The following is a 144,179-nucleotide window of genomic DNA, read 5'->3' as shown; positions in this document are numbered from 1 at the left end:
AAAGAAAGAAAAAAAAACCACGGTTAGGTGGTATATACAATTATGGACGGGCTGCCGAGTGCCGACACAGAGGTAGCCACAGCCGTGAACTACCGCACTGTACTGTGTCTGCTGCTAATATAGACTGGTTGATAAAGAGATAGTATACTCGTAACTAGTATGTATGTATAAAGAAAGAAAAAAAAACCACGGTTAGGTGGTATATACAATTATGGACGGGCTGCCGAGTGCCGACACAGAGGTAGCCACAGCCGTGAACTACCGCACTGTACTGTGTCTGCTGCTAATATAGACTGGTTGATAAAGAGATAGTATACTCGTAACTAGTATGACTATAAAGAAAGAAAAAAAAACCACGGTTAGGTGGTATATACAATTATGGACGGGCTGCCGAGTGCCGACACAGAGGTAGCCACAGCCGTGAACTACCGCACTGTACTGTGTCTGCTGCTAATATATAGACTGGTTGATAAAGAGATAGTATACTCGTAACTAGTATGTATGTATAAAGAAAGAAAAAAAAACCACGGTTAGGTGGTATATACAATTATGGACGGGCTGCCGAGTGCCGACACAGAGGTAGCCACAGCCGTGAACTACCGCACTGTACTGTGTCTGCTGCTAATATAGACTGGTTGATAAAGAGATAGTATACTCGTAACTAGTATGTATGTATAAAGAAAGAAAAAAAAACCACGGTTAGGTGGTATATACAATTATGGACGGGCTGCCGAGTGCCGACACAGAGGTAGCCACAGCCGTGAACTACCGCACTGTACTGTGTCTGCTGCTAATATAGACTGGTTGATAAAGAGATAGTATACTCGTAACTAGTATGACTATAAAGAAAGAAAAAAAAACCACGGTTAGGTGGTATATACAATTATGGACGGGCTGCCGAGTGCCGACACAGAGGTAGCCACAGCCGTGAACTACCGCACTGTACTGTGTCTGCTGCTAATATAGACTGGTTGATAAAGAGATAGTATACTACTAATATTATATATACTGGTGGTCAGGTCACTGGTCACTAGTCACACTGGCAGTGGCACTCCTGCAGCAAAAGTGTGCACTGTTTAATTTTAATATAATATTATGTACTCCTGGCTCCTGCTATAACCTATAACTGGCACTGCAGTGCTCCCCAGTCTCCCCCACAATTATAAGCTGTGTGAGCTGAGCACAGTCAGATATATATATACATTGATGCAGCACACTGGGCTGAGCAGTGCACACAGATATGGTATGTGACTGAGTCACTGTGTGTATCGTTTTTTTCAGGCAGAGAACGGATATATTAAATAAAACAAACAACTGCACTGTCTGGTGGTCACTGTGGTCGTCAGTCACTAAACTCTGCACTCTCTTCTACAGTATCACAGCCTCAGGTCAATCTCTCTCTCTCTCTCTCTCTCAACCCTAATCTAAATGGAGAGGACGCCAGCCACGTCCTCTCCCTATCAATCTCAATGCACGTGTGAAAATGGCGGCGACGCGCGGCTCCTTATATAGAATCCGAGTCTCGCGATAAAATCCGAGCCTCGCGAGAATCCGACAGCGTCATGATGACGTTCGGGCGCGCTCGGGTTAACCGAGCAAGGCGGGAAGATCCGAGTCGCTCGGACCCGTGAAAAAAAACATGAAGTTCGGGCGGGTTCGGATTCAGAGAAACCGAACCCGCTCATCTCTAAATTATATTCCCCCACGGTGCCAGATATGTTCCCCCACAATGCCAGATATGTTCCCCCACAGTGCCAGATACGGTGCCCCCCAGTACTGCCCCCCACAGTGCCGAAGACGTTCCCCCACAGTGCCAGATATGTTCCCCCACAATGCCAGATATGTTCCCCCACGGTGCCAGATATGTTCCCCCACAGTGCCAGATACGTTGCCCCCCAGTGCTGCCCCCCACAATGCCAGATATGTTTCCCCACGGTGCCAGATATGTTCCCCCACGGTGCCCCATAGTGCAGATACGTTGCCCCACAGTGCTGCCCCCCAACCCCGCTGCTGATACTTATTGTTTCCAACGACAGTTTTCTGCTCCACGTTCTGGCTGCTGCTGCTGCTTCTTCCTCGCGCAGTGCAGAAAATGGTCCCGGCAGGGAGTGGCTGGATGACGCAGATCGGCATCGCAAGCTCATATCGCAAGCCCCTAGAAACACTTGCGATATGAACTAGATAGGACACCGATCTAGCAAGGATTGACTTGCCTGCACAGTCTATTTTTTCTTTCGATGCCGACCGCGCGTGGACCACGCATCGGCATCGAATCGGGATCGCAAGGTTAATTTTCACCTTGCGATCTGCACTAACTTTTCTTCCGATTTTGACTATATAGTCAGAATCGGAAGAAAAAAAATCTCACCGTGTGTACACACCCTAACTCTCTCTGCACATGTTACATCTGCCTCCCCTGCAGTGCTGCATGGTTTTGCCCAGTTGTGCGCTTTTCTGGTTTGCTAACAAACCGGAATCAGACCCTCTTGTCGCTTTTATACAATACAGATTGGGGTTTTGTATTGTAAAGCAGACTGTTGATAGATACTTTTGGTATAGGTGGTCATTCCGAGTTGATCGCTAGCTGCATTCGTTCGCTGAGGCAAAAAAATGGCACTTCTGCGCATGCGGCGCAATGCGCACACGCGACGTACTATTGCAACGACCGATGTAGTTTCACACAAGGTCTAGCGAAGCTTTTCAGTCGCACTGCTGGCCGCAGAGTGATTGACAGGAAGAGGGCGTTTCTGGGTGTCAACTGACCGTTCTCAGGGAGTGTTCGAAAAAACGCAGACGTGCCAGGAAAAACGCAGGCGTGGCAGGAAAAACGCAGGCGTGGCTGGGCAAACGCAGGGCGTGTTTGTGACGTCAAAACAGGAACTGAACAGTCTGAAGTGATCGCAAGCGCTGAGTAGGTTTAGAGCTACGCTAAAACTGCACAAAAAAACTTTGTAGCCGCTCTGCGATCCTTTCGTTCGCACTTCTGCTAAGCTAAAATACATTCCCAGTGGGAGGCGGCATAGCGTGTGCACGGCTGCTAAAAACTGCTAGCGAGCGATCAACTCGGAATGACCACCATAGACTCTAGGAGGATTACAATAGGTACCAGCAGAATGTGAAACGGAGATTCAGGGCTGTGCATGATTTAAAAATGTGCCCCACCCCCCCAAATTAACATAAAAAATTGTCAACTCCCCCCCCCCCCCCCCACCATAGATATAGAAAAATACAGATTTGCGCCCATGACCTCGCTACTAGAGATGAGCGGGTTCGGTTCCTCTGAATCCGAACCCGCCCGAACTTCATGTTTTTTCTCACGGGTCCGAGCGACTCGGATCTTCCCGCCTTGCTCGGTTAACCCGAGCGCGCCCGAACGTCATCATGACGCTGTCGGATTCTCGCGAGGCTCGGATTCTATCGCGAGACTCGGATTCTATATAAGGAGCCGCGCGTCGCCGCCATTTTCACACGTGCATTGAGATTGATAGGGAGAGGACGTGGCTGGCGTCCTCTCCATTTAGATTAGAAGAGAGAGAGTGAGATTGATTTGAGACAGAGACACTTGATTTAATGGAGCTTAGGAGTACTGTAGAGAGTGCAGAGTTTACTAGTGACTGACCACAGTGACCACAAGACAGTGCAGTTTTATTTAATATAATCCGGTCTCTGCCTGAAAAAAACGATACACAGTGACTCAGTCACATACCATATCTGTGTGCACTGCTCAGCCCAGTGTGCTGCATCATCTATGTATATATCTGACTGTGCTCACACAGTTTATAATTGTGGGGGAGACTGGGGAGCAGTGCCAGTTATAGGTTATAGCAGGAGCCAGGAGTACATATTATTAAAATTAAACAGTGCACACTTTTGCTGCAGGAGTGCCACTGCCAGTGTGACTGACCCAGTGACCTGACCACACTGACCACCAGTATAGTTAGTAGTATACTATATTGTGATTGCCTGAAAAAGTTAAACACTCGTCGTGTGACTTGTGTGGTGTTTTTTTTTTTATTCTATAAAAAACTCATTCTGCTGACAGACAGTGTCTAGCAGGTCCGTCATTATATAATATATACCTGTCCGGCTGCAGTAGTGATATATATATATTTTTTATATCATTATTTATCATCCAGTCGCAGCAGACACAGTACGGTAGTTCACGGCTGTAGCTACCTCTGTGTCGGCACTCGGCAGTTCATCCATAATTGTATACCACCTACCCGTGGTTTTTTTTTCTTTCTTCTTTATACATACTACATCTCATTATCATCCAGTCTATATTAGCAGCAGACACAGTACAGTACGGTAGTCCACGGCTGTAGCTACCTCTGTGTCGGCACTCGGCAGTCCGTCCATAATTGTATACCACCTACCCGTGGTTTTTTTTTCTTTCTTCTTTATACATACATACTACATCTCATTATCAACCAGTCTATATTAGCAGCAGACACAGTACAGTACGGTAGTCCACGGCTGTAGCTACCTCTGTGTCGGCACTCGGCAGTCCGTCCATAATTGTATACCACCTACCCGTGGTTTTTTTTTCTTTCTTCTTTATACATACATACTACATCTCATTATCAACCAGTCTATATTAGCAGCAGACACAGTACAGTACGGTAGTCCACGGCTGTAGCTACCTCTGTGTCGGCACTCGGCAGTCCATCCATAATTGTATACCACCTACCCGTGGTTTTTTTTTCTTTCTTCTTTATACATACTACATCTCATTATCATCCAGTCTATATTAGCAGCAGACACAGTACAGTACGGTAGTCCACGGCTGTAGCTACCTCTGTGTCGGCACTCGGCAGTCCATCCATAATTGTATACCACCTACCCGTGGTTTTTTTTTCTTTCTTCTTTATACATACTACATCTCATTATCATCCAGTCTATATTAGCAGCAGACACAGTACAGTACGGTAGTCCACGGCTGTAGCTACCTCTGTGTCGGCACTCGGCAGTCCATCCATAATTGTATACCACCTACCCGTGGTTTTTTTTTCTTTCTTCTTTATACATACTACATCTCATTATCATCCAGTCTATATTAGCAGCAGACACAGTACAGTACGGTAGTCCACGGCTGTAGCTACCTCTGTGTCGGCACTCGGCAGTCCGTCCATAATTGTATACCACCTACCCGTGGTTTTTTTTTCTTTCTTCTTTATACATACATACTACATCTCTTTATCAACCAGTCTATATTAGCAGCAGACACAGTACAGTAGTCCACGGCTGTAGCTACCTCTGTGTCGGCACTCGGAAGTCCATCCATAATTGTATACCACCTACCCATGGTTTTTTTTTCTTTCTTCTTTATACATACATACTACATCTCTTTATCAACCAGTCTATATTAGCAGCAGACACAGTACAGTACGGTAGTCCACAGCTGTAGCTACCTCTGTGTCGGCACTCGGCAGTCCGTCCATAATTGTATACCACCTACCCGTGGTTTTTTTTTCTTTCTTCTTTATACATACATACTACATCTCTTTATCAACCAGTCTATATTAGCAGCAGACACAGTACAGTACGGTAGTCCACGGCTGTAGCTACCTCTGTGTCGGCACTCGGCAGTCCGTCCATAATTGTATACCACCTACCCGTGGTTTTTTTTTCTTTCTTCTTTATACATACATACTACATCTCTTTATCAACCAGTCTATATTAGCAGCAGACACAGTACGGTAGTCCACGGCTGTAGCTACCTCTGTGTCGGCACTCGGCAGTCCGTCCATAATTGTATACTAGTATCCATCCATCTCCATTGTTTACCTGAGGTGCCTTTTAGTTGTGCCTATTAAAATATGGAGAACAAAAATGTTGAGGTTCCAAAATTAGGGAAAGATCAAGATCCACTTCCACCTCGTGCTGAAGCTGCTGCCACTAGTCATGGCCGAGACGATGAAATGCCAGCAACGTCGTCTGCCAAGGCCGATGCCCAATGTCATAGTACAGAGCATGTCAAATCCAAAACACCAAATATCAGTAAAAAAAGGACTCCAAAACCTAAAATAAAATTGTCGGAGGAGAAGCGTAAACTTGCCAATATGCCATTTACCACACGGAGTGGCAAGGAACGGCTGAGGCCCTGGCCTATGTTCATGGCTAGTGGTTCAGCTTCACATGAGGATGGAGGCACTCAGCCTCTCGCTAGAAAAATGAAAAGACTCAAGCTGGCAAAAGCAGTAGCACCGCAAAGAACTGTGCGTTCTTCGAAATCCCAAATCCACAAGGAGAGTCCAATTGTGTCGGTTGCGATGCCTGACCTTCCCAACACTGGACGTGAAGAGCATGCGCCTTCCACCATTTGCACGCCCCCTGCAAGTGCTGGAAGGAGCACCCGCAGTCCAGTTCCTGATAGTCAGATTGAAGATGTCAGTGTTGAAGTACACCAGGATGAGGAGGATATGGGTGTTGCTGGCGCTGGGGAGGAAATTGACCAGGAGGATTCTGATGGTGAGGTGGTTTGTTTAAGTCAGGCACCCGGGGAGACACCTGTTGTCCGTGGGAGGAATATGGCCGTTGACATGCCTGGTGAAAATACCAAAAAAATCAGCTCTTCGGTGTGGAACTATTTCAACAGAAATGCGGACAACAGGTGTCAAGCCGTGTGTTCCCTTTGTCAAGCTGTAATAAGTAGGGGTAAGGACGTTAACCACCTCGGAACATCCTCCCTTATACGTCACCTGCAGCGCATTCATAATAAGTCAGTGACAAGTTCAAAAACTTTGGGTGACAGCGGAAGCAGTCCACTGACCAGTAAATCCCTTCCTCTTGTAACCAAGCTCACGCAAACCACCCCACCAACTCCCTCAGTGTCAATTTCCTCCTTCCCCAGGAATGCCAATAGTCCTGCAGGCCATGTCACTGGCAATTCTGACGATTCCTCTCCTGCCTGGGATTCCTCCGATGCATCCTTGCGTGTAACGCCTACTGCTGCTGGCGCTGCTGTTGTTGCTGCTGGGAGTCGATGGTCATCCCAGAGGGGAAGTCGTAAGACCACTTTTACTACTTCCACCAAGCAATTGACTGTCCAACAGTCCTTTGCGAGGAAGATGAAATATCACAGCAGTCATCCTACTGCAAAGCGGATAACTGAGGCCTTGGCATCCTGGGTGGTGAGAAACGTGGTTCCGGTATCCATCATTACTGCAGTGCCAACTAGAGACTTGTTGGAGGTACTGTGTCCCCGGTACCAAATACCATCTAGGTTCCATTTCTCTAGGCAGGCGATACCGAAAATGTACACAGACCTCAGAAAAAGAGTCACCAGTGTCCTAAAAAATGCAGCTGTACCCAATGTCCACTTAACCACGGACATGTGGACAAGTGGAGCAGGGCAGGGTCAGGACTATATGACTGTGACAGCCCACTGGGTAGATGTATGGACTCCCGCCGCAAGAACAGCAGCGGCGGCACCAGTAGCAGCATCTCGCAAACGCCAACTCTTTCCTAGGCAGGCTACGCTTTGTATCACCGCTTTCCAGAATACGCACACAGCTGAAAACCTCTTACGGCAACTGAGGAAGATCATCGCGGAATGGCTTACCCCAATTGGACTCTCCTGTGGATTTGTGGCATCGGACAACGCCAGCAATATTGTGTGTGCATTAAATATGGGCAAATTCCAGCACGTCCCATGTTTTGCACATACCTTGAATTTGGTGGTGCAGAATTATTTAAAAAACGACAGGGGCGTGCAAGAGATGCTGTCGGTGGCCAGAAGAATTGCGGGACACTTTCGGCGTACAGGCACCACGTACAGAAGACTGGAGCACCACCAAAAACTACTGAACCTGCCCTGCCATCATCTGAAGCAAGAAGTGGTAACGAGGTGGAATTCAACCCTCTATATGCTTCAGAGGTTGGAGGAGCAGCAAAAGGCCATTCAAGCCTATACAATTGAGCACGATATAGGAGGTGGAATGCACCTGTCTCAAGCGCAGTGGAGAATGATTTCAACGTTGTGCAAGGTTCTGATGCCCTTTGAACTTGCCACACGTGAAGTCAGTTCAGACACTGCCAGCCTGAGTCAGGTCATTCCCCTCATCAGGCTTTTGCAGAAGAAGCTGGAGACATTGAAGGAGGAGCTAACACGGAGCGATTCCGCTAGGCATGTGGGACTTGTGGATGGAGCCCTTAATTCGCTTAACAAGGATTCACGGGTGGTCAATCTGTTGAAATCAGAGCACTACATTTTGGCCACCATGCTCGATCCTAGATTTAAAGCCTACCTTGGATCTCTCTTTCCGGCAGACACAAGTCTGCTGGGGTTGAAAGACCTGCTGGTGAGAAAATTGTCAAGTCAAGCGGAACGCGACCTGTCAACATCTCCTCCTTCACATTCTCCCGCAACTGGGGGTGCGAGGAAAAGGCTCAGAATTCCGAGCCCACCCGCTGGCGGTGATGCAGGGCAGTCTGGAGCGACTGCTGATGCTGACATCTGGTCCGGACTGAAGGACCTGACAACGATTACGGACATGTCGTCTACTGTCACTGCATATGATTCTCTCCCCATTGAAAGAATGGTGGAGGATTATATGAGTGACCGCATCCAAGTAGGCACGTCACACAGTCCGTACTTATACTGGCAGGAAAAAGAGGCAATTTGGAGGCCCTTGCACAAAGTGGCTTTATTCTACCTAAGTTGCCCTCCCACAAGTGTGTACTCCGAAAGAGTGTTTAGTGCCGCCGCTCACCTTGTCAGCAATCGGCGTACGAGGTTACATCCAGAAAATGTGGAGAAGATGATGTTCATTAAAATGAATTATAATCAATTCCTCCGCGGAGACATTGACCAGCAGCAATTGCCTCCACAAAGTACACAGGGAGCTGAGATGGTGGATTCCAGTGGGGACGAATTGATAATCTGTGAGGAGGGGGATGTACACGGTGATATATCGGAGGATGATGATGAGGTGGACATCTTGCCTCTGTAGAGCCAGTTTGTGCAAGGAGAGATTAATTGCTTCTTTTTTGGGGGGGGCCCAAACCAACCCGTCATATCAGTCACAGTCGTGTGGCAGGGGTTCACTACGGCTGGCCGGCGGTCGGGCTCCCGGCGACCAGCATCCCGGCGCCGGGAGCCCGACCGCCGGCTTACCGACAGCTTGGCGAGCGCAAATGAGCCCCTTGCGGGCTCGCTGCGCTCGCCACGCTACGGGCACGGTGGCGCGCTACGCGCGCCACACTATTTTATTCTCCCTCTATGGGGGTCGTGGACCCCCACGAGGGAAAATAATTGTCGGTATGCCGGCTGTCGGGCTCCCGGCGCCGGTATACTGAGCGCCGGGAGCCCGACCGCCGGCAAACAGAAGACCACCCGTGTGGCAGACCCTGTCACTGAAATGATGGGTTGGTTAAAGTGTGCATGTCCTGTTTTGTTTATACAACATAAGGGTGGGTGGGAGGGCCCAAGGACAATTCCATCTTGCACCTCTTTTTTCTTTTATTTTTCTTTGCGTCATGTGCTGTTTGGGGAGGGTTTTTTGGAAGGGCCATCCTACGTGACACTGCAGTGACACTCCTAGATGGGCCCGGTGTTTGTGTCGGCCACTAGGGTCGCTTATCTTACTCACACAGTCAGCTACCTCATTGCGCCTCTTTTTTTCTTTGCGTCATGTGCTGTTTGGGGAGGGTTTTTTGGAAGGGACATCCTGCGTGACACTGCAGTGCCACTCCTAGATGGGCCCGGTGTTTGTGTCGGCCACTAGGGTCGCTAATCTTACTCACACAGCTACCTCATTGCGCCTCTTTTTTTCTTTGCGTCATGTGCTGTTTGGGGAGGGTTTTTTGGAAGGGACATCCTGCGTGACACTGCAGTGCCACTCCTAGATGGGCCCGGTGTTTGTGTCGGCCACTAGGGTCGCTTATCTTACTCACACAGTCAGCTACCTCATTGCGCCTCTTTTTTTCTTTGCGTCATGTGCTGTTTGGGGAGGGTTTTTTGGAAGGGACATCCTGCGTGACACTGCAGTGCCACTCCTAGATGGGCCCGGTGTTTGTGTCGGCCACTAGGGTCGCTTATCTTACTCACACAGTCAGCTACCTCATTGCGCCTCTTTTTTTCTTTGCGTCATGTGCTGTTTGGGGAGGGTTTTTTGGAAGGGACATCCTGCGTGACACTGCAGTGCCACTCCTAGATGGGCCCGGTGTTTGTGTCGGCCACTAGGGTCGCTTATCTTACTCACACAGTCAGCTACCTCATTGCGCCTCTTTTTTTCTTTGCGTCATGTGCTGTTTGGGGAGGGTTTTTTGGAAGGGCCATCCTGCGTGACACTGCAGTGCCACTCCTAGATGGGCCCGGTGTTTGTGTCGGCCACTAGGGTCGCTTATCTTACTCACACAGTCAGCTACCTCATTGCGCCTCTTTTTTTCTTTGCGTCATGTGCTGTTTGGGGAGGGTTTTTTGGAAGGGACATCCTGCGTGACACTGCAGTGCCACTCCTAGATGGGCCCGGTGTTTGTGTCGGCCACTAGGGTCGCTAATCTTACTCACACAGCTACCTCATTGCGCCTCTTTTTTTCTTTGCGTCATGTGCTGTTTGGGGAGGGTTTTTTGGAAGGGACATCCTGCGTGACACTGCAGTGCCACTCCTAGATGGGCCCGGTGTTTGTGTCGGCCACTAGGGTCGCTTATCTTACTCACACAGTCAGCTACCTCATTGCGCCTCTTTTTTTCTTTGCGTCATGTGCTGTTTGGGGAGGGTTTTTTGGAAGGGACATCCTGCGTGACACTGCAGTGCCACTCCTAGATGGGCCCGGTGTTTGTGTCGGCCACTAGGGTCGCTAATCTTACTCACACAGCTACCTCATTGCGCCTCTTTTTTTCTTTGCGTCATGTGCTGTTTGGGGAGGGTTTTTTGGAAGGGACATCCTGCGTGACACTGCAGTGCCACTCCTAGATGGGCCCGGTGTTTGTGTCGGCCACTAGGGTCGCTTATCTTACTCACACAGCGACCTCGGTGCAAATTTTAGGACTAAAAATAATATTGTGAGGTGTGAGGTATTCAGAATAGACTGAAAATGATTGGAAATTATGGTTTTTGAGGTTAATAATACTTTGGGATCAAAATGACCCCCAAATTCTATGATTTAAGCTGTTTTTTAGGGTTTTTTGAAAAAACACCCGAATCCAAAACACACCCGAATCCGACAAAAAAAATTCGGTGAGGTTTTGCCAAAACGCGGTCGAACCCAAAACACGGCCGCGGAACCGAACCCAAACACAAAACCCGAAAAATTTCAGGCGCTCATCACTACTCGCTACAATGGGTGTGGTCTTGCTTAAAATGGGCGTGGTCTCACCTGAAAAGACTACTTTACACCCCAGTTTTTTACCCGGCACCAACAGACCTTGGCCACCACAGGGGGGAAAAAATAATTCCACCATATTAAGCCACACACAGTAATGCCCCCTGCACCATATTATGCCTCCTACCACAATGCCCTTGATCAGGGGTGTCAAACTCAAATTCATCGGGGGCCGCATCAGCAGTTTGGTCCCCATCAAAGGGCCGGTTGTATCTGTAGGTCTATCCAAAATTTACCGCTCCACCTGCCTTATATGTGCCCAGCCATCTGCCCCCTTTTAAAGTGCCCAGCCATGTGCCCCCTTTTATAGTGCCCAGCCATGTGCCCCCTTTTATAGTGCACAGGTCCCCATTTTACACATTGCGGCAGGCACAGGTCCCCATTTTACACATTGCGGCAGGCACAGGTCCCCATTTTACACATAGCGGCAGGTACAGGTCCCCATTTTACACATTGTGGCAGGCACAGGTCCCCATTTTACACATAGCGGCAGGTACAGGTCCCCATTTTACACATTGTGGCAGGCACAGGTCCCCATTTTACACATTGTGGCAGGCACAGGTCCCCATTTTACACATAGCGGCAGGTACAGGTCCCCATTTTACACATTGTGGCAGGCACAGGTCCCCATTTTACACATTGTGGCAGGCACAGGTCCCCATTTTACACATAGCGGCAGGTACAGGTCCCCATTTTACACATTGTGGCAGGCACAGGTCCCCATTTTACACATTGTGGCAGGCACAGGTCCCCATTTTACACATAGCGGCAGGTACAGGTCCCCATTTTACACATTGTGGCAGGCACAGGTCCCCATTTTACACATTGTGGCAGGCACAGGTCCCCATTTTACACATAGCGGCAGGTACAGGTCCCCATTTTACACATTGTGGCAGGCACAGGTCCCCATTTTACACATAGCGGCAGGTACAGGTCCCCATTTTACACATTGTGGCAGGCACAGGTCCCCATTTTACACATTGTGGCAGGCACAGGTCCCCATTTTACACATTGCGGCAGGTGGTGGAAGGAGGGAGAGAGAGAGAAAGAGAGGAAGGGAGAGGGGCTGACTTAAATTTGAAGCGGTTCTCGCCGCTCTTCAGCCGCCTCTCCCTCCTCGTCTGCGCGGCTCCCTTCTCCCTCCTCCGACGGGGTTTCGTTGAATGACGCGTTTGCGCCGTGATGTCACGACGCAATCGCGTCATTCCGCGAAACCCCGCCCCCCCCCCCGAGCTGGGCACTCGGGAGAAGGGGGTTTCATGGCGGCGGCACCGCGGGCCATCAGACGAGGTCTGGCGGGCCGGATTTGGCCCGCGGGCCTTGTCTTTGACACCCCTGCCCTTGATCATACCTCCCAACTTTGCTTCTTTGCGGAGCGGGACACTCGCGCGGCGAAGCCGAGCGCGCTCCCGAAAAGGGCGTGGCCTACGAAAAGGGGGCGTGGCTTCGTAGGAGAACCCGCGGTCGCGAGTTACGCCTCCGTTTTCGTCACTGAGGGGGCATGCCCAGCGCTCTGTGAGCCGCTGGCATGCTCCCTCTCCCTCTGACTCCACTGAATAGACGCTGTGCGCATGCGCACAGCGTCTATTCACCGCTGCTCTGCTAAGCAGAGTAGCGATTGACAGAGCCTCCCAACTGCCTCCCCACCGCGGGACACTGTGGCCCGCGGGTGGGACAGCGGGACAGTCCCGCGAAAATCGGGACAGTTGGGAGGTATGCCTTGATACATTGGGGGTCATTCCGAGTTGATTGCTTGGTAGCAACTTTTTGCAGCGCTGCGATCAGATAGTCACCACCTATGGGCGAGTGTATTTTAGCTTTGCAAGTGTGCGAACGCTTTTGCAGCCAAGCGGTACAAATTTTTTTTTTGCAGTTTCTGAGTAGCTCTGGACTTTTCACGTCAGTCTTTTTGGTGCCGGAATTGACGTCAGACACCCGCCCTGCAAACGCTTGGACCCGCCGGCGTTTTCCCTACCACTCCCAGAAAATGGTCAGTTGACACCCACAAACGCCCTCTTTCTGTCAATCACCTTGCGATCGGCTGTGCGATTCTTCATTAAATCCATCGCCCAGCACCGATCCCCTTTGTACCCGCATGCGCAGTTTTGCCGAGATTTAACCTGATTGCAGTGCTGCAAAAAGTTGCTAGCGAGTGATCAACTCGGAATGACCCCCATTATGCCCTACAGTAAAGCTTCTAATAACTTTTAAATTACCTGCTCATTGCCAAGGTGCACGCGCTGGGTGTCAGCACAGGGTTAGTCTGCCCCACATGTCAGGCCCTTCTCCTTCCCCCTTGCAAGGGTGCAAAAGCATTTCACAGCGGCGATGCTTTTGCACCCGCTGAGTAGCTCCCTGCCAGCGCAGCTCCTGTGCACTGGCAGGCCGCTACTCACCGTGTCTCGGGTCGCATCGACTGCATGTGACGTCACGCAGATGCCGCGGCCCGCCTCTGCAATGGTCCGGACACGCCTCTGTTGTCCGGACCGTGTCCCGCCAACGGCGTTCTAATTCCGTTGGCACGCCCCCTCCCGTCCCGCAACTGCCTCTGCCTATCAATTAGGCAGAGGAGATCGCAGCTCTAAGATGCTGATAGCATCTAACTGGGCTCCCGGGGTGCGCACACGCAATGCGGCCGCTGCAGTGATCCTGTCTGAATTACCCCCAATGTTTTGTGGACATGTGAGTCCAAAATAGAGTCTTTTGGAGTAAACAGGAAGCATTATGTTTGGAGAAAGGAGAACACTGGATTTCAGCATAAAAGCCTCCTACCATCTGTGAAACACGGTGGTGGTAGTGTCATGGTTTGGGCCTGTGTTTCTGCATATAGCCTGGACAGCTTTCCATCATTGATGGGACAATGAATTATGAATTATACCAGAATATTCTAAAGGAAAATATCAGGACATCTATCCATGAGCTGCATCTCAGGAGAACGTGGGTCTCGCACATTGGCGTTTCTATAATGGGTGCAGTGTTTAGCACAGCTACGATCATCTTCCCAGACATGCGGGGGGACGCCCAGCACAGGGCTAGTCCGCCCCGCATATCAGTCTGGCCTCTCCTGCACAAGTACAAAAGCATCGCACAGCGGCGATGCTTTTGTACTTGAAGAGTAACTCCCGGCCAGCGCAGCTCCTGCGGCTGGCGGTAGTTACTTGTCGCTGTCCCGAGCCGCAGCGGCTGCGTGTGACGTCACACAGCCACTGTGGCCCACCCCCCGCATGGTCCCCCCGCATTGGTTGAACCCCGCGCCCCGAAAATGGCAGCCAAATGCCGCCGTGCTGCCCCTTCCCACCCAGCGACCGCCTCTGCCTGTCAATCAGGCAGAGGCGATGGCTAGGTAATGACGGCTTTCGGCCGTCTGCCATGCTCCGGCACACTGCGGCGCCGGCAACAACAACTTCAGCGTGCGATCAGGTCGGAATGACCCCCTATATCACTGCACTATATCATAACACTTCATCACTGCACTACATTCCCCTATCCACTGCACTACTATACTATATCCCCTACACGCTGAACTACATCACTACACTACATGTGCCTATGCACTGCACTACATACCCTATACGCTACACTACATCACTACACTACATCCCCTTATATGCTACACCACATCGGTGCACTACATGCCCCTATATACTGCAATACATTACTACACTACATACCTTATATGGTACACTACATCACTACACTACATTCCCCTATCCACTGCACTACTATACTATATCCCCTACATGCTGAACTACATCACTACACTACATGTGCCTATGCACTGCACTACATACCCTATACGCTACACTACATCACTACACTACATCCCCTTATATGCTACACCACATCGGTGCACTACATGCCCCTATATACTGCAATACATTACTACACTACATACCTTATATGGTACACTACATCACTACACTACATGCCCCTATACACTGCACTACATACCCTAGATGCTACACTACATCCCCTTATATGCTACACTACATCACTACACTACATGCCCCTATCTACTGCAATACATTACTACACTACATCCCCTTATATGCTATACCAAATCAGTGCACAACATGCCCCTATATACTGCAATACACTACTATATTACATACCCTATATGCTACACTACATTACTACACTACATCCCCCTTATATGCTACACCACTACATGCCCCTATATACTGAAATACATTACTACACTACATACATCACCACATCACATCACTACACTACATGGCCCTATATACACTGCACTGCATACCCTATATGCTACACTACATCACTACACTACATCCCCTTATATTCTATACCAAATCAGTACACAACATGCCCCTATATACTGCAATACACTACTACACTACATACCCTATATGCTACACTATACTATTCGGTGACTGCACCTGTTAACATGCAAAAAACCTGGGACAGCGTGTCCTCTCAATGGTGTGTATCCGGTAGCTTGTTATCGGTTGGTACTGGGCAGGCAGCCGGGACGATAGCCTGCTGAAAAACACAGCACCAACAGCTCGCTTCTATAGATTGCACAGTGCACCGCACGCTAGTCGCAGCACTGCGTGGCAAAGAAGAGAGTTTAAGCAGTAGCCGGCATAGGAGAGATCCCAGGTACTGGAGCTCACCCGCACAGCGTTGGAGCCAGCTGCGGGCAGACAGGTGGGTCAGAGACACTGCCCTGAGAGCCGTCTGCTGTCTCACTAGAGCAGCACTGCCAGTAAAAAAAACAAATCCTGCTCTTCTGTAACTCCTTAGCACCCCCTCAAATCCTACACCCGGGGCACATGCCCTCCTAGCCCCCCCTAGTTACGGCCCTGAATAACGCAGCAGCATGGTGAAAGATTGACTCTTTGGAATGTTTTTTTTACGTATAGCAGGAGTTTAATTTGCCAAAACCCCATGTTACAGTCCGCAAATTTATCTGCAGGCTGAGAAAATGTGCTACTTTAAAATGACAGGTTTCCTGTAATTACAGCAGTTTCACTTGAAACATAAATTGCTACGCAAATGATGAGTTCACTTTTCCAAGTGAAAATTTAGGTGAAATTGTTTTTTTTATTTGGCCTGGAAACTAATAATTTAACTTTTTTCCAATGATAATATAAAAGTGTAAGTAGGTTATTTTTGACAGAGTATTAGGACAGGTGTAATGTAGTATTCATTTATTGGAAGCAAGGGGACCACTCTACAAAGACCAGATATATGTAGTGTGCAGAATCTGCCACGGAATCCCACGCTATATAGATCTGCTTAGCTGCAATGATTAAAACGGACGATTACTGTACATCATTGCCAGTCTTCCTGCGCAGAAGTAAACAGCTCCATCTGTTAAGTGTCTGACTGCGCTGTATGAGGTTCTGAGTTCAAGTCCCATGTACAATACAGCATGCTGAGAAATGTGTGTTTTAAATACAGGGGGATATAACTGAAGGTGGCCAAAAAAACTGATCCATCAGGGAGGGTTTCTGGGTACTGCATGTGCCACTGCGTACCTCACCTGCGCTGACATTATCCGACAGAACTGCCAACGATTATTACTGTGTTGCGCTATAATTCCATCTAGTCCTGAACAAAACTGGATAAGCACTTATCTTTACCCTACTTGTATTACAAACATGTTACTATCAATAAATCATATAAATACATTTATAGCCCAGTATGAAAAATGTTTGGAAAAACTTAATTAACCTACAGCAACTGATGGCACATCAGCTTTCATCAATGTACTGTACGCTGGGCAATAAAAGGCCATATTGTATCAGCAACCTGATCGAGTAGTATGGGTTACTACTAGACACATATGGATTTTGTTAGTAAATAACCCGTAATGTAGCATTATTATTATAAACATGGGCCTTAATGTAAGGGCGAACAAGTCATCCTCTAATCAGCGCACATAAAATTCAGCCTTTATTAGGGATCCATGGCGAAAAAGTGGAAAACAGAATGTAAATGAAAACAGATGTTTATTTATGAAGTCGCAAATCTTTAATAAGATCAATTTAACGGCGCCCGACTCTTTTATTTTTATTTTATTTTTAAATTCAGGAAAATCCTGAAGAATCTACAAATTAATGACACTATAACAAGCATTTATACCGACTCCAGGGAGTGCGTAAAAAAGAAGGAAGGATGAATAGGCTGCGTTGTACAAGACGTCTGATTCGCCTTCCAGTGTATATATGACTCATCGTACACCTGTTTTATAACTCATAATAATATCTCTGTAAGTATAACTTGTTAGCACACGCTGCACGGCAAATACATATTTCATTTTGTGGGACTGGAGTCGCAGACTAAATCTAATTACAGCTAAATACGAAGCAAGGGAACATTCTGACTTGATCAGCAGAACTGCGTTTTATTGCATTCAGACGGTTTTTCTTACCCGTATGACCGGATTAACTAGGGTGTCGATGATCCGGACCTATTTATCCACTAGACCTTGCAAACAGACACAGGGGGTCATTCAGATCTGACCGCTGCTGTGCATTTTCACACAGCAGGCGATCATATCCGAACTGCGCATGCATATGTACCGCACTGCGCCGGTGCGTCGCACGGCTGCAATGGGCTTCGCAGGTCAGCGACGGGATTGTGCGAAGGATCCATTCGCAAGGAGATTGACAGGAAGTGGCCGTTTGTGGGTGGCAACTGACTGATTTCAGGGAGTGTCTGGGAAAACGCAGGTGGGATCAAGCGTCTTCAGGGAGGGTGTCTGACGTCAAATCCAGTCCTGAACAGCCTGATGTGATCGCAGTGGCTGAGTAAGTCCTGGGCTGCGCAGAGACTGCACAAAATCAGTTTGGCAAGCTCTGCTACACATGTGATCGCACACCTGCACAGCTAAAATACACTCCCCTGTAGGCGGCGACTATCTGATCGCAGGGCTGCAAAAAACGCAGCCCAGCGATCAGGTCTGAATGACTCCCACAGTCTCTCTCTTTAGTCTTCTTGTCCTCTTCCACAGCACACACCTGCTCGTTCTTGCATTATGTTTCTTGCGTGTTCTGCGCTACGCTTTATGGGGGTTATTCAGGTTTGTTAGCAAACCAAAAAAAGTTAGTAATTGGGCAAAACCATGGGGTAATTCTGAGTTGATCGCAGCAGGAACTTTGTTAGCAGTTGGGCAAAACCATGTGCACTGCAGAGGGAGGGGGGGCAGATTTAACATGTGCAGAGAGAGTTAGATTTGGGTGTGGTGTGTTCAATCTGCAATCTAAATTGCAGTGTAAAAATAAAGCAGCCAGTATTTACCCTGCACAGAAACAAAATAACTATCTCTGCACATGTTATATCTGCCCCCCCTGCAGTGCACATGGTTTTGCCCAACTGCTAAAAAATGTCCTGCTGCGATCAACTTGGAATTACCCCCCATGGGGGTCATTCCGAGTTGTTCGCTCGCTAGCTGCTTTTAGCAGCATTGCACACGCTAAGCCGCCGCCCTCTGGGAGTGTATCTTAGCTTATCAAAATTGCGAACGAAAGATTAGCAGAATTGCGAATAGACACTTCTTAGCAGTTTCTGAGTAGCTCCAGACTTACTCGGCATCTGCGATCAGTTCAGTGCTTGTCGTTCCTGGTTTGACGTCACAAACACACCCAGCGTTCGTCCAGACACTCCTCCGTTTCTCCAGCCACTCCCGCGTTTTTCCCAGAAACGGTAGCGTTTTTTCGCACACACCCATAAAACGGGCAGTTTCCGCCCAGAAACACCCACTTCCTGTCAATCACATTCCGATCACCAGAACGAAGAAAAAACCTCGTAATGCCGTGAGTAAAATACCTAACTGCATAGCAAATTTACTTGGCGCAGCCGCAGTGCGGACATTGCGCATGCGCATTAGCGACTAATCGCTCCGTTGCGAGAAAAAAATAACGAGCGAACAACTCGGAATGACCCCCCATGTGCGGTGCAGGTGGGGCAGATGTAACATGTGCAGAGAGAGTTAGATTTGGGTGGGTTATAGTGTTTCTGTGCAGGGTAAATACTGGCTGCTTTATTTTTACACTGCAAATTAGATTTCAGTTTGAACACACCCCACCCAGATCTAACTCTCTCTGCACATGTTACATCTGCCCCACCTGCAGTGCACATGGTTTTGCCCAATTGCTAATTTTTTTTTGTTTGCTAACAACTCTGAATAACCCCCTATGGGGTCTATTTACTAAGCCTCGGATGGAGAGAAAGCAGTTGGAGATAAAGTAGCAGCCAATCAGCTCCTAACTGTCATTTTTTGAAACACAGCCTGCGGCATGTCGGTTAGGAGCTGATTGGCTGGTACTTTATCTCCATCCAAGGCTTAGTAAACAGACCCTATGTTTGTTCTTAATCTTTCCTATTCTGTCTATTATATTGGTGTGTTTTGGCATAACTGCATTTATATCCTTAGTACTTTTTATGCATGCACTGTGCAGCGCCACCTAAATTTATGGCCCATTATAAATAAATACATGATAATAGTAACACGCTTCGAGGTAACAAATGTGGGACCGCTCTGTCAATAGGAAATGTGAAAACATATTCGTAGGCAATGCATATATATACACTGTAGAGGCAAATCCAACAAAAACATTTACAAGTACAAATGTGACCCCCCCCCCCCCCCCCCCTCCTATACGCTGGCTCTCCTGTGTAATGTATGACGTCACTAAGGGCGGGAGTAATAGTAGGCATGGGTGGGGTGTTGGTTTTACTCTACAAGTGAGTTCTGGGACAGTTTTTGTACTAGCTACTAGAGAGGACTCTATTGATATAATTATATAACCTATTGGGAGTCACAATGGGTGTCAGGTGGAATGTGAATGTTAGGCCACACGGATCTCCATAACCAGGCTTGCAGGTTTATTGGTAACAGCAGTAACACAGTGCCTGTGGAAGCGCTAATACTCAGGGTAACAGCGGTATAACAAAGAGTGATAGTGGTATATGCAGAGTAACACCTGGGAGGAGGTAAGTACTGTGCGTCCGCACAAAACTGTGACACTCAACACAGTGGGCACATGCCTGGCTGTGCATGCATATCACCATTATGCCGGAGATCTTGCATCCCGCCGGTTCCGGCTCCCAGTGCCCAGAGAGTACAGCAGAGGTGACAGTGCCGGAGTCTACTCACAAATGTTCTGCCTGGCTGTTGGTTAGAGAAGAGGGGGCCTGAAAGAAGACTGAACATGGGCCCCCCTCCTCCTTAATACGTCCCTGCTTCAGACCTTCTATACCTCGTTTTAGGTGACTGCAATTTCCCTATCAACGTCCCACTAAACCATCTGCCTCCAGACTCATCATTTGGTCTATCTCTATGGCAGTGCCGTAACTAGGTGTGGGCCAGCAGTGCCTGGCACACAGACGCATGTGCACTGTGGGCGCAGGACCGCTGGCACAACCCGCAGGACCACTACTGTCTATGATGGACCTCTGCCGCTACAGGAGCGCTTCCCGCAGCGAGGTGCGCCCAGCGCTAGTTACCTACATGACACAAGTGCTGCCCGTCTGCCACCCCCCTGCACGGAGAGTGTGTGCTTCCCGTGCTGCACCCCCCTTCCCTCCTCGGGGCCTTTAGTAGAGGAACAGAAGCCGGCTGCTAAAAGTCTCCCCCACCGCATCCATGTCCTGCAGCACGGACAGTGTCTGCAGGCTCCGCCCCCTCCCTGGTCCCCCTCTCCGGCCGTAGCTCTTGTTAGCGTTAGACGAGGGCAGCTGAAGCCAAATCCACTCACTCCCTCATCATGCCCCGCATCCACATCGGAGAGAGGGCCAGATGTACTAAGCCTGAAAAGTGATAAATATCACAGTGATAAAGTACCAGCCAATCGGCTCCTAACTGTCATTTTTCAAACACAGCCTGTAACATGGCAGTTAGGAGCTGATTGGCTGGTGCTTTATCACAGTGATATTAATCACTTTTCAGGCTTAGTACATCTCCCCCAGAGTGTGCTTCCCATGGCCCCCACCCAAGGCACCTCAAGTAGGGGAACAGAAGCCGGCAGAGCGCAGCGCAGGGCAGGAACAGGAAGAGGACAGAGGATACGCATGCCGGCTCATTGCGGGTGAGTATAACTCTCTCTCTCTCTCTCTCTCTCTCTCTCTCTCCCCTCCCTCCCTCCTATAATGTTTAAAAAGGGGGACAGCCTGTCGTAATCTATAAAAAAGGGGACTGCCTGTCCTAACCTATAAAAAAGGGGACTGCTTGTCATAATCTATAAAAAAGGGGGACTGCCTGCCATAATGTGTAGAAATGGGGGACTGCCAGCTATAATGTGTTAAAAAAAAGGAGACTGCCTGCCATAATGTGTAAAAAAAAGGGGGACTGCCTGCTATAATGTGTAGAAATGGGGGACTGCCAGCTATAATATGTAAAAGAAAAAGAAGAAAAAAGGGGGACTGCCTGCCATAATGTGTAAAAAAAGGGGGACTGCCTGCCATAATCTGTAAAAAAAGGGGGACTGCCTGTGATAATGTGTAAAAAAAGGGGTCTCTGTTGCTGTAATGTGTAAAAAGGGGACTCTGCCTGCTTAATGTGTAAAAAAGGGGGACTGCCTGCCATAATGTGTAGAAATGGGGGACTGACAGCTATAATATGTAAAAAAAGAAAGAAAAAAAAGGAGGACTGCCTGCCATAATGTGTAAAAAAGGGGGACTGCCTGCGATAATGTGTAAAAAAAAAAAGGGGGCTCTGTTGCTGTAATGTGTAAAAAGGGGCCTCTGCCTGCTTAATGTGTAAAAAATGGGGACTCTGCCTGCGTAATGTGTAAAAAAGGGGGCTCTGCTGCATTAATGTGTGAAAAGGGGGCTCTGCCGCCATAATGTGTGAAAAAAGGGGACTCTGCCTGCCTAATGTGTAAAAAGGGGGACTCTGCCTGCTGTAATGTGTAAAAAGGGAGACTCTGCTGCCGGTATGTGTAAAAATGGGGACTCTGCCTGTTGTAATGTGTAAAAGGGAGGTCTGTGGCCATGCCCCTTCCCCATGAAGCCACGCCCCTATATTTTTTACGCGTAGTACGGCGCACATTGGCCCTGATTTGTATATGGGGGGGCGCCGATGCTGTTTCTTGCACACAGCGCTAAAATGTCTAGTTACAGCACTGCTCTATGGACCTCATCACCCCCCCATGTGAGTGGACACTCACTTGATCTGGTCTTCATTCACCATTGTAATACTTCTGATTTCACCAATTCCCTATTCACTTTCTCTGACCATCTTCCTCTTTCTTTAACTTATCCCTCACCCCTTCTCTGCCTCATTCCAAAGACACCAGATACCTTAAAAATTGTTCATCAACTACCGAGCAACAGAAGAAGAAATCGTGCTCCAATGCAGACTTCCTCCATTTCAAATGTACAGTATGTTCTTAAAATACAGTCCTGCTCTTTCCCTCTCTAAACATCTTATTTCAAGACACTTACATCCTCCCAAGTCCTCATACCCCCATTATCTCTTTGCCCATTGTTTTTTTTTCCAAGTAATTTTTATTATGTTTTTGATAGAGTAGTACAGAACATTTGCAATCACAATGTGGCAGAAAGAATCAAAACCCCCTCATCAACTCCCCTCCTCACTCTCTGCACTTGACTTTGCCATGCACTTCACATCTGAAATTGAATCCGTTCATCAAGATATCACATCCCACCAGACCCTGTTCATCCCATCCTCTTCCTTCCCAGCCTACCTCTCCCCATCTTCTCCATCCACTTTACCAACTCTGACTTCATTTTCCCCAGTATCTGGATATGAAGTCATGGCCCTAATCTGGTCTTCCCCACTTTCCACCCTCCCAGCTTGACCCTATCCCCTCCCACCTCCTCTACTCCCTCTCTTGTTGCCTGTTCCCATCTGTCCCAACTCTTCAATCTCTCCCTCTCACCAGGCACTGTCCAATTTGCTTTCAAGCATGCCATTAATGGTCTCCCTCATTCTTAAAAATCATGCCCTGGATCCTGACATTCCAGCTAATTACCAGCCCATCTCTCCCCTCCCCATTCCCTCCAAAATCCTTGAGCATATTTTCTAAAACTGCCTTACTGCTTTCATTTTCACCCATTTCAGTCTGGCTTCCGCCCTCTTCATTCCACAGAAATTGCAATCACTAAATTTAGCAATGACCTCCTGGCTGCCAAATCCTAGGGCCACTACTCTCTGCTCATTCTCCTTGACCTCTCTGCTGCTTTTGACACTGTGGACCACCCTCTCCTTTTGCAAATCATTCTCTCCCTCAGTCTGCATGATACTGCCCTCTTGTGGCTATACTCCTGCCTTTCTGTTCTTCCTCCTCAAATTAATCTACTTCTCCCTCACTTCCTCTATCGGTAGGTTCTGTTCTTGGACCATTCACATTTTCCCTCTATACACCCTCTTTAGGTGAACTCATTGGCTCTTTTGGCCTCCAATGTCTCTATGCTGATGACACTCAGAGCTGTCTTACCTCCCCAGACCTCTCCCCCACTCTCCTCACTCGTCATCTCCAACTGTCTCTCTGCTATTTCCTCCTGGATGTCCCAGCAATTTCTTAAATGTAACATGTCTAAGACTGGAGTAATCATTTTCCCATCCTCCCAAAATACTTCACCTCCCTTCATTTCATTATCTAATGATGGCACAACTCTCTCCTCTAACCTCCTAGTACACTGTCTTGGCATTATTCTTAACTCCTTACACTCCTTTAAACCATACATTCAGTGCCTTTCTCAGTCTTGCTGTTTCCATCTCAGAAATATCTCCAGGATCAGACCCTTTTTCACCTTTATATGCTAATAACTTATAAGACCCTCATCCACTCATTGGTCATCGGCACCCTGGACTACTGCAACCTTCTCTTATTGACCTCCCTGTCTCCCACCTCTCTCCACTCCAATCTGTACCCCAAACTGCTGCCTGGCTCACCTTGTTCTCCAAATGTACTACGTCTGACTATTACAGGCCCTATACTGGCTCCCCTTTTCGTCCAGAACTAGACAGGTGCACAGACCTCTGTGTTTTTATTTAGGGCCTAAATCATCATTGTGTTTTGGTTTTGATTCCCTAAACCTACTCTCAAGGGGGAAATGTAATAGGGTGTGAGAATCAGAAAGTGAGAGATTTTGGTAAAATTCTCCTGCTTTTTAAAGTAGCAATCATTTACATGCCAAAATCAACCTGGGTTTGCTATGTAAACAATTGCCACTTTAAAAAAAGAGGAGAATTTTACCAAAATCTCTACTTTCTGATTCTCACACCCTGCTACATTTCCCCCCAAGTGTTTTGGGTTTGGGTTTGGGCCTGGGTTTCTTCAAAATTCTATAAAAATCAATAGTAGTTAATACAGGTTGAGTATCCCATATGCAAATATTCCGAAATATTTTTTTGAGTGAGAGTGAGATAGTGAAACCTTTGTTTTCTGATGGCTCAATGTGCACAAACTTTGTTTAATACACAAAGTTATTAAAAATATTGTATTAAATTACCTTCAGGCTGTGTGTATAAGGTGTATATGAAACATAAATGCATTTGGTGCTTAGACTTAGGACCCATCACCATGATATCTCATTATGGTATGCAATTATTCCAAAATACGGAAAAATCCCATATCCAAAATACTTCTGGTCCCAAGCATTTTGGATAAGGGATACTCAACCTGTAGTATTATTAACATCAATAACATTCATTTAAAGTCATTTCCTCTTTACAAAAAATGTCTCCCCAATGCCTGCAATGACACCTAACACCTGGTTTCTGACACCCTGTGGTTTACTTGAATATTATGTCCATGTCCAGAAATGCTCTGTACTTTAAGTCACTTTTTCTTGGTTTGATCATGCTGTTTCTGTTTACTGTATGTACTTTTTAAGGCGCTGAGGACCCCTTTGTGGCACTATATAAATAAAGGATAATAATAATAATAATAATAATAACAACAACAATTATTATTATTAATTCCAAAAGTGCGTTGACTGCTGGGCGGAGGAGGAGTATTCTGCCACTGTTAGCCATCATGCATATGGTCCATGTCAGGTAACTTAGCAAAGTGGAGCTTTGTCCTAAGGTGGAAAACCCATTTAAGTGCTGCAGGGGTCCAGGAAAAAAGGTTAAATGCATTCCGTACAGGCAATATTCCTGGTTCCTGGGTATGTGCGATATATTGTAAAATATAAACATCTAGTTACAACAAGGAATATCCAGATCCAGGTCCTTAGAAAGTGTAAGAAACCAAGAATCTGCAGGTTATCCATGCAATGTAACAGAGGCTTTCCTATTACACCCATATACATTACAGTAAGACAGCTCAATGGCTGAGACAGACAGCACAGGATACATTGTGTTCAGTTACTTTACATGTACAGTGTCGGACTGGGGCATGTAGGGCCCACCGGGGGAATGCAGTGGTAGGGGCCCATGTTTAGGGGTGTGGCCAGTCTCTAGAGGGGGTGTGCCCAGCCACCACCCTAGATAAATATATACAGTAAATACTGTAGTGCATGCATGATAATGTACTAAATTAGTAACAGTACAGTCTGGAACATGATCCCTAGAGGAGGGGGTGGGGCCCCAGGCAGTAGGGCCCACCGGTGGTTTCCCTGTACCCCTGTGGGCCAGTCCAAGCCTGTACATGTATATAATTGTCGTCTGTTGTTATGATACAGTTTTATGCAATTTTAGCTGGTAAAAGATACATCATTTGCAAGCATTAGAATCACCTTGTTTTATATGTATCCATTTCTGACAAAGCTGGTGCCATTTGCTTTCACATTCCTAATGCCATCCCATTTGTCTCCACATTCCTAATGCCATCCCATTTATCTCCCCATTCCTAATGCCATCCCATTTGTCTCCCCATTCCTAATGCCATCCCATTTGTCTTCACATTCCTAATGCCATCCCATTTGTCTCCACATTCCTAATGCCATCCCATTTGTCTCCATATTCCTAATGCCATCCCATTTGTCTCCACATTCCTAATGCCATCCCATTTGTCTCCACATTCCTAATGCCATCCCATTTGTCTCCACATTCCTAATGCCATCCCATTTGTCTCCACATTCCTAATGCCATCCCATTTGTCTCCACATTCCTAATGCCATCCCATTTATCTCCCCATTCCTAATGCCATCCCATTTGTCTTCACATTCCTAATGCCATCCCATTTGTCTTCACATTCCTAATGCCATCCCATTTATCTCCCCATTCCTAATGCCATCCCATTTGTCTTCACATTCCTAATGCCATCCCATTTGTCTTCACATTCCTAATGCCACCCCATATGTCTCCCCATTCCTAATGTCATCCCATGTGTCTTCACATTCCTAATGCCATCCCATTTGTCTCCCCATTCCTAATGTCATCCCATTTGTCTTCACATTCCTAATGCCATCCCATTTGTCTCCCAATTCCTAATGTCATCCCATTTGTCTTCACATTCCTAATGCCATCCCATTTGTCTTCACATTCCTAATGCCATCCCATTTGTCTCCACATTCCTAATGCCATCCCATTTGTCTCTACATTCCTAATGCCATCCCATTTATCTCCCTATTCCTAAAGCCATCCCATTTGTTTCCCCATTCCTAATGCTATCCCATTTGTCTTCACATTCCTAATGCCATCCCATTTGTCTTCACATTCCTAATGCCATCCCATTTATCTCCCCATTCCTAATGCCATCCCATTTGTCTCCCCATTCCTAATGCCATCCAATTTGTCTTCACATTCCTAATGCCATCCCATTTGTCTCCCCATTCCTAATGCCATCCCATTTGTCTTCACATTCCTAATGCCATCCCATTTGTCTTCACATTCCTAATGCCATCCCATTTGTATCCCCATTCCTAATGTCATCCCATTTGTCTTCACATTCCTAATGCCATCCCATTTGTCTCCCCATTCCTAATGTCATCCCATTTATCTTCACATTCATAATGCCATCCCATTTGTCTTCACATTTCTAATGCCATCCCATTTGTCTCCCCATTCCTAATGTCATCCCATTTGTCTTCACATTCCTAATGCCATCCCATTTGTCTCCCCATTCCTAATGTCATCCCATTTGTCTTCACATTCCTAATGCCATCCCATTTGTCTTCACATTCCTAATGCCATCCCATTTATCTCCCCATTCCTAATGCCATCCCATTTGTCTTCACATTCCTAATGCCATCCCATTTGTCTTCACATTCCTAATGCCATCCCATTTGTCTCCCCATTCCTAATGTCATCCCATTTGTCTTCACATTCCAAATGCCATCCCATTTGTCTCCCCATTCCTAATGTCATCCCATTTGTCTTCACATTCCTAATGCCATCCCATTTGTCTTCACATTCCTAAAGCCATCCCATTTGTCTCCACATTCCTAATGCCATCCCATTTGTCTCCACATTCCTAATGCCATCCCATTTGTCTCCACATTCCTAATGCCATCCCATTTGTCTCCACATTCCTAATGCCATCCCATTTGTCTCCACATTCCTAATGCCATCCCATTTGTCTCCACATTCCTAATGCCATCCCATTTGTCTCCACATTCCTAATGCCATCCCATTTGTCTCCCCATTCCTAATGCCATCCCATTTGTCTCCCCATTCCTAATGCCATCCCATTTGTCTCCACATTCCTAATGCCATCCCGTTTGTCTCCACATTCCTAATGCCATCCCATTTGTCTCCACATTCCTAATGCCATCCCATTTGTCTCCACATTCCTAATGCCATCCCATTTGTCTCCACATTCCTAATGCCATCCCATTTGTCTCCATATTCCTAATGCCATCCCATTTGTCTCCACATTCCTAATGCCATCCCATTTGTCTCCACATTCCTAATGCCATCCCATTTGTCTCCACATTCCTAATGCCATCCCATTTGTCTCCACATTCCTAATGCCATCCCATTTGTCTCCACATTCCTAATGCCATCCCATTTGTCTCCACATTCCAAATGCCATCCCATTTGTCTCCACATTCCTAATGCCATCCCATTTATCTCCCCATTCCTAATGCCATCCCCTTACTTTTCCTTCGGGAGCTAGTCTGCTGACCACACATGGACAAGTGGTGAGGTCGGGGACGGGATCCTACAGATCTCTGGTAGTTTTGTGCCGAAAGTAGCCCATAGGCTACAATGGCTAATGCCATCTGGTGATGGCGTTAAAAACTAGGGCCCTCAGCTTGGTAATTTCAGCAAAAAAAACAGTCCCATAGAAGTCTATGGCAGCTTTGCAAGTGAAAACTGGGGATTGCAGTAGATATAGCCGCTATATACTGCAGGTCCCTGTACATAAATGCTGGGTACACATTTATATTTTGCAGGTATCCCCCGAAAATAGGTGTTTTCCTGCAGTTATTAAATGATAAATAGGCCCTTATGGCGTGTAAGGGGATAATATTGCACTGTCCTCCACATTTACTGCAATTAAACAATCACTACAGAAACCTCTTTGTCTTAGACACTCGATCGATTTATAAATAAAGGTTCTTAAACAATGACATAACAGTTTCAGGGCGCCAACTGGTCGCACACAAGAGATCTGTTTTGTGGGAGTGCCATGGGCACCGTGCGTATGGAGAAGCGCCCCCTGTTTCTGACAGATCTCTTTCACCAATACTAATGATAACATTTGTGTTTGTGTACGGAACAACAACGGGCAGCGCAGCTTACTGCATGAATCTGTACGAGTTCTCGCATTAGCATAACATAGTAAATTTACCACAGCTGCAAATACTGTACATCTACTTTGTACTGTGAATCAGGCCCATCCTGATACTTATTCATCCAATAACTTGGCAATCAATTAGAAATGTCCTCCTGAATCCCTGGATACAATACTCTATGGGGGTAATTCCAAGTTGATCGCAGCAGGATTTTTGTTAGCAGTGTGGCAAAACCATGTGCACTGCAGGGGAGGCTGATTAGATTTGGGTGGGTTATTTTGTTTCTGTGCAGGTTAAATACTGGCTGCTTTATTTTTATACTGCAATTTAGATTTAATTTAGAACACACCTCACCAAAATCTAACTCTCTCTGCACATGTTATATCTGCCTCCCCTGCAGTGCACATGGTTTTGCCCACCTGCTAACAAAAATCCTGCTGCGATCAACTTGGAATTACCCCCCAGATTACTATTCATAATGTTCAAAATGCACTTGTATGTTTAAAATGATCCCTGTTATGATAAAGGGAAATTAATTGAAATGAGAACTGGAGAGGAAAAAATGCTGCAACTGTGCCCAGCGTGTCAAGGAGGAGGAAATACACCATCAGCCATCATGCTGATCTGAATTGCTGATGTACGGTATCATTTGAGTATTTATCGTAACACATATTGGGGCTCATGCAGAGCTGGAGATGTGTGTGTGGGAAAAGAAAAAAATCTATAAAATCAATGGATGTACACCCAGTGCCGAAAACCAGGGCCGGCGACACCTGGTGCGGCAAAGCAGACACTTTCTGACCCAGGATGCTACTAAGACTCTTAGCCACTCACTGGTCATCTCCAGACTGGATTACTGTAATCTCCTCCTGACTGACATTCCTGACAGATACCTCTCTCCACTCCAACCTATCCTCAATGCTGCTGCCCGGCTCATCTTCCTCACCAAACACACTACGTCCACCTCTCCTCTCTTACTAGACCTTCACTGGCTCCCCTTCCCTTTCAGAATCCATTTTAAGCTTCTCACATTCGCTTACAAAGCCCTCACCCACTCCTCTCCCATCTACATCTCTGACCTAATCTCCCTTTAAACTCCCACCCGTCCTCTTCACTCTGCTAATGCACGCCGACTTTCCTGCCTACAGATTACTTCCTCCCACTCCTACCTCCAAGATTTTTCACGTGCTGCACCACTTCTCGGGAATTCCCTACCTCTCCCCCTCAGACTCTCCACCTCTCTACAAAACTTCAAACGGGCTCTCAAGACCCACTTCTTCACCAAACCCAGCCAAATCTCATCCCAACCCTCTGTTCTATGCTCTCTATGTACCCCATCTGTGTCACCCCTGTTTGTCTACCCCTCCCCTTTAGAATGTAAGCTCTCACGAGCAGGGCCCTCTTCCCTCATGTGCTCATCCTTTCTTACTTTATAATCTTCAACTGCACCAAATCCAGCAGTCTTCTGCCACCTGATACTTATTCCAGTGTCATCTGCTGATGTAACTATGTTCATTCACCATGTACTTGTCCTATACTGTCATCAACTGTAAGTTGCTGTTTTCCTGTTTGATTATTTATGTACTCTGTAATTGGGCGCTGCAGAACCCTTGTGGCACCATATAAATAAAGGATAATAATAATAATAATAATAATAATAATAATAATAGGTGTGTGCGGATGGTGCTTTGCACACAGCGCATTTGTGCTGTGGGCGCGCCATCTGCATCCACCTCGATTGGCCACCACCAGCTGCAGTGCTGCCTGCTATGACAGTAGTGTTGCTCCCAGCTCCTCTGCCGGACACTCAGCTGCTGCTGTACATTATAGCCAGCAGCGCTGCTCAGTCTCGCAGCCCGAGCAGGAGTTGCACCGTCTCCCTGCAGGGAGTTGGGCAGGGGATGCCGGGAGCCGCACAGGAAATGTCAGGAGCCGCTGCCATCGTCACATAGGTAGAGAGAGAGTGTGTGTGTGTGTGTGTGTGTGTGTGTGTGTGTGTGTGTGTATGTGCGTGTGTCCCATGTGTTTCACCCCTCTCTCTCTCTGTCTCCTCACCACTCTTTCTCTGTCTCTCTTCCACGTTTGTTCCTCTCCCTTCCCTCTCTCTCCCACCCCTCCCTCTCTCTCTCTCTCTCTCTCTGTCATGTGACTCAACCTGCCCTAATGTGTAAAAGAGGACTCTACCTGCTGTAATGTGTAAAAGGGGACTCCACCTGGCATAATGTGTAAAAGGGGACTCTACCTGGCATAATGCGTGATAGGGGCTCTACCTGGAGTAATGTGTAAAAGGGGCTCTACCAGTCGTAATGTGTGACAGGGGCTCTACCTGGCGTGATGTGTAAAAGGGTACTTTACCTGCCGTAATGTGTAAAAGGGAGCTCTACCTCCCAGAATGTGTAAAAGGGTCTCTACCTGGCGTAATGTGTAATAGGGGCTCTACCTGGCTTAATGTGTAAAAGGGGCTCTACCTGGCATAATGTGTAAAAGGGGCTCTACCTGTTGTAATGTGTGTAAGTGGCACTACTGTGTGGCGTAATTTGAATAATGGAGACTTTTCTGCAGCGTAATATGATTTGGTATTATTTTGTGGCCACACCCCTTCCCCATGAAGTCACGCCCCTATATTTTTGGTGCACTAGCCCTGTTTCTTGCACATAGTGCTAAAATGACTAGTTACGGCACCATGGCCAAGATAACCGCCTGTGTGTGCCGAAGGCGTACAAGCATGAAAAGGGGTTGTGATTTTATGGCAAGGGAACGTGGCCTTGTGGAAGCCATGGATGTCACTAAAAGGGGTGTGGTTTCATGGGAGTCCCCCAATTACCTGCCTCCAGAGGCGTGCAAGCTGTCGCCTGGACAATCTTCTCCGTGACAGGAACCAAGTGCTGCAGGATAATGTCACCTGTCTCTGTGGAGGAGTTGGAATTTTGGTGTTACCCCTTGGAAGGATGACAACCGGGTGTGACATCTCTGCGTACACCCATGTACTGGGCTGGAAACATAGCGACATAATGAAAACTATGCACTGGAACCATATGCGCCAGGCTTACGTACGGCACACATACACCCTTGTATACAAGCACCCAACCAAGGGCCTAATGCAGACCTGATCACAGCGTCAAAATCTTTCTCTAATTGGCAAGCTTTACAAATGTGATCTATGCTGAATGAGGGCCAAAGTCACTGACTCCATGCGGGTCTGCCTTAGCTCGCAATTATGCAAACACGCCCTTACTGTTTTCTCTCTGCAGTTGCCCTTCCTTCCTCCATTATGCCTCTCTAATACCCCTTTCAGACATGCAGCTAAATACCGGGTTTATGCATGCGAACGCACATTAACCTGGCATTTTTGCATATCTGAAAGAACACAACCCGGGTCCCCGATCCTACTCCCGACCAGGGTAACGCAGCTGAGACATGGGAATTTGCCTGTCTGAAAGGGGTAGTAGAGGCCGCTTTGTGATACGTGCGCTACACCCATAACAGCCATTACGATAGCTCATTCCTGATCGCTCCTCCATTGGCTGTCACAGAAATGAGCGAGAGACACATGGCGCTTAGCTGTTCCGCCGTGGTCATTGAATCAGCCCCATATAGTAGGGAAGCACAAGCGCCTACTCTGTATATGAATATAAGCATACAGTATGTTTTCTTTTGTGGGCATGCGCTGTACAAGTTTATCTATTTCATGGTAGTCATCGGGCGTACGTGTTACACAGAATAAACCCCATAATAACTAGTATAGCTTTTAATTAACCTTTAATCAAGGTGTTTGCTTGGTACAGCCCTTTAACTCCAGAACTGCATAATAAATAATGGATTGTCTGAAATTGTGAGAAATGATTGCGATTGTTTCACAATCTTGTTGCGAACTATTTACCGATTTCATGTGTTCATGCCTCCAAACTCCTTTCTTTAACCTCCTCTCTTGGCCTCACCCAATGGTCTGACTCCTCTACTCATCACACTAAAACCTACCAAGCCTCCTCTAACTCGCAGAAATACTAACGATATAAATTTTCAATGACTTTCCACCTCTCTGCAACAACTCCTCTCACCAATTTCTACATTTACCTCACCTGACACTGCTGTATCCCACCTGCACCAGACCCTAGAGAGTGCCCTTGATGAAGTGGCTCCAGCTACCCATCACACTCCACGTAGGCTTAGATGCCAACAGTTGCACTCTAAATCAACAAGACACCTACAAAAACTGTCACGTAAAGTAGAACGTCAGTGGCGTAAATCCCAGAATCCAAGTGACTTTCTCACATATAAGACCACCTACCAATAATATCGTCAGGACCTGGCACTGCCAAACAAACATATTTCCAATCTCTCATCTCTTCTCATGCCACCAACCCCAAGCGACTTTTTAATACATTTAAATCACTTCTTTACCCTCCCTCACCTCCCCCACTAGCTACTATCCATGCACAAGAACTTGCTTCCTACTTCAAGGATAAGATTGACAAAATCCGAGATGATATGGTATGCTCAATTCCCTACCTGAACCCTCTGGAACTTACTCTTCATTTCATCCCACAAGTGAAGATGAAGTATCAACACTTTTTTCATCTTTCTACTCCACTACCTCTCCTCTTGATCCTTTACCCTCACAAGTCAGTAAAACTTTGGCTTCTGTGCTTATCCCAACCTTAACTAAAATCTGTAATCTCTCTCTCTCTCTACTGGTATCTTTCCTTCTCTGTTTAAGCATGCAGTGGTTACTCCCATTCTGAAAATACACAATTCTGACCCAAACACTCTCTCTAACTACCGTACTATTTCTCCTCTCCAAGCTACTTGAGAGACTTGCCTACACTCGCCTTACACACTTTCTTAACTCCCAAAACTTACTAGACCCACTTCAGTCAGGTTTTCGTGCCCAACACTCCACAGAGACGGCACTGACCAAAGTTGTAAACGATCTGGTCACTGCTAGATCAAAAGGCCATTACACACTTCTTATTCTTCTAGATCTCTCTGCTGCTTTTGACACTGTTGACCACTCTCTTCTCATACAAACACTACAATCAATAGGTCTCCAGGACACAGCCCTTACTTGGTTCTCATCCTACCTCTCTAATCGCTTTTTCAGTGTTCACTTCTCTGATTCTACCTCTTCTCTTCCTCTATCAGTTGGAGTACCGCAAGGCTCAGTCTTAGCTCCTCTGCTTTTCTCAAGCTATACCTCATCTCTTGGTAAATTAATCAGCTCCTTAGGATTTCAATATCATTTGTACGCTGATTATACTCAAATCTACCTATCCTCCCCTGATTTATCACCGTCTGTATTGGCTCGTGTCACTGAATGCCTGTCTGCCATTTCATCTTGGATGTCATCTCGCCACCTCAAACTCCACATTTCCAAAACAGAATTAACTATTTTCCCGCCAGCCAAGAGTAGTTACCACAAGATCTGCCTCTCTCATCCACATGTATTACTTGTTCCCACTCAAATTCACAGGACTTTATCCGGGTTTCACCCACTCTGTGGAATGCCCTCCCACGCACTATAAGACTCACCTCTAGTCTCCAAACCTTTAAACGTTCCCTGAAAACTCACCTCTTTAGACAAGCCTTTAAAATTCCAGACCCACCTACATAACCTTCAATGCTTCTTTTTCTAATAACATCCTCTCTGTACAGTACACATAACCTCACATTTTGTCTTCCAACATTGCTGGGTGATCATATCATACAACCCATTAAGAACCTAGCAATCTGGTGGACCATTATGCAATAGGTAGAATCTATCCTTGTGTATCAATGCTTATTCCCCTATAGAGTGTAAGCTTGCGAGCAGGGCCTTCCTACCTCTATGTCTGTCTGTTTTTGCCCAGTTTTATTCTATTACTGTTGTTCTATGTAAAGCGCAACGGAATTTGCTGCTCTATATAACAAACTGTTAAGAAATAAATAAATGTGTGCCGGTCTCGTATTAAAATTGTGCCAAGGAAAACTCTGCGCTGAATGCAGCAAATCTGGAGTGTAACCTTCGCTGCCCCTTCCTACAAGTCATTTTGCTGAGAGGTATAATTGTTTTGAGCCAGGAAAATAGTTTTTCAGGTCTTTTTATTCCCAGCGATCACTCGCATTCTTCAAGTGAATAAATCTTTAGATAATTCTGTGCCAACATTTTTATTTTTCATCTTATTGAACTATTATATTTATAGTTTAGTAAACACCGCTATATAACACCGGCTGGGGAAATACAAGGGGTAACAATGTAGCAGGGACTCCCTAATAGCTCTCTGAGATACACTGTTACACGCCGTAAAAGCTGCCCTGTCTCCCTAGCAACAGGCGGATTAATGAACCTGCAGGGCATGTAAACATTTTGCCTTTCAATCAGATATTCTCTTCAACTGTAATTCTGCATTACTCCATGCACTTATAATTGTTTATTTTACGAGTACCCTGGGAAAAGAACTATTTATGTGCTTAGTATGGGCTACAGTTACAATGTGTGTGTAGAAAGGGGGCGAGTGTGGTCTAATTTTAGGAAATAACTGGTATTTGGTGTCAGAGTCACTGCTCCGGATTAACATGTGTCGTCTCTTGCTCCTCCAGTCTGTAGATCTCCGGCACATATGGAAACGTGCGTTCTCAATCACCCTCTCCCGCTCAGCACGTTTCATCCTGATTTCACACTCCACGCTGTCAGCACTGCGCGCAGATAATCCTTAGGGGCCACGTATTCTCTTACCTCCACTTATCTGTGAGAAATACAAGCGCTAAGCTGATTTGCTCTCTGACACTGACCTACTGCTGTCATTGCGCACTCAGCAGGCAGAGCAATCAGCAACCTGACGTTCATGTCAAGAGTTACATAACATATTATACAGCCTGGATATGTAGTCTCTGACTTGGCAATTTCCTAGATTTATTTTTCCCTTTTCCATTTTCCATGGTCCCTTCATTCCTCATTCAAATGTACTGGGCCTCTTGCACAGCAGACTAAGCCCCAATACAGTGCATTGTTCTTTCTGCTGAGTATTACTGCACTATATGTGCCTGAGTTACACCAGGAGAGAGCAGTAGTATATGTGCCTGGGTTATACCAGGAAAGAACAGTAGTATATGTGCCTGGGTTACACCGAGAGAGAGCAGTAGTATATGTGTCTGGGTTACACCGGGAGAGAGTAGTAGTAGTATATGTGTCTTAATTACACCGGGAGAGAGTAGTAGTATATGTGCCTGGGTTACACCAGGAGAGAGCAGTAGTATATGCGCCTGGGTTACACCAGGAGAGAGCAGTAGTATATGCGCCTGGGTTACACCAGGAAAGAACAGTAGTATATGTGCCTGGGTTACACCAGGAGAGAACATTAGTATATGTGCCTGGGTTACAGCGGGAGAGAGCAGTAGTATATGTGCCTGGGTTACACCAGGAGAGAGCAGTAGTATATGCGCCTGGGTTACACCAGGAGAGAACAGTAGTATATGTGCCTGGGTTACATCAGGAGAGAACAGTAGTATATGTGCCTGGATTACACCTGGAGAGAACAGTAGTATATGTGCCTGGGTTATACCAGGAGAGAGCAGTAGTATATGTGTCTGGGTTACACCAGGAGAGCTCAGTAGTATATGTGCCTGGGTTACACCGGGAGAGAGTAGTAGTATATGTGCCTGGGTTACACCGGGAGAGAACAGTAGTATATATGCCTGGGTTACACCAGGAAAGAGCAGTAGTGTATGTGCCTGGGTTACACCAGGAGAGAACAGTAGTATATGTGCCTGGGTTACACCAGGAGAGAGCAGTAGTATACGTGCCTGGGTTACACCGGGAGAGAGCAGTAGTATATGTGCCTGGGTTACACCAGGAGAGAGCAGTAGTATATGTGCCTGGGTTACACCTGGAGAGAGCAGTAGTATATGTACCTGGGTTATACCGGGAGAGAACAGTAGTATATGTGCCTGGGTTACACCGGGAGAGAGTAGTAGTATATGTGCCTGGGTTACACCGGGAGAGAACAGTAGTATATGTGCCTGGGTTACACCAGGAGAGAGCAGTAGTATATGTGCCTGGGTTACACCAGGAGAGAGCAGTAGTATACGTGCCTGGGTTACACCGGGAGAGAGCAGTAGTATACGTGCCTGGGTTACACCAGGAGAGAGCAGTAGTATATGTGCCTGGGTTACACCTGGAGAGAGCAGTAGTATATGTACCTGGGTTACACCGGGAGAGAACAGTAGTATATGTGTCTGGGTTACACCAGGAGAGAAAAGTAGTACAGCTGGATTCCACCAGGGGCAGACCTATGCTACTGAGCTCCAAGGCCTCTGGAAGTTTTTGGATACTGCAGTGTTTCCTGGGAGGCCTCCCATGGTAGGATGGATCCCCCTGGGGAGGAGGATGAAGGTGATCCCGAGGCTTCTGGGCCTCGTCTGGGCCTTTTTCTACCTGGCCCTTGCCAAGGCCTTGGAATCCCTGGAAAAGTGACAGTGGAGGCTTTGCTGAAGCCAGGGACTGAGAATTTGATCATGGCTGGCCCATTGACTGCGGGTTCTGCAAAGGGCCCCCAATTGGTGTCATCGTTGGTGGAGTGAAGCAGGCCTTTTGGGTGAGTTAACCCTTGAGGGTGAAGTGTCCATGCTTACCAGCAGTGGAGTGGTGGGTGAGGATGTCCAAACTCTGCTGGAGAGTCCAGTGGAGCAGTCCTCTAGCAGTGAAGATGAGTTTGCACAGATGGGGCTGGATGAATTGAAAAAGGAGCTTCAGAGAATCCAAAGCCAGATCAGCGCTAAACGCAAAAAGCGGTGGATCTTGACGGACCTGGGAGAAGCCGATCATCTGTGATGAGCTCCTTGAGTTGGCAGAGAAGCAGGGTGCCTGCAGATGTCGCATCATCATGTTGAAAGACCAGGCCCTGCATAAGGAAAGTAAGGAATAACTTCCTGTTAACCCTTTAAAGGATGGTGGTCTGGCTCCAGTACTGAAGGGAGGTGCAGCAGTGGCTGCAGATAATCCCTTGACTGCTGCTGGTAATCCAGAGGTAGCTGCTGGGGGTCTGGTAGTGACTGCAGAGGACCCAGCAGCTTGTGCTGGGGGACCGGCGACCACTGATGGGAAACCGCCAGTGATTGATGCACAGAAAAAGGCAGCTAAAAGAGCGCTAGAATGTGATGAGACTGTGGAGCTGATGGAAAAAGTTGGTGTGGATGCTGCTGCAAAAGCTGGAGATTGCTGCTGCAATGGTAAAGATTCCAAGATGGCGATGGTCTCAGACAGTGCTGTGAGACCTTTAAAAATAACTCCGGAGTATGTGTTCCACAGTGTGGAGGGGAGGCGTCTCTCCTCGGGCAGCAGCCGGGTGGTGACGGAGCAGGGGGCGTGGAGGTTGCTGGGACAACAGCTGACACCGGGTCTCTGGTGACCACTGCAGCTCTCTGTGGTCCTGTTCCCCTGATGCCAGCCCTAAAGACAGTGCATGTGGGTCCGGCGCGGGCCGGAGGACTGTCAGCAGTTAAAGGAGGTGCTGAGGCTGGTCCCCTGAATAAGTCACACAGCGGTGGGTTTAGGCCTGGCAACTGGGGAGACATCAGGGGGGGCGTGGCCAAAGAAGCATGGAAGGGACTGATGTCAGGGAATCCCAGTGTGTCTGTGTCTGCAGGAAAGCTGGCACACGGACTCCCTGCATTAAACAAGAACAGTTTAACCCAAGCGCAGATTTGGATTTGCCTGCAAGAGCAATTGCTACAATTAATTTAATTAAAGAGAACCAGTTAAGGTTGTCAAATAAAGCTTGTAATGTAGAGATTGTGAGGGCAGGTATGCAAACCCTAGTGAGTATGCCTCAGGTGCTGTCCAGTCAAGTGCAGGTACTACTTACTGGGGAATGGTCAGTGCACTCGGATGGAGGGGGGTACTCATACCCTGGTCTTCTTTTACAGGAAACTTTTTTTTGCATAGCAGGGCTGCACAAGCATTCGCAGCTCTGCTATGCAGAAATACACTCCCCCATAGGCGGCGTCCAGTTGATCGCACACGGGCAGCAAAAAGTTGCTACGTGCGATCAACTCGGAATGACCCCCCATGGTTTTCAACTGCTAACAAATTTGCTGCTGCGATCAACTCTGAATTATCCCCATATACCGAACATCAAACGAGGGTATGATAAACATAGTGTCACATCACTATAAAGAAAAGCACAGGCAGGATCCGAGGCACTTGAACCTTATGGCCATACAACAGGTGTTTGGAAAGAAATGGGAGCAAAAAAGATCAGAAGAGCCCTATATATTTATAACAAACATAATTACCAGACAGGACAGGGTTAAGGTTACGCTCCAGGGATTAAAGTGTGCCGAAACAGGGCGGAACTGCGTTCCGTGAGCTCCAGCTTCCGGCTCTGTCAGTGCGCGCTATGTGAGAGACGTCATGATGTCTCTCCCACAGCGCCGAGGAGCAGAAGCCGAGAGGACTGCGGCGGGAGCAGGGCTTGGTGAGTATGGTGTGTTCTCCCCCTCCCATATGTGTACTAGCGGCGCTTCTACTGGGGGGGCAACCTACTAGGGGCAAACAACTGGGGGCGAACTACAAAGCGGCAAACTACTGGGGAGCTTTACTACTGGGGGTAAGCTGCAAAGGGGAAACTACTGGGGGCATTACTACTGGGGCCGCGGCATTACTACTGGGGGCATAACTACAGGGGCATTTCTACAAGGGGGCAAACTACAGGGGGGCTAAACTACTGGTGGCATTACTACTTGGGGCATTACTACTGGGGGCTAAACTACTGGGGGCATAACTACAGGGGGCAAACTACAGGGGGCATTACTACAAGGGGGAAAGTACTGGGGGCATTACTAACGGAGGCTATCTACTGGGGACAAACTACATGGGGGCTAAACAACTGGGGGCACAACTACAGGGGGCATTACCACTGTGGGCTAAACTACATGGGGCAAACTACATGAGGGCTAAACTACTGGGGGCATTACCACTGGGAGGCTAAACTAAAGGGGGGGAGTAAACTACTGGGGTCATAACTGCAGGGGCATTACCAGTGGGGGCATAACTACTGGGGCTAAACTACAGGGGGCTAAATGACTGGGGGCATTACTACAGGCAACATTACTACTGGGGGCAATACTACACAGGGGCATTACCATTAAGGGCATTACTGATGGGGTGCACTACTAATGAGGGCATTGTAAAGGGGGCACTTCATAAGGGGCACCACTCCTGGGGACATAAGGGGCACTACTATTGCGGACTTTGCATAAGGGGCACTACAACTGTGGGCATTGTATAAGGGGTGCTGCTGCTGTGGGCATTACTATATGTGTATTATGGCGTGCTACCAGTGCTCGAAGTGGGCCGGTATTCAACAGTATGGTATACTGGCACTTCTTCAAGCACTGCATGGCCGACAAAGAAGCTGAGCTCCCGGTCCACCCTCCGTCCCTCCGGATTTACCATCGCCGCAGCAATGGAAGCCCTGGTTCCAGACTCCCAGCTGCAGCGGATCTGGGACCAGGCCGGCTTTATTATCCCTGCTGCCGCATCGAGCTCCTGTGACTGCGGCGCTACCAGTTCAAATCTGTCGCTGATTGGCTGCTGGTCCGCGGCAGTTTTGAAATATTAGCGCCATGGTCACAGGAGCTCGGTGCGGCAGCAGGGATAATAAAGCCAGCCTGGTCCCAGATCCGCTGCAGCCGCCCTCAGCCTCCTCTGCCGCCCCCTTTCTCAGACCTCTGCATGCCCACAGCCTCCTCCTACGCACTATCTCCGAGGCCCACAGCCTCCTCCTCCACACTATCTCTGAGGCCCACAGCCTCCTCCACCCCACGCCTACCACAGCCGACTCATCCACCGCACCGCAGACCACCGCCGCTGCTAAACAGGTATTCATACCCTGCTGCCTTTCTCTCTCCCTAGTCCCTACTGTATGCCTTTACTGTCTCTCTCTCTGTCAATCTCCCTGTCCCTGCTGTCACCCCCCCCTGTCCCTGCTGTCACCCTCCCTGTCCGTCTGTCACTCTATAATGTGAATTTCGGCTCATACCGTGTGCTATAATGTAAATTTTGGCTCATTCTGTGTGCTGTAGTGTGAATTTCGGCTCATACCGTGTGCTATAATGTGAATTTCGGGTCATACTGTGTGCTATAATGTGAATTTTGGCTCATACCTTGTGCTATAATATGAATTTCGGCTCATACCGTGTGCTATAATGTGAATTTCGGCTCATTCTGTGTGCTGTAATGTGAATTTCGGCTCATTCTGTGTGCTATAATGTGAATTTCGGCTCATACCGTGTGCTATAATGTGAATTTCGGCTCATACTGTTGGGTATAATGTGAATTTTGGCTCATACTGTGTGCTATAATGTGAAAGGGGCACCAGTAAGGGGTCCTACTATTGTGGTGCATAATGTGTATAAGGGGTATATGGTGTGGTAAACTACACTGAGGACACACCCCCTTTTGAGTGGCCATGCCACCTTTTCAGGAGCAAGCAAACGCCTTCGGCGGGCACATAATTACACCTTTCACATTTCCATACCCCCACTTCAAAATTTCCACTTGGTTGCTACTACTGTGGGCATTATTACTATTGTGTGACCACGCCCCTTTCTTGTTGAGACCACACCCCTTTTTGACGCGCGCACCTAAGGCGCGCACAATACCTTTATTGCATGGGCACCGTGGGGAGGGGGGTGAGTTCCACCACCTCTCTAGGACCACTTTAAGCACTGTTACGCTCCTAGTGAGAAACGAGTCTCTACCATCATCAGACATAAGTTTTTGGCTGTCTAAGTATTGTACAGTTTTGTCCCCCCATATTACGTTCGACCACACTAACGGAGTTTGGGTGGAGCTTATTCTGTATTTGTTAGACTTCACCCTAATGGTGCAGAGACCCTGCATTTGCCGTCAACTGCCTACATTGGACGTGACAGGTTCCAATGTTTCTATCAGGGGCACCCCAGGACCTGTCACAAATGTGAGGATCTCCGCCATTTCAGTGATGATTGTACCATGATTAAGTGTGCCTTATGCGGTGTCAGGTGGGGCATAGCTCAAAAGAATGCAGAAAAGTAAGGTGCAACCTTTGTGGCATAGAAGGGCACCCATACAGTAGATGCCCCAATGCTGCGTACAATAGAGGGGTGGATGTGGCAGATGCTGTAGAGGTAATTGGTGATAATGGCATGATGGAGATCATTACCCACCAAGACATGTCACGCCAATTAGAAGTGGGAGGTGGTAGCGAGGGAAAGCAGGTGAGAGGAGGTAAGAGGAACCAAGATGGGACCAGTGAACATCCTTTCCAGGCTGTGAAGAAGGGTGGCAAAGTAAAAGCTAAAACAAAAATATAAATGTAATTTGTAAAAATAAGTTTGTCGTTCTGTATTCCTCTGAAGATGACGGGGAGTGTGAAGGTGAGTTTGTGTTGGTGGGTGGCAAGGAGCTTATGTTTGTCCCCAACATCCCTAAGGCCAAAAGAATAAAAAAGACACCAAGTTACTGGTGAGTGAGGTGGCTGTGTGAGTGGAGCCCAAGGGTAAAAGGGGGAGGAGTGGGAAGGATGCTAAAAAGGTTAAGCAAGTGTCCCATAAGGACGATTTGAAGTGGGATCCAGCTGGGACAGAGCTCAGTCAAGCCCTGAAGTCCCTACTAAAGGAACAGGAAGTAGTGGGACAGAGTGGTGAAGGAGAAGACTCTCAGATGACAGTGGAAGAGACCCACAGCCAAGAACTTAAGCACCTGGGCACTCCTTCATTGGACACCCTTAAGGGGAATGATGGTGAAGGTGGCCTGGGTGTCATTCCAAAGCCCCCTGATCCCGGAAAAGGTTGGGTGTGGAGCTGGTATTGACAAAAGGAATGTTTCTGTCATAGTAGGGTGTAAGGGCCACATGGTGGGGTAGTGGACCCTGATTCTGGTGGTGGGTGTGGTGTGGAGGAGGTTGTTGGGGAGGAAGTGATGCTGGGTAGTGATGATATTATTCCTTTTGGATTGTCATGCAAGTGATTGGGGTCCTCTGATGAGGACTGTGAGAAAGAAGTAATATGGGTCCTATTTCTATAATCCAAGAACCATGGATCCCCAAACTATATGATGTTCCACCATTAATGTGGCTTCTGTGCTTTCCGAATGAGCTCATTTTATGTCCTTTGATTTTTCGTTACAGTTAATGCCAACATTTTTTTTTTTTTTTTGCAAGAGACCAGGTAGGCGATTTGGCCACACTCCATTGGGCCAAATCCCAGTGGGGAAAGGTGGCCATCTTTCTGGTTTCTTGCGGCTGAGCTTGTACAGTGGGTTGTCAGTACTTTTTACTGGTATGGTAACTGTGCACAGGATTATAGATTTGCAGGTAGGTGCATGCTTCTGGATGTCAACTTGAGAGGACATGACCTGAGGCTGATTAACATCTATGGGCCCCAGTCAAAGTGGGACGGGAAATGTATTTTCAGTGAGATAAAGCGGTTTCTTTTTACAGCCCAGCAGATTGTTTTCAGAGGTGATTTTAATACCATCATTAGGCCTAAAGACAGAGGAGACACCAGAGCAACCCTGGGCTATGATTCCAACTTTTTAGCTAGTATGATTAGAGAGCCAGGTCTGGTGGATGTGTATGTTTGCCATTTCCCAGACCCTACGGGTTACACTTTCATTGTGGTAGTCGTAGGTCTACGATAGATAGGTTTTTCGTTGAGTCCTCAAAAAGTTTGTCTCCTGAGACAAAGCCAGTAGAGTTCTCCAATCATGTTTTTCAGATTGTTACTGTAAATGCCTCAGAAACCCCTCAGAAAGGATGGGGACTTTGGCATTTGAACTCTGAGCTCCTAAAGAAGGAGACTTTCTTCAATTACAAGAGACACTTCCGGAGGCTGGCTGGAGTAGATCTGAGTGGTGGGAGGAGTGTATAATGAGGAACGGAGGTTTTTCCAAAGGCTGGTAGCCAGGAAAAGCTTGTCAAAAAGGTGAATGTACAGTACCAGAGCTTGAGAAGGAGACTTGGGGGTATATTTACTAAGCTCCCGATTTTGACCGAGATGCCGTTTTTTCTTCAAAGTGTCATCTCGGTTAATCTCGGTCATTTACTAAACACTAATCACGGCAGTGATGAGGGCATTCGTAATTTTTTGCAAGTTCAGGTAAAAAATTACGAATGAATACACCATCGGTCAAAACGCGGCTGTTTAAGTATGAATCTCGGTCATTTACTAAGAAGTGCAAAGCAAAAAAAGAACAAACACTGCCGTGAAAAATTACAACTCGTAAGAAAGTGCTAAAAAAAAACAGAACTTTTTTTTTTATTCGTGTTTGGATAGGCATGCACGGATCCATGAGATCCGTGCATGTATATCAGTGGGAAGGGGTGGGAAAGTGCTTATTTTTTAAAAAAAAATTGCGTGGGGTCCCCCCACCTAAGCATAACCAGCCTCGGGCTCTTTGAGCCGATCCTGGTTGCAGAAATATGGTGAAAAAAATGACAGGGGTTCCCCCATATTTAAGCAACCAGCATCGGGCTCTGCGCCTGGTCCTGGTCCCAAAAATACGGGGGACAAAAAGAGTAGGGGTCCCCCGTATTTTTAAAACCAGCACCGGGCTCCACTAGCTGGACAGATAATGCCACAGCCGGGGGTCACTTTTATATAGTGCCCTGCGGCCGTGGCATCAAAAATCCAACTAGTCACCCATGGCCGGGGTACCCTGGGGGAGTGGGAACCCCTTCAATCAAGGGGTCCCCCCCCCCAGCCACCCAAGGGCCAGGGGTGAAGCCCGAGGCTGTCCCCCCCCATCCAATGGGCTGCGGATGGGAGGGCTGATAGCCTTTGTTGTAAAATAAAAGATATTGTTTTTAGTAGCAGTACTACAAGTCCCAGCAAGCCTCCCCCGCATGCTGGTACTTGGAGAACCACAAGTACCAGCATGCGGCGGAAAAACGGGCCCGCTGGTACCTGTAGTACTACCACTAAAAAAATACCCAAAAAAACACAAGACACACACACACCGTGAAAGTATAATTTTATTACATACATACACACATACATACATACTTACCTTATGTTCCCACGCAGGTCGGTCCTCTTCTCCAGTAGAATCCAAGGGGTACCTGTTGAATAAATTCTACTCACGAGATCCAGGGGTCCAGGCTCCTCGGCAAATCCAGGGATAATCCACGTACTTGAATAAAACAAAAAAACGGTTGCCCGACCACGAACTGAAAGGTGACCCATGTTTGCACATGGGTCACCTTTCCACGAATGCCAGAAACCCACTTTGCCTTCTGGCTAAGTGGGTTTCTTCAGCCAATCAGGGAGTGCCACGTTGTAGCACTCTCCTGATCAGCTGTGTGCTCCTGTCCTCACTGACAGGCGGCACACGGCAGTGTTACAATGTAGCGCCTATGCGCTACATTGTAACCAATGATGGGAACTTTCTGCCCTGCGGTTGACCTAAAGTGACGTCACCGCTGAGCAGAAAGTTCCCATCATTGGTTACAATGTAGCGCATAGGCGCTACATTGTAACACTGCCGTGTGCCGCCTGTCAGTGAGGACAGCAGCACACAGCTGATCAGGAGAGTGCTACAACGTGGCACTCCCTGATTGGCTGAAGAAACCCACTTAGCCAGAAGGCAAAGTGGGTTTCTGGCATTCGTGGGAAGGTGACCCATGTGCAAACATGGGTCACCTTTCAGTTCGTGGTCGGGCAACCGTTTTTTTGTTTTATTCAAGTACGTGGATTATCCCTGGATTTGCCGAGGAGCCTGGACCCCTGGATCTCGTGAGTAGAATTTATTCAACAGGTACCCCTTGGATTCTACTGGAGAAGAGGACCGACCTGCGTGGGAACATAAGGTAAGTATGTATGTATGTGTGTATGTATGTAATAAAATTATACTTTCACGGTGTGTGTGTCTTGTGTTTTTTTGGGTATTTTTTTAGTGGTAGTACTACAGGTACCAGCGGGCCCGTTTTTCCGCCGCATGCTGGTACTTGTGGTTCTCCAAGTACCAGCATGCGGGGGAGGCTTGCTGGGACTTGTAGTACTGCTACTAAAAACAATATCTTTTATTTTACAACAAAGGCTATCAGCCCTCCCATCCGCAGCCCATTGGATGGGGGGGGACAGCCTCGGGCTTCACCCCTGGCCCTTGGGTGGCTGGGGGGGGGGACCCCTTGATTGAAGGGGTTCCCACTCCCCCAGGGTACCCCGGCCAGGGGTGACTAGTTGGATTTTTGATGCCACGGCCGCAGGGCACTATATAAAAGTGACCCCCGGCTGTGGCATTATCTGTCCAGCTAGTGGAGCCCGGTGCTGGTTTTAAAAATACGGGGGACCCCTACTCTTTTTGTCCCCCGTATTTTTGGGACCAGGACCAGGCGCAGAGCCCGATGCTGGTTGCTTAAATATGGGGGAACCCCTGTCATTTTTTTCCCCATATTTCTGCAACCAGGATCGGCTCAAAGAGCCCGAGGCTGGTTATGCTTAGGAGGGGGGACCCCACGCATTTTTTTTGGGGATTTTACATTGTTTAATTAAAAAAAAAAAAAAAAAAAGAACCCCAGCACGGATCACACAGATCCGGCCGAGATTGATTGTAAAAAAAAAAAGGCAGTGTTTTGCTAATCACTGCCGTAAAATTAGGTAAAAAAAAACGAATGACATCGACATCGGAAGAAAAGAAAAACACGAATACGACAGCTTAGTAAATCCATCGTAATAAATTCAAAAAGTTGCAGTTTTACACTGTCGATGTCATTCGTGATTGAACTTTGACCTATTTTCGGGAATTACGAATGTTAGTAAATGTACCCCTTGATCTCTTGATTTCAGAGTGTGGAGATAGTGGAGAAATCTCTCGAGTGAAAGCTAGGATGAAGGAATACCAGTACAGTCGTCTGTCTTCTTTGATTCTGGAGAGGGATTAAGGAAAATACCACTCACCTGATCCCTACCAGAGTTGCAGAAGATTGGTTGATCTGAGGGAGGTCTGGGGCCTATAAGATGAACAGGGTACTCTTCATGAGGATAAGGAAGATATCTTCAGAGTCATTAAGTCTTACTACTCCAACCTTTTATCTGAGCAAGCACTTCACAGAAAGGATGGAGTGTTTTCTAAGGGAGACACCTGGGCTTGAGGGCTTGATTCCTCTTTTGACTCTTTGGGTAGTGATGTAATAGTGGAGGAAGTCAAGAAGGCGATACAGTAGACAGTCTGTCTATGAAGAAGTCTCCAGGCCCACATGGATTACCATCTGAATTCTATAAAGTGTATTCTGACATCTTGGCTCCTCATCTTATAGAGATATTTAATGACAGCCTGGCTGAGGGGTTTGCTCCCTCCCTCTATGAAATCTTCTGCCCTTATATTGTTATCTAAAGGTAAGGATCCAGCCTGTACTGAGAAATGGTGCCCCATCACTCTTCTCAATACAGAAAGATTCTGGTGAAAGAACTCTTCAATCGACTGATGGATGTTGCTATCCCCATCTCACCGTGAAGGGTCATAGCACCTTTAGTGTTGTTCTTGGCGTCCAGGAGGCCATGGAATGATGTGGCGCAGAAAAGAGGGGGAAGTATTTGCTGGCATTGAATCAGTCCAAAGCTTTTGACCCTGTGAATCATCAGTATTTGTGGGCTGTATTGGAAAGGTATGGTCTGTCTGTGAGGGTGATAGATTGGCTGCATTTCATTTATAATCAGGCCAAGAGCTTCCCACTGGATAATGTCTGGGTAGGCCCTGCTTTCACTGTTGACTCGAGTGTCCATCAGGGATGTCCTATGAGCCCCCTATTATATGTTTTTGCAATTGATCCTTTCATGAGGAGGATTGAGAGTGGCACTGTAGAAGGGGTGCAGCTAGGCCTGAGTCCCCATTGAGGGTTGATGCCTATGCAGATGATGTTACGCTTGTCCTGCCGTCTGTGGCAGAGACACGTGGTGTGGAACATCTTATCTGTGAGTACTGTGAAGCTTTGTGTTCCAGAGTCAACCAAGACAAGCGTGAAGCTTTCTGGATGGGGAAGGAAGGTGATGAGTTTGCCCTTCCGGACAGCCTTCCCATGGCCAGCCCAGATATCAAAATTTTATGTATAAGATTTGGCCGTGGTGATTATGCCACTCAAAATTGGGAGAAAAGGCTTAAAGATGCTACCAAGAAGGTACTGTCTTGAAGAAAGTGGCAACGTTCTTACAGGCAGAGGATTGACTTGTGCATAACTTACCTGATCCCTTTGTTTCTCTATGTCAGTTACGTATGCTTTTTGGCAGAATCCTTGTGGACCACGGTGAATTCTTTATTCTTTCTATTATTATGGGGGAATAGAATGAATCCAGTTAAGAGGGGGTTTACTTACATGTCGAGGGAACAGGGTGGCCAACCCTGTGGTTGTTTTTGCTACTACCTTTATAAAACATAATCATGGGAGTTTATTTCTAGATTCCCCCAACCCCACCCCTGCCCCCGCTTGATGGGTAGAGAGCTTTTGGGCATGGATGTTTCGCTTCCTTGAGCTCTGGTTTGATGGTGGTCAAGTGAAAAATGTTTGGGTCCGGCATGGTTCCCTTCTGGTGTACGTCATTTTGTGCTTGAAGATGACAAGGTATTGGGGGCTGGAAGAAGGGGAAGTTACAAACTTCTCCAGAAAGGAGTTGGAGAGAAGAATTTTGCAAACTCAATTTTTTGTTCTGCTGTCACTAAGGCACTGCCCGGGTAATGTTTGCTCAGATGGGTTGTCTCTGATCAATTCCCAGAGGATCCAACTGAAGTTCAGGGACATTGCTTGGTTGCTTGGCTTTCCTTTCATGGGAAGCTTTACGTGAAGGGTAATCTAAAGTTTAACAGTGATGGTGATTATGGCTGCCCACGTGAGGAATGTCTAGGGGAGGAGGTGACGTTAGACCATTTTTTTCCTTGAGTGTCCCATTATTGTAAAAGTTTACAAGGGAGTTTCAAGGGCCTTATGCATCCCCTGCCTTTCGGGGCTTAGTTACCCTGAGTGGGCTTATGGGGCATTTAAAGGGTAGAGGTCATTTGATTTGGCCACTATTTTTATAGTTAGCTGAGCTGTTAGACATCACACATGGAGAGCACAGTGTCAGGTATCCCTTAGACAGAACGTTCTCCCCTGCGAAGTGGTGGTGGAAAGCATTCTACACAAGGTGAAGGGGTTGATGGATAGGGATAATGAGAGGATGGATGTAATTGGGTGGTCCAGGCTTTGGCACCACCTGAAGCCTCCTTGAGTGGGTGGCTGACATCTTCTCCATCTCCATCTTTTGGCTATCTGTTTTTCTCACTCCCTGTAGATTTTAGACTTGTTTTTCTGTTTAAAATGGTTTACATGCATCTAAAAGCCCTTTACTTTCTCTCTACTTGTATTTAATGTAAGTGTAGTGTTGTGGTTACATTTGTATGTTGTGTATAGTTGTGTTGGCGTCTATTATATGTCACGTCTAGCAAAGTTTGAGGATTTGGCAGCTGAGACTTGCCCGAGGAGGTAGATGGCTGTGGGTGAACAAGATGAGGGGGTTGGATATAGTTCCTTCGCATGGGACACGGAGCAATAAAGAACGTAGCCGGTTTGAAAGTCAATAAATAGTATTTATTATGTACAGGGCTGAGGTAGAGAACTGTGGCTGGAGCACGATGGTTAAAGAACGTAGTTGCGGATAAAGAACTGCAGGTTGTGGCTTGAAAGACGAGGTTGTGAATAATGAACTGCGGAACTGTGGATGGTGGTTAAAAGACGTGGCTGGAGGTAAAGAACTGTGGACTATGATATGAAAGACGAGACTGTAGATGATGAACTGTGGAACTGTGGATGGTAGTTGAAGACGTGGCTGGAGACAAGGACTGTGGACTGTGGTTTGGAGGATGAGGCTGAAAATAACAATCTGCAGGTTGTGGTCGGTGGTACAAAGACGTGGCTGGTGAAGTAGATCTGTGGAGAGTGGCTTGAAAGACGAGGCAGAAGACCCGGGGCCGACTGTGCCCAAAGAGTCTTACTGGACCGGGTTTTCCAGTAGCGCTTCCACAGGCAGTAGCAGGTTAGGAACGGCAGGACTTCAGCAGCAATAGGGAACCGACCAAGCAGGAGCAGGAGTAACCAGAATACGACAAGGATCCTAGGAGCACAGGCTAAAGCAGCTACAACAGGGTTGTAACTTGAAGCACTGGCGTCCCTGTCCTAAACCAGCCCCCTTTTATAGGGAGAGCTTCCCCTGGATTGGCTGGAAGAAACAGGAAACAGGAACTATGCTTAAAACTTGGTCTCCAACATGGCGGCGCCCAGTAATGCAGACCTTTCTGCAAAGCCACATTGCTCACTGCCTCTTGTCTCCTAGCAACGGCTCAGCAAGAGCGACCCGCTGTAGTGACGTCCCGCCGCCACGAGCGGACCCCTTCACCGCCGCCACTGCTGCCCACGGACCCGGCGCAGCTGCCCACCTCCGCTGCTGCCCGCACACCGCCAGAGAAGCCAGCCCCGCGGCCAGAGCGTACCGGTAAGACTCCGGACGCTGACATTATAGGCTGTTTGGCTTAAAAAATTGTTAAGGGATGGATATTATATATGTAAGATTCTGTTGATTTATGTTATGATATGTTATTTTCAGCCATAATTGTGTTTTTGGCTTGGTTTTATGCTTTATTTATTTATTTATTGTATGTTGCAAGTTTTCTAATAAAAGAATCAACCAGGAAAGGAGAGCATAGGACAGCATAGACTTTTACATGCACAGTATGAAGATGTACATTATACACATAAATATAGACACATACAGATGGAGCCCTGCTCATCTATCCCTTTCATAGGATTAACTGAGCCAGGACAGTCGGACATAATCCCCTGCTGTAATGACTTAATCCCCTGCTGTATTGTTCTCTCTGTATTGTATTGCAGCTGAGAACAATAGATGAAAGGCTTATGCTAATACACCTTGGTGCACCTAGGTGCAGCAGAGAAGCCAAGGTGAGCGAGGCTCCATCTGTATGTATGTACAGCTTCACATCAGGTCCGATTTATACTCCCAGGGCGCCGAGGTGTGTGACAGCCAGGGGGAAGGGTAGTGGGCGCTAATCACCCAGGCCCAGACTTGTTGGAAGGGCCTACGTCCGCCACTGCTCCCCATCTTTACTGTTAGCAGTAACAGCCTCTCTCTCCAGCCTAGCACACCCGGCTATGTGCTGGCCGCAGTGGGGTAGGCAGGATGCTTTTGCTGAGCTGCAGCAGCAGCAGTCTCTTCTACTTGTGGGAAGTAGAGGGGAGGGGGAGCGATTTCATGACATGTGACAATGCTGCTAAAATCAGGCACTTTTCTAATAGCATACAGTATGTACTGTAAAGACCCCCCTTAACTTATTTAGCGTTTTCATTACTTAAATTATTTTCCCTCATTATTCACTTTCACCAATTTTTTTTTTTTTTTACATTTCCTTGCACCAAAATGCAAAACGGGAATATACTGTGAAAATTCTGTGTCGTAACTGATAATAACACTTTTTCTGTGTTCTCTAACACAAACACCCATTAGTACAGGGGTGGGCAACATGCGACCTGCGGGCCGGATGTGGCCCGCGAACCGATCCTGCCTGGCCTACTGTCTCCTATCAGTGTGCAAAAACAAGCAGCCTGACTGGCTGAGCCGCTTGTCATTGCGCTACACTGCTGCCAGACGCGGCGCCGCTGAGGAAATCCCGGTCACGTCACAGGGTCTGCTGACCAGGATTTCCTCTGTGATGTCATGCACTGGGCGGCACGAGGGGGGTGGAGCCACAGCAGGAGCGGCGAGCGGCGGGCAGCAGCAATGACTCCGAGGAGCGGACAGCAGCAGTGACTCTGGGCAGCAGCAGCGACTCCATGAAGCACGGGCAGCAGGGATCAGACAGCGGATCATCTTCCACCCCCTGCCCAACCAGTACCTGAAATGGATCTGTACTTAAGCTGCAATATGGGTTCAGGGGAGGAGGGGGAAGGGGAGATAAAAACTGCTATATATGGGGGGGAGGGGGGGAGGGACTGCTATACAGATTCAGGGGAGGGGGGGAGTGGGGGTAGGGTCTGCTATATAGGTTCAGGGAAGAGGGGTAGGGACTGCTATATAGGTTCAGGGGAGGGGGGGAAGGGGGTTAGGGACTGCTATATAGGTTCAGGGGAGGGGGGGAAGGGGGGTAGGGACTGCTATATAGGTTCAGGGGAGGGGGGAAGGGGGTTAGGGACTGCTATATAGGTTCAGGGGAAGGGGGGTAGGCACTGCTATATAGGTTCAGGGGAAGGGGGTTAGGGACTGCTATATAGGTTCAGGGAAGGGGGGTAGGGACTGCTATATAGGTTCAGGGGAGGGGGGGAAGGGGGTTAGGGACTGCTATATATGTTCAGGGGAGGGGGGGAAGGGGGGTAGGGACTGCTATATAGGTTCAGGGGAAGGGGGTAGGGACTGCGGTGCATGCGCAGTTCAGACCCGATTTAAAAGATATTTTGTGTGTGGCCCTCGACTATTCACTGGAAGTGTTAAGCGGCCCCCCTGCTGAAATAATTGCCCACCCCTGCATTAGTACCTGGAAGGTGAGATTCGTGTAATTTTTGTTCTGCGGATTGGTATGACTAATTCTGGTACATGTTGCCTTATCACTGTGTGGGACCATGCAATGTCTAATAACAACCCTATCCAAATTGTGAGACTCTCTATCTGTCATGTTATTGAATGCCATTAGAAGATGATGGTTATCTTCCAAGAGCACTAACAGTAGTGCCAAATGTCTGGATCACATCAAATCTGGCACCTACATGTGTAGACAAATTACACAGTAATCCAATACAGCTATTCTTATTGATGCTCCTTCCAATTTCAAGTTCAAAGATGAAGGATGTTGACAACAACTTTGCTTGTCTGAAATACACCATTCCTCAGAAAATGTTTTAGCAGAGCAGTGTCTATTTTAAGCACTAGAAGACCTGCTAGATCAGGAGAACATTACTGTTGCGGGATTCTCTTGCATGTGAATTTTTCAATTCCAAAATTTCTGTGCATAGAGGCTACTAACGAGTTAAGAGCACTGACATTTGATGCTCTCAACAAATAAAAAGTTTGACAAACTGCACACCAGTTATGTGAAATCAATCTCTGCTGTATCAGAACATGGTTTACTGTTCAAGTGTTAAAAATGCAGGGAAAATTATAGGGACGATTGGACTGAGACCAGTGCATGCAAACCTTCATAACAAGGTGGGTTAACAAGAAGATTCTACACCAGGATATGGATCCAGACTCAGCAAAATAGAATATGAGCAATCTTCTAGTGTAGAGTATGTTTGAGAAAAGCAACACTGTATTTCAAAGGGAGGAAAGAAAAAAAGAAAATGACTAGCAGCTCATACTATAACTAACTGTGACTAAACTAAATAATGAGAATTGCTTGTTGTGGAAAGACTGAGATACCACTATCCAGAGATGACATGTAGGAAAAAAAATGTTCTGCAACTTTTTTGACAAAAGACCTGCTAGATCAGGAGAACATTTACTTTATGCCTAATTCTACGTTGTGTGAATCCTACAATGCCACATTACCACTACTCTTCATTTGGGCTTTCATTGAGTTTACCTCGCTGACTAAGTGATGTTTTTGACACAGAACAAGCTTGACATAAAATAAAAGTATTGTGAAATGAGTTTTTCCTGTTGAGTATGCTTCATTGTTTTAACATTAAACATGCAGGGAAGCTTATGGGAAATCTTTACTATGACAATACATTTATTTATTATTAATTTATTGATTACCATATATTTATATAGCGCACACATATTCCGCAGCACTTTACAGAGAATATTTTGGCTTATCAGTCCCTGCCTCAGCTGACTGTCTATATTCTCTATTACATGTACATGCACATACATTCATGCTAGGGTTAATTTTTTTTGGAGCCAATTAACCTACCAGTTTATTTTAGGATTGTGGGAGGAAACTGGAGTACCCGGAGGAAACCCACGCAAGCACGGGGAGAATATACAAACTCCACACAGTTAGGGCCATCGTGAGAATTGAACCCATGACCTCAGTGCTGTGGGGCATTAATGCTAACCATTACACAATCTGTACTGCCCAATACATGCATGGGTTAAATGGGAAAAAACAGGGTTAGATTGCACCATTGCATCAGTAATGACATCGCTCTCATTTATATATGTAGTGTGCATCGTCCCCAGATCAGTTCTTGAAAGCACCATGGCAGGCAAATTGTTCAGCACCCCAACATCCCATATGTCCCTCCCAGCTCCCCAATTGAGATGCACTTGAGCCATAGGAACCTCTAGGTGCAACCCACCCACTCCCTGCTCAGTAGGGAATAATGTTCCCTGGACCCACTATTGCTAGATGTATGAGATTCAGGTCTGCACCTGAATCCAGTAACCCGAGCACACTCTGTGCCCTACCTGAACAGCTTGCAGAGTTTCTCAAGGTCATTCCTGGGACCATTACACACACAGGATGGCTGGTACAGGTTTCTCTGCCAGGCCCCCCACAGGAGAGGTAGTTGATTTATTCTTTTGGGGCAATTGACACTGATGTGCTCCACATCATCCCACATAGAACATCTGCGGTAAATTGCCAAAACAGGTTTTACGTCCGCCCCCCTTCCCCCAAAAGCAACAGCTGGTTTAGTTGAAGGGGAACACAGGGGTGATCTTCCAGGTCATCTTTCTCTCCAAGCTGTCTTCCCTGGCATTATTTTATTTATTTATTAACAGTTTCTTATATAACGCAGCATATTCCGTTGCGCTTTACCCCCCGGCTCTTCATCTCCACGGGAGCCCTGGTACTGGTGTATTTGTCTGCCAGGCTGGCAGCCTGCTGAGATAATTTGGGGTCCCAATCCACAACCCACTTTTTCACCTCAGCTGGGCAGAGTGTGAAGACCTCAATTCATCACCTGCAATCCCTAAATCCGTTGATGAAAAAGGGTTGACAATTGCGCTAACAACATACAGATGGAGCCTCACTCATCTAGCCTTCTCTGCTGCACCTAGGTGCACCAAGGATTATTAGCATAAACCTTTCATCTATTGTTCTCAGCTGCAATACAATACAGAGAGAACAATACAGCAGGGGATTAAGTCCGACTGCCCTGGCTGAGTTAATCCTATTAAAGGGATAGATGAGCAGGGTTCCGGTATGAATGGTCGAGCATGTTATGGTCGACGGTCATTAGGTCGACCACTGTTGGTCGACACTGACATGGTCGACATGGACAAATGGTCGACACATGAAAATGGTCGACACATGAAAGGTCGAAACATGAAAAGGTCGATATGAGTTTTTTTTACTTTTTTTGGTGTCGTTATCTGTGTAAAGTGACGGGGAACCCCGATAAGTGCACTGCGTCCTCTTGCATGGCTTGCTTCACTCGCCATGCGAGGGCAAGGTGCCTTGCTGCGCTCGGCACAGATTACTGTTCCCAATCGTAGTCCACGTGGATCGTAAAGTATGGAAAAGTTCCACAAAATATTTTTTTTTTTTTTAAATTCATTTCAACCTTTTCATGTGTCAGCCTTTCATGTGTCGACCATTTTCATGTGTCTACCATGTGTCCATGTCGACCATGTCAATGTCAACCAATAGTGGTCGACCTAATGACTGTCGACCATAACATGGCTGACCATCCAAACGGATACCGATGAGCAGGGCTCAATCTGTAGTTATCAGAGGGACTGCGCTTTGAGTCTCTGAACTTCTGTCGGTAATCCTCAGGGGTGATGTTGAAATGCTATAACAACATTTTCTTAATTACAGCATAATTGCCTTCCTGTTACTGAGGAAGGTTTGCAAACGCTTCCAAAGCTTTCCCTCTCAGTCCATGGGTTAAATATTTTGACCACTGAATGGGGCCCAGTGCAAACTGTCGGCAAGTCTTTTCAAACCCCTTAAGGAAGGTATCCAGGTCACCATCTGTTTCCAACACAGGGAATTGGTCAAACCTGGGTTTTTCCCCACTTGGGACTCAGACTGCAGCTGACTGTTGAACCCAGCTAGCTCCAGCTGGTATAGGTGCTCAGTTTGGCATTGCTTCCTGGCAGCTTCCCATTCTATAGCTGCTTGGCATTCTGCGGCTGGTTGGAACTGTTGGATCAGGTGCAGGGGAAACACATTGTCTGTATCCCTCACATATTTGAGAGCAGTTTGAAAGTACTTATCCAAGGCAGTTTCCCAAGTGGAACAGCAGAGGTAACCGGCCTCCGCCTAGTATCTGTTGTAATGTCCAGTGCCGGAGTTTTTTCCCCAACAGAATCTGTCTCAGTCTGATCCCTTTCTGAATCCTGATTCTGGTCTACTTCCAGGAGTGCTTGGATCAACCGATCCCTGCTCTTGTTGGTTCTGACATTCCTTCTGTCCTCACATAGATCACAATGCTCATCTTTCTTATGCTTGTAACCAGTGGCTATTTTGGTCCTTAATTTTGCCATATGAAATAGAAAAGAAAAACAAAGTGTGTGTGTGTGTGTGTGTGTGTATGGGGGGGGGGGGGGGTGTTAATGTGTTTAAAATAACCTAAGACTTGAGTGTAGCTCACCGGTCAATTAGGATGCTGACCCTATCAGGAATCACACCACCAATTCACTTAAGTTTTTATAATAAAATAAAAAACGTATCATTCCACTGCTTGCCACCAATTTGTCATGACTCCAGCCTACCCTCAGATACTGAAGTCTAGGACAGCTGGGTCATGGTGGTGTGCACCTCAGTCAATTATGGTTAAATACATAATTTCTTTGCCACCATGTAGGATTTAATGGAGTCTGTCAAATTTTAATATCTCACACTTAATTACACATAGGTACTGTACGTAGCATTGGCCTCACAGGCTCACAGAGCCATTAAGAATCACAGAGAATATACTAGATTAAATGTCTTTAGTCTGAAAAATATTCCAAGGCTTAATTATCAAAACACTTAATAAAAATGATATACAGGTTATAATTGCAAAATATTTTTAGAAATAATAAAGGATAAACTTTCAGAAATCCAGGGTTTATTACAGAGATCTTAGGAAGTTCTGTTGTGGGGGTTTTAAAAGGATAAGAGGTATCGCGCATCCCCAGCTCATAGCTGTTTCCCCAAGGAATTAACATTTATTGTTGGGCAACATTTAAATTTATGGATACACCATTGCCTTTTCTCTTCCAACAAACAGGTTCTACTTGTCAAGCAAGTAGGGCCTAAGGTCAATAGGGGTCCCCTGGGTCTTCCAATACAGGGTCACCTTGTCAAACTAGCAGGGTCTACAGAGAAGTTGCAACATATCTGTTAAATGTGTCCACATAACCCCTATCGTAGTGATATACAGTATGACTAGATCTCCCGTACTGCATGAAACATTTGGGATTCATTGATGTGTACCTTCCTTTGTCTTCAGAAAGATTTGTCACCTTTGTAAGTGCCTCTTGAGCGGAGACTGTAAGATAGGCAGTGCCCTCTACACGTGACCTCCTGATGTGTACGGCAAATATGCATTTTTTTACAACCTGGGAGGTGCAGGAGGCTCACCAAGTGTATTTTGGCTCAGTTAAATTACCTGGGTTGCTAATTACAGAATTACAAATGGCATAGAGTTTGAAAACAACATTTTTCATACAGAATAGCAATTGGCAGGGTATACATAGGAAAATATCTTTTAACAGTCCCTAAGTCACAATCCCTTATACTCAGACTTTCTGATGCACCTCACACATGTACTTAATGTTAAACAATTAGGAAGGAGAGGGGTAGTATGGCCAGCAGATGAGCCTCCTAATATTTGTTAGTGTAAGATAGGAGATAGTGATTTGTGATTTGGAGATTGCAGCTCTGCGGAGCAACTATTCATTTTCTTGTTTTTGTTTTTTTTTCAACCCTTGGCTATTCATTTGGTATTTTGTTATGGGATTTTCTATTTTAAAATTAAATATATTTTCTAAATTAAATATATCATTTAAAATCAATGAATCAATCAATTAATTAATCAATCAATGCTTTACAGGCCTTTCACTACATACTGCACCTCCACTTCCCTCCCCTGTAACGCCCTGGGGCCTCTACTTTTTAAAACTTTCTTTACTGTAAAACTGTCATCCCGTCTGCCACTGCCGTGCCGCAGTGTTTCATGGATGTGTTATATTCTTTTAAACTGCCATGTGTTTGAGCCGCTTCTTTTAGCCTGCCAGTCTTTGACCAATATTTATGAACAATATTGTGAGCTGTGATGTGGTCAAAATAGACTGGAAATGACTGGAAATTAATGTTATTGAGGTCAGGGCCGGCTTCAGGCATGTTCTAATTGAGCAGCCGCACAGGGGCGCCACCCTTAATGGGCACCGCATGCTGGCACTGCCATATTGGAGCCTGGAGCCAGCCTGCTAAACTGCTCTGTGCGCGCTGTGCGGCGCTGGCATCTGACGTCAGACGCCGGCGCCCCATAGCGCGCACTGAGTTCAGCTTTAGTCCGCCCGCGGCCCACAGCACTCCCCCTCCCTCGTCACCGGCACAGGTACTGGGGGGCTATCTGGCACTCTGGAGACTTGTGTATCTGCCACTGTGGGGACATTTATGTATCTGCCACTGTGGGGGCATTTATGTATCTGGCACTGTGGGGGCATTTATGTATCTGGCACTGTGGCGGCATTTATGTACAGTATCTGGCACTGTGGGGGCATTTATGTATCTGGCACTGTGGGGGCATTTATGTATCTGGCACTGTGGGGGCATTTATGTATCTGGCACTGTGGCGGCATTTATGTACAGTATCTGGCACTGTGGGGGCATTTATGTATCTGCACTGTGGCGGCATTTATGTACAGTATCTGGCACTGTGGCGGCATTTATGTATCTGGCACTGTGGGGTCATTTATGTATCTGGTACTGTGGGGGCATTTATGTATCTGGCACTGTGGGGGCATTTATGTATCTGGCACTGTGGGGGCATTTATGTATCTGGCACTGTGGGGTCATTTATGTATCTGGCACTGTGGGGGCATTTATGTATCTGGCACTGTGGGGTCATTTATGTATCTGGCACTGTGGGGTCATTTATGTATCTGGCACTGTGGGGGCATTTATGTATCTGGCACTGCGGCATTTATGTATCTGGCACTGTGGGGGCATTTATGTATCTGGCACTGTGGGGGCATTTATGTATCTGGCACTGTGGCGGCATTTATGTACAGTATCTGGCACTGTGGGGGCATTTATGTATCTGGCACTGTGGGGGCATTTATGTATCTGGCACTGTGGGGTCATTTATGTATCTGCACTGTGGGGTCATTTATGTACAGTATCTGGCTTTGTGGGGGCATTTATGTATCTGGCACTGTGGGGGCAAATATGTACCTGGCACTGTGGGGGCATATATATACCTGGCACTGTGGGGGCATATATCTATCTGGCACTGTGTGGGCATATATGCATCTGACACTGTGGGGGCATTAATGTATCTGGCACTGTGGGGTCATATATGTACCTGGCACTGTGGGGGCATATATCTATCTGGCACTGTGTGGGCATATATGTATCTGGCACTGTGGGGGCATTAATGTATCTGGCACTGTGGGGGCATATATGTACAGGCTCAGACTGGCCCACAGGGGTACAGGGGAAACCGCTGGTAGGCCCCACTGCTGGGGGGCCCTCCTCCTCTATTGATCAGGTTCTAGACTGTGCACGTGAATTATAAATTATATATATGTTACCTTATAGTGCACAGGATTATGATGTATTCTCTACGGTACATTGCTGTCATTAATCTGGCACATTATCATGCATGCACTAGCATTAATTACTATATAAATTATCAAGGAGTCCAAGGAGGTACTCTATAATGGTTAGCCAAACCTCTGTGGTCGCTGGCCACACCCCCTTTGGAGGCTGGCCACACCTCTAATAGTGGGCCCCTACCACTGCATACCCACGGTGGGCCCTTCATGCTCCAGTCTGACACTGTATATGTACCTGGCACTGTGGGGGCATTTATGTACTGGGCACTGTGGGGGCATTTATGTATATGGCACTGTGGGGGCATTTATGTATCTGGCACTGAGGGGGCATTTATGTATCTGGCACTGAGGGCATATATGTATCTGGCACTGGGAGCATATATGTATCTGGCACTGAGGGGGCATATATGTATCTGGCACTGGGAGCATATATGTATCTGGCACTGTAGGGACATGTGTATCTGACACTGCAGGGGGCATATCATGTCTATCTGGCACTGCTGGGGGGCATATCATGTCTATCTGGCACTGCTGGGTGGGCATATCATGTGTAGCTGGCACTGCTGGTGGGCATATAATGTGTTGCTGGCACAGCTGGGGGGCATATCATGTGTAGCTGGCACTGCTGGGGGCATATCATGTGTAGCTGGCACTGCTTGGGGGCATTTCATGTGTAGCTGGCACTGCTGGGGGCATATCATGTCTATCTGGCATTGCTGGGGGGCATATCATGTGTAGCTGGCACTGCTTGGGGGCATTTCATGTGTAGCTGGCACTGCTGGGGGGCATATCATGTCTATCTGGCATTGCTGGGGGGCATATCATGTGTAGCTGGCACTGCTGGGGGCATGTCATGTCTATCTGTCACTGCACTATTGTAGACATTATGTGTATCTGGCACTATACTGTAGACATTATGTGTATCTGGCACTATACTGGAGACATTATGTGTATCTGGCAGTATACTGGAGACATTATGTGTATCTGGCAGTATACTGGAGACATTATGTGTATCTGGCACTATACTGGAGACATTATGTGTATCTGGCACTATACTGGAGACATTACGTGTATCTGGCACTATACTGGAGACATTATGTGTATCTGGCACTAAACTGTAGACATTATGTGTATCTGGCACTATACTGGAGACATTATGTGTATCTGGCACTATATTGGAGACATTATGTGTATCTGGCACTATACTGGAGACATTATGTGTATCTGGCACTATACTGGAGACATTGTGTGTATCTGGCACTATACTGTAGACATTGTGTGTATCTGGCACTATACTGGAGACATTATGTGTATCTGGCACTATAATGGAGACATTATGTGTATCTGGCACTATACTGGAGACATTATGTGTATCTGGCACTATATTGGAGACATTATGTGTATCTGGCACTATACTGGAGACATTATGTGTATCTGGCACTATATTGGAGACATTATGTGTATCTGGCACTATACTGGAGACATTATGTGTATCTGGCACTATACTGGAGACATTATGTGTATCTGGCACTATACTGGAGACATTATGTGTATCTGGCACTATACTGGAGACATTATGTGTATCTGGCACTATACTGTTGACATTATGTGTATCTGGCACTATACTGGAGACATTATGTGCATCTGGCACTATATTGGAGACATTATGTGTATCTGGCACTATATTGGAGACATTATGTGTATCTGGCACTATATTGGAGACATTATGTGTATCTGGCACTATACTGGAGACATTATGTGTATCTGGCACTATATTGGAGACATTATGTGTATCTGGCACTATACTGGAGACATTATGTGTATCTGGCACTATACTGGAGACATTGGCCAGTATTTACTAAAAATCCGAGTTTGTCCGATTTGTGTTTTTTTTTTTCTAAGTCCCAATCCGGGAATTCACTAAGCACCAATCTCGGCAGTGTTTGGACTCTTCGTAATGGTTTGATTTGCAAAGTTCCGAAATACGAATGAATAGACCATCGGTCAAACACGGCTGTTATTTCATACAATACGGGCATTCACTATTCATTCGTATTTGGGTGTTAGTTTCTGAGTGCTCAAGTGCGGGTCTGTTTTTTTTAGATTCGTTAAAAAAAGCAGCAAAAAAATAGACCTGCTTTTTCCAGTCGAGTTTGGATAACCATGCACGGATCAGTGAGATCTGTGCATGGTTATCTATGGGAAAGGGTCGGTTTAGTGTAAAAACTGAAAAAAAAATTGCGTGGGGTCCCCCCTCCTAAGCATAACCAGCACCGGGCTCTGCGCCTGGTCCTGGTTCCAAAAATATGGGGGACAAAAAGCGTAGGGGTCCCCCGTATTTTTGAAACCAGCACCGGGCTCCACTAGCCAGGTACATAATGCCACAGCCGGGGGACACTTTTATACTGGTCCCTGCGGCCCTGGCATTACATACCCAACTAGTCACCCCTGGCCGGTGTACCCTGGAGGAGTGGGAACCCCTTAAATCAAGGGGTCCCCCCCTCCAGCCACCCAAGGGCCAGGGGTGAAGCCCGAGGCTGTCCCCCCCATCCAAGGGCGGCGGATGGGGGGCTGATAGCCTTTTGAAAAAATGTGAATATTGTTTTTAGTAGCAGTACTACAAGTCCCAGCAAGCCTCCCCCGCAAGCTGGTACTTGGAGAACCACAAGTACCAGCATGCGTTGGAAAACCGGGCCCGCTGGCACCTGTAGTAGTACTACTACTAAAAAAATACCCCCAAAAAAACAGGACACACACACCGTGAAAGTATAAGTTTATTACATACATGCACACCTCCATACATACATACTTACCTATGTTCCCACGAGGGTCGGTCCTCTTCTCCATGTAGAATCCTTGGGGTACCTGTGAAAAAAATTATACTCACATAATCCAGTGTAGAATCAGACCTTTGAATAATCCACGTACTTGGCAAAATAATAAAACGGAAACCGACCACGCACTGAAAGTGGTCCCATGTTTACACATGGGACCCCTTTCCCCGACTGCCAGGACCCCCCCTGACTCCTGTCAAAGAGTGTCCCTTCAGCCAATCAGGGCGTGCCACGTCGTGGCACTTTCCTGATTGGCTGTGTGCTCCTGTAGTGTCTGTGAGGCAGCACATGGCAGAGATACAATGTAGCGCCTATGCGCTCCATTGTAGCCAATGGTGGGAACTTTGCGGTCAGCGGTTGACCGAAAGTAACCTCACCGCTGACCGCAAAGTTCCCACCATTGGCTACAATGGAGCGCATAGGCGCTACATTGTATCTCTGCCGTGTGCTGCCTCACAGACACTACAGGAGCACACAGCCAATCAGGAGAGTGCCACGACGTGGCGCACCCTGATTGGCTGAAGGGACCCTCTTTGACAGGAGTCAGGGGGGGTCCTGGCAGTCGGGGAAAGGGGTCCCATGTGTAAACATGGGACCCCTTTCAGTGCGTGGTCGGGTTTCCGTTTTATTATTTTGCCAAGTACGTGGATTATACAAAGGCCTGATTCTACACTGGATTATGTGAGTATAATTTTTTTCACAGGTACCCCAAGGATTCTACATGGAGAAGAGGACCGAGCCTCGTGGGAACATAGGTAAGTATGTATGTATGTATGTATGTATGGAGGTGTGCATGTATGTAATAAACTTATACTTTCACGGTGTGTGTGTCCTGTTTTTTGGGGGGTATTTTTTTAGTAGTAGTACTACAGGTGCCAGCGGGCCCGGATTTCCACCGCATGCTGGTACTTGTGGTTCTCCATGTACCAGCTTGCGGGGAGGCTTGCTGGGACTTGTAGTACTGCTACTAAAAACAATATTCACATTTTTTCAAAAGGCTATCAGCCCCCCATCCACCGCCCTTGGATGGGGGGGACAGCCTCGGGCTTCACCCCTGGCCCTTGGGTGGCTGGAGGGGGGGGACCCCTTGATTTAAGGGGTTCCCACTCCTCCAGGGTACACCGGCCAGGGGTGACTAGTTGGGTATGTAAAGCCAGGGCCGCAGGGACCAGTATAAAAGTGTCCCCCGGCTGTGGCATTATGTACCTGGCTAGTGGAGCCCGATGCTGGTTTCAAAAATACGGGGGACCTCTACGCTTTTGGTCCCCCATATTTTTGGAACCAGGACCAGGCGCAGAGCCCGGTGCTGGTTGATTAAATATGGGGGAACCCCTGTCACTTTTTTCCCCATATTTTCTCAACCAGGACCGGCTCAAAGAGCACGAGGCTGGTTATGCTTAGGAGGGGGGACCCCACGCAATTTTTTTCAGATTTTTTTAGACTTTAATCAACTTTTTAAGGTACACAATGAAGCCCTGCACGGATCTCACAGATCCGGCCGGGATTCCTTGTGTTTTGTCAGGCAGTGTTTTACTCATTACTCCCGTAAAACACTGCCTGATATTACGGATCACATCGACATCGGAAAAAACGATTGTGCAAAACTCGGCAGCTTAGTGAATGATCGTATCAGGATTCAAAAAGTTGCAGTAAAATGCACCCGATACCATTCGAGTTCAAACACCCTTCAAAATGGCCAAAACACGAATCTTTGTAAATATACCCCATTATGTGTATCTGGCAGTATACTGGAGACATTATGTGTATCTGACACTATACTGTAGACATTATGTGTATCTGGCACTATACTGGAGACATTATGTGTATCTGGCACTATATTGGAGACATTATGTGTATCTGGCACTATACTGGAGACATTATGTGTATCTGGCACTATACTGGAGACATTATGTGTATCTGGCACTATACTGGAGACATTATGTGTATCTGGCACTATACTGGAGACATTATGTGTATCTGACACTATACTGGAGACATTATGTGTATCTGGCACTATACTGGAGACATTATGTCTATCTGGCACTATACTGGAGACATTATGTGTATCTGACACTATACTGGAGACATTATGTGTATCTGACACTATACTGGAGACATTATGTGTATCTGGCACTATACTGGAGACATTATGTGTATCTGTCACTATACTGTAGACATTATGTGTATCTGGCACTATACTGGAGACATTATGTGTATCTGGCACTATACTGGAGACATTGTGTGTATCTGGCACTATACTGGGGGCATTATGTGTATCTGGCACTATACTGGAGACATTATGTGTATCTGACACTATACTGGAGACATTATGTGTATCTGGCACTATACTGGAGACATTATGTGTATCTGGCACTATACTGGAGACATTGTGTGTATCTGGCACTATACTGGGGGCATTATGTGTATCTGGCACTATACTGGAGACATTATGTGTATCTGGCACTATACTGGAGACATTATGTGTATCTGGCACTATACTGGAGACATTGTGTGTATCTGGCACTATACTGGGGGCATTATGTGTATCTGGCACTATACTGGAGACATTGTGTGTATCTGGCACTATACTGGAGACATTATGTGTATCTGGCACTATACTGGAGACATTATGTGTATCTGACACTATACTGGAGACATTATGTGTATCTGGCACTATACAGGAGACATTATGTGTATCTGGCACTATACTGGAGACATTATGTGTATCTGGCACTATACTGGAGACATTGCGAGTATCTGGCACTATACTGGAGACATTATGTGTATCTGGCAGTATACTGGAGACATTATGTGTATCTGGCACTATATTGGAGACATTATGTGTATCTGGCACTATACTGGAGACATTATGTGTATCTGGCACTATACTGGAGACATTATGTGTATCTGGCACTATACTGGAGACATTATGTGTATTTGGCACTATATTGGAGACATTATGTGTATCTGGCACTATATTGGAGACATTATGTGTATCTGGCACTATACTGGAGACATTATGTGTATCTGGCACTATATTGGAGACATTGTGTGTATCTGGCACTATATTGGAGACATTATGTGTATCTGACACTATACTGGAGACATTATGTGTATCTGGCACTATACTGGAGACATTATGTGTATCTGGCACTATACAGGAGACATTATGTGTATCTGGCACTATACTGGAGACATTATGTGTATCTGGCACTATACTGGAGACATTGCGAGTATCTGGCACTATACTGGAGACATTATGTGTATCTGGCAGTATACTGGAGACATTATGTGTATCTGGCACTATATTGGAGACATTATGTGTATCTGGCACTATACTGGAGACATTATGTGTATCTGGCACTATACTGGAGACATTATGTGTATCTGGCACTATACTGGAGACATTATGTGTATCTGGCACTATATTGGAGACATTATGTGTATCTGGCACTATATTGGAGACATTATGTGTATCTGGCACTATACTGGAGACATTATGTGTATCTGGCACTATATTGGAGACATTGTGTGTATCTGGCACTATATTGGAGACATTATGTGTATCTGACACTATACTGGAGACATTATGTGTATCTGGCACTATACTGGAGACATTATGTGTATCTGGCACTATAATGTAGACATTATGTGTATCTGGCACTATACTGGAGACATTATGTGTATCTTGCACTATACTGGAGACATTATGTGTATCTGGCACTATACTGGAGACATTATGTCTATCTGGCACTATACTGTAGACATTATGTGTAACTAACACTATACTGTAGACATTATGTGTATCTGGCACTATACTGGAGACATTATGTGTATCTGGCACTATATTGGAGACATTATGTGTATCTGGCACTATATTGGAGACATTATGTGTATCTGGCACTATACTGGAGACATTATGTGTATCTGGCACTATATTGGAGACATTGTGTGTATCTGGCACTATATTGGAGACATTATGTGTATCTGACACTATACTGGAGACATTATGTGTATCTGGCACTATACTGTAGACATTATGTGTATCTGGCACTATACTGTAGACATTATGTGTATCTGGCACTATACTGGAGACATTATGTGTATCTGGCACTATACTGGAGACATTGGGGTATATTTACTAAGGTCCCGATTTTGACCGAGATGCCGTTTTTTCATCAAAGTGTCATCTCGGTAATTTACTAAGCAAAAATCACGGCAGTGATGAGGGCATTCGTAATATTTTGGAAGTCCTAGGAAAAAATCACGAATCAATACACCATCGGTCAAATACGCCTGCAATTTGCTAGAAATCGGGAATTTACTAAAAAGTGCAAAACACAAACACTGCCGACAATAGCCAAACACTGACGTGATAAAATACAAATCGTGAAAAAGTGCTAAAAAAAAACAGACCTGCTTTTTTATCCCGTGTTTGTATAGGCATGCACGGATCCATGAGATCCGTGCATGTTTTTCAGTGGGAACGGGGGGGAAATGTTATAAATTTTCAGAAAAAAAATTGCGTGGGGTCCCCCCTTCCTAAGGCAAACCAGCCTCGGGCTCTTTGAGCCGATCCTGGTTGCAGAAATAATGGAAAAAAATTGACAGGGGTTCCCCCATATTTAAGCAACCAGCATCGGGCTCTTCGCCTGGTCCTGGTTCCAAAAATACGGGGGACAAAAAGAGTAGGGGTCCCCCGTATTTTTGAAACCAGCACCGGGCTCCACTAGCTGGACAGATAATGCCACAGCCGGGGGTCACTTTTATACAGTGCCTTGCGGCCGTGGCATCAAATATCCAACTAGTCACCCCTGGCCGGGGTACCCTGGGGGAGTGGGGACCCCTTCAATCAAGGGGTCCCCCCCCCCAGCCACCCAAGGGCCAGGGGTGAAGCCCGAGGCTGTCCCCCCCATCCAATAGGCTGCGGATGGGGGGCTGATAGCCTTTGTGAAAAGTGATTGATATTGTTTTTAGTAGCAGTACTACAAGGCCCAGCAAGCCTCCCCCGCAAGCTGGTACTTGGAGAACCACAAGTACCAGCATGCGGCGGAAAAACGGGCCCGCTGGTACCTGTAGTACTACTACTAAAAAAATACCCCAATAAAGACAACACACACACACCTTGAAAGTATAACTTTAATACATCCATCCACACCTCCATATACACATACTTACCTTATGTTCCCACGCAGGTCGGTCCTCTTCTCCAGTAGAATCCATTGTGTACCTGTAGAAAAAATTATACTCACATAATCCAGTGTTTTCTGCTCCTCGGTAAATCCTTTTGTAATCCACGTACTTGAAAAAATAAAAAAACGGATACCCGACCACGAACTGAAAGGGGCCCCATGTTTTCACATGGGACCCCTTTCCCCGAATGCCAGAAACCCACTCTGACTGATGTCTAAGTGGGTTCCATCAGCCAATCAGGGAGCGCCACGTTGTGGCACCCTCCTGATCGGCTGTGTGCTCCTGTACTGTCTGACAGGCGGCACACGGCAGTGTTACAATGTAGCGCCTATGCGCTCCATTGTAACCAATGGTGGGAACTTTCAGGTCAGCGGTTGACCGAAAGTGACCTCACCGCTGACCTGAAAATTCCCACCATTGGTTACAATGGAGCGCATAGGCGCTACATTGTAACACTGCCGTGTGCCGCCTGTCAGACAGTACAGGAGCACACAGCCGATCAGGAGGGTGCCACAACGTGGCGCTCCCTGATTGGCTGAAGAAACCCACTTAGACATCAGTCAGAGTGGGTTTCTGGCATTCGGGGTGTCAAAGTCAGAAAAATGTCTCTATGCACGTTGCCATATTTGCACCGCACACTGGTCCGCGCTGCGCATGCGTACGCTCTCCCGTGAAGGCGCATACCCGCAATAGCGTGCACTCGCAGGTGCGGTATGCGTATTTACGGTAGAGTTTATGTAGTCGTAGCGTGCGACTCATTCGTTACATATTTTCACAATTAATGTAGTTTGTAGATCATGATCCCTTTGATAGATTCTGAAAGTTTGGTTAATATAGAATGTCCCTGAGCTGAGGAATCCCTCTTTGCATCGTACGAAGGGTCTAACAGGAATCATACAGCAGTGTTTGGTACCCATCGGAAGAGTATTTAATTAGCAATATTCCGGTGTTGGTTTGGAGCGTATTAATCGCTCGTGCGAATAGTTATGGACATAAGAAGTTTATGTCCATTTCTATTATTTACACATACTCAGGTATGCGGCGGGAAACCCAGTTTCCCACCCACCTGAGCTGTTGGAAATCGTCACAGCCCACCTGTATGAATCACCCTATGACCTTTTGTTATGATGCAGGGCCGAATTCCTTCGGCCAATGGACAATGGGATTGTAGGACCATGAGATTGCATTGTGTGTGGGGCATAAATAGGCAGGCCGACCACATCCAGCTCTCACTCTTCAACGGTTCTCATTGCTGAAAATCGGGTGCTGGATGTCCAGGCGCATGCGATCGTTTCCCCTTGTGCGTAAGTTTCTCTCCGTAATCATTGTCTTTCTGTGAGCCAATTTCTCTCATCTCTCTCTCTCTCTCTCTCTCTCTCTCTGTTCTGTTCTCTCATATCTCCCCTAGACTAGGCTAGTATTGTATTGTATTAGATAGTATTGTATTGTATTGCATTTAGGTCAGTGTAGTATTGTCTTTTTGTATTTATTGTTTAGTTCTGTGGTTAGGAAGTCTCTGTTATATTGTAGTGTATCATTTGTACTGTTATCCCCTTTTACAAATATATTAGATATAATACAGTTAATAGGCTTTGGAACCTAAACCAGTATCTGTGTATTTTCTATAGTGTTAAGTGTTCACTTGAGCGTCGGTGACGCTCAAGCAGCTTTGTAGTTAGTCAGGTTACACAAGGTTGCACTTACACCCTGTATTCACATTAAGTTATTCTGTGTATTTCATTAGTATAAGGTTTAAACATTAAGGTATAGCGTTGTGAGCGTCTGCGCCGCTGGTGACCTCCTCGTGGTCTCGAGCGTATGCTACGCCATAGCGAATCATTACTCTAGTCATAGCCAATAACGTGTCCTGTGATCACTGGGCCGTGAGCGAACGTGACGCTTGAGCGTCTCGCCTACGGCTGAGCGATCGTTACGCAACTAGCGTACCATTACGGTACTTCTTAAGCAAACAGCGTACAGTGTTCTTAGACTTCATAAAGGGTTGTTTATACGACAAAGGAATTTAGCATTGTCAATTGGGGACTCGTCCTATCCTTCTCATATCTGCACTAGGTAGATCAGCAGACACTATCCCCCAGCAAAGGGTGGGAGGTTGTCTCCCAGTGCTGACGGGATAAGCGTCTGCTTCGCTTAGATAAAGAGTGCTGAAGGAATCCGGGAACCGGAAGTAAGAACAAAACGCTTGTGTCTTTTAAAACTGTTTTATTTCTCTTCTGTCTTGCGTATACACGCACGCATACATATATATCTGCATTTCTTTTTCATTTTCGTATATCACTATTCCTGTTTGCCAAATTTTTATAGTTGATAGAAAGTGCTAAAAGAGATTTGCTGTTATTTCATAGTAGAGGTAATAGTTAAAGTATAGAACAACACACGATCTGCCTGGGAGATAAGGCAGTCAGTGTGGATTGCGGTAGATGATCAGGGATCATTTACATTGATAAAAGTATATATTGTGTTACGGTGGATCTTTGCATTGCGTACACGTGTCGCTAACAAAGACTAGCGTACGCAATCCAAAAGGCAGACGCACGCAGCGTACATTACGCAACGTAGCGTCCGGTTACACTCACGTAGCTCAAGTCACGAAAAAGGTGAATTAGCGCAAAGCGATAATTAGCGCAAAGGCGGTAGATAACGCAACGCGGTAAATAACGCAAATCTATTTTTGAAAAAATCTGAAATTTAGTTTAACAGATCCTACTCCTAATTGGTAACACTGTTGGACTGAAGACAATTTCTGCGCAGAAATAGATATAGAAACAAAGTGTACATGTGTTGAGTGAGTGTGGTTTTGTATACATAAGTTTATACAACTTTAATATGGAACCAAAAGGAAAGCCGGGTACTCGTCAAGGGACATACGTGTAAGTGACATATACGGTGGCTAGGGAGGCATCCCTGGTTAAATAATATTTGAGCATTAGAGTATAGCGGACCATAAGGTAACAAGACCAGGAGGTCATAAGGTAACAAGACCAGGAGGTCATAAGGTAACAAGACCAGGAGGTCGTAAGGTAAAAGGTCCGCTATAAAAGTCCAGTGGCACAACGCCTGGGGTGTTGGTGCAGAACCCATATAGGCCATACAAGCTCTTGCTGAAGGAATCGCGGCCGGAAACATCGATTCCATTGATCTTTCAGTACATAACAAGTAGTGCTTGTGTACTGAACGATTGGACCGCACGTAATTGTGTGCAGTAGTTAGTAATCTGACCTAATACCATTAGAGTAAAGTGGTCACAAACGCTATTTGTACATTCTGACGTGATTTGTGTAATTTTTTATTTTTAAAGGGAAGTTCGCTGGTCACTCAGGAACTATCTAACAACCCCAACTTTACTGGAAAGAGTAAGTGTCCTTCGGGTAACCCTCATATGTTCCAGTAAACAAAAGGTTCACAGGGGCCCTGGGTTGGGTACCGCAGCTCTGGTTACAGTGATTGCAGTACTGGCCAACGTGGGCGAGAAGTAAGTGGGGTACTTGATAAACCACCACCGCCGGCCTGCCCAGGACATCTTGGTTTGTTTGTAAGGGTTCGCTGAAAACCTTGAGATAAAGATCCAAGGAGGAATAAGCAACACCTGCAGATTATGGGGGCCATTTGTTCAGGTAGGGGGCGATCAACCTCGGTTCGGGTTGATTCAGGGAACCGGCCAGTCGGGTCGGCACGATATGTGATGTGTGAGAAATATGGAAATCACGCTGAAATTTTATGTGATGAATGGGAGAGAATGACTGTACAAGACAGGGACAAATTCCCAAGAATAGGTAGCTCCAGTCCAGAAGTGTTACAAAATTTAAGGAGGAGGATATGTCCCATTGAACCAACAAAGGGACGAAGTAAACATTATGATTATTTGCAGTTAGGGCAACAGGAAGGTGAATTACAAAGAGATTCAATTGACTTTTCTGAGAGGAGAGATAATGGCATCGGGGGAGGAGTTGATTGCGGAGAGAAAAGCACAAGGTTGAACAATAAAAACGCTCTCAGCAACTGTAGTATAGATTATAAGAATAAGTGTAATAACTGTAACAATGATTATTGTAATACTGTTGAATGTACAACTATTAACCTGTGCAAGTTGCACCCCATGTCAAACTTCCCTAAGGAATACAAACAAGAAAGTGAACCCAGAACGATGTCAGCACCTCTTCCAGCAACCATCACAAAAGCCATCCAGGTGGACGCGACCAAATTGGTAAAGGCAATAATCGAACCCCCTAACGGAGGGTCAGGTGAGGTCGTGTCCACAGGTACGTACAATGTTTCATATCACGCACAAACAGATGTACCCCAAAATGTAAGACCAACACCAGATGATGTAACTGAGCTCGATCTGGCCAGGGTGATCTCAGTCCCCAATGGGAAGACTGACGATCAGGGAATCATTCCCGTCAAGGACAGTGCAATGCGCTGTCTCTGGTCCCGGACCGAATTGAGATCAATTATGTCTGAATTTCCTGATCCTAGGAAAAATCTAGCCAAATGTCAAAGGTTTATTAAAGAACTAGGAAACGCCACAGAACCCACCAACAAAGAATGGCGGACAGTGCTGAGGGCATGTTTGCCCTCCAGGGTTGACCCTGAAAAATTCATTGCTGATTGTAAATTAAACACGGAGGTACCTTGTATGGAGGAACACAATCAGGAATGTATTAGGCAGATTAACCGACAGTTAGGAATATATTTCCCAGCTGCTGTCAAGTGGAATGACATTTTTTCCATAAGGCAAAACGAAAGGGAAAATGTTTCTAATTATTTCAATCGAGCACTGCAAATAATGGCTAGAAACACTGGGATCGCAGACATCAAGACAAATGCACAACATAAAGGAATAGCGGTTAAGGTATTGATGAATGGTTTAAAAGATGAATTAAAAACAAGGGTACAGACCACCAACCCAAACTGGAGAGATATCTCGGTGACCGCACTAAGAGAGGCCGTCATCAATCATGATCAGAATATCACCAGATACAGAGAGTCACAAAGAGATAAGTTAATGGCAGCAAATATACAGGCCCAAACCACAAGACCACCCCAACAAAAGCCCCACACCCCTGCGAGAAATCCAGATATGGAAGTCTGTTACAATTGTCATAAAAAGGGACACTTTGCAAGAGATTGTAGATCAAGAGAAAGACAACACCATAATCATAAAATCCAAGGAATCAGGGAAGTACAGGGGAAACGATTGATGATGATGAGCATCCGAGCGTTTGAGGAGGCATCAAATCAACCAAAACCTCAGGTCATTGACACGTGGAGGAAACCCAGGATTTGTTATCATTGTAGGAGAGAAGGGCATTATGCCAGCAACTGTAATAACCCACATAAAGTTAGACCCCCTAGACCAAGAAATGAGCAAAATTACAACACACACACCATTATAATCAGAGATCCGACAGGAAGAACTCAGGCCCACACTCATGGTATGTAGTCAGGAAAGGTGAACATTAGGAATGGAGGCAAGCCTGAGGTAACGGTTAATAAGGTGGGAGGTCATTCACTGAAGACACAGGAATGACCAGGTGAAAAGTTGTAAATGTATTTGTGAAAAATGTTTTCCTCTCTCTCTATCCCCATCTCTGACGAGTAGTGGTAAGAATTCACACATTGCATATCCACTTGGTCCTTGCAGAAGTCTACCAAACCCCAGCATGACCTCCGCCACAATGTATTTCTGGCCAGATACAGACAGTGGAGTAATGCAGGTGCTGGTGGGGAGGGACTGCTCAAGGAGACCAGTAGACACATAGATATGACAGCCTAATAAATCTGACAATGTTTTTTCTAATGCTAACAATGTTTTCTTAATGTTGACAATGTTTAAAAATGCTTTGTTTCTCTTTTTTTATTTGTGGTTATTGTCGAGTTATGTAATGTATATATGCACATGAATTGTTCTCTATCTCTTTTGTTTTTTTTGTCTCTCTCTTCCCACTCATGTTTCCATGGTTTAAAGATGCTATGTCACCCCTCAGTTGGACCAATGGTAATGCCAGATTTTTGCTCCTTACAGAAAGATCGTCGGTTGGGAAGGAACATTGCATCACCAGAATGTTCAGAGACAGCACCTTTGAGAGGACAGCAGAACAAGAAGAACAACAAGACGAGAGAACTTATTATCGTAACAAGTTCTCTCCCCCTCAAACTGTTTTCTTATACCCCCATTACAAATTTCTTCTTTTCTCCTCCTGTAAGATGGACTTGCCCCAAGAGACTGTGATATGGATTTTCCCGTTAACCATGATGTTGACCAGAGCAGTCTGTTTCGGTGAGAGTACCAGTGAGGTCGAGAAAGGATCCAGAAAGGTCCTGATGACTGAGACGGAGGTGTAAATTTCCAATAGCAACCCAATCACCAAGCAAAGGCGAGTACCGGGCACGATCTAACAACCATGTTATCTGTAAACGTTTTCTTTGAAGGATTGTTAGTTCAAAAAGAAAAACTGTATCTGTAGGCTCTGTGACAATGGTTGAAGCTGGATGCATAAAGAAATGCCAATCCAGTCTTAATATGGACCAGCATCCATTGAGTGACTATCACTCTTTAGTGGGTAACGTGTTAAACCAAACAGATTGTTGGGTATGCTCTCAAGTACCTCAGGGTCATAGTAAATCAGGGCTAGGACCATTTCCTTTAACGGTAGGGGAGGTACTTGAGCTAAAGGGTGGGAGACCGGTGGACCGGAGGTTTAACATCTCCAGCCCTCCTAGTTTGAAGCTCCACCAATACCATGTGGATAGGTCCCTATTATGTTTTAACATCTCCAATCCCAGAAAACCGGGAAATTGGGAAGTGTCATGGAGCAACCTTACCATGACCTTTTCACACAGAGCAGATAGAATGCCTACAGATACAGAGCTCGTACGCCATATAGCCAGTAGAGGAAAATCTTTTCGGTATCGATATACCTTAGGAAATAGGATTACTAGAGTTGGAGAGGTATCACCAGGATACTGTGCACATATCGTACAAACTGATACGTGCCTTAAGCAGATGGAAGAATTAGGGTCAGGAGATTTCACCTGGAAGGTTTGTAACATGGTCATGTCCTTCTCCGTCCCTTATGTTCTCCCCGATGATGCATATTTCATATGCGGGAGAAAGGCGTACAAGTGGCTTGCCCCAAACTCTGAAGGATTGTGTTATATTGGAAAAGTATTGCCTGAAGTGATGACTGTTACACATGACAAAATGAAGGACATACACCGTGGTGCCCAAGCTCCTTATACTCACACTCATTACGAGCACCGAGTTAAAAGACAACTGTCAGAAAGGTTAGAGCATCCGGCCTCTGATCTTATCCATGAATCCACCGGGATTCAGGTTCTGGTAGCGTTAGATTTCACTCGCACCGCTCGAGGTGTGATGAATTATAGATACATTTCCGCACTCGCCAATTTGTTAGATAATATCACTGAAATGTATGATGACACGTTTAGATACACTGGAAGAGAACTTCAAGCCTACAAAACAGAACTAGTTCAGCATAGGATGGTTCTTAATTATCTTACAGCAGTAACAGGCGGATATTGTGTTACATTGGCAACACAGTACGGCATAAAGTGTTGCACGTATATCACAAATAGCACCGAGGACCCGGTAGAGGTCATAGACCAAAAGATGGACGATATTCTCCAATTGAAGTGGGAATTTCGTCGAAAACACAATCTCACCCTTGCTGCTGTAGGTAATGAGCTGACTGGTTGGGTGTCATGGTTGAACCCGCGAAATTGGTTCTCCGGTTTAGGAAACTGGGCTCAAGGAGTCATAATGGATGTTGGAAAGTTTCTACTATGTATCTTGGGTGTCATTATATCGATTGGATTGATATTTAGATGCGGGCAGGCTTTAATGAGGTGCAAACAAAGTACAAGAGTGATGAGCTTGAGGAGCGAGGAAACTGTAATTAACCTGGATTTGATTTATGACCCAATGATAGAAACCAGAATGTGATGAAAATGCGATTATACGGTCCGTTTCTTTCACCTGTTTTTCTGCTTTTCTCCAAGATACAAAGACCCCCTTGGACGAGGAAGTTGACGAGACGCTATACAGACAATAGACAAGCACCAAAGAAGAAGATTTGACAACTTTAAATATGGACACTTGATGAACTTTGCCATGGATCCCCAGTTTCCCTAGTATTTTTAAACTCACGCTAGCCCAACATTTTTGTAAATCTGATGGCACTGACAAAGCTTGTTGCTCATGCCTAAGGAGCAAAACAGCGCAAAGAAGACGACTCTCAACAGATACCGAACACAACTTCAACAACAGATGTACATTTCCCTGACATAGAATATCATTGCATTTTCCATAAGTGTTCTTTATCTTCATCTCTACAACCCTCAGGTAACGACACACATAGACGATAGGGAATACAGGCACAGATAGCAGCAACCACATACCTCCCCCATTCATGTATCATCAACTAAAATGTGCATCCCCATTTTGTTACAACCACAGCCGAAATGAGCTCGGTAGAGTTTGACAGCCCATCCACAGACCTGTACCACAGGATAAGAAGGAATTCAAATGTATACTTCGCAATACCTCGAAGCTTGATTTACCACACGTACGGCACGATGATACATGACCCTCCAAACATGGACTCATACACACATGCTTCTACTTTCTCACTAGGTCATACCCTTTTCACACCTACTCCTCTCTTCTTCCTTACCCCACCATGGAAATCAATTAACCCCTGACTTACATTTTTCTCCTTTTTGAAATGTTTTAGAAGGTGGCAGTTATTATTGACTGCCAAAGGGTGGACTGTCAAAGTCAGAAAAATGTCTCTATGCACGTTGCCATATTTGCACCGCACACTGGTCCGCGCTGCGCATGCGTACGCTCTCCCGTGAAGGCGCATACCCGCAATAGCGTGCACTCGCAGGCGCGGTATGCGTATTTACGGTAGAGTTTATGTAGTCGTAGCGTGCGACTCATTCGTTACATATTTTCACAATTAATGTAGTTTGTAGATCATGATCCCTTTGATAGATTCTGAAAGTTTGGTTAATATAGAATGTCCCTGAGCTGAGGAATCCCTCTTTGCATCGTACGAAGGGTCTAACAGGAATCATACAGCAGTGTTTGGTACCCATCGGAAGAGTATTTAATTAGCAATATTCCGGTGTTGGTTTGGAGCGTATTAATCGCTCGTGCGAATAGTTATGGACATAAGAAGTTTATGTCCATTTCTATTATTTACACATACTCAGGTATGCGGCGGGAAACCCAGTTTCCCACCCACCTGAGCTGTTGGAAATCGTCACAGCCCACCTGTATGAATCACCCTATGACCTTTTGTTATGATGCAGGGCCGAATTCCTTCGGCCAATGGACAATGGGATTGTAGGACCATGAGATTGCATTGTGTGTGGGGCATAAATAGGCAGGCCGACCACATCCAGCTCTCACTCTTCAACGGTTCTCATTGCTGAAAATCGGGTGCTGGATGTCCAGGCGCATGCGATCGTTTCCCCTTGTGCGTAAGTTTCTCTCCGTAATCATTGTCTTTCTGTGAGCCAATTTCTCTCATCTCTCTCTCTCTCTCTCTCTCTCTCTCTCTCTGTTCTGTTCTCTCATATCTCCCCTAGACTAGGCTAGTATTGTATTGTATTAGATAGTATTGTATTGTATTGCATTTAGGTCAGTGTAGTATTGTCTTTTTGTATTTATTGTTTAGTTCTGTGGTTAGGAAGTCTCTGTTATATTGTAGTGTATCATTTGTACTGTTATCCCCTTTTACAAATATATTAGATATAATACAGTTAATAGGCTTTGGAACCTAAACCAGTATCTGTGTATTTTCTATAGTGTTAAGTGTTCACTTGAGCGTCGGTGACGCTCAAGCAGCTTTGTAGTTAGTCAGGTTACACAAGGTTGCACTTACACCCTGTATTCACATTAAGTTATTCTGTGTATTTCATTAGTATAAGGTTTAAACATTAAGGTATAGCGTTGTGAGCGTCTGCGCCGCTGGTGACCTCCTCGTGGTCTCGAGCGTATGCTACGCCATAGCGAATCATTACTCTAGTCATAGCCAATAACGTGTCCTGTGATCACTGGGCCGTGAGCGAACGTGACGCTTGAGCGTCTCGCCTACGGCTGAGCGATCGTTACGCAACTAGCGTACCATTACGGTACTTCTTAAGCAAACAGCGTACAGTGTTCTTAGACTTCATAAAGGGTTGTTTATACGACAAAGGAATTTAGCATTGTCAGGGGAAAGGGGGCCCATGTGAAAACATGGGTCCCCTTTCAGTTCGTGGTCGGGTATCCGTTTTTTTACTTTTTCAAGTACGTGGATTACAAAAGGATTTACCGAGGAGCCCTCTACACTGGATTATGTGAGTATAATTTTTTCTACAGGTACACCATGGATTCTACTGGAGAAGAGGACCGACCTGCGTGGGAACATAAGGTAAGTATGTGTATATGGAGGTGTGGATGGATGTATTAAAGTTATACTTTCAAGGTGTGTGTGTGTTGTCTTTATTGGGGTATTTTTTTAGTAGTAGTACTACAGGTACCAGCGGGCCCGTTTTTTCCGCCGCATGCTGGTACTTGTGGTTCTCCAAGTACCAGCTTGCGGGGGAGGCTTGCTGGGCCTTGTAGTACTGCTACTAAAAACAATATCAATCACTTTTCACAAAGGCTATCAGCCCCCCATCCGCAGCCTATTGGATGGGGGGGACAACCTCGGGCTTCACCCCTGGCCCTTGGGTGGCTGGGGGGGGGACCCCTTGATTGAAGGGGTCCCCACTCCCCCAGGGTACCCCGGCCAGGGGTGACTAGTTGGATAATTGATGCCACGGCCGCAAGGCACTGTATAAAAGTGACCCCCGGCTGTGGCATTATCTGTCCAGCTAGTGGAGCCCGGTGCTGGTTTCAAAAATACGGGGGACCCCTACTCTTTTTGTCCCCCGTATTTTTGGAACCAGGACCAGGCGCAGAGTCCGATGCTGGTTGCTTAAATATGGGGGAACCCCTGTCCATTTTTTCCCCATATTTCTGCAACCAGGATCGGCTCAAAGAGCCCGAGGCTGGTTTGCCTTAGGAGGGGGGACCCCACGCAATTTTTTTTCAGAAAATTTATAACATTTCCCCCCGTTCCCACTGAAAAACATGTACGGATCTCATGGATCCGTGCATGCCTATACAAACACGGGATAAAAAAGCAGGTCTGTTTTTTTAGCACTTTTTCACGATTTGTATTTTATCACGGCAGTGTTTGGCTATTGTCGGCAGTGTTTGTGTTTTGCACTTTTTAGTAAATTCCCGATTTCTAGCAAATTGCAGGCGTATTTGACCGATGGTGTATTGATTCGTGATTTTTTCCTAGGACTTTCAAAATATTACGAATGCCCTCATCACTGCCGTGATTTTTGCTTAGTAAATTACCGAGATGACACTTTGATGAAAAAACGGCATCTCGGTCAAAATCGGGACCTTAGTAAATATACCCCATTATGAAAATAGATTACAGCGCTCAAATAACCTATGCTAATAATATGTAAATTTATTCATTTAAAACAAACTGATATAATAGATATCAATAAAATTTGAATACAAAATAAAAATGCTCATAGACCAACTTGTGGATGTATAGTGTGCTCTTTGGCAACAACCTTAGTAAAATAAAACAAGGTCCATGTGATGATAGTAATTGGACACAATCTGATTTTTACCAGGACTGATACAGTCAATTATCCATCAGGTGTTCCGATGTATGGATCCGGATCTGGGTCTTTAATTTGTATAGATGGATTCTGGTTCACAGTCTGTTTGAATTGACACTTTGATGTCCAGCACGCTGTGTTCCGTTAATAGATGAATCCTGAAGAAATTGTTTGTAAGACCAAACTGGAATCGGGATCCTGGTTCACCAATTGCATGAAGATGGGTATGTCCTGGGTCTGAAGTCCAACAGAGCTGAATTAGATGACATCCAATGGCCAAGAGCAGTGTTTTCTGACGCGTTTCGCCGCTCCAGGCAGCTTTCTCAGAGGGTAATGAGTGTTCAGATTTTGCCCCTTTTTATAGGGGAAGTGATGTAATCAATCAATTAGCATAAATCATCAATTAAGATCAAACATTGAATTGCAAATCCCTAAAGTGCAGAAACAGCAGAAATTACTAAATAGAAATACTCATAAATTAATATTCATAAAATTAATCAAGGATCCCTTAGAAAAAGACCACGTTTATTAAATAAATTAATTCCCTGTTTCCGGTCATGTGATCGTGTCACCGATCACATGACACTGCTCTTATCAACTTCCTAAAAACCTGTCCGTTCATAGGGACAGCCGTCCGTCACTCCACAGGTCCCGCCCCAATCACAGTTCTCATGGGTCCGGGACTCCGGAAGTGACTCGTTCCCATGACTACGCGGCCGTCACTTCCTGGGAGACTGGTTGCTAGGTAACGGAAAGAAACAGGAACATCAAAAAAAGGCTTTAGACGATGTGCACGATAACCGGAAGTAGCCTGTTACCATGGCAACAAGCCCGGCACGTCTTAGTGCTCATAATTAGTAACAGTTCTACGTTTATATCTCATATCCAAAATGTCCCGTTTTCTTTAATCGCGGGATCATTAATTCACGCTCTTAACTAATTAGTGGTTTCCATCATCAAAAAAAGAGACTTCCGTAACATACTTATAGATGGAAAATTATTCATAAACATAGTCACCGGAAGTGACAGTTTCTATAGCAACACGATCATTTAAACCTAATACATGTAATAACTAGACAGAAAATAAGAATAGAATGGAGGGGGAACTCCTAACAGACAGAAATAATAAACTAATATGATGTGCAGAACCATTAACTAGTAGTTCCGACCCATATCCAGACTCACAAAACCTAATATGGAGCACATACTACCAATCCCCACTTTCACTTAAGATTTAAAGAGACACTAGATTAGGCATATGTGAAAATTTAGTTATTTATGAATATTGATTCCACCATAACATCAGGGGTATAGCAGAAACTAATAGACTCAATCAAGAATTGCATTAAGTTCTAAGGCCTCATTCAGACCTTGTGGATGCAGTGTGTTTAGTTTAAAGGTCCAATAAATCTCTTGCTTACAAAGCCTGGCAAATCTATCCCCTCCTCTTTTTGTTACCGGGATATATTCAAGTCCAATAATTTTTAGGGATGCTGGGTTTCCTTCATGATGTTTATTAAAATGCCTGGGTACACTATGATTAGTGACTTTATTAATTACGTTCCTCCTGTGTTCCATAAATCTTACTTTTAATGACTGAGTGATCCTTCCCACATATTTCAAATCACACCCACATATTAATAGATAAATGACCCAACTGGAGTCACAATTGATGAAACTTGTAATAGTATAGTCTTTTTGTACCCATTCTCGTGGCAATTTTAGAGTTTTGTTAATTGTATGTTGACATGTGGTACACCTCATTTTACCACACTTAAAAAATCCTTTTTGTTTAGTTGGCAACCAAGATTGGCATCCATTTCCCTCCGCTTGTTTTCTTAAGGGTTTCAAAAAGCTAGGGGCAAGTATAGTTTTAAGGGATTTATTTCTCTTAAACGTGAATTTCGGATCAATAGGGATACAGTCTTTCAAAACCATATCATATCTCAAAACATTATAGTTTCTCTTAATAATACGTTTAATCTCCCCCGATTGGTTGTTAAAGGCGGAAATAAATGATAAATCCCTCTCGTTACTAATGGATTCTTGTTTTAATTTGGGTCTTAACAACTCACATCGATCCATTAGCAGAACCTCCTCATATGCTTTTTTTAATAATGATTCGGGGTAACCTCGAGTTCTAAAGGTTTCCCACATAACTGTTGCTTGTGACTCAAATAGACTCACTGAGGAACAGTTGCGTCTAATACGCATGAACTGTCCTTTTGGAATGTTCAATTTCCAAGGCATGTAGTGGGAACTATTAAAATGCAAATATGCCCCACTACCTACCTCCTTGGTGAAATTGGAGGTTTGAATATAATCTCCATTCACTTTTAGGGTCACATCAAGGAAGGTAATCTCGGATTGATGATATGTGTGAGTGAACTGTAAATTAAACGTGTTGGTGTTGAGATAAGAAACAAAACTCTGAGCAGTGATAAGATCCCCATCCCAAATAAAAAATAGATTGTCAATATAACGGCCATAGAGGACCAGGTTCCCCGAGAACTCTCCCCCCCACACGAACTGGTCTTCAACCATGCCCATGTAGAGGTTCGCGTAACTCGGTGCTAACCTAGTCCCCATGGCCGTCCCCATGACTTGCAGAAAGAATGTGTCCGAAAAAAGAAAAAAATTGTGCTGAAGAATGAATGAGATAGAGTCCAACAGAAATTCCCTATGTCTCTCCGTGAGGTCACCATCTGTATTAAGTCTTTCTTTAATTGCCTGCAAACCCAAAATATGTGGGATATTAGTATAAAGACTTTGTACGTCTAATGTTAAGAAGGCATAGGTTGATTTCCACTTAATATTTTGAATAATTTATAAAAAATGTGTTGTATCGCGAATATGAGACCTCAACGAAGAGACACGGGGCTGGAGGAAACTATCTACATAAGCCGAAAGATTGGAAGATAAAGAATTCACACCAGAAATTATAGGACGTCCAGGGGGTGATGTGATGGACTTGTGTATCTTGGGTAAGTGATAGTAAATGGGAATGACTGGAAATGAAGGAAACAGAAATCGAAATTCCTCCCTTGATATGACCCCATCTTGGTAAGCCCCCGACAGCAAATGTTCCAACTCGACAGAAAATTCAGCAGAGGGATTCTTCATCAACTTCCGATAAAACAACTGATTCTCTAATTGCCTGTTGGCTTCTTTTATATAATCACACCTGTTTTGGACTACTAGCCCCCCCCCCCCCTTGTCTGCCTGTTTAATTATTATTGATGTATCACTTGTTAATCTCTTTAAGGCAATCCTTTCTCTTTTACTTAAATTCCCACAAGAATGGGGTTTGTTATTTGGTCTATTACACAAGGTTCTGAAGTTCTCAAGTGTTGACCTGTAGAAACACTCAATACTACTACTTTTCGAGGTGATGGGAAAAAAGTCAGATTTTAATTTAAATGCTTTCCTGTTAACATCAAAAATTTACAGCAGCTAGGAGGAACCACTCATTTCCGCGCCTGTCCAATATATACTTGTTATATAAATTTCTATACCCCATTATGTCTATCTGACACTATACTGGACACATTATGTGTATCTGGCACTATACTGGAGACATTATGTGTATCTGGCACTATACTGGAGACATTGTGAGTATCTGGCACTATACTGGAGACAATATGTGTATCTGGCACTATATTGGAGACATTGTGTGTATCTGGCACTATATTGGAGACATTATGTGTATCTGACACTATACTGGAGACATTATGTGTATCTGGCACTATACTGGAGACATTATGTGTATCTGGCACTATACTGGAGACATTGTGTGTATCTGGCACTATACTGGAGACATTATGTGTATCTGGCACTATATTGGAGACATTGTGTGTATCTGGCACTATATTGGAGACATGTGTATCTGGCACTATATTGGAGACATTGTGTGTATCTGGCACTATACTGGAGACATTATGTGTATCTGGCACTATATTGGAGACATTGTGTGTATCTGGCACTATATTGGAGACATTATGTGTATCTGACACTATACTGGAGACATTATGTGTATCTGGCACTATATTGGAGACATTATGTGTATCTGACACTATACTGGAGACATTATGTGTATCTGGCACTATACTGGAGACATTATGTGTATCTGGCACTATACTGGAGACATTATGTGTATCTGGCACTATACTGGAGACATTATGTGTATCTGGCACTATACTGGAGACATTATGTGTATCTGGCACTATATTGGAGACATTTTGTGTATCTGGCACTATACTGGAGACATTATGTGCATCTGGCACTATACTGGAGACATTATGTGTATCTGGCACTATATTGGAGACATTGTGTGTATCTGACACTATACTGGAGACATTATGTGTATCTGGCACTATACTGGAGACATTATGTGTATCTGGCACTATATTGGAGACATTATGTGTATCTGGCACTATACTGGAGACATTATGTGTATCTGGCACTATATTGGAGACATTGTGTGTATCTGACACTATACTGGAGACATTATGTGTATCTGGCACTATATTGGAGACATTATGTGTATCTGGCACTATACTGGAGACATTATGTGTATCTGGCACTATATTGGAGACATTATGTGTATCTGGCACTATACTGGAGACATTACGTGTATCTGGCACTATACTGGAGACATTATGTGTATCTGGCTCTATATTGGAGACATTATGTGTATCTGGCACTATACTGGAGACATTATGTGTATCTGGCACTATACTGGAGACATTATGTGTATCTGGCACTATATTGGAGACATTATGTGTAAGGAACACTACTGTGGCTGTTATGTGTAAGGCTGCTAATTGTGTGCTTAGAGGGGGTGTGGAAGTATATTTATTTCTTGCTCAGGGTGCTAGTAGGCCTGGAGCCGGCCCTGGTTGAGGTAAATAATAATGTAGGTACAAAAACAGGTGCAAAGTACATGTTTTTAGTTTGTTTTTTGTTTTTTTTATAAAAAAAAATAAAGATCCAAAACCAAAATACGTGAGGGTGGTTCTGTCGAAAACAAAACACAGAGAATGGTTTCGGCAAAACCAAAACACGGGATCCGTACACTTCTCTGCTAGCTGCCTCCCCTTGATACAAAGAATCAAAAACAAACTGTACAGTATATTACCAGTAACACAGCAATATATTGCTACAGGTTACCATGTGACTGTTGAAATGAGGCGGCTGCAAATCATATTTAGTCTAAAGCGTAGAAACAGAGACACAGAAAGCACTTCAGGGTTTAAGTTTTATGATTTGAGGAAGGAGCGACCTTTGACCCTCTGCGGGGATACAATAATTGTTAGCACAATTGGGAAAATGGTCTCATTTACAGTGTACAGAAGGTGGAGATTCAGCAACACGTGTCCTGACTAGTCTCAGTATAGTTTCCAGAAGCTCCTTGATACTGTATGTTAGTTTATGCTATACTGTAATTATTGCATCAATCAATACTGTACTAAGGGCCTAAATCGATCCGGATCGCTCCTCTGTAAATTTGCAGAGGTTTGCGATCAGATAGTCGCTGTCCAGCCAGAGTGAAAATCCGCCCCGTGCACTTCTGTTTACACCGTGCAAAAAGCTTTGTAAACACCGGATCAGCGGCAAATCCATTCACAACTCACTCACCATCTAATAATTTGCCCTATGTGCGCAGTGTGTGCGCAGCCCAGGACTTACTCCTACAGTGTGATGAGAACAGGCTGATCGGGGCCAGAGCTGACGACACACACCCGCCCTGAAAACGCTTTGACACGCCTGCGTACTTCCTGACACTCCCAGAAAATGGCCAGTTCCACCCCCAAACGTCCACTTCCTGTCAATCAATTTGCGTTCGCCTAGTGATCCAAATAACACGCAGGATTTTTTCGCAGTTTGGCCTCGTGCCTGCGTATTACGATCCATATGCATGCGCAGTTGTTCGATAATCAGCCGCTTTGCGGTTTCGCACAACAGCGGTCAGGTCTGAACTAGGCCCTAGGTAAGAAGTGATTTAAGTTACATACAGAATGCATTTATTCTTTACTGGTAGCTGATCTTGCTACCGGCACACAGGACTTTTGCCCGGGGCGCCGCCTTCCGGAGGGAGCCGCCGCCTTCCGGAGGGCGCCGCCACCGTAGCAAGATCCGCTACTGGTGGTGCCCCCCGGTGTTGTGCTGTCACAGCTGTGCGGTGCGCCATGCACCGCACGGCATTGTGGGAGCGGCACATAGACACTAGGGGTCATAATTGACCTCTAGTGTCTATGCTGTGCTATGGGAGAGACGTCATGACGTCTCTCCCATAGATCACAGGAGCTTCGCCGGAGATGGAGATGGAGGTAAGCAGCGGTCGGGAATCAGGAGCTAGGATGGTGAGTATTAATTCATTAATTTTTGTTTTGTTTTGTAAGCGGCACAAACGGGGGCACAACTCTACAGGGGGCACAAACGGGGGCACAAGTCTACAGGGGGCACAAACGGGGGCAGAAGTCTACAGGGGGCATACCTGACCACGCCCCTTTATGAAGCCACGACCCTATTTTCACCCGGGGCGTCACAAGGGCTAGAACTGGCCCTCTCTGTAAGTGTAATTAAGGAAATCTGCAATATACGGTATAACGAGCCGTACTGCTTGGTCTGTGATGTAATTACTGCTGATTCACTTGCTTGCAAAAATATATAAAACTTTGAAAAAGATAATACTGCAAGATCAGGAAGCCGTTTCTCCTGTGCGTTGATTAATGTTGATCCTCTACCTGTCATTTAGATGTTTTGTGCAGGGCCATCATAACGTATAGGGACAGTTGACATCTTCCTCCCGGTCTGGTGCCTTTGGAGCTTCTTGGGTAGCAGGAAGAGAATGCTGCATGGCCGCTATGAATGTAAATTACACACAATCAGACGCATTCTCTACCTGCCTCCCATTTTGCAGTAAGACAGTGAATTGCTGTCAGGCAGTATGCTGATTGGTGGATGGCTGGAGCTATCCACCAATCAGAATGCAGCATTCTTTACCTGCCTCCCAGCCGGTATCCAGACAGTGAATCAGGGACGTGCAGTCAGGGGAGGCAGGGGAGGCAGTGCCTCCCCTATCATAATGATTAAAAAGATACAAAGAAATATTTACAACACATATCTTGTGTCATACATATGTTCTTTGTATTTTTCTAATCATTTGTGCCGTGAAAACATTGAAAACATTGCTAAATGTGGGTGGGAGGCAGTGGGAGCGCTGTCTCCCACTGACAATAATAAAGTGACTGAGGTGGGGGGCGGAGCCAAGCAGCGGGCAGGAAAACCCCACTTAAAAATCCTGCACTAGTATACAGTAAGTGCCTCAGTGACAGGCACGTGCCTTTGGCGCGTGTGAAAGCACGCCCCTATCACTCCAGCAGATCTGATTGGACAGCGAATACAGCAATGACTGTGGCTGTATCCGGCTGTCAGTGCTGGTGCTGAGTGCTCACTCGCCTCCACTGACTTTTTATTTTATTTTATCAAACTGCACAATAGCTAGCCTGCTCTTCACAAGTCTGAAGAGCAGGCAGAAGCCTCGCCATTGGTGGCGGTAACGGCGGTGGTAGCGGGTATTGGCGGCGGCAGTAGCAAGTGTTGGCGGTGGCGGGAGTCGGCAGTGTCAGTGTGTATGACAGAAGGTCTGGATCCTTGAAGATCCAAGCCCTGTCAGACATAATAGAAGATTTCGGCAGCTTGGCCCATTTTAAAAATGGTGCCGCAGACCATATTTAAAATTAAAAATGGCCGCCACAAGACAATCACGGCTCGCTGAGTCATCGCCTCACCCCCTCTCGCTGGCTTATAAAAGCCAGCATGAGGCAGTGGCTATCAGTCCGTCGGCGGGGAGGGAGCATGGAAGAGCTCCCGAAGATAGAAGACGCCCAGAAGTCCTAATGGGTGATGGCCATGCAAAAGAGCTCAAAGGCCGCCGCCCTCATGCGAAGATGCAGTAGAATAAACGATTACAACATAAAGTGGTCTTTATTTTAATATTTTCTTTACAGACGGATAACAGGTGCCAGTGGGCCCTTAATGTCCGGGTATGTTGGCACTTGTTGTTCACCAAGTGCCGGCATGCTAGGACAGACTTGCTGGGACTTGCAGGCCGTCTGTAAAGAATAATATTATAACATGAACTCCGCACCCACCGCCACCAGGGGTGTGGGGCACAGCACTGGGCTATGAGGTTGTTGATTGGGAGGGGCGGGGGGGGTTTGGGGGGGGGGGGGGTCCTGAAGGTCCTTACTTTCTGAGGTGTTCCTGCTTTGAGCTGACCAGTTTAGGGGTGCTTAATGTGATGGCAGGGGGACCCCACACCGAGTGTTCTCCCTGCTATGGCGTTACCCCCCTGGCTGGTTATTGTTGAATAAGGGGAGCCCTACACTTTTTGTTTTTTAATAGGTGAGGAGGGAGCGCGCATAGAGTTTAATTAGTGCCTCCCCAGCCATGGACCTCACTGCACGTCACTGGACCCCAGCCATGGACCTCACTGTACGTCACTGCTCCCCAGCCATGGACCTCACTGTACGTCACTGCTCCCCAGCCATGGACCTCACTGTACGTCACTGCCCCCCAGCCATGGACCTCACTGCATGTCACTGGACCCCAGCCATGGACCTCACTGTACGTCACTGCTCCCCAGCCATGGACCTCACTGTACGTCACTGCTCCCCAGCTGTCAAAGTCAGAAAAATATCGTGATGCACACTGCCATATTTGCACCTCATGCGAGTGCCTGCTGCACGTTCATGAGCCCTGCCGTGCGTGCGCATACTCGCCGTTGCGTGCACCCGCAGGCGCACGATATGCGCATTTACGGTAGAGTTTATGTGCGCCTAGCGTGCGACTCAATCGTTACATATTTATACCATATAATGTATTTTGTAGATTATGGTCCCTTTGATAGAATCTGAAAGTTTAGTTAATATAGCATGTTCATAGACAAGGAGATCCCTCTTTGTTTGATACGAAGGGTCAGACAAGGGTTATACAGTGGTGTTTAGTATCCATCGGAAGAGTATTTAATTAGCAATATTCCGGTGTTGGTTTGAAGCGGATTAATCGCTCGTGCGAATAGTTATGGACATAAGAAGTTTATGGACTTTTACTATATTTGCACTTTATTATCCATGCGGCGGGAAACCTAGTTTCCCACCCACCTGAGCAGTTGGAAATAGTCACAGCCCACCTGTATGAATCAACCTATGACCTTTTGTTTTAGTGCGAAGAGGAATTCCTGTGTCCAATGAACAATAAGAATATAGGGACCATTGTACTGTATTATGTGTAGGGTATAAAAGGACAAGCCACTCTGGGCCAGCTCTCTATTCTCTTCAACGGTTCTCATTGCTGATAATCGGGAGCTGGATATCCAGAAGGCGCATGCGATTGTTTCCCTTTGTGCGTAAGTTTCTCCGCAACCATATTGTCTTTATTGTTATTGTGAGCCATATCTCTCTCTCTCTCTCTCTCTCGTCTCTCCTCTTTCTCTCTCTTTTCTCTTAAAAACGTAATTGTACTGCTACTGTATTTTATGTGTAGTTATCCGGTTAGGTAGTCTATGTTATTTTGGTAGTGTATAACTTGTATTGTATTATTCTTTTGCAAATAGAACGTTCATTTAAGGTGTTAGAACCTAAGACCGGTATCTGTGTATTCATTATATTTCTAAGTATACTCAGAGCGTCGTAGACGCTCATACAGCTTCTAAGCTAATAAGGTTACACTGTGTTACATTTACACCCTATCACTGCACGAAGGTTTACGGTATAGATACATTGTTCAAGGTACAGTTATAAAGGTTTAACTCTGTGAGCGTCAGCGCCGCTTATGATCTCCTCGTGGTCTCGAGCGTCCGCTACGCTAATAGCATATCATTACGGTAGTCGGCAGCCTATAGCGTGCTTGCCTGTACGCTTTAGCCATGAGCGAACGTGCCGCTCGTGCGTCTCTACCACGGCTAAGCGGTTGTTACGCAACGTGCGTACCTTTACGGAATTCCATACGCCAATAGCGTACTGTGTTCTTTGACCTTTTAGAGGGATTTAAGTAAGATAAATATTAGGCTTTATCACAGCCATGGACCCAGCCATGGACCTCACTGCATGTCACTGCTCCCCAGCCATGGACCTCACTGCACGTCTCTGCTCCCCAGCCATGGACCTCACTGCACGTCTCTGCTCCCCAGCCATGGACCTCACTGCACGTCACTGCTCCCCAGCCATGGACCTCACTGCACGTCACTGCTCCCCAGCCATGGACCTCACTGCACGTCACTGCTCCCCAGCCATGGACCTCACTGCATGTCACTGCTCCCCAGCCATGGACCTCACTGCACGTCACTGCTCCCCAGCCATGGACCTCACTGCACGCCACTGCTCCCCAGCCATGGACCTCACTGCACGTCACTGCTCCCCAGCCATGGACCTCACTGCATGTCACTGCTCCCCAGCCATAGACCTCACTGCACGTCACTGCTCCCCTGCCATGGACCTCACTGCACGTCACTGCTCCCCAGCCATGGACCTCACTGCATGTCACTGCTCCCCAGCCATGGACCTCACTGCACGTCACTGCTCCCCAGCCATGGACCTCACTGCACGCCACTGCTCCCCAGCCATGGATCTCACTGCACGTCACTGCTCCCCAGCCATGGACCTCACTGCATGTCACTGCTCCCCAGCCATGGACCTCACTGCACGTCACTGCTCTCCAGCCATGGACCTCACTGCACGTCACTGCTCCCCAGCCATGGACCTCACTGCAGGTCACTGCTCCCCAGCTATGGACCTCACTGCTGGTCACTGCTCCCCAGCTATGGACCTCACTGCACGTCACTGCTCCCCAGCCATGGACCTCACTGCACGTCACTGTTTCCCAGCCATGGACCTCACTGCACGTCACTGTTTCCCAGCCATGGACCTCACTGCACGTCACTGCTCCCCAGCCATTGAGCTCACTGCACGTCACTGCTCCCCAGCCATGGACCTCACTGCACGTCACTGCTCCCCAGCCATGGACCTCACTGCACGTCACTGCTCCCCAGCCATGGACCTCACTGCACGTCACTGCTCCCCAGCCATGGACCTCACTGCACGCCACTGCTCCCCAGCCATGGATCTCACTGCACGTCACTGCTCCCCAGCCATGGACCTCACTGCATGTCACTGCTCCCCAGTCATGGACCTCACTGCACGTCACTGCTCTCCAGCCATGGACCTCACTGCACGTCACTGCTCCCCAGCCATGGACCTCACTGCATGTCACTGCTCCCCAGCCATGGACCTCACTGCACGTCACTGCTCCCCAGCCATGGACCTCACTGCACGCCACTGCTCCCCAGCCATGGATCTCACTGCACGTCACTGCTCCCCAGCCATGGACCTCACTGCATGTCACTGCTCCCCAGCCATGGACCTCACTGCACGTCACTGCTCTCCAGCCATGGACCTCACTGCACGTCACTGCTCCCCAGCCATGGACCTCACTGCAGGTCACTGCTCCCCAGCTATGGACCTCACTGCTGGTCACTGCTCCCCAGCTATGGACCTCACTGCACGTCACTGCTCCCCAGCCATGGACCTCACTGCACGTCACTGTTTCCCAGCCATGGACCTCACTGCACGTCACTGTTTCCCAGCCATGGACCTCACTGCACGTCACTGCTCCCCAGCCATTGAGCTCACTGCACGTCACTGCTCCCCAGCCATGGACCTCACTGCACGTCACTGCTCCCCAGCCATGGACCTCACTGCACGTCACTGCTCCCCAGCCATGGACCTCACTGCACGTCACTGCTCCCCAGCCATGGACCTCACTGCACGCCACTGCTCCCCAGCCATGGATCTCACTGCACGTCACTGCTCCCCAGCCATGGACCTCACTGCATGTCACTGCTCCCCAGTCATGGACCTCACTGCACGTCACTGCTCTCCAGCCATGGACCTCACTGCACGTCACTGCTCCCCAGCCATGGACCTCACTGCAGGTCACTGCTCCCCAGCTATGGACCTCACTGCTGGTCACTGCTCCCCAGCTATGGACCTCACTGCATGTCACTGCTCCCCAGCCATGGACCTCACTGCACGTCACTGTTTCCCAGCCATGGACCTCACTGCACGTCACTGGACCCCAGCCATGGACCTCACTGCACGTCACTGTTCCCCAGCCATGGACCTCACTGCATGTCACTGCTCCCCAGCCATGGACCTCACTGCACGTCACTGCTCTCCAGCCATGGACCTCACTGCACGTCACTGCTCCCCAGCCATGGACCTCACTGCAGGTCACTGCTCCCCAGCTACGGACCTCACTGCTGGTCACTGCTCCCCAGCTATGGACCTCACTGCACGTCACTGCTCCCCAGCCATGGACCTCACTGCACGTCACTGTTTCCCAGCCATGGACCTCACTGCACGTCACTGTTTCCCAGCCATGGACCTCACTGCACGTCACTGCTCCCCAGCCATTGAACTCACTGCACGTCACTGCTCCCCAGCCATGGACCTCACTGCACGTCACTGCTCCCCAGCCATGGACCTCACTGCACGTCACTGCTCCCCAGCCATGGACCTCACTGCACGTCACTGCTCCCCAGCCATGGACCTCACTGCACGCCACTGCTCCCCAGCCATGGATCTCACTGCACGTCACTGCTCCCCAGCCATGGACCTCACTGCATGTCACTGCTCCCCAGTCATGGACCTCACTGCACGTCACTGCTCTCCAGCCATGGACCTCACTGCACGTCACTGCTCCCCAGCCATGGACCTCACTGCAGGTCACTGCTCCCCAGCTATGGACCTCACTGCTGGTCACTGCTCCCCAGCTATGGACCTCACTGCACGTCACTGCTCCCCAGCCATGGACCTCACTGCACGTCACTGTTTCCCAGCCATGGACCTCACTGCACGTCACTGGACCCCAGCCATGGACCTCACTGCACGTCACTGTTTCCCAGCCATGGACCTCACTGCACGTCACTGCTCCCCAGCCATTGACCTCACTGCACGTCACTGCTCCCCAGCCATGGACCTCACTGCACGTCACTGCTCCCCAGCCATGGACCTCACTGCACGCCACTGCTCCCCAGCCATGGATCTCACTGCACGTCACTGCTCCCCAGCCATGGACCTCACTGCATGTCACTGCTCCCCAGCCATGGACCTCACTGCACGTCACTGCTCTCCAGCCATGGACCTCACTGCACGTCACTGCTCCCCAGCCATGGACCTCACTGCAGGTCACTGCTCCCCAGCTATGGACCTCACTGCTGGTCACTGCTCCCCAGCTATGGACCTCACTGCACGTCACTGCTCCCCAGCCATGGACCTCACTGCACGTCACTGTTTCCCAGCCATGGACCTCACTGCACGTCACTGTTTCCCAGCCATGGACCTCACTGCACGTCACTGCTCCCCAGTTATGGACCTCACTGCACGTCACTGCTCCCCAGCCATGGACCTCACTGCACGTCACTGCTCCCCAGCCATGGACCTCACTGCACGCCACTGTTTCCCAGCCATGGACCTCACTGCACGTCACTGCTCCCCAGCCATTGAGCTCACTGCACGTCACTGTTTCCCAGCCATGGACCTCACTGCACGTCACTGCTCCCCAGCCATTGAGCTCACTGCACGTCACTGTTTCCCAGCCATGGACCTCACTGCACGCCACTGTTTCCCAGCCATGGACCTCACTGCACGTCACTGCTCCCCAGCCATTGAGCTCACTGCACGTCACTGTTTCCCAGCCATGGACCTCACTGCACGTCACTGTTTCCCAGCCATGGACCTCACTGCACGTCACTGCTCCCCAGCCATTGAGCTCACTGCACGTCACTGCTCCCCAGCCATGGACCTCACTGCACGTCACTGCTCCCCAGCCATGGACCTCACTGCACGTCACTGCTCCCCAGCCATGGACCTCACTGCACGTCACTGCTCCCCAGCCATGGACCTCACTGCACGCCACTGCTCCCCAGCCATGGATCTCACTGCACGTCACTGCTCCCCAGTTATGGACCTCACTGCACGTCACTGCTCCCCAGCCATGGACCTCACTGCACGTCACTGCTCTCCAGCCATGGACCTCACTGCACGTCACTGCTCCCCAGCCATGGACCTCACTGCACGTCACTGCTCCCCAGCCATGGACCTCACTGCACGTCACTGTTTCCCAGCCATGGACCTCACTGCACGTCACTGGACCCCAGCCATGGACCTCACTGCACGTCACTGCTCCCCAGCCATTGACCTCACTGCACGTCACTGCTCCCCAGCCATGGACCTCACTGCACGTCACTGCTCCCCAGCCATGGACCTCACTGCACGTCACTGCTCCCCAGCCATGGACCTCACTGCACGTCACTGCTCCCCAGCCATGGACCTCACTGCATGTCACTGCTCCCCAGCCATAGACCTCACTGCACGTCACTGCTCCCCTGCCATGGACCTCACTGCACGTCACTGCTCCCCAGCCATGGACCTCACTGCATGTCACTGCTCCCCAGCCATGGACCTCACTGCACGTCACTGCTCCCCAGCCATGGACCTCACTGCACGCCACTGCTCCCCAGCCATGGATCTCACTGCACGTCACTGCTCCCCAGTTATGGACCTCACTGCACGTCACTGCTCCCCAGCCATGGACCTCACTGCACGTCACTGCTCTCCAGCCATGGACCTCACTGCACGTCACTGCTCCCCAGCCATGGACCTCACTGCACGTCACTGCTCCCCAGCCATGGACCTCACTGCACGTCACTGTTTCCCAGCCATGGACCTCACTGCACGTCACTGGACCCCAGCCATGGACCTCACTGCACGTCACTGCTCCCCAGCCATTGACCTCACTGCACGTCACTGCTCCCCAGCCATGGACCTCACTGCACGTCACTGCTCCCCAGCCATGGACCTCACTGCACGTCACTGTTTCCCAGCCATGGACCTCACTGCATGTCACTGCTCCCCAGCCATTGACCTCACTGCACGTCACTGCTCCCCAGCCATTGACCTCACTGCATGTCACTGCTCCCCAGCCATGGACCTCACTGCACGTCACTGCAGTGAATGGCTGTCAGCATGCTGGAACTATACACCAGTCACTGTATGGAAGTGTGCGGAGAGACAACGCATGGCCGCAAGAGGATTCCTTTCTGATTTGTTTTTTATTCCTGTGAATGGGAGGATAGAGGAGCCGGTATACTGCTGCGCTCAGTGCTCATGGCCTTTCTTATACAGGTGGCGTTATTCTTGTTATCACTCATTACAGATGATAAACAGTGATCCAGCCAATCAGCTCCTAACTGTCATTTCTCTAATACATGACCATTGGGAGCTGATTGGCTGAAGCACCATTTCTCATTCACAACGAGTGATAACAGGAATATCACTCGTTGTTGAATCTGCCCCACTGTCTCTCTCCACTGAATGTCTCCTCAAAAGCTTAGTACATCTGCCCCAATATGTGAAACCTTTTGCAGAAACACAAACATGCATAAACACAGATTACATACGTATTACCGGCGGGAAGGATGTCGGCTGTCAATACCCTGACAACAGCTTCCCGCCCGCCAGTATGCCGGCAGCGGGGCGAGTGCTAAGAGCCCCCTTGTGAGCTCGGTGACTCGCTGCGTTCGCCACAAAATGTATTCCCACCCTGTGGGCGTTGTGGACACCCACGAGCCCTGGTGCGCCGGGATTCTGGCTGGCGTCACTGTCGGCTGGCGGGATTTCGGCATCGGTATCCTGAATGCCACAGCCAGTATTGTAACTGCGTCCCCATGAACGCAGGTGAGTTCTGTAAGTGGTGCCTCAACATGGAATAAGACATATTGGCCCTCATTCCGAGTTGTTCGCTCGCTAGCTACTTTTTGCAGAAATGCACACGCTAAGCCGCCGCCTACTGGGAGTGAATCTTAGCTTTGCAGAATTGCGAATAGAAATTTCTTTGAAGTTTCTGAGGAGCTTGGGACTTACTCTGCCACTGCCATCAGTTCAGTCCTTTTCGTTCCTGGTTTGACGTCACAAACACACCCAGCGTTCGTCCAGACACTCCCCCGTTTCTCCAGCCACTCCCGCATTTTTTCCAGAAACGCCTGCGTTTTTTCGCACACTCCCATAAAATGGCCAGTTTCCGCCCAGAAACACCCACTACCTGTCAATCACACTCCGATCACCAGAACAATGAAAGAACCTTGTTACGCCGTGAGTAAAATACCAAACTTTTGTGCAAATTTACTTGGCGCAGCCGCACTGCGAACATTGCGCATGCGCAGTTTGCGATTAATCGCTCCGATGTGAAGAAAAATAACGAGCGAACAACTCGGAATGAGGGCCATTGTTCCATTCCATAACAAAGAGCATTGTCACATAAAGTAGTATTGCTCTTGTTAGAAATGGATGACTGACTGAATTAATAAATTCATTAAAATATTGACTTTTTAATGAATATTTAATGCTGGCTTATTAACAGGGCTGTAATTAGAGGTGTGCTGCTCTTAGGGTGGCACCGTCGCTGCCCCATGGCCCTTGCTTCTGGCTAGAAGTGGACTTGGTACGGCACCCTACAGCCAGTATCACTGCGGCAGCGCCCTCCGGGCTGTCACCCGGGGTGATCCGAGCAGTGCTGCACATCCCGGTGCTTTCTGCTCCCCCCCCCCTTCCCCACTCCTTCTGTGCAACATCATGATGTCATGCGCTTAGGGGGCGGGGCCGGCACGATGCGGCATAGATCCCTGATGCTCATTAATATACACAAAATCTCCTTTCTTTCTTGGTCCTGACTAGTCCATGTGGGAACAGAGATAAAACCACATGGCAAGAATGGTCCAATCCCGAGACTCACACAATGCAAAATGAATTAGTCTCAGGTGAGACCAGCTGCTTAACAGCCAGTCAGGTGCGGTCTCTATCAACTCTCAGCCAATGGCCGCACCAAGCACTTTCATACCTGTCACCAGTGGCTCAAGTAGAAATTTCTCTTAGTGGTACTGACAGTAAAAACGGGTGTGGTCACATGTAATGAGGAGGGAGTGGCTACGTGACAATAGGGGCATGGCCACATTATGCCACACACCATAATGCCCCTTACACATTATTTCACACACCGTAATACCCATTACACATTATGCCACACACCGTAATGCCCCTTACACATTATGCCACACATTGTAATACCCATTACACATTATGCCACACACCGTAATGCCCATTACACATGCCAGACACCGTAATGCCCATTGCACATTATGCCACACACCGTAATGCCCATTACACATGCCACACACCATAATGCCCCTTACACATTATTTCACACACCGTAATACCCATTACACATTATGCCACACACCGTAATGCCCCTTACACATTATGCCACACATTGTAATACCCATTACACATTATGCCACACACCGTAATGCCCATTACACATGCCAGACACCGTAATGCCCATTGCACATTATGCCACACACCGTAATGCCCATTACACATGCCACACACCGTAATACCCATTACACAACATGCTACACACCGTAATGCCCATTACACATTATGCCACACACCGTAATGCCCATTACACATTATACCACACACCGTAATGCCCATTACACGTTATGCCACATGTCGTAATGCTCATTACACATTATGCCAGATACCGTAACACCCATTACACATTATGCCGCACACCGTAATGACCATTACACATTATGCCACACACCGTAATGCATTACATATCATACCACACACCGTAATGCCTATTACATATTATGCCACACACAGTTATGCCACTGACACCATTTTATGTTCCACACACAAAAATGCCCCTTATAAATTATGCCCCAGCAGTGGGCTGGTGGTACGCATATTTCTTAATGGTACTCTGTACCACCGCGTGCCACCCTACTTTCAGCATAGGATGTCACATACAATAAGAGGATTCCATAGCGGCTACAATGTCACTATTTGCTTTTAGTTAAGCACATTTAAGAGAGGTGACAATAATGATTTCTAACCAGGAAGACGAAGAATAGATGCTTGACCTTTAATGTGTGTTCTCTACATTTACTTTTGATTACAGGAAATTATACTGTACCACAGATAATAAACTAGCAATACTGCTTGCATATAATATGCACTTTCCAGTTTCAGATCACATAATTGGCATATGTAAGGAATATTGGCCCTCATTCCGAGTTCGCTCGCTAGCCGCTTTTCGCAGCAGTGCACACGCTAAGCCGCCGCCCTCTGGGAGTGAATCTTAGCTTTTCAGATCAGCGAACGAAAGATTCGCAAAATAGCAAATAGAATAGCGATCAGAAATTTCTTTGCAGTTTCCGAGTAGCTCGAGACTTACTCTGCTACTGCTATCTGTTCAGTCCTTTTCGTTCCTGGTTTGACGTCACAAACACACCCAGCGTTCGCCCAGACACTCCCCCGTTTCTCCAGCCACTCCCGCGTTTTTCCCAGAAATGGCAGCGTTTTTTCATACACTCCCATAAAACGGCCAGTTTCCGCCCAGAAACACCCACTTCCTGTCAATCACACTCCGATCACCAGAACGAAGAAATTTCTTCGTTAAGCCGTGAGTAAAATACCAAACTTCTTTGCAAATTTACTTGGCGCAGGCGCAGTGCGAACATTGCGCATGCGCAGTTTGCGAAAATCGCTGCGATGCGAAGAAAAATAACGAACGAACAACTCGGAATGAGGGCCATTATGTATTAGTTTTAATTTAGTAAGGACTAAGAGAACAAGTGGGTTCTGTTTTACATAAGAATGCAGATACTTGATATGCTGAAAAGAAAGTGTAAGGGCGCCTCCTATTGGGGAAAATGTGACGAGCAATGATTACTGGGCTTCTCAGTCTCTGGTTTCAGGACTTCTAAATAATGAAATAACTTTACACATAGAAAACATTCCTTCTGGTAACATGTCTGACAGTGTTACATAGCGAGAGGTGAGCGTAATTCCTGCCGGTGATGTAGTAATGTGTAATACAGTATATGGTCAGCAGTTTATATTTTGCTGAAATATTTCACTTCTCTATAACATAAATTTTGTAGAATTTGATTTTTAAAAATAGAATGTAAAAAAAAAAGTATGTACTGTAATTTGGACATGAGCGTGTATTTGGAAAACCCCAAAAATACACTACCTGGATGACTTCTTAACTGTAATGAATTGTAATGAATTGTTTCACTCATCACTATATTGTTTATTTCTTTATTTTTAAGAATTTTTTTCCATAGACTTCATGTGATGATGATGATGATGATGATGATGATGATGATTATAAATCCTCATTCTCATTACAGACAGTATAGATTATCTAGTACTGTATGCTGGATAAAATTCTCACTACCTATTCTTATACAGGAGCACAGTATAGATTATCTAGTTCTGTATGCTGGGTGTAATTCTCAGTACCTATTCTTATATGGGTACACAGTATAGATTACCTAGTTCTGTATGCTGGATATAATTCTCACTACCCATTCTTATACAGGTGCACAGTATAGATGACCTAGTTCTGTATGCTGTATGTAATTCTCACTACCTATTCTTATACAGGTGCACAGTATAGATTACCTAGTTCTGTATGATTGGTGTAATTCTCACTACCTATTCTTATAGAGGTGCACAGTATGGTATCCGGACTCCAGGTCGACAGTACAAAGGTCGACACACCTTAGGTCGCCGCCAATTGGTCGACACGCCTTAGGTCGACATGGACAAAAGGTCGACATGGACAAAAGGTCGACAGGGACAAGGTCGACATGGAAAAAGGTCGACATAAGTTTTTCATGAATTTTTTTTCTTTTTTTGAACCTTTTCATACTTAACGATCCACGTGGACTACGATTGGAACGGTAAAGTGTGCCGAGCTAAGCGGTAGCGGAGCGAAGGCACCATGCCCGAAGCATGGCGAGCGAAGCGAGCCATGCGAGGGGACGCGGTGCACTAATTGGGGTTCCCGGTCACTCTACGAAGAAAATGACACCAAAAAACATAAAAAACTCATGTCGACCTTTTTCCATGTCGACCTTGTTCATGTCGACCTTTTGTTCATGTCGACCTTTTGTCCATGTCGACCTAAGGTGTGTCGACCAATTGGCGTCGACCTAAGGTCTGTCGACCTTTGTGCTGTCGACCCTCAGTCCTAGACCCGCACAGTATAGATGACCTAGTTCTGTATGCTGGGTGTAATTCTCACTACCTATTCTTATACAGGTTCACAGTATAGATTACCTAGTTCTGTATGCTGGATGTAATTCTCACTACCTATTCTTATACAGGTGCACAGTATAGATAACCTAGTTCTGTATGCTGGGTGTAATTCTCACTACCTATTCTTATACAGGTGCACAGTATAGATAACCTAGTTCTGTATGCTGGGTGTAATTCTCACTACCTATTCTTATACAGGTGAACAGTATAGATGACCTACTTCTGTATGCTGGGTGTAATTCTCAGTACCTCTTCTTATACACGAGCACAGTATAGATTATCTAGTTCTGTTTGCTGGGTGTAATTCTCACTACCTATTCTTATACAGGTGCACAGTATAGATTACCTAGTTCTGTATGCTGGGAGTAATTCTCACTACCTATTCTTATACAGGTGCACAGTATAGATTACCTAGTTCTGTATGCTGGGTGTAATTCTCACTACCTATTCTTATACAGGTGCACAGTATAGATTACCTTGTTCTGTATGCTGGATGTAATTCTCACTACCTATTCTTATACAGGTGCACAGTATAGATGACCTAGTTCTGTATGCTGGATGTAAATCTCACTACCTATTCTTATACAGGTGCACAGTATAGATGACCTAGTTCTGTATGCTGGATGTAATTCTCAGTACCTATTCTTATACATGTGCACAGTATAGATGACCTAGTTCTGTATGCTGGATATAAATCTCACTACCTATTCTTATACAGGTGCACAGTATAGATTACCTAGTTCTGTATGCTGGATGTAATTCTAAGTACCTATTCTTATACAGGAGCACAGTATAGATTACCTAGTTCTGCATGCTGGGTGTAATTCTCAGTACCTATTCTTATACAGGTGCACAGTATATATTGCCTAGTTCTGTATGCTGGGTGTAATTCTCACTACCTATTCATATACAGGTGCACAGTATAGATGACCTAGTTCTGTATGCTGGGTGTAATTCTCACTATCTATTCTTATACAGGTGCACAGTATAGATTACCTAGTTCTGTATGCTGGGTGTAATTCTCACTACCTATTTTTATACAGGTGCACAGTATAGATAACCTAGTTCTGTATGCTGGGTGTAATTCTCACTACCTATTCTTATACAGGTGCACAGTATAGATTACCTAGTTCTGTATACTGGATGTAATTCTCACTACCTATTCTTATACAGGTGAACAGTATAGATTATCTAGTTCTGTATGCTGGGTGTAATTCTCAGTACCTATTCTTATACAGGTGCACAGTTTAGATTATCTAGTTCTGTATGCTGGGTGTAATTCTCACTACCTATTCTTATACAGGGGCACAGTATAGATGACCTAGATCTGTATGCTGGGTGTAATTCTCACTAACTATTCTTATACAGGTGCACAGTATAGATTATCTAGTTCTTTATGCTGGGTGTAATTCTCACTACCTATTCTTATACAGGCGCACAGTATATATTACCTAGTTCTGTATGCTGGGTGTAATTCTCACTACCTATTCTTATACAGGTGCACAGTATAGATGACCTAGTATTGTATGCTGGGTGTAATTCTCACTACCTATTCTTATACAGATGCATAGTATAGATTATCTAGTACTGTATACTGGGTGTAATTCTCAGTACCTATTCTTATATGGGTACACAGTATAGATTACCTAGTTCTGTATGCTGGGTGTAATTCTCACTACCTATTCTTATACAGGTGCACAGTATATATGACCTAGTTCTGTATGCTGGGTGTAATTAACACTACCTATTCTTATACAGGTGCACAGTATAGATTATCTAGTTCTGTATGCTGGGTGTAATTCTCACTACCTATTATTATACAGGTGCACAGTATAGATGACCTAGTTCTGTATGCTGGGTGTAATTTTCACTACCTATTCTTATACAGGAGCACAGTATAAATGACCTAGTTCTGTATGCTGGATGTAATTCTCAGTACCTATTCTTATACAGGTGCACAGTATAAATTACCTAGTTCTGTATGCTGGGTGTAATTCTCATTACCTATTCTTATACAGGTGCACAGTATAAATTACCTAGTTCTGTATGCTGGGTGTAATTCTAACTACCTATTCTTATACAGGTGCACAGTATAGATTATCTAGTTCTGTATGCTGGGTGTAATTCTCACTACCTATTCTTATACAGGTGCACAGTATAGATGACCTAGTTCTGTATGCTGGGTGTAATTCTCAGTACCTATTCTAATACAGGTTCACAGTATAGATTACTTAGTTCTGTATGCTGGGTGTAATTCTCACTACCTATTCTTATACAGGTGCACAGTATAGATTCTCTAGTTCTGTATGCTGGGTGTAATTCTCACTACCTATTCTTATACAGGTACACAGTATAGATTATCTAGTTCTGTATGCTGGGTGTAATTCTCACTACCTATTCTTATACAGGTGCACAGAATAGATTACCTAGTATTGTATGCTGGATGTAATTCTCAGTACCTATTCTTATACAGGTACACAGTAATGATTACCTAGTTCTGTGTGCTGGGTGTAATTATCACTACCTATTCTTATACAGGTGCACAGTATAGATGACGTAGTTCTGTATGCTGGGTGTAATTCTCACTACCTATTCTTATACAGGAGCAAAGTATAGATGACCTAGTTCTGTATGCTGGGTGTAATTATCACTACCTATTCTTATACAGGTGCACAGTATAGATGACCTAGTTCTGTATGCTTGGTGTAATTCTCACTACCTATTCTTATACAGGAGCAAAGTATAGATGACCTAGTTCTGTATGCTGGGTGTAATTCTCACTACCCATTCTTATACAGGTGCACAGTATAGATTATCTAGTTCTGTATGCTGGGTGTAATTCTCACTACCTATTCTTATACAGGTGACAGTATAGATGACCTAGTTCTGTATGCTGGGTGTAATTCTCACTACCTATTCTTATACAGGTGCACAGTATAGATTACCTAGTTCTGTATGCTGGGTGTAATTCTCACTACCTGATCTTATACAGGTGTACAGTATAGATTATCTAGTTCTGTATGCTGGATGTAACTCTCACTACCTGTTCTTATACAGGAGCACAGTATAGATGACCTAGTTCTGTATGCTGGGTGTAATTCTCAGTACCTATTCTTATACAGGAGCACAGTATAGATTATCTAGTTCTGTATGGTGGGTATAATTCTCACTACCTATTCTTATACAGGTGCACAGTATAGATTACCTAGTTCTGTATGCTGGGTGTAATTCTCACTACCTATTCTTATACAGGTGCACAGTATAGAATTAGAGATGAGCGCCTGAAATTTTTCGGGTTTTGTGTTTTGGTTTTGGGTTCGGTTCCGCGGCCGTGTTTTGGGTTCGAACGCGTTTTGGCAAAACCTCACCGAATTTTTTTTGTCGGATTCGGGTGTGTTTTGGATTCGGGTATTTTTTTCAAAAAACACTAAAAAACAGCTTAAATCATAGAATTTTGGGGTCATTTTGATCCCAAAGTATTATTAACCTCAAAAACCATAATTTACACTCATTTTCAGTCTATTCTGAATACCTCACACCTCACAATATTATTTTTAGTCCTAAAATTTGCACCGAGGTCGCTGTGTGAGTAAGATAAGCGACCCTAGTGGCCGACACAAACACCGGGCCCATCTAGGAGTGGCACTGCAGTGTCACGCAGGATGTCCCTTCCAAAAAACCCTCCCCAAACAGCACATGACGCAAAGAAAAAAAGAGGCGCAATGAGGTAGCTGTGTGAGTAAGATTAGCGACCCTAGTGGCCGACACAAACACCGGGCCCATCTAGGAGTGGCACTGCAGTGTCACGCAGGATGGCCCTTCCAAAAAACCCTCCCCAAACAGCACATGACGCAAAGAAAAAAAGAGGCGCAATGAGGTAGCTGTGTGAGTAAGATTAGCGACCCTAGTGGCCGACACAAACACCGGGCCCATCTAGGAGTGGCACTGCAGTGTCACGCAGGATGTCCCTTCCAAAAAACCCTCCCCAAACAGCACATGACGCAAAGAAAAAAAGAGGCGCAATGAGGTAGCTGTGTGAGTAAGATTAGCGACCCTAGTGGCCGACACAAACACCGGGCCCATCTAGGAGTGGCACTGCAGTGTCACGCAGGATGTCCCTTCCAAAAAACCCTCCCCAAACAGCACATGACGCAAAGAAAAAAAGAGGCGCAATGAGGTAGCTGACTGTGTGAGTAAGATTAGCGACCCTAGTGGCCGACACAAACACCGGGCCCATCTAGGAGTGGCACTGCAGTGTCACGCAGGATGTCCCTTCCAAAAAACCCTCCCCAATCAGCACATGATGCAAAGAAAAAGAAAAGAAAAAAGAGGTGCAAGATGGAATTGTCCTTGGGCCCTCCCACCCACCCTTATGTTGTATAAACAAAACAGGACATGCACACTTTAACCAACCCATCATTTCAGTGACAGGGTCTGCCACACGACTGTGACTGATATGACGGGTTGGTTTGGACCCCCCCCAAAAAAGAAGCAATTAATCTCTCCTTGCACAAACTGGCTCTACAGAGGCAAGATGTCCACCTCATCTTCACCCTCCGATATATCACCGTGTACATCCCCCTCCTCACAGATTATCAATTCGTCCCCACTGGAATCCACCATCTCAGCTCCCTGTGTACTTTGTGGAGGCAATTGCTGCTGGTCAATGTCTCCGCGGAGGAATTGATTATAATTCATTTTAATGAACATCATCTTCTCCACATTTTCTGGATGTAACCTCGTACGCCGATTGCTGACAAGGTGAGCGGCGGCACTAAACACTCTTTCGGAGTACACACTTGTGGGAGGGCAACTTAGGTAGAATAAAGCCAGTTTGTGCAAGGGCCTCCAAATTGCCTCTTTTTCCTGCCAGTATAAGTACGGACTGTGTGACGTGCCTACTTGGATGCGGTCACTCATATAATCCTCCACCATTCTATCAATGTTGAGAGAATCATATGCAGTGACAGTAGACGACATGTCCGTAATCGTTGTCAGGTCCTTCAGTCCGGACCAGATGTCAGCATCAGCAGTCGCTCCAGACTGCCCTGCATCACCGCCAGCGGGTGGGCTCGGAATTCTGAGCCTTTTCCTCGCACCCCCAGTTGCGGGAGAATGTGAAGGAGGAGATGTTGACAGGTCGCGTTCCGCTTGACTTGACAATTTTCTCACCAGCAGGTCTTTCAACCCCAGCAGACTTGTGTCAGCCGGAAAGAGAGATCCAAGGTAGGCTTTAAATCTAGGATCGAGCACGGTGGCCAAAATGTAGTGCTCTGATTTCAACAGATTGACCACCCGTGAATCCTTGTTAAGCGAATTAAGGGCTCCATCCACAAGTCCCACATGCCTAGCGGAATCGCTCCGTGTTAGCTCCTCCTTCAATGTCTCCAGCTTCTTCTGCAAAAGCCTGATGAGGGGAATGACCTGACTCAGGCTGGCAGTGTCTGAACTGACTTCACGTGTGGCAAGTTCAAAGGGCAGCAGAACCTTGCACAACGTTGAAATCATTCTCCACTGCGCTTGAGACAGGTGCATTCCACCTACTATATCGTGCTCAATTGTATAGGCTTGAATGGCCTTTTGCTGCTCCTCCAACCTCTGAAGCATATAGAGGGTTGAATTCCACCTCGTTACCACTTCTTGCTTCAGATGATGGCAGGGCAGGTTCAGTAGTTTTTGGTGGTGCTCCAGTCTTCTGTACGTGGTGCCTGTACGCCGAAAGTGTCCCGCAATTCTTCTGGCCACCGACAGCATCTCTTGCACGCCCCTGTCGTTTTTTAAAAAATTCTGCACCACCAAATTCAAGGTATGTGCAAAACATGGGACGTGCTGGAATTTGCCCATATTTAATGCACACACAATATTGCTGGCGTTGTCCGATGCCACAAATCCACAGGAGAGTCCAATTGGGGTAAGCCATTCCGCGATGATCTTCCTCAGTTGCCGTAAGAGGTTTTCAGCTGTGTGCGTATTCTGGAAAGCGGTGATACAAAGCGTAGCCTGCCTAGGAAAGAGTTGGCGTTTGCGAGATGCTGCTACTGGTGCCGCCGCTGCTGTTCTTGCGGCGGGAGTCCATACATCTACCCAGTGGGCTGTCACAGTCATATAGTCCTGACCCTGCCCTGCTCCACTTGTCCACATGTCCGTGGTTAAGTGGACATTGGGTACAACTGCATTTTTTAGGACACTGGTGAGTCTTTTTCTGACGTCCGTGTACATTCTCGGTATCGCCTGCCTAGAGAAGTGGAACCTAGATGGTATTTGGTAACGGGGGCACACTGCCTCAATAAATTGTCTAGTTCCCTGTGAACTAACGGCGGATACCGGACGCACGTCTAACACCAACATAGTTGTCAAGGCCTCAGTTATCCGCTTTGCAGTAGGATGACTGCTGTGATATTTCATCTTCCTCGCAAAGGACTGTTGAACAGTCAATTGCTTACTGGAAGTAGTACAAGTGGGCTTACGACTTCCCCTCTGGGATGACCATCGACTCCCAGCGGCAACAACAGCAGCGCCAGCAGCAGTAGGCGTTACACGCAAGGATGCATCGGAGGAATCCCAGGCAGGAGAGGACTCGTCAGAATTGCCAGTGACATGGCCTGCAGGACTATTGGCATTCCTGGGGAAGGAGGAAATTGACACTGAGGGAGTTGGTGGGGTGGTTTGCGTGAGCTTGGTTACAAGAGGAAGGGATTTACTGGTCAGTGGACTGCTTCCGCTGTCACCCAAAGTTTTTGAACTTGTCACTGACTTATTATGAATGCGCTGCAGGTGACGTATAAGGGAGGATGTTCCGAGGTGGTTAACGTCCTTACCCCTACTTATTACAGCTTGACAAAGGGAACACACGGCTTGACACCTGTTGTCCGCATTTCTGGTGAAATACCTCCACACCGAAGAGCTGATTTTTTTGGTATTTTCACCTGGCATGTCAACGGCCATATTCCTCCCACGGACAACAGGTGTCTCCCCGGGTGCCTGACTTAAACAAACCACCTCACCATCAGAATCCTCCTGGTCAATTTCCTCCCCAGCGCCAGCAACACCCATATCCTCCTCATCCTGGTGTACTTCAACACTGACATCTTCAATCTGACTATCAGGAACTGGACTGCGGGTGCTCCTTCCAGCACTTGCAGGGGGCGTGCAAATGGTGGAAGGCGCATGCTCTTCACGTCCAGTGTTGGGAAGGTCAGGCATCGCAACCGACACAATTGGACTCTCCTTGTGGATTTGGGATTTCGAAGAATGCACAGTTCTTTGCTGTGCTGCTTTTGCCAGCTTGAGTCTTTTCATTTTTCTAGCGAGAGGCTGAGTGCTTCCATCCTCATGTGAAGCTGAACCACTAGCCATGAACATAGGCCAGGGCCTCAGCCGTTCCTTGCCACTCCGTGTCGTAAATGGCATATTGGCAAGTTTACGCTTCTCCTCCGACAATTTTATTTTAGGTTTTGGAGTCCTTTTTTTCTGATATTTGGTGTTTTGGATTTGACATGCTCTGTACTATGACATTGGGCATCGGCCTTGGCAGACGACGTTGCTGGCATTTCATCGTCTCGGCCATGACTAGTGGCAGCAGCTTCAGCACGAGGTGGAAGTGGATCTTGATCTTTCCCTAATTTTGGAACCTCAACATTTTTGTTCTCCATATTTTAATAGGCACAACTAAAAGGCACCTCAGGTAAACAATGGAGATGGATACTAGTATACAATTATGGACTGCCTGCCGACTGCAGACACAGAGGTAGCCACAGCCGTGAACTACCGTACTGTACTGTGTCTGCAGCTAATATAGACTGGTTGATAAAGAGAAGATGTCTATGTAACTATGTATGTATAAAGAAGACTGAAAAAAATCCACGGTTAGGTGGTATACAATTATGGACGGACTGCCTGCCGAGTGCAGACACAGAGGTAGCCACAGCCGTGAACTACCGTACTGTACTGTGTCTGCAGCTAATATAGACTGGTTGATAAAGAGAAGATGTCTATGTAACTATGTATGTATAAAGAAGAATGAAAAAAAACCACGGTTAGGTGGTATACAATTATGGACGGACTGCCTGCCGAGTGCAGACACAGAGGTAGCCACAGCCGTGAACTACCGTACTGTACTGTGTCTGCAGCTAATATAGACTGGTTGATAAAGAGAAGATGTCTATGTAACTATGTATGTATAAAGAAGAATGAAAAAAATCCACGGTTAGGTGGTATTACAATTATGGACGGACTGCCTGCCGAGTGCAGAGACACAGAGGTAGCCACAGCCGTGAACTACCGTACTGTGTCTGCTGCGACTGGATGATAAATGATATAAAAAATATATATATATCACTACTGCAGCCGGACAGGTATATATTATATATTATATAATGACGGACCTGCTGGACACTGTCTGTCAGCAGAATGAGTTTTATTTTTATAGAATAAAAAAAAAAAAAACACACAAGTGAAGTCACACGACGAGTGTTTAACTTTTTCAGGCAATCACAATATAAGTATACTACTAACTATACTGGTGGTCAGTGTGGTCAGGTCACTGGTCAGTCACACTGGCAGTGGCACTCCTGCAGCAAAAGTGTGCACTGTTTAATTTTAATATAATATGTACTCCTGGCTCCTGCTATAACCTATAACTGGCACTGCAGTAGTGCTCCCCAGTCTCCCCCACAATTATAAGCTGTGTGAGCTGAGCAGTCAGACAGATATATAATATATATAGATGATGCAGCACACTGGCCTGAGCCTGAGCAGTGCACACAGATATGGTATGTGACTGACTGAGTCACTGTGTGTATCGCTTTTTTCAGGCAGAGAACGGATATATTAAATAAACTGCACTGTGTGTCTGGTGGTCACTCACTATATAATATATTATGTACTCCTGGCTCCTGCTATAACCTATAACTGGCACTGCAGTAGTGCTCCCCAGTCTCCCCCACAATTATAAGCTGTGTGAGCTGAGCAGTCAGACAGATATATATAATATTATATATAGATAATAGATGATGCAGCACACTGGCCTGAGCCTGAGCAGTGCACACAGATATGGTATGTGACTGACTGAGTCACTGTGTGTATCGCTTTTTTCAGGCAGAGAACGGATATATTAAATAAACTGCACTGTGTGTCTGGTGGTCACTCACTATATAATATATTATGTACTCCTGGCTCCTGCTATAACCTATAACTGGCACTGCAGTAGTGATCCCCAGTCTCCCCCACAATTATAAGCTGTGTGAGCTGAGCAGTCAGACAGATATATATAATATTATATATAGATAATAGATGATGCAGCACACTGGCCTGAGCCTGAGCAGTGCACACAGATATGGTATGTGACTGAGTCACTGTGTGCTGTGTATCGCTTTTTTCAGGCAGAGAACGGATTATAAAGTAAACTGCACTGTCCTCACTAGTAAACTCTCTCCACTCAGTCTCTACACTTCTACAGTAACAGTACTCCTCCTAGTCAGCTCCAGTAAATCTCTCTCAGTCTCTTATAATCTAAATGGAGAGGACGCCAGCCACGTCCTCTCCCTATCAATCTCAATGCACGTGTGAAAATGGCGGCGACGCGCGGCTCCTTATATAGAATCCGAGTCTCGCGATAGAATCCGAGCCTCGCGAGAATCCGACAGCGTCATGATGACGTTCGGGCGCGCTCGGGTTAACCGAGCAAGGCGGGAAGATCCGAGTCGCTCGGACCCGTGAAAAAAACCATGAAGTTCTGGCGGGTTCGGATTCAGAGAAACCGAACCCGCTCATCTCTATATAGAATATCTAGTTCTGTATGCTGGGTGTAATTCTCACTACCTATTCTTATACAGGTGACAGTATAGATGATCTAGTTCTGTACGCTGGGTGTAATTCTCACTACCTATTCTTATACAGGTGCACAGTATAGATTACCTAGTTCTGTATGCTGGGTGTAATTCTCACTACCTATTCTTATACAGGTGCACAGTATAGATTATCTAGTTCTGTATACTGGATGTAATTCTCGCTATCTATTCTTATACAGGTGCACAGTATAGATTACCTAGTTCTGTATGCTGGGTGTAATTCTCACTACCTATTCTTATACAGGTGCAAACTGTAGATTACCTAGTTCTGCATGCTGGATGTAATTCTCACTACCGATTCTTATACGGGTGAACAGTATAGATGACCTAGTTCTGTATGCTGGGTGTAATTCTCAGTACTTATTATTATTCAAGTGCACAGTATAAATTACCTAGTTTTGTATGCTGGGTGTAATTCTCACTACCTATTCTTATACAGGTGCACAGTATAGATGACCTAGTTCTGTATGCTGGGTGTAATTCTCACTACCTATTCTTATACAGGTGCACAGTATAGATTACCTAGTTCTGTATGCTGGGTGTAATTCTCACTACCTATTCTTATACAGGTGCACAGTATAGATTACCTAGTTCTGTATGCTGGATGTAATGCTAACTACCTTTTCTTATACAGGTGCACAGTATAGATGACCTAGTTCTGTATGCTGGATGTAATTCTCAGTACTTATTATTATTCAAGTGCACAGTATAGATTATCTAGTTCTGTATGCTGGGTGTAATTCTCACAACGTATTATACAGGAGCACAGTATAGATTATCTAGTACTGTATGCTGGGTGTAATTCTCACTGCCTATTCTTATACAGGTACACAGTATAGATTACCTAGTTCTGTATGCTGGGTTTAATTCTCAGTACCTATTTTTATACAGGTGCACAGTATAGATTACCTAGTAATGTATGCTGGGTGTAATTCTCACTACCTATTCTTATACAGGTACACAGTATAGATTACCTAGTTCTGTATGCTGGGTGTAAATCTCACTGCCTATTCTTATACAGGTGACAGTATAGATTACCTAGTATTGTATGCTGGGTGTAATTCTCAGTACCTATTCTTATACATGTGACAGTATAGATTACCTAGTTCTGTATGCTGGGTGTAATTCTCACTACCTATTCTTATACAGGTGCACAGTATAGATGACCTAGTATTGTATGCTGGGTGTAATTCTCACTACCTATTCTTATACAGATGCATAGTATAGATTATCTAGAACTGTATACTGGGTGTAATTCTCAGTACCTATTCTTATATGGGTACACAGTATAGATTACCTAGTTCTGTATGCTGGGTGTAATTCTCACTACCTATTCTTATACAGGTGCACAGTATAGATGACCTAGTTCTGTATGCTGGGTGTAATTATCACTACCTATTCTTATACAGGTGCACAGTATAGATTATCTAGTTCTGTATGCTGGGTGTAATTCTCACTACCTATTATTATACAGGTGCACAGTATAGATGACCTAGTTCTGTATGCTGGGTGTAATTTTCACTACCTATTCTTATACAGGTGCACAGTATAAATTACCTAGTTCTGTATGCTGGATGTAATTCTCAGTACCTATTCTTATACAGGTGCACAGTATAAATTACCTAGTTCTGTATGCTGGGTGTAATTCTCATTACCTATTCTTATACAGGTGCACAGTATAAATTACCTAGTTCTGTATGCTGGGTGTAATTCTCACTACCTATTCTTATACAGGTGCACAGTATAGATTATCTAGTTCTGTATGCTGGGTGTAATTCTCACTACCTATTCTTATACAGGTGCACAGTATAGATGACCTAGTTCTGTATGCTGGGTGTAATTCTCAGTACCTATTCTAATACAGGTTCACAGTATAGATTACTTAGTTCTGTATGCTGGGTGTAATTCTCACTACCTATTCTTATACAGGTGCACAGTATAGATTCTCTAGTTCTGTATGCTGGGTGTAATTCTCACTACCTATTCTTATACAGGTACACAGTATAGATTATCTAGTTCTGTATGCTGGGTGTAATTCTCACTACCTATTCTTATACAGGTGCACAGAATAGATTACCTAGTATTGTATGCTGGATGTAATTCTCAGTACCTATTCTTATACAGGTACACAGTATTGATTACCTAGTTCTGTGTGCTGGGTTTAATTATCACTACCTATTCTTATACAGGTGCACAGTATAGATGACCTAGTTCTGTATGCTTGGTGTAATTCTCACTACCTATTCTTATACAGGTGCACAGTATAGATGACCTAGTTCTGTATGCTGGGTGTAATTCTCACTACCTATTCTTATACAGGAGCACAGTATAGATGACCTAGTTCTGTATGCTGGGTGTAATTCTCACTACCTATTCTTATACAGGTGCACAGTATAGATGACCTAGTTCTGTATGATGGGTGTAATTCTCACTACCTATTCTTATACTGGTGCACAGTATAGATGACCTAATTCTGTATTCTGGGTGTAATTCTCACTACCTATTCTTATACAGGTGCACTGTATAGATGACCTAGTTCTGTATGCTGGGTGCATTTCTCAGTACCTATTCTTATACAGGAGCACAGTATAGATTATCTAGTTCTGTATGCTGGGTGTAATTCTCACTGTTTTCTTTTACAGGTGCACAGTATAGATTATCTAGTTCTGTATGCTGGGTATAATTCTCACTGTTTTCTTATACAGTGCACAGTATAGATTATCTAGTTCTGTTTGCTGGGTGTAATTCTCACTGTTTTCTTATACAGGTGCACAGTATAGATTATCTAGTTCTGTTTGCTGGGTGTAATTCTCACTACCTATTCTTATACAGGTGCACAGTATAGATTACCTAGTTCTGTATGCTGGGTGTAATTCTCACTACCTATTCTTATACAGGTGCACAGTATAGATTACCTAGTTCTGTATGCTGGGTGTAATTCTCACTACCTATTCTTATACAGGTGCACAGTATAGATTACCTAGTTCTGTATGCTGGATGTAAATCTCACTACCTATTCTTATACAGGTGCACAGTATAGATTACCTAGTTCTGTATGCTGGGTGTAATTCTCACTGTTTTCTTATACAGGTGCACAGTATAGATTATCTAGTTCTGTTTGCTGGGTGTAATTCTCACTACCTATTCTTATACAGGTGCACAGTATAGATTACCTAGTTCTGTATGCTGGATGTAATTCTCACTACCTATTCTTATACAGGAGCATAGTATAGATTACCTAGTTCTGTATGCTGGGTGTAATTCTCACTACCTATTCTTATACAGGCCCACAGTATATATTACCTAGTTCTGTATGCTGGGTGTAATTCTCACTACCTATTCTTATACAGGTGCACAGTATAGATTACCTAGTTCTGTATGCTGGATGTAAATCTCACTACCTTTTCTTATACAGGTGCACAGTATAGATGACCTAGTTCTGTATGCTGGATGTAATTCTCACTGCCTATTCTTATACAGGTGCACAGTATAGATTATCTAGTTCTTTATGCTGGGTGTAATTCTCACTACCTATTCTTATACAGGCGCACAGTATATATTACCTAGTTCTGTATGCTGGATGCAATTCTCACTACCTATTCTTATACAGGTGCACAGTATAGATTACCTAGTTCTGTATGCTGGGTGTAATTCTCACTACTTATTCTTATACAGGTGCACAGTATAGATGACCTAGTTCTGTATGCTGGGTGTAATTCTCAGTACCTATTCTTATACAGGTGCACAGTATAAATTACCTAGTTCTGTATGCTGGGTGTAATTCTCAGTACCTATTCTTACACAGGTGCACAGTATAAATTACCTAGTTCTGTATGCTGGGTGTAATTCTCAGTACCTATTCTTATACAGGTGCACAGTATAGATGACCTAGTTCTGTATGCTTGGTGTAATTCTCACTACCTATTCTTATACAGGTGCACAGTATAGATGACCTAGTTCTGTATGCTGGGTGTAATTCTCACTACCTATTCTTATACAGGCCCACAGTATATATTACCTAGTTCTGTATGCTGGGTGTAATTCTCACTACCTATTCTTATACAGGTGCACAGTATAGATTACCTAGTTCTGTATGCTGGATGTAAATCTCACTACCTATTCTTATACAGGTGCACAGTATAGATTACCTAGTTCTGTATGCTGGGTGTAATTCTCACTACCTATTCTTATACAAGTGCACAGTATAGATTATCTAGTTCTTTATGCTGGGTGTAATTCTCACTACCTATTCTTATACAGTCGCACAGTATATATTACCTAGTTCTGTATGCTGGGTGTAATTCTCACTACCTATTCTTATACAGGTGCACAGTATAGATTATCTAGTTCTTTATGCTGGGTGTAATTCTCACTACCTATTCTTATACAGGCGCACAGTATATATTACCTAGTTCTGTATGCTGGGTGTAATTCTCACTACCTATTCTTATACAGGTGCACAGTATAGATTACCTAGTTCTGTATGCTGGGTGTAATTATCAGTACCTATTCTTATACAGGTGCACAGTATAGATGACCTAGTTCTGTATGCTGGATGTAATTCTCACTACCTATTCTTATACAGTTGCACAGTATAGATTATCTAGTTCTTTATGCTGGGTGTAATTCTCACTACCTATTCTTATACAGGCGCACAGTATATATTACCTAGTTCTGTAAGCTGGATGCAATTCTCACTACCTATTCTTATACAGGTGCACAGTATAGATTACCTAGTTCTGTATGCTGGGTGTAATTCTCACTACTTATTCTTATACAGGTGCACAGTATAGATGACCTAGTTCTGTATGCTGGGTGTAATTCTCAGTACCTATTCTTATACAGGTGCACAGTATAAATTACCTAGTTCTGTATGCTGGGTGTAATTCTCAGTACCTATTCTTATACAGGTGCACAGTATAAATTACCTAGTTCTGTATGCTGGGTGTAATTCTCAGTACCTATTCTTATACAGGTGCACAGTATAGATGACCTAGTTCTGTATGCTTGGTGTAATTCTCACTACCTATTCTTATACAGGTGCACAGTATAGATGACCTAGTTCTGTATGCTGGGTGTAATTCTCACTACCTATTCTTATACAGGCCCACAGTATATATTACCTAGTTCTGTATGCTGGGTGTAATTCTCACTACCTATTCTTATACAGGTGCACAGTATAGATTACCTAGTTCTGTATGCTGGGTGTAATTCTCACTACCTATTCTTATACAGGTGCACAGTATAGATTACCTAGTTCTGTATGCTGGGTGTAATTCTCACTACCTATTCTTATACAGGTGCACAGTATAGATGACCTAGTTCTGTATGCTGGGTGTAATTCTCACTACCTATTCTTATACAGGTGCTCAGTATAGATTATCTAGTTCTGTATGCTGGGTGTAATTCTCACTACCTATTCTTATACAGGTGCACAGTATAATTACCTAGTTCTGTATGCTGGGTGTAATTCTCAGTACCTATTCTTATACAGGTGCTCAGTATAGATTATCTAGTTATGTATGCTGGGTGTAATTCTCAGTACCTATTCTTATACAGGTGCACAGTATAGATGACCTAGTTCTGTATGCTGGGTGTAATTCTCAGTACCTATTCTTATACAGGTGCACAGTATAGATGACCTAGTTCTGTATGCTGGGTGTAATTCTCAGTACCTATTCTTATACAGGTGCTCAGTATAGATTATCTAGTTCTGTATGCTGGGTGTAATTCTCAGTACCTATTCTTATACAGGTGCACAGTATAGATGACCTAGTTCTGTATGCTGGGTGTAATTCTCAGTACCTATTCTTATACAGGTGCACAGTATAGATGACCTAGTTCTGTATGCTGGGTGTAATTCTCAGTACCTATTCTTATACAGGTGCACAGTATAGATGACCTAGTTCTGTATGCTGGGTGTAATTCTCAGTACCTATTCTTATACAGGAGCAAAGTATAGATGACCTAGTTCTGTATGCTGGGTGTAATTCTCACTACCTATCCTTATACAGGTGCACAGTATAGATTATCTAGTTCTGTATGCTGGGTGTAATTCTCACTACCTATTCTTATACAGGTGACAGTATAGATGACCTAGTTCTGTATGCTGGGTGTATTTATCACTACCTATTCTTATACAGGTGCACAGTATAGATGACCTAGTTCTGTATGCTGGGTGTAATTCTCACTACCTATTCTTATACAGGTGCACAGTATAGATTATCTAGTTCTGTATGCTGGATGTAACTCTCACTACCTGTTCTTATACAGGAGCACAGTATAGATGACCTAGTTCTGTATGCTGGGTGTAATTCTCAGTACCTATTCTTATACAGGAGCACAGTATAAATTATCTAGTTCTGTATGGTGGGTGTAATTCTCACTACCTATTCTTATACAGGTGCACAGTATAGATTACCTAGTTCTGTATGCTGGGTGTAATTCTCACTACCTATTCTTATACATGTGCACAGTATAGATTATCTAGTTCTGTATGCTGGGTGTAATTCTCACTACCTATTCTTATACAGGTGACAGTATAGATGATCTAGTTCTGTACGCTGACTGTAATTCTCACTACCTATTCTTATACAGGTGCACAGTATAGATTACCTAGTTCTGTATGCTGGGTGTAATTCTCACTACCTATTCTTATACAGGTGCAGAGTATAGATTATCTAGTTCTGTATACTGGATGTAATTCTCGCTACCTATTCTTATACAGGTGCACAGTATAGATTACCTAATTCTGTATGCTGGGTGTAATTCTCACTACCTATTCTTATACAGGTGCAAAGTATAGATTACCTAGTTCTGCATGCTGGATGTAATTCTCACTACCGATTCTTATACGGGTGAACAGTATAGATGACCTAGTTCTGTATGCTGGGTGTAATTCTCAGTACTTATTATTATTCAAGTGCACAGTATAGATGACCTAGTTCTGTATGCTGGGTGTAATTCTCACTACCTATTCTTATACAGGTGCATAGTATAGATGACCTAGTTCTGTGTGCTGGGTGTAATTCTCACTACCTATTCTTATACAGGTGCACAGTATAGATGACCTAGTTCTGTATGCTGGGTGTAATTCTCACTACCTATTCTTATACAGGTGCACAGTATAGATGACCTAGTTCTGTATGCTGGGTGTAATTCTCACTACCTATTCTTATACAGGTGCTCAGTATAGATTATCTAGTTATGTATGCTGGGTGTAATTCTCAGTACCTATTCTTATACAGGTGCACAGTATAGATGACCTAGTTCTGTATGCTGGGTGTAATTCTCAGCACCTATTCTTATACAGGTGCACAGTATAGATGACCTAGTTCTGTATGCTGGGTGTAATTCTCAGTGCCTATTCTTATACAGGTGCTCAGTATAGATTATCTAGTTCTGTATGCTGGGTGTAATTCTCAGTACCTATTCTTATACAGGTGCACAGTATAGATGACCTAGTTCTGTATGCTGGGTGTAATTCTCAGTACCTATTCTTATACAGGTGCACAGTATAGATGACCTAGTTCTGTATGCTGGGTGTAATTCTCAGTACCTATTCTTATACAGGAGCAAAGTATAGATGACCTAGTTCTGTATGCTGGGTGTAATTCTTACTACCTATTCTTATACAGGTGCACAGTATAGATTACCTAGTTCTGTATGCTGGGTGTAATTCTCACTACCCATTCTTATACAGGTTCACAGTATAGATTACCTAGTGCTGTATGCTGGGTGTAATTCTCACTACCTATTCTTATACAGGTGCACAGTATAGATTACCTAGATCTGTATGCTGGATGTAATGCTAACTACCTTTTCTTATACAGGTGCACAGTATAGATGACCTAGTTCTGTATGCTGGATGCAATTCTCAGTACCTATTCTTATACAAGTGCACAGTATAAATTACCTAGTTTTGTATGCTGGGTGTAATTCTCACTACCTATTCTTATACAGATGCACAGTATAGATTATCTAGTTCTGTATGCTGGGTGTAATTCTCACTACCTATTCTTATACAGGTGTACAGTATAGATTACCTAGTTCTGTATGCTGGGTGTACTTCTCACTACCTATTCTTATACGGGTGAACAGTATAGGTCACCTAGTTCTGTATGCTGGATGTAATTCTCAGTACTTATTATTATTCAAGTGCACAGTATAGATTATCTAGTTCTGTATGCTGGGTGTAATTCTCACAACGTATTATACAGGAGCACAGTATAGATTATCTAGTAATGTATGCTGGGTGTAATTCTCACTGCCTATTCTTATAAAGGTGACAGTATAGATTACCTAGTTCTGTATGCTGGGTGTAATTCTCAGTACCTATTTTTATACAGGTGCACAGTATAGACTACCTAGTACTGTATGCTGGGTGTAATTCTCACTACCTATTCTTATACAGGTACACCTTATAGATTATCTAGTTCTGTATGCTGGGTGCAATTCTCACAGCCTATTCTTATAAAGGCGACAGTATAGATTACCTAGTTCTGTATGCTGGGTTTAATTCTCAGTACCTATTTTTATACAGGTGCACAGTATAGATTACCTAGTAATGTATGCTGGGTGTAATTCTCACTACCTATTCTTATACAGGTACACAGTATAGATTACCTAGTTCTGTATGCTGGGTGTAATTCTCACTGCCTATTCTTATACAGGTGACAGTATAGATTACCTAGTATTGTATGCTGGGTGTAATTCTCAGTACCTATTCTTATACATGTGACAGTATAGATTACCTAGTTCTGTATGCTGGGTGTAATTCTCACTACCTATTCTTATACAGGTGCACAGTTCAGATGACCTAGTATTGTATGCTGGGTGTAATTCTCACTACCTATTCTTATACAGATGCATAGTATAGATTATCTAGTACTGTATACTCGGTGTAATTCTCAGTACCTATTCTTATATGGGTACACAGTATAGATTACCTAGTTCTGTATGCTGGGTGTAATTCTCACTACCTATTCTTATACAGGTGCACAGTATAGATGACCTAGTACTGTATGCTGGGTGTAATTCTCACTACCTATTCTTATACAGGTGCACAGTATAAATTATCTAGTTCTGTATGCTGGATGTAATTCTCAGTACCTATTCTTATACAGGTGCACAGTATAAATTACCTAGTTCTGTATGCTGGGTGTAATTCTCATTACCTATTCTTATACAGGTGCACAGTATAAATTACCTAGTTCTGTATGCTGGGTGTAATTCTCACTACCTATTCTTATACAGGTGCACAGTATAGATTATCTAGTTCTGTATGCTGGGTGTAATTCTCACTACCTATTCTTATACAGGTGCACAGTATAGATGACCTAGTTCTGTATGCTGGGTGTAATTTTCAGTACCTATTCTTATACAGGTTCACAGTATAGATTACTTAGTTCTGTATGCTGGGTGTAATTCTCACTACCTATTCTTATACAGGTGCACAGTATAGATTCTCTAGTTCTGTATGCTGGATGTAATTCTCACTACCTATTCTTATACAGGTACACAGTATAGATTATCTAGTTCTGTATGCTGGGTGTAATTCTCACTACCTATTCTTATATAGGTGCACAGTATAGATTACCTAGTTCTGTATGCTGGGTGTAATTCTCAGTACCTATTCTTATACAGGTGCTCAGTATAGATTATCTAGTTATGTATGCTGGGTGTAATTCTCAGTACCTATTCTTATACAGGTGCACAGTATAGATGACCTAGTTCTGTATGCTGGGTGTAATTCTCAGTACCTATTCTTATACAGGTGCACAGTATAGATGACCTAGTTCTGTATGCTGGGTGTAATTCTCAGTACCTATTCTTATACAGGTGCTCAGTATAGATTATCTAGTTCTGTATGCTGGGTGTAATTCTCAGTACCTATTCTTATACAGGTGCACAGTATAGATGACCTAGTTCTGTATGCTGGGTGTAATTCTCAGTACCTATTCTTATACAGGTGCACAGTATAGATGACCTAGTTCTGTATGCTGGGTGTAATTCTCAGTACCTATTCTTATACAGGTGCACAGTATAGATGACCTAGTTCTGTATGCTGGGTGTAATTCTCAGTACCTATTCTTATACAGGAGCAAAGTATAGATGACCTAGTTCTGTATGCTGGGTGTAATTCTCACTACCTATCCTTATACAGGTGCACAGTATAGATTATCTAGTTCTGTATGCTGGGTGTAATTCTCACTACCTATTCTTATACAGGTGACAGTATAGATGACCTAGTTCTGTATGCTGGGTGTATTTATCACTACCTATTCTTATACAGGTGCACAGTATAGATGACCTAGTTCTGTATGCTGGGTGTAATTCTCACTACCTATTCTTATACAGGTGCACAGTATAGATTATCTAGTTCTGTATGCTGGATGTAACTCTCACTACCTGTTCTTATACAGGAGCACAGTATAGATGACCTAGTTCTGTATGCTGGGTGTAATTCTCAGTACCTATTCTTATACAGGAGCACAGTATAAATTATCTAGTTCTGTATGGTGGGTGTAATTCTCACTACCTATTCTTATACAGGTGCACAGTATAGATTACCTAGTTCTGTATGCTGGGTGTAATTCTCACTACCTATTCTTATACATGTGCACAGTATAGATTATCTAGTTCTGTATGCTGGGTGTAATTCTCACTACCTATTCTTATACAGGTGACAGTATAGATGATCTAGTTCTGTACGCTGACTGTAATTCTCACTACCTATTCTTATACAGGTGCACAGTATAGATTACCTAGTTCTGTATGCTGGGTGTAATTCTCACTACCTATTCTTATACAGGTGCAGAGTATAGATTATCTAGTTCTGTATACTGGATGTAATTCTCGCTACCTATTCTTATACAGGTGCACAGTATAGATTACCTAATTCTGTATGCTGGGTGTAATTCTCACTACCTATTCTTATACAGGTGCAAAGTATAGATTACCTAGTTCTGCATGCTGGATGTAATTCTCACTACCGATTCTTATACGGGTGAACAGTATAGATGACCTAGTTCTGTATGCTGGGTGTAATTCTCAGTACTTATTATTATTCAAGTGCACAGTATAGATGACCTAGTTCTGTATGCTGGGTGTAATTCTCACTACCTATTCTTATACAGGTGCATAGTATAGATGACCTAGTTCTGTGTGCTGGGTGTAATTCTCACTACCTATTCTTATACAGGTGCACAGTATAGATGACCTAGTTCTGTATGCTGGGTGTAATTCTCACTACCTATTCTTATACAGGTGCACAGTATAGATGACCTAGTTCTGTATGCTGGGTGTAATTCTCACTACCTATTCTTATACAGGTGCTCAGTATAGATTATCTAGTTATGTATGCTGGGTGTAATTCTCAGTACCTATTCTTATACAGGTGCACAGTATAGATGACCTAGTTCTGTATGCTGGGTGTAATTCTCAGCACCTATTCTTATACAGGTGCACAGTATAGATGACCTAGTTCTGTATGCTGGGTGTAATTCTCAGTGCCTATTCTTATACAGGTGCTCAGTATAGATTATCTAGTTCTGTATGCTGGGTGTAATTCTCAGTACCTATTCTTATACAGGTGCACAGTATAGATGACCTAGTTCTGTATGCTGGGTGTAATTCTCAGTACCTATTCTTATACAGGTGCACAGTATAGATGACCTAGTTCTGTATGCTGGGTGTAATTCTCAGTACCTATTCTTATACAGGAGCAAAGTATAGATGACCTAGTTCTGTATGCTGGGTGTAATTCTTACTACCTATTCTTATACAGGTGCACAGTATAGATTACCTAGTTCTGTATGCTGGGTGTAATTCTCACTACCCATTCTTATACAGGTTCACAGTATAGATTACCTAGTGCTGTATGCTGGGTGTAATTCTCACTACCTATTCTTATACAGGTGCACAGTATAGATTACCTAGATCTGTATGCTGGATGTAATGCTAACTACCTTTTCTTATACAGGTGCACAGTATAGATGACCTAGTTCTGTATGCTGGATGCAATTCTCAGTACCTATTCTTATACAAGTGCACAGTATAAATTACCTAGTTTTGTATGCTGGGTGTAATTCTCACTACCTATTCTTATACAGATGCACAGTATAGATTATCTAGTTCTGTATGCTGGGTGTAATTCTCACTACCTATTCTTATACAGGTGTACAGTATAGATTACCTAGTTCTGTATGCTGGGTGTACTTCTCACTACCTATTCTTATACGGGTGAACAGTATAGGTCACCTAGTTCTGTATGCTGGATGTAATTCTCAGTACTTATTATTATTCAAGTGCACAGTATAGATTATCTAGTTCTGTATGCTGGGTGTAATTCTCACAACGTATTATACAGGAGCACAGTATAGATTATCTAGTAATGTATGCTGGGTGTAATTCTCACTGCCTATTCTTATAAAGGTGACAGTATAGATTACCTAGTTCTGTATGCTGGGTGTAATTCTCAGTACCTATTTTTATACAGGTGCACAGTATAGACTACCTAGTACTGTATGCTGGGTGTAATTCTCACTACCTATTCTTATACAGGTACACCTTATAGATTATCTAGTTCTGTATGCTGGGTGCAATTCTCACAGCCTATTCTTATAAAGGCGACAGTATAGATTACCTAGTTCTGTATGCTGGGTTTAATTCTCAGTACCTATTTTTATACAGGTGCACAGTATAGATTACCTAGTAATGTATGCTGGGTGTAATTCTCACTACCTATTCTTATACAGGTACACAGTATAGATTACCTAGTTCTGTATGCTGGGTGTAATTCTCACTGCCTATTCTTATACAGGTGACAGTATAGATTACCTAGTATTGTATGCTGGGTGTAATTCTCAGTACCTATTCTTATACATGTGACAGTATAGATTACCTAGTTCTGTATGCTGGGTGTAATTCTCACTACCTATTCTTATACAGGTGCACAGTTCAGATGACCTAGTATTGTATGCTGGGTGTAATTCTCACTACCTATTCTTATACAGATGCATAGTATAGATTATCTAGTACTGTATACTCGGTGTAATTCTCAGTACCTATTCTTATATGGGTACACAGTATAGATTACCTAGTTCTGTATGCTGGGTGTAATTCTCACTACCTATTCTTATACAGGTGCACAGTATAGATGACCTAGTACTGTATGCTGGGTGTAATTCTCACTACCTATTCTTATACAGGTGCACAGTATAAATTATCTAGTTCTGTATGCTGGATGTAATTCTCAGTACCTATTCTTATACAGGTGCACAGTATAAATTACCTAGTTCTGTATGCTGGGTGTAATTCTCATTACCTATTCTTATACAGGTGCACAGTATAAATTACCTAGTTCTGTATGCTGGGTGTAATTCTCACTACCTATTCTTATACAGGTGCACAGTATAGATTATCTAGTTCTGTATGCTGGGTGTAATTCTCACTACCTATTCTTATACAGGTGCACAGTATAGATGACCTAGTTCTGTATGCTGGGTGTAATTTTCAGTACCTATTCTTATACAGGTTCACAGTATAGATTACTTAGTTCTGTATGCTGGGTGTAATTCTCACTACCTATTCTTATACAGGTGCACAGTATAGATTCTCTAGTTCTGTATGCTGGATGTAATTCTCACTACCTATTCTTATACAGGTACACAGTATAGATTATCTAGTTCTGTATGCTTGGTGTAATTCTCACTACCTATTCTTATACAGGTGCACAGAATAGATTACCTAGTATTGTATGCTGGATGTAATTCTCAGTACCTATTCTTATACAGGTACACAGTATTGATTACCTAGTTCTGTGTGCTGGGTGTAATTATCACTACCTATTCTTATACAGGTGCACAGTATAGATGACCTAGTTCTGTATGCTGGGTGTAATTCTCACTACCTATTCTTATACTGGTGCACAGTATAGATGACCTAGTTCTGTATTTTGGGTGTAATTCTCACTACCTATTTTTATACAGGTGCACAGTATAGATGACCTAGTTCTGTATGCTGGGTGCAATTCTCAGTACCTATTCTTATACAGGAGCACAGTATAGATTATCTAGTTCTGTATGCTGGGTATAATTCTCACTGTTTTCTTATACAGGTGCACAGTATAGATTATCTAGTTCTGTATGCTGGGTATAATTCTCACTACCTATTCTTATACAGGTGCACAGTATAGATTAGAGATGTGCACTTGAAATTTTTCGGGTTTTGTGTTTTGGTTTTGGGTTCGGTTCCGCGGCCGTGTTTTGGGTTCGACCGCGTTTTGGCAAAACCTCACCGATTTTTTTTTTGTCGGATTCGGGTGTGTTTTGGATTCGGGTGTTTTTTTCAAAAAACACTAAAAAACAGCTTAAATCATAGAATTTGGGGGTCATTTTGATCCCAAAGTATTATTAACCTCAAAAACCATAATTTCCACTCATTTTCAGTCTATTCTGAATACCTCACACCTCACAATATTATTTTTAGTCCTAAAATTTGCACCGAGGTCGCTGGATGACTAAGCTAAGCGACCCTAGTGGCCGACACAAACACCGGGCCCATCTAGGAGTGGCACTGCAGTGTCACGCAGGATGGCCCTTCCAAAAAACACTCCCCAAACAGCACATGACGCAAAGAAAAAAAGAGGCGCAATGAGGTAGCTGTGTGAGTAAGATAAGCGACCCTAGTGGCCGACACAAACACCGGGCCCATCTAGGAGTGGCACTGCAGTGTCACGCAGGATGGCCCTTCCAAAAAACACTCCCCAAACAGCACATGACGCAAAGAAAAAAAGAGGCGCAATGAGGTAGCTGTGTGAGTAAGATAAGCGACCCTAGTGGCCGACACAAACACCGGGCCCATCTAGGAGTGGCACTGCAGTGTCACGCAGGATGGCCCTTCCAAAAAACACTCCCCAAACAGCACATGACGCAAAGAAAAAAAGAGGCGCAATGAGGTAGCTGTGTGAGTAAGATAAGCGACCCTAGTGGCCGACACAAACACCGGGCCCATCTAGGAGTGGCACTGCAGTATCACGCAGGATGGCCCGTCCAAAAAACACTCCCCAAACAGCACATGACGCAAAGAAAAAAAGAGGCGCAATGAGGTAGCTGTGTGAGTAAGATAATCGACCCTAGTGGCCGACACAAACACCGGGCCCATCTAGGAGTGGCACTGCAGTGTCACGCAGGATGGCCCTTCCAAAAAACACTCCCCAAACAGCACATGACGCAAAGAAAAAAAGAGGCGCAATGAGGTAGCTGTGTGAGTAAGATGAGCGACCCTAGTGGCCGACACAAACACCTGGCCCATCTAGGAGTGGCACTGCAGTGTCACGCAGGATGGCCCTTCCAAAAAACACTCCCCAAACAGCACATGACGCAAAGAAAAAAGAGGCGCAATGAGGTAGCTGTGTGAGTAAGATAAGCGACCCTAGTGGCCGACACAAACACCGGGCCCATCTAGGAGTGGCACTGCAGTGTCACGCAGGATGGCCCTTCCAAAAAACACTCCCCAAACAGCACATGACGCAAAGAAAAAAAGAGGCGCAATGAGGTAGCTGTGTGAGTAAGATAAGCGACCCTAGTGGCCGACACAAACACCGGGCCCATCTAGGAGTGGCACTGCAGTGTCACGCAGGATGGCCCGTCCAAAAAACACTCCCCAAACAGCACATGACGCAAAGAAAAAAAGAGGCGCAATGAGGTAGCTGTGTGAGTAAGATGAGCGACCCTAGTGGCCGACACAAACACCTGGCCCATCTAGGAGTGGCACTGCAGTGTCACGCAGGATGGCCCTTCCAAAAAACACTCCCCAAACAGCACATGACGCAAAGAAAAAAAGAGGCGCAATGAGGTAGCTGTGTGAGTAAGATAAGCGACCCTAGTGGCCGACACAAACACCGGGCCCATCTAGAAGTGGCACTGCAGTGTCACGCAGGATGGCCCTTCCAAAAAACACTCCCCAAACAGCACATGACGCAAAGAAAAAAAGAGGCGCAATGAGGTAGCTGTGTGAGTAAGATAAGCGACCCTAGTGGCCGACACAAACACCGGGCCCATCTAGGAGTGGCACTGCAGTGTCACGCAGGATGGCCCTTCCAAAAAACACTCCCCAAACAGCACATGACGCAAAGAAAAAAAGAGGCGCAATGAGGTAGCTGTGTGAGTAAGATAAGCGACCCTAGTGGCCGACACAAACACCGGGCCCATCTAGGAGTGGCACTGCAGTGTCACGCAGGATGGCCCTTCCAAAAAACACTCCCCAAACAGCACATGACGCAAAGAAAAATTAAAGAAAAAAGAGGTGCAAGATGGAATTGTCCTTGGGCCCTCCCACCCACCCTTATGTTGTATAAACAGGACATGCACACTTTAACCAACCCATCATTTCAGTGACAGGGTCTGCCACACGACTGTGACTGAAATGACGGGTTGGTTTGGACCCCCACCAAAAAAGAAGCAATTAATCTCTCCTTGCACAAACTGGCTCTACAGAGGCAAGATGTCCACCTCATCATCATCCTCCGATATATCACCGTGTACATCCCCCTCCTCACAGATTATCAATTCGTCCCCACTGGAATCCACCATCTCAGCTCCCTGTGTACTTTGTGGAGGCAATTGCTGCTGGTCAATGTCTCCACGGAGGAATTGATTATAATTCATTTTAATGAACATCATCTTCTCCACATTTTCTGGAAGTAACCTCGTACGCCGATTGCTGACAAGGTGAGCGGCGGCACTAAACACTCTTTCGGAGTACACACTTGTGGGAGGGCAACTTAGGTAGAATAAAGCCAGTTTGTGCAAGGGCCTCCAAATTGCCTCTTTTTCCTGCCAGTATAAGTACGGACTGTGTGACGTGCCTACTTGGATGCGGTCACTCATATAATCCTCCACCATTCTTTCAATGGGGAGAGAATCATATGCAGTGACAGTAGACGACATGTCCGTAATCGTTGACAGGTCCTTCAGTCCGGACCAGATGTCAGCATCAGCAGTCGCTCCAGACTGCCCTGCATCACCGCCAGCGGGTGGGCTCGGAATTCTGAGCCTTTTCCTCGCACCCCCAGTTGCGGGAGAATGTGAAGGAGGAGATGTTGACAGGTCGCGTTCCGCTTGACTTGACAATTTTCTCACCAGCAGGTCTTTGAACCCCAGCAGACTTGTGTCTGCCGGAAAGAGAGATCCAAGGTAGGTTTTAAATCTAGGATCGAGCACGGTGGCCAAAATGTAGTGCTCTGATTTCAACAGATTGACCACCCGTGAATCCTTGTTAAGCGAATTAAGGGCTCCATCCACAAGTCCCACATGCCTAGCGGAATCGCTCCGTGTTAGCTCCTTCTTCAATGTCTCCAGCTTCTTCTGCAAAAGCCTGATGAGGGGAATGACCTGACTCAGGCTGGCAGTGTCTGAACTGACTTCACGTGTGGCAAGTTCAAAGGGCAGCAGAACCTTGCACAACGTTGAAATCATTCTCCACTGCGCTTGAGACAGGTGCATTCCACCTCCTATATCGTGCTGAATTGTATAGGCTTGAATGGCCTTTTGCTGCTCCTCCAACCTCTGAAGCATATATAGGGTTGAATTCCACCTCATTACCACTTCTTGCTTCAGATGATGGCAGGGCAGGTTCAGGCGTTTTTGGTGTTGCTCCAGTCTTCTGTACGTGGTGCCTGTACGCCGAAAGTGTCCCGCAATTCTTCTGGCCACCGACAGCATCTCTTGCACGCCCCTCTCGTTTTTTAAAAAATTCTGCACCACCAAATTCAAGGTATGTGCAAAACATGGGACGTGCTGGAATTTGCCCATATTTAATGCACACACAATATTGCTGGCGTTGTCCGATGCCACAAATCCACAGGAGAGTCCAATTGGGGTAAGCCATTCCGCGATGATCTTCCTCAGTTGCCGTAAGAGGTTTTCAGCTGTGTGCGTATTCTGGAAACCGGTGATACAAAGCGTAGCCTGCCTAGGAAAGAGTTGGCGTTTGCGAGATGCTGCTACTGGTGCCGCCGCTGCTGTTCTTGCGGCGGGAGTCCATACATCTACCCAGTGGGCTGTCACAGTCATATAGTCCTGACCCTGCCCTGCTCCACTTGTCCACATGTCCGTGGTTAAGAGGACATTGGGTACAGCTGCATTTTTTAGGACACTGGTGACTCTTTTTCTGAGGTCTGTGTACATTTTCGGTATCGCCTGCCTAGAGAAATGGAACCTAGATGGTATTTGGTACCGGGGACACAGTACCTCCAACAAGTCTCTAGTTGGCTCTGCAGTAATGATGGATACCGGAACCACGTTTCTCACCACCCAGGATGCCAAGGCCTCAGTTATCCGCTTTGCAGCAGGATGACTGCTGTGATATTTCATCTTCCTCGCAAAGGACTGTTGGACAGTCAATTGCTTGGTGGAAGTAGTAAAAGTGGTCTTACGATTTCCCCTCTGGGATGACAATCGACTCCCAGCAGCAACAACAGCAGCGCCAGCAGCAGTAGGCGTTACACGCAAGGATGCATCGGAGGAATCCCAGGCAGGAGAGGAATCGTCAGAATTGCCAGTGACATGGCCTGCAGGACTATTGGCATTCCTGGGGAAGGAGGAAATTGACACTGAGGGAGTTGGTGGGGTGGTTTGCGTGAGCTTGGTTACAAGAGGAAGGGATTTACTGGTCAGTGGACTGCTTCCGCTGTCGCCCAAAGTTTTTGAACTTGTCACTGACTTATTATGAATGCGCTGCAGGTGACGTATAAGGGAGGATGTTCCGAGGTGGTTAACGTCCTTACCCCTACTTATTACAGCTTGACAAAGGCAACACACGGCTTGACAAATGTTGTCCGCATTTCTGTTGAAATACTTCCACACCGAAGAGCTGATTTTTTTGGTTTTTTTCACCAGGCATGTCAACGGCCATATTCCTCCCACGGACAACAGGTGTCTCCCCGGGTGCCTGACTTAAACAAACCACCTCACCATCAGAATCCTCCTTGTCAATTTCCTCCCCAGCGCCAGCAACACCCATATCCTCCTCATCCTGGTGTACTTCAACACTGACATCTTCAATCTGACTATCAGGAACTGGACTGCGGGTGCTCCTTCCAGCACTTGCAGGGGGCGTGCAAATGGTGGAAGGCGCATGCTCTTCACGTCCAGTGTTGGGAAGGTCAGGCATCGCAACCGACACAATTGGACTCTCCTTGTGGATTTGGGATTTCGAAGAACGCACAGTTCTTTGCGGTGCTTTTGCCAGCTTGAGTCTTTTCATTTTTCTAGCGAGAGGCTGAGTGCTTCCATCCTCATGTGAAGCTGAACCACTAGCCATGAACATAGGCCAGGGCCTCAGCCGTTCCTTGCCAATCCGTGTGGTAAATGGCATATTGGCAAGTTTACGCTTCTCCTCAGACAATTTTATTTTAGATTTTGGAGTCCTTTTTTTACTGATATTTGGTGTTTTGGATTTTACATGCTCTGTACTATGACATTGGGCATCGGCCTTGGCAGACGACGTTGCTGGCATTTCATCGTCTCGGCCATGACTAAGGGCAGCAGCTTCAGCACGAGGTGGAAGTGGATCTTGATCTTTCCCTAATTTTGGAACCTCAACATTTTTGTTCTCCATATTTTAATAGGCACAACTAAAAGGCACCTCAGGTAAACAATGGAGATGGATGGATACTAGTATACTTATGGATGGACGAGCGACTGCCGACACAGAGGTAGCTACAGCCGTGGACTACCGTACTGTGTCTGCTGCTAATATAGACTGGATGATAATGAGATGAAATCAATATATATATATATAATATCACGCTAGTACTGCAGCCGGACAGGTAGATATATTTATTATGTAATGACTGATGACGGACCTGCTGGACACTGTCAGCTCAGCAGCACCGCAGACTGCTACAGTAAGCTACTATAGTAGTATGTATAAAGAAGAAAGAAAAAAAAAACCACGGGTAGGTGGTATACAATTATGGATGGACGAGCGACGCCGACACAGAGGTAGCTACAGCCGTGGACTACCGTACTGTGTCTGCTGCTAATATAGACTGGATGATAATGAGATGAAATCAATATATATATATATATATAATATCACACTAGTACTGCAGCCGGACAGGTAGATATATTTATTATGTAATGACTGATGACGGACCTGCTGGACACTGTCAGCTCAGCAGCACCGCAGACTGCTACAGTAAGCTACTATAGTAGTATGTATAAAGAAGAAAGAAAAGAAAAAAACCACGGGTAGGTGGTATACAATTATGGATGGACGAGCGACGCCGACACAGAGGTAGCTACAGCCGTGGACTACCGTACTGTGTCTGCTGCTAATATAGACTGGATGATAATGAGATGAAATCAATATATATATATATATAATATCACACTAGTACTGCAGCCGGACAGGTAGATATATTTATTATGTAATGACTGATGACGGACCTGCTGGACACTGTCAGCTCAGCAGCACCGCAGACTGCTACAGTAAGCTACTATAGTAGTATGTATAAAGAAGAAAGAAAAAGAAAAAACCACGGGTAGGTGGTATACAATTATGGATGGACGAGCGACTGCCGACACAGAGGTAGCTACAGCCGTGGACTACCGTACTGTGTCTGCTGCTAATATAGACTGGATGATAATGAGATGAAATCAATATATATATATATAATATCACACTAGTACTGCAGCCGGACAGGTAGATATATTTATTATGTAATGACTGATGACGGACCTGCTGGACACTGTCAGCTCAGCAGCACCGCAGACTGCTACAGTAAGCTACTATAGTAGTATGTATAAAGAAGAAAGAAAGAAAAACCACGGGTAGGTGGTATACAATTATGGATGGACGAGCGACTGCCGACACAGAGGTAGCTACAGCCGTGGACTACCGTACTGTGTCTGCTGCTAATATAGACTGGATGATAATGAGGTGAAATCAATATATATATATATATATATATATAATATCACACTAGTACTGCAGCCGGACAGGTAGATATATTTATTATGTAATGACTGATGACGGACCTGCTGGACACTGTCAGCTCAGCAGCACCGCAGACTGCTACAGTAAGCTACTATAGTAGTATGTATAAAGAAGAAAGAAAAAAAAACACGGGTAGGTGGTATACAATTATGGATGGACGAGCGACTGCCGACACAGAGGTAGCTACAGCCGTGGACTACCGTACTGTGTCTGCTGCTAATATAGACTGGATGATAATGAGATGAAATCAATATATATATATATATATATATATATAATATCACTAGTACTGCAGCCGGACAGGTATATATATTTATTATGTAATGACTGATGACGGACCTGCTGGACACTGTCAGCTCAGCAGCACCGCAGACTGCTACAGTAAGCTACTATAGTAGTATGTATAAAGAAGAAAGAAAAAGAAAAAAAACACGGGTAGGTGGTATACAATATTATATATATATTATATACAATTATATATATATATATATATATATATATATATATATTAAACTGGTGGTGATTATTAAACTGGTGGTCAGGTCACTGGTCACACTATCAGCAACTTGCAAGTAGTACTCCTAAGCAGACAATCACAATATATATTCTACTGGTGGTCAGTGTGGTCACAATGGCAGTGTGGCACTCTGGCAGCAAAAGTGTGCACTGTACGTTATATGTACTCCTGAGTCCTGCTCTCAGACTCTAACTGCTCCCCACTGTCAGTGTCTCCCCCACAAGTCAGATATACATTATACAGTCACACTATCTATCTATCACTTCAGCAAGTAGTAGTACTCCTCCTAATGCTCCCCAAAATTACTACTGTGTCTCTCTCTACTCTAGTCTCACTCTCTTCTCTAAAACGGAGAGGACGCCAGCCACGTCCTCTCCCTATGAATCTCAATGCACGTGTGAAAATGGCGGCGACGCGCGGCTCCTTATATAGAATCCGAGTCTCGCGATAGAATCCGAGCCTCGCGAGAATCCGACAGCGGGATGATGACGTTCGGGCGCGCTCGGGTTAACCGAGCAAGGCGGGAAGATCCGAGTCGCTCGGCCCCGTGTAAAAAAAAATGAAGTTCGGGCGGGTTCGGATTCCGAGGAACCGAACCCGCTCATCTCTAGTATAGATGACCTAGTTCTGTATGCTGGGTGTAATTCTCAGTACCTATTCTTATACAGGTGCACAGTATAGATTACCTAGTTCTGTATGCTGGGTGTAATTCTCACTATCTATTCTTATACAAGTGCACAGTATAGATGACCTAGTTCTGTATGCTCGGTGTAATTCTCACTACCTATTCTTATACAGGTGCACAGTATAGATTATCTAGTTATGTATGCTGGATGTAACTCTCACTACCTGTTCTTATACAGGAGCACAGTATAGATGACCTAGTTCTGTATGCTGGGTGGTATTCTCAGTACCTATTCTTATACAGGAGCACAGTATAGATTATCTAGTTCTGTATGGTGGGTGTAATTCTCACTACCTATTCTTATACAGGTGCACAGTATAGATGACCTAGTTCTGTATGCTGGGTGTAATTCTCACTACCTATTCTTATACATGTGCACAGTATAGATGACCTAGTTCTGTATGCTGGGTGTAATTCTCAGTACTTCTTATTATTCAAGTGCACAGTATAGATTACCTAGTTCTGTATGCTGGATATAATTCTCACTACCTATTCTTATACAGGTGCACAGTATAGATAACCTAGTTCTGTATGCTGGATGTAATTCTCACTACCTATTCTTATACAGGTGCACAGTTTAGATGACCTAGTTCTGTATGCTGGGTGTAATTCTCACTACCTATTCTTATACAGGTGCACAGTTTAGATGACCTAGTTCTGTATGCTGGGTGTAATTCTCACTACCTATTCTTATACAGGCGCACAGTTTAGATGACCTAGTTCTGTATGCTGGGTGTAATTCTTACTACCTATTCTTATATGGGTACACAGTATAGATTACCTAGTTCTGTATGCTGGATGTAATTCTTACTACCTATTCTTATACAGGTGCACAGTATAGATGACCTAGTTCTGTATGCTGGGTGTTTTTCTCACTACCTATTCTTATACAGGCGCACAGTTTAGATGACCTAGTTCTGTATGCTGGGTGTAATTCTCACTGCCTATTCTTATACAGGCGCACAGTATAGATTATCTAGTTCTGTATGCTGGGTGTAATTCTCACTACCTATTCTTATACAGGTGCACAGTATAGATTACCTAGTTCTGTATGCTGGATGTAATTCTCAATACCTATTTCTTATACAAGTGCACAGTATAAATTACCTAGTTCTGTATGCTGGGTGTAATTCTCACTACCTATTCTTATACAGGTGCACAGGTTAGATTACCTAGTTCTGTATGCTGGGTGTAATTCTCACTACCTATTCTTATGCAGGTGCACAGTATAGATTATCTAGTTCAACTCGGAATGAGGGCCAGTGTGTATTTTTCTCAGTGATTTTTAGTCACCATATACCTCTTGAATTCTCTGTTTGTGCTGATACACTACACAGGGGGTCCTTGTCAGGTATTGTGCTGCTGATATTGTACTGTGTTGCCTTGAATTGAGCTTTCGGATATGTCAGCTACACAGGGCAATGGTGCTGGGGCTGATCCCACATTGCGTGGTGGTGACGCTGCAGAGACATTTGAGGAAAACATAGCAGCTGAGGGTTCAGGTTCTGGGGAATCCTTACCCCCAAGTGGGACTGTAGCAACGGGGGTTCAAAATGACCCACCTTGGGCTACTTTCTCCACGCTATTGAATACACTGGTAACTAGACTAATGCCCCCTATGGGACCTCCTGTGCCGGTACAACCGCTTAAGGTCCCCGCGGTTAACCCGCCATGGGCAGATCAACTGTGCGCTCAGTTACAGCAACTGAACCTATCACTGACTACTCAAAAGTCTAATCCTCGCCCGCCTAAGACCAAGGGGTCCTCTAAGCAGGCCATTACTTTCTCACAATCCACCAACGTCCCAGACTCCTCGTCTGATGAGGATGGCGTTTATACTGACCCCACAGATTCTGATCCCGACGCTTCTGATGGGGGATCTGTTTCACAGGTGGATGTTCCTGACTTGTTGGAGGCTATAAGGACCATTCTTCAAATTACTGATGACCCGGAGCAGGGGTGTATCTACCCATTGGCCAGGATGGCACTCGCCAGGGGCACCAGGCAAGGAGGGGGCGCCGCCTGGCAGTGCCACCCGCGGCCAAAGATTAGAAAAGTGGTACTGTCAGACTGTACCTGGTCAGAGTGTGTTACTGTCGCCGCGGCCCTGGTGTCCGTCAGCACCGCACCGCACTAGTGATCAGACTAGTGTCCTGCAGCACCGCACTTTGTAATCAGACTCAAAATAAACTACAGCTCCCAGCAGCCCTTGTTGTGCACTAGTGCAGTGCGGTGCTGACGGACACCAGGGCCGCGGCGGCAGTAACAGACTCTGACCAGGTACACAGCAATTGTTGCATAGCACAGTGCTATAGAACTATTTATTGTTGAAGATAATAAAAAAGTGTCAGTGTTTGGGAGAAGGGACTGTAGTACCTGGAAAACTACACGATTTTCATGCATGTTAGATGTAAGTAAGTAGTAAGTAAGCGAAAACTTTAACTTGTTGAGTGTAATAAAGAAAATACAAATCTTACCTATATCAAGGCCAGGTTCAAAGAAATGTATATCAGTTAATTGTATAATTGATCAATTTATCTTGGACGTGATGGCACCCTGATGTTTTTTCTAACAGGAAGCACTTCTACCATCCAACTAATGGTGTTTGGTTAATGGCTCATCTCACAGCATCTCATTAGCATTTCATTCGGGATGCAGTCAAGATGCCAGTGTTCGGCACCCTGGCGGTCGGAAAGCTGACACCAGCATCCAGAAACTGCTTGGAATGCTGATGCTGGCATCCCAACATAGATAGCGATGCAGAATGCCAAAATCCGGATCGAGTTGGTGCCAAAAGGTTAGGCTGCAAGGGTGGGAGGGTTAGGGTTAGGCTGCGAGGGTGGGAGGATTAGATTTAGACTGCGAGGGTGGGAGGCTTAGGCTGCAGGGAGGGAGATTAGGAAGGGTGGGGTAGGGTTAGGCACCACTGAAGAGGCTGGGGGGGGGGGGGGCGGGTTAGGGTCAAGCTGTGGGAAAGGTGGGTTAGGGGGGAGGGATGGTGTAATGTGAATACGACACTACTGTGCAGTGTAATGTGAATAAGGGATACTACTGTATGGCATAATTTGAATTGGAAATACTATTGTGACCACACCCTTCCCACACAAGACCATGCCCCATTTCCAATACTCACACCTTATTTCAAATGTGTGTAGGGTGGGAGTGTGTGTGTGTGTGGGGGGGGGGGGGGCGCCCCTTACATTGCCAGGGGCGCTCGGACCCCTAGATACACCCCTGACCCGGAGTCTGATGCTGCCCCTAAGAAACCGGACAGGTTTAAACGTCAGAAAGTGGTTAAACAAGTTTTACCTCATTCTGACCATTTAGTTGACATACGTCAGGAGTCCTCGGAAAATCCAGGAAAGAAATTCACGCCTCACAAGAAGATGCTGGCTCGCTACCCACTCGCAGCGGAGCTAAGTAAAAATTGTGAAACACCCCACACCAGTGGATTCGCAGGTGGCGCGTCTGGTGGTATCTCCAGCTCTGCCGGTAACTACCATCACGTCTCTGAAAGAACTGACGGATAAGCGTGTGGAGGGTTGTTTAAAGGCAATTTACACCCTAACTGGTGCTGCACATAGGCCCACCATTGCAGTGACATGGGCTGCAGAGGCTGTTGAAACGTGGCTCAGGAGCTGGAGGCGGAGTTGCCTTCCAAAGCTTCTGATCATGCTAGACAATGTCTATCTTATATTGTCACAGCTTCTCATTACATTAAGGAGGCGGCTTCTGATGCCGGTATTCTGGTGGCCAAGGCTTCTACTACGTCCATTTTGGCTCACCGGATTCTCTGGTTACGGTCCCGGTCTGTGGATCTGGACTCTAAGAAAACCCTGGAGGTACTCCCTTTTAAGGGAGACATTCTTTTCGGAGAAGACCTCAACAAGATAGTGACTGACTTAGCTTCTGCTAAAACAGCATGTCTACTACTACTACTGAAGAGGGAGAGAGAGAAAGCTCTTGTGTGGGCGCACTCTTATGAAGAAATTGTTAACGTTGAATTATGACAGAAACATTAAAACGTATATTTATTATTATGGCATGATTAATGGCTACTAACATCTAGTGCACTAAATAAGCTTATTAACCCTGGAGTGGCTACATTATATATTATATATGTTTTAAGTGATATTAGAATAACACCAGCCGTGTGATTTATGTTTGTTATGTATTTGTTAAATAAATGTTATATGTTTTAAATATACATTGATTTGGACAGCACTTCATTATTGTGTATATATCTTTTGGAACTTTTTGTGAGGTTGGCAGTGACCTCTTGGTGAAGCAGCAGCCTTAAATCAGTGATATTCAATATCATAGTAATTATTGTCAGCGCCCAGATATTTGTTGTATTATTTTTCTTGTAGATAGCACCAGAGCACAATTTTGGCCAATTTGGCTGGATGATATAATGAATTTTAAAAGCATGTGTGTTGTATCTGGCTATTCTGATTCGTCCCATGATGCCTACTGTATATACTCAGCAATTCATCCCTGTCTGCAAAAATTCTTGTGGGACAAATGCCAGAGGGATGGTTGTTGTGTAAAATACCAGCGTATGCTAATAAAGCAACTAATAGTAATTGTTACTACTGTATATTGTTTTAATTTGTTCCCATTCCACCAAAAAAGGGTATTTAGGCTATGGCTGTTGCTCCTGGCTTCTGACTCCATTGTCAAATACACAAACTCCTGCTGAGCATAAGTATAATGTGTCACATATAGCCGCCCCATCCATGGCAGAATGCACCTTTGGGCAATTAAATTCAAGGTTGTTAATTCGGGAGGCATTTTATAACATAATTTGTAAAAACTGTTCGATATTAAGCAGGGAGCATGCAGGTGTTTTATTACCAACAACTGACTATGGGGCTAATTCAGACCTGATCGCTCGCTAGCTATCTTTTGCAGTGCTGCGATCAGATAGTCGCTGCCTATAGGGGAGTGCATTTTTGCTTTCCGAATGTGCGATCGCATGTGCAGCCGAGCTCTGCAAAAACGTTTTGTGCAGTTTCTGAGTTGCGCAGATCTTACTCAGCCGCTGTGATCACTTCAGCCTGTCCGGTCCCGGAATTGACGTCAGACACCCACCCTTCAAATGCTAGGACACGCCTGCGTTTTTCCAATCACTCCCAGAAAACGGTCAGTTGACACCCACAAACGCCTTCTTCCTGTCAATCTCCTTGTGATCGGCTGTGCGAATAGATTATTTGTTAAATCCATCGCTGAGCAACGATCCGCTTTGTACCCATATGACGTACCTGCGCATTGCGGTACATACGCATGCACAGTTCTCACCTGATCGCAGCGCAACGAAAAAACCTAGTGTGCGATCAGGTCTGAATGACCCCCTATGTGAGCACACAAAGTGGAAGGCAGGCTGGAAATCAGTTTAGGGCTGAGCTTATTTTCAACAATTTCAGCTGTAAGTATTTACAAAAACATAATCATAATCATCAGTAAGGTTTTCATGTATAAAACAGTGTAAAGAGAATTAGTGTGCATGTGATACATTTGGACCAATAGGAAGCAATGAGGAATTTCTGTTTGATTTTGCTTTCGATTTTGCTGGGGATTTTAATGGGGATTTGAAGTCCGATTTTGTAAGGGATTTCCTAAATTCAACTCAAAATCCCTTCAAAACATGAATCAACATCGAATTCGATTTGAAAATTGAATGCAAAATCGATTTTTAGTAAATAAGGGATTTTATAAGGATTTTAGAAAATCAAAAATAATCGATTTCAGTCAATTTTGAAGATTCATAAAAATGATTCCAAAATCGAATTTTAGTAAGTATACTGCTAGATGTGTCAGATTACCAAATGGTGGTACATATACTGTATATAAGATTGTAGATTATCACCATTGTCAGGGCCAGTTCTAGATCTTGTGGCGCCCAGGGCGAAAGTTTCCTTTGGTACCCCCCCTATCCCCCAACAGCTTAAACAAGGTTAGTGTGCACCGTAGGCGCCCGTCAAAAAATAGGGGTGTGGCTTCATAGGGAAGAGGCGTGGTCACAGTTTTGCCCTCTGTAGAGTTGTGCCCCCTGTAGCTGTGCCCCCTGTAGCTGTGCCCCCAGGACTGTGGCCTCATTAGTTGTGCCCCCTGTAACTGTACCCCCTGTAACTCTGCCCACCAGTAGCTGTGCCCCCTGTAGAGTTGTGTCCCTAGTAGCGCCACTTACCCAAAAAAAAAAAATACTCACCAGCCCCGCTGCTGCTTCCCGAATGCTGCTGCCCTCCGTCTCAGGCCACGGGCGCCGCTCCTCAGATCTATGGAAGAGACATCATGACGTCTCTCCCATAGCACCGTACAGACACTAGAGGTCAATTATGTCCTCTAGCATCTACGGCCGCTCCCACAATGCCATGTGGTGCGCAATGACATCAATCACACCACACGGCACCAGTAGCGGCTCTTGCCACGTTGGCGGCGTCGCCCCAGGCAAAAAGCCTGCTTGCCCGTATCGGTTGTTTACAACCCCAGATACATGTACACACATACCATAGCCGCTAGTGACCATTATTTTTTGACAGAATGTCCTTTCAATCAGATCCTGTTGGAAGTAAGTCACATAGATGCACAGCAATTAGAGTCAGTGGTTCTGTTCTCTTAAATCAGAGGTTCTCAAACTCGGTCCTCGGGGGCACACACAGTGCATGTTTTGCAGGTCTCCTCACAGAATCGCAAGTGAAATAATTAGCTCCACCTGTGGACCTTTTAAAATGTGTCAGTAAGTAATTAATACACCTGTGCACCTGCTGGGTTACCTGCAAAACATGCACTGTGTGTGCCCCCGAGGACCGAGTTTGAGAACCTCTGTCTTAAATGATCAACTCTTTTTATACAAGGTAACTTCCTTTTTCAACCTTGACATATCTGTAAAAAGAGAACCAAAAAAATGACTGTTTTGCGCTAAAATACTAAATGGTGCATATATGAATGAAAACTCCTGTATAATATAGAACCATCTGATTCATTTATTCAATAAAAAATATATATATAAAAAGATTGGGTAACGTTCTGCTTTTACTATATAGAATTCATGTGTACAAGTCATCAAATACTTTTCCTAAGTGCTATAACAATGGAAAACACCTGATATATATTACCACATTTAGTATGAATACTTATGAACACTCTAGATAGCATCCAATCTTAAGTATACATCTTTCATAAAAAAGTGCAATTTAACTTTAAAATGTTATCCCTATAGATATTGTAGAAACCACTGTGTTTAAAGATGCTATCCCAAATTGTGGTTACCACTCATATGCTGTATGCACACAGCTTATCGTTCCATGATATATATGTTTCTTAAAATGGTATGAAAACTTTTGCACACTCGTATGCTATGTGCAAACGATCCTGAGAGCACTTGTCCAGTAATGTGATTGCTGCTTATGTGCCGTGTATGGCAGCTTACCACTGCAGCCCAACTGGCTGTTTTGCGGGATCTTGCGCTGCGCTCAGCGGTGTGTGGTGCTGTCTCTCACCCGTCTACGTCCGCTCAACAGAGCACGGGAAGCTGGAGCCACTTGTATACGGACGGCTGTGCAGATCTGACTCTCCCCGTCAGCTGGTTGGCCGCGTCCTCGTTGCAGAAGACCCAGCCGGCGGTTTCTAATTTAAGGAGTCACGTTTGGCCGTCCTTGGTTCCCAGCTTATGGACCACATCACCATCAGTTGTAGGAATTTGTAGAATGATCAGCAAATTCTCCCTCTAACTAGTTTCGCACCTGGGTGCTTCCTCAAAGAGTAATATGCTTTGTATTTAGATTGCTTTATATACCTGATCATCCTAATTGGTAGCCCTTTTCCATTCGTCCAGATATATACACAGGTGTAATACATCATATATAATACATCTTTACCATTCAGCATAGTGTTTCTACACAACTCCATACTGAATACAATAAATAAAAACTCTATTTGTCAAGGAGAGACATATTTTACATATCATAAAACTTATATATAAATATATATATCAAAAAATATATATATAATATATCATTCTTGAACTGCAGAAAATAATAATAACAGTATGATGAATTATAAAACACATCCATATGGGTATCAAACACTGGCCCTTCTCAATGCTAAGCTGACATTCTAACCACTAGGCTATCGGTTGTTTACAACCCCAGATCCATGTACACACATACCATAGCCACTACTGACCATTATTATTTGACAGAATGTCCTTTCAATCAGATCCTGTTGGAAGTAAGTCACATAGATGCACAGCAATTAGAGTCAGTGGTTCTGTTCTCTTAAATGATCAACTCTTTTTAGACAAGGTAACTTCCTTTTTCAACCTTGATATATCTGTAAAAAGGAGTGTCTTCCCTCCCTTATGCACTTGTTGCAGTATGTGTGTAGCAAGACACAGAGAACACACAGAGATTGTGCAGATTTCCTTTAAAAACAGAAATGTAATAACAGATGTGCAATTACAATTTGAGAGTAGACTAAAAGCAGGGCTGTTTCTACCCAGTGCAAGAAACTGGCTCCCAGTGCAAGATTTAAAATTGCCCCCCTCCCACCACCCCATGACATAAAAAAAAATGTGCCCCCCCTAGATAAAAAAAAACCTTGCGCGCGCGCTCCCAGCAAGCAGCCGTGGCCTCATTTTTTATGGGTGTGGCTTAATTTTAATGGGCGTGGCCTCGTCGGAAAAGACTACCTTACACCGCAGTATTTGACTCTGCAGCAACAGATCATGGCCACCATAGGGGAAAAAAATTCTACCATATTAAGCCCTACAAAGTAATGCCCCCTGCACCATATTATGCCACACACCGCAATGCCCTTGATACATTAAATCCCCACATTACGGCAGACAGAGTCCCCATTTTATACATTACGGCAGGCAAGAGTCCCCATTTTACACATTACAGCAGGCAAGAGTCCGTCATTCCGCAAAACTCCCCCCCCCCCCCCCCCCGAGCTGGGTACTCGGGGAGAGGGAGGAGGAGGAAGCCAGGGAGCCACAGTCAGTGCCGAGGCGGGCGCCCCGTGCGATTGCACTGCTCGCCCGCCCCAAGAAACGGCCCTGACTAAAAGCATATAACACAACTCCAGTAGCAAACACAGCAAGAGCCTCAGCGAGAGGGTTCCCTTGCAGTCCCAAATGTTTAAGGGACTGGCAGAATCTTTGCTCAGGTCCATCAGTAGCTGTATACTTGGAGTCCGCACAATGTCCCTCATTCCGAGTTGTTCGCTCGCTAGCTGCTTTTAGCAGCATTGCACACGCTAGGCCGCCGCCCTCTGGGAGTGTATCTTAGCTTAGCAGAATAACGAACGAAACATTAGCAGAACTGCTACTAAATAATTCTTTGCAGTTTCTGAGTAGCTCCAGACCTACTCCTTGCAATCACCTCAGTCCGTTTCGTTCCTGGTTTGACGTCACAAACACGCCCTGCTTTCGGCCAGCCACTCCCCCGTTTCTCCAGACACTCCCGCGTTTATCCCTGACACGCCAGCATTTTTTAGCACACTCTCGGAAAACGCTCAGTTACCACCCAGAAACGCCCCTTTCCTGTCAATCATTCACCGATCAGCAGTGCGACTGAAATGCGCCGCAGGATCCACAGCAAAACTGCTAAGTTTTTAGTTAAATAACTAAGCGCATGCGCCCTGCGTACCATGCGCATGCGCAATTAGCAACAAATCGCAGCATAGCGAAAATCGGCAACGAGCGAACAACTCGGAATGACCCCCAATAAGAGCCACGCTTAACGAATTTCAGACTGTAATAGTCCTTTTTTCTCCATAGTTCATAAGCAGTTAAACAGTCCCTACTCCCTAGAAGTATATTTCTCAAACAGAATAATGCACTGCGCAGACACAACCCATACAGTTTTATTTTATGTATAGATTATAGGATTTACAAATCCAGCAGACAGCATAAATGAAATTACAATCACAGTAAAGGGTTGTTCCTACTGGTATTATATTATTTGAATCATTCATGGACTACAGAACTTATTGTTTCAGAAAAAATCGGATGTTAATGTGTCATGCACCTATGTGCTACAAAGTATATCACTTTTACCACAGATTAATACTGGCCGCAGAAACCATAGACTGTCTGGCAACAGTGTCTAATAAGTGGATACAATTGAGAAATAAAAACATTATAACACCTACAGTAGTTACCAGCTGGTTGAGTATATTTGAACACAGTCTGCCATCAGTGCAAATGTTCTATTCAAGTGGTCTTACCTATTTACAAGGATTTGTGTTCATTAGTGATAATTCTGGAACACAAACAGAGCGACGATAGTTATTCATTAACTGATAAATACTTGTATAGAGTATATTCAGTAACATCAATTTGAAGGTAAAGGAATAGAAAATAGGAAAAAGCAGACATATGGGTGGTCATTCCGAGTTCATCGCTAGCTGCATTTTTTCGCAGTGCAGCGATCAGGCTAAAAAATGGCAGTTCTGCGCAATGCGAATGCACGACGTACGGGCACAACGAATAATGTAGTTTTGCACAGTGTCAGTCGCACTGGTGGCCGCAGAGTGATTGACATGAAGTGGGCGTTTCTGGGTGTCAACTAACCGTTTTCAGAGAGTGTTCGTAAAAACGCAGGCGTGCTAGAAAAAACGCAGGCGTGGCTGGGCGAACGCAGGGCGGGTTTGTGACGTCAACACAGGAACTAAACAGTCTGAAGTGATCGCAAGTGCTGAGTAGGTTTTGAGCTACTCTGAAACTGCACAAAAAAACGTTGTAGCCACTCTGCGATACAACCGTGCGCACTTCTGCTAAGCTAAAATACACTCCCAGTGGGCGGTGGCCTGACACTTAAACATCAGGTATTTTAATTCGGTAGATGCTAGAATCAAGTGGGCTAAGGGACCTTTTCCGTCTGGGGGAGGAGTCACAACACAAGGGGGAGGAGCAAGGCCAGCGGGATAGTTCCTCTACTATCCACGCCACCAACTATTACCTTTAGTAATCAGGTGGCGAGCGAAGCGGAGTGGAGCGAGCCACCGAGCCCGAAGCGTGGCAAGCGAAGCGAGCCCGCAAGGGTACTTTTCGGGTTCCCTGTTCGCCCGTAGCTCCTCCCCCTGGTGGCATGTCTCCTCAGTAGATAAAGTCAACCTTTCTGTCAAACTTGACAGGTACCACACCCACTTCTCCTAGGCCCCGCCCCCTTTTAATATTAAATGATAGTGTTTTATATCGCTTAATATAAAATTTTATATAAATTGATAGTGTTCGATATTAAACCGTATTAAAAATTATTGCGTAACACCAGTCACAGAGTGTCGCGCAACACCAGTCGCAGAATGTCACGCAACGCGGCGCGTCAAATCAGGCGGATGAAAGATGCATATTACACAGTGTTAAAACCAGGTAGTTTTAGCGGCATTGATAAATATTATGGGTCGGTTAAAAATAAATTTAAAAGATCCGACGTAAGAAAGTGGTTACAAGAACAAGACGCATACACGCTGCACAAGCCAGCAAGAAAAAACTATAAAAGGAACATGATTTGTGTATCGGGTATAAACCAACAGTGGCAATGCGATTTGGTATCGCTGATAGATTTGTCAAAATACAACGATGGCGTTAAATACATATTAACAATCATCGATATATTCAGTAAGAGGGTGTGGGGTGAAAGTCTGACCGCTAAGAATGCAGCAACGGTCGCTAATGCTTTTGAAAAAATATTCCAGCGCGGCGATGTGCCGTTGAAGCTACAAACCGATAATGGTAAAGAGTTTCTAAACAGAAGCCTAAAAAAGGTGTTAGAAAAATACGGTATAAAGCATTTCACGACCAATAACGATGTGAAAGCGGCTGTTATAGAGCGCTTCAATAGGACTTTAAAAACACGCATGTGGCGCTATTTCACGGCAAAGAATACCTACAGATATATAGACGTTTTACAAGACTTCATACGCAGCTATAATAACACATACCATAGAACGATTAAGTGCGCTCCAAACGATGTGAATGACTCTAACGCATTGAGTGTCTTCAAAACGACCTACGGTGATTACTTTAGAAGTAAGAAAGCCCCAGTTTGTTTAGGAATCGGTGACCACGTCCGTATTTCTAAATATAAGGACATATTTCAGAAAGGTTACGAACAGAGCTTTTCTGAGGAGATTTTTGTTGTACATAGTGTGAACACTAAAGGGATTAAACCGCTTTATAAGTTGGCAGATCTGTACGGTGAAGTTATAACAGGTAGTTTTTACCCCGAAGAGCTTCAAAGCATACCAAAAAACTATAACAGAGTTTACAAAGTGGAAAAGATTTTTAAAAATAAGACGGTCAGAGGCCGTAAATACGCGTTAGTCAAGTGGCGCGGGTACCCCACAAAATTTAACAGTTGGGTCGCAGCATCGGTGATAAAAGACATATAAAGATCATCAGGATCTAACAAGACGTGCGATGGATGACAAGTCGTTCTACATAACCTTACCCAGCAACGCATC

Source organism: Pseudophryne corroboree, chromosome 5 (assembly GCF_028390025.1).
Source record: "Pseudophryne corroboree isolate aPseCor3 chromosome 5, aPseCor3.hap2, whole genome shotgun sequence".
Taxonomy (NCBI): domain Eukaryota; kingdom Metazoa; phylum Chordata; class Amphibia; order Anura; family Myobatrachidae; genus Pseudophryne; species Pseudophryne corroboree.
Note: the sequence above shows the minus strand (reverse complement) of the source record.